The 144,179-nt window shown below is 35.0% G+C and overlaps 10 protein-coding genes, 1 long non-coding RNA gene and 1 pseudogene across 18 annotated transcripts; 2 read left to right on the top strand and 10 right to left on the bottom strand.

Annotated features, from left to right (window-relative positions):
* Window positions 1–12,410: 12,410 nt before the first annotated feature.
* Window positions 12,411–15,196, top strand: LOC140038055 (uncharacterized). The gene is made up of 4 exons (XM_072083235.1): window positions 12,411–12,780; window positions 13,412–13,553; window positions 13,788–14,947; window positions 15,038–15,196. The coding sequence occupies exons 1-3, from the start codon at window positions 12,644–12,646 to the stop codon at window positions 13,902–13,904; spliced, it is 396 nt and encodes a 131-aa protein (XP_071939336.1). The 5' UTR covers window positions 12,411–12,643; the 3' UTR covers window positions 13,905–14,947; window positions 15,038–15,196.
* Window positions 15,197–21,705: 6,509 nt separating this feature from the next.
* On the bottom strand, window positions 21,706–35,620 carry LOC113734679 (prolyl 4-hydroxylase 1). Of its 4 annotated transcripts, XM_027261316.2 has the most exons (13): window positions 35,160–35,620; window positions 34,590–34,667; window positions 33,983–34,030; window positions 32,691–32,756; window positions 31,031–31,083; window positions 28,755–28,820; window positions 27,960–28,034; window positions 25,228–25,302; window positions 24,516–24,586; window positions 24,375–24,426; window positions 24,169–24,258; window positions 22,714–22,806; window positions 21,706–22,058 (listed from the first exon to the last, which is right to left on the bottom strand). In XM_027261316.2, exons 1-13 carry the CDS (start codon window positions 35,221–35,223, stop codon window positions 21,951–21,953), a joined length of 939 nt encoding a protein of 312 aa, XP_027117117.1. In that variant the 5' UTR covers window positions 35,224–35,620; the 3' UTR covers window positions 21,706–21,950. The 4 variants fall into 4 exon arrangements, with proteins under 4 accessions (XP_027117117.1, XP_027117118.1, XP_027117119.1 ...); XM_027261317.2 differs by lacking the exon at window positions 34,590–34,667 and having other exon boundaries at window positions 35,160–35,616; XM_027261318.2 differs by lacking the exons at window positions 31,031–31,083; window positions 34,590–34,667 and having other exon boundaries at window positions 35,160–35,617.
* A 7,693-nt stretch (window positions 35,621–43,313) lies between these two features.
* LOC113734678 (putative disease resistance protein RGA3) lies at window positions 43,314–48,604 on the bottom strand. The gene is made up of 3 exons (XM_027261315.2): window positions 44,673–48,604; window positions 44,511–44,570; window positions 43,314–43,645 (listed from the first exon to the last, which is right to left on the bottom strand). The coding sequence occupies exons 1-2, from the start codon at window positions 48,386–48,388 to the stop codon at window positions 44,558–44,560; spliced, it is 3,729 nt and encodes a 1,242-aa protein (XP_027117116.1). The 5' UTR covers window positions 48,389–48,604; the 3' UTR covers window positions 43,314–43,645; window positions 44,511–44,557.
* An 8,321-nt stretch (window positions 48,605–56,925) lies between these two features.
* On the bottom strand, window positions 56,926–62,471 carry LOC113734672 (uncharacterized). The gene is made up of 6 exons (XM_072082286.1): window positions 61,983–62,471; window positions 60,624–60,816; window positions 60,410–60,482; window positions 58,109–58,158; window positions 57,660–57,773; window positions 56,926–57,303 (listed from the first exon to the last, which is right to left on the bottom strand). Exons 1-6 carry the CDS (start codon window positions 62,332–62,334, stop codon window positions 57,177–57,179), a joined length of 909 nt encoding a protein of 302 aa, XP_071938387.1. The 5' UTR covers window positions 62,335–62,471; the 3' UTR covers window positions 56,926–57,176.
* A 13,135-nt stretch (window positions 62,472–75,606) lies between these two features.
* On the top strand, window positions 75,607–78,265 carry LOC113734821 (pirin-like protein). Its single transcript, XM_072082285.1, has 7 exons — window positions 75,607–75,932; window positions 76,141–76,190; window positions 76,451–76,489; window positions 76,598–76,626; window positions 76,715–76,777; window positions 76,889–76,992; window positions 77,388–78,265. The coding sequence occupies exons 1-7, from the start codon at window positions 75,712–75,714 to the stop codon at window positions 77,869–77,871; spliced, it is 990 nt and encodes a 329-aa protein (XP_071938386.1). The 5' UTR covers window positions 75,607–75,711; the 3' UTR covers window positions 77,872–78,265.
* A 10,990-nt stretch (window positions 78,266–89,255) lies between these two features.
* LOC113735619 (uncharacterized) lies at window positions 89,256–90,479 on the bottom strand. Its single transcript, XM_027262614.1, has one exon. The coding sequence runs from the start codon at window positions 90,477–90,479 to the stop codon at window positions 89,256–89,258; it is 1,224 nt and encodes a 407-aa protein (XP_027118415.1).
* A 1,251-nt stretch (window positions 90,480–91,730) lies between these two features.
* LOC140038054 (uncharacterized) lies at window positions 91,731–95,707 on the bottom strand. Its single transcript, XR_011841865.1, has 2 exons — window positions 95,471–95,707; window positions 91,731–92,270 (listed from the first exon to the last, which is right to left on the bottom strand). It is a non-coding gene; the product is annotated as an uncharacterized lncRNA (long non-coding RNA).
* A 3,204-nt stretch (window positions 95,708–98,911) lies between these two features.
* LOC113734673 (putative late blight resistance protein homolog R1A-3) lies at window positions 98,912–103,720 on the bottom strand. 4 transcript variants are annotated; one of them, XR_003459356.2, is made up of 3 exons: window positions 99,776–103,624; window positions 99,398–99,581; window positions 98,912–99,275 (listed from the first exon to the last, which is right to left on the bottom strand). XR_003459356.2 is itself a non-coding variant. In XM_027261304.2 (3 exons), the coding sequence occupies exons 1-2, from the start codon at window positions 103,488–103,490 to the stop codon at window positions 99,801–99,803; spliced, it is 3,597 nt and encodes a 1,198-aa protein (XP_027117105.2). In that variant the 5' UTR covers window positions 103,491–103,712; the 3' UTR covers window positions 98,912–99,581; window positions 99,776–99,800. The 4 variants fall into 4 exon arrangements, 3 of the variants coding, with proteins under 3 accessions (XP_027117105.2, XP_027117109.1, XP_027117108.1); XM_027261304.2 differs by having other exon boundaries at window positions 98,912–99,581; window positions 99,776–100,726; window positions 100,820–103,712; XM_027261308.2 differs by lacking the exons at window positions 98,912–99,275; window positions 99,398–99,581 and having other exon boundaries at window positions 100,413–100,543; window positions 100,654–100,726; window positions 100,820–103,720.
* Window positions 103,721–108,198: 4,478 nt separating this feature from the next.
* On the bottom strand, window positions 108,199–113,428 carry LOC113734675 (protein HYPER-SENSITIVITY-RELATED 4-like; annotated as a pseudogene).
* Window positions 112,741–113,249, bottom strand: LOC113734676 (ras-related protein RABA5c-like). Its single transcript, XM_027261312.2, has 2 exons — window positions 113,177–113,249; window positions 112,741–113,063 (listed from the first exon to the last, which is right to left on the bottom strand). The coding sequence occupies exons 1-2, from the start codon at window positions 113,247–113,249 to the stop codon at window positions 112,741–112,743; spliced, it is 396 nt and encodes a 131-aa protein (XP_027117113.1).
* A 10,764-nt stretch (window positions 113,429–124,192) lies between the features above and the next one.
* LOC113734674 (putative late blight resistance protein homolog R1B-16) lies at window positions 124,193–128,771 on the bottom strand. 2 transcript variants are annotated; one of them, XM_027261310.2, is made up of 3 exons: window positions 126,851–128,771; window positions 124,751–126,710; window positions 124,193–124,546 (listed from the first exon to the last, which is right to left on the bottom strand). In XM_027261310.2, the coding sequence occupies exons 1-2, from the start codon at window positions 126,911–126,913 to the stop codon at window positions 124,776–124,778; spliced, it is 1,998 nt and encodes a 665-aa protein (XP_027117111.1). In that variant the 5' UTR covers window positions 126,914–128,771; the 3' UTR covers window positions 124,193–124,546; window positions 124,751–124,775. The 2 variants fall into 2 exon arrangements, with proteins under 2 accessions (XP_027117111.1, XP_071938385.1); XM_072082284.1 differs by having other exon boundaries at window positions 124,751–128,030; window positions 128,242–128,770.
* Window positions 128,772–137,199: 8,428 nt separating this feature from the next.
* On the bottom strand, window positions 137,200–140,844 carry LOC140037830 (putative late blight resistance protein homolog R1A-3). The gene has a single exon (XM_072082968.1). The coding sequence runs from the start codon at window positions 140,842–140,844 to the stop codon at window positions 137,200–137,202; it is 3,645 nt and encodes a 1,214-aa protein (XP_071939069.1).
* Between the last annotated feature and the right edge of the window lie 3,335 nt (window positions 140,845–144,179).

Below are 144,179 nucleotides of genomic sequence, written 5' to 3'. Positions count from 1 at the left end.
TTGCGTGTAACCTGATTTTTCTGATATTAATAAAATTTACCATTTTTGTAAAAAAAAAAAAAAAAGAAGGTTGGTGAAGGTTCCTTTTTTTTCTTTTCCTTTTTATTTTTGGCCTGCAATTGCTTCGTTTATGGCCTATTCACAAAGGCATTGAATGATGTAATCATGTTTAGAGAGAATCTGGTGCTAGAAGCAGAATAGTTAAAGTTTGGATAGTTATGTTTAGGTGATTTGAGATTTTGGATGATCAGTAGCCTGCTTTTCTCTTTTCAGCTCTCTTGTTTGGCAATAGATATAATTGGAAAAAAAATATATCAAAAAATGAAAAGCATACAACAAGGGAAAAACTAACTGGGATGCTAGCACTACTATTGATATTATTATTACCTTTGGTTTGCATTCCGTACCACTAAAATCTGATTGAAATATGACTGGATATCATCATACTTGTATTCATTGAATCAAGAACTTTATAGTGAGGTTTTTCCTGTAAGATCAGTTGCCATTTGGTGGAATGGTCATCATATATTGAAGGGATAATTTCAGAAACCTCCCCTGAGGTTTTTGGCAATTTCACTGAGCTCCCCTAAGATTTGAAAAATTACACATATTTCCCTTATAATTTAAAATGACAATTTTACCCTTAAATATTTTAATAAAATTCTCTTCTTTGGTATGCTTACACTTAGAATGAGTTTTAAAAATAATTTTTCATTCTTTTTCCTTCTTATTCCTTTTTTTGAAATTTTTCACCAATAAAACTGTAGAACTGCCACTATTGCCTCTAGATTTCTATTATAACCAAATGTCGAACTTGTAATTTTTTTGACGAGTTAATTTTTTATGTAGTCCAATGTTTTTGCTGATCTTTGTTTTGTATTTTTTTGGTACTAAAATTAACAATAAATCAAAAAGAAATGGTCCAAAAGCACTACTAAATTATGATAATCTCACTATTCCAAAAATTTATAAACTCTAAATGAATTATTTCAACATTTTCTTTTCTATCTTATAAATCTAAATCCATAATAAAATACCATAAAAATATCATATCATAGTAATAAAATTATTGTTATAGTTGTTTATCAAATAGTAGATATGGATATGAAAATTTTGGCACCTTTTCCTTGTAATTATACTAAATAATCTTATAATTATATAGAAAAATAAATTAAAACTCATTCCACAAGAGCATTTTTGGGTATTCATTTAAAAAATTGTCCAAGTCAATATTATTTTAAGATTTTGTCACTAAAATTATCAAATCAAGGGAGGTAAGTGTAATTTTTCAGACCTTAGAAGAACTCAATGAAATTGTCAGAAACCTCAGGGTAGATTTCTGAAATTATACCTATATTGAATCATCTTAGTACCTATAAACTCGCGAACAAGTTAAAGGTTCAACAGGTGCATTACTACTAATATAAATGTATCAGTTTGTAACTTGTGGCCGCATCCATTTCGTAGCCGACCATCTCCCCTGCCAATAAATACTTCACACCCTCTATGTATGCTATTGGGGTCTGATTCTCCACCAAGTCCCTACAAGAACCAAAGAGAAGAAAAAAATTTGAGGACGATAAAAGCCACTAGAACTCGTGCCATCATTAGTTTCATCTAAAATGTATTGGAGAAATTTACTAGAAGGCTGAAGGAAACTATAGCCATCTTAAGAGCTGTATAAATTTTATAGGGCCCTTAAGCCAGTACTGGATATTTTTCCAGTAGTGGATTAATCCTATCGATTTTAAAAAGGAATTTTTAAAAACTGCTAAACGGTGTTATCAAACGGCATGTGCAAGTGAATTTTATCCCGCTCAAACTCGTGAATTTTATCCCGCCTAAACTCTAAAATACGCCAATCAAATCAAACCAAAATTCTCATCAAACTTTTCCTCTGCCTTCAACTCCCCTTTATTGAATCCCATTCCAAACACACCAGCAGCTTTAGATAGTAGAGATAACGATTTTGTCGGAGTAGATAGAAATAAATACTAAAATCATCATAAAAACAATACCATTGTAAGAGTTTGAGAAACCGTAGGTTTTGCTGTCGAAATATATAGGACAAGCAACCCTTTCATGCTAACGAGGGTTTAATTTATAAGAAAGTACCAAGAGCAGGAAAGTCTCCTTACCAGTTAGTCCATAGAAGATTCTACATAATCTAATCTATTTACGACATGAAGCAAAGGCAATTGCAGGGAAGAGAAATCATGATTGAGTGCAAATCGTTGAACAGTTAATATTCAAGTGAAGGGTGGACATCCTCCATTGCTGGGGGCAACAACTAAAAAGATAAGAAACTTGTGTATGTGACTCATGACTGTAGTTGTTTTTCAAAAAAATGTAATTTAAAAAATTGTTGGATCTTTTACATGCCAAAATAAAGGGTAGAAAGTGTTACTCTATTTTGAAATTGTTCACTATCCCAAACCATTATAACTTCATCATAGGGCAAACAATAGACTATTATTGGTGGCTAAACAGTACATGTGTGCACAATAATTATGTGTATTGGTAGGCCTGTCAACGGTCTGGGTCTAGACCCGGACCCGGACCGGACCTGCGAAATTATTGCGGGTACGGGTAGGGATTTTATTCCGTTACTCGAACCCGGATCTGGATCCGTTTTGTCAAACAAAAAAAAGGGTCGGATACGGAATATAGTATTCCAACCCGTATTAGACCCGGATCCAGATATAAATGGATTAATAATTTAAAAAATATATATTTGTCAAAATAATTTGATTAGGGTAATGTATTTGAGTAAAGTCAATTTGATTTCTTTTCTTATTTGGTTTTTTTTGTGTATTAGTTAGAAATTAGTTTACAAATATATTTTTTCTCATTTTTATTAGAAATTATAAGTTCCGATAAATTTTTTTGGGTAGACCTGACCCGCACCCGAGACCCGTCGGATCCCGATCCGGAACATAGAGTTGAAGATCCGTCGGGTAAACGGGTCGGGTCCGGATCCGGAATAATGAATTTCGGCCCAAACCCGGCCCGTTGACAAGCCTATGTATTGGGGCGAAAGAAGTAATTTAGAAGAGGGAACAATAGAAGATTATCAAATAATTAGAGTTGTTGCAAAACAGCAAGAACTTGTAATGTGTATATACAAAATAACAATGTGTAAATACTAAATAACCAAGGTAAGCCATAATAAAGAATATGTACAGTGTAAAAATTGAATAACCATTTGTGAGTTTGCAAAAAAAACTTGTACAGTGTGTACAAAATAAATAATAATGTGTACAAATAAAGTAACAATGTATAAAAATTAAATAACCAAGGGTCGATCATAATGATCAATGTGTATATAGTAAATAACAAGGTGTACAAATAAAATAATAATTTGTAAAAACTAAATAACTAAGGGTAAACCATAAGACACAAATGAGTGGTATCATTAGCACTTGGAATTTTAACCATTAATGTAAAGGGAATTAAACATAAGATAAATATTTAAACGTGCTAGGTAAGTTTTTGAATTCATGCTAGTCTAGTAATAAAATATACAACTAGTTTGGTGGCGTCACAATTACCGGTAGAGTAGAATATAATGAGATAGTATGTATTTAGACTGTTAACATGTAAGATTTATGGGTTTATATGTTAAAAAGGTTGAAATGGGGAATAACTTATACAAAAAACTGATTAATTGGAAGAAAATTTTACATGTACATATTCTATGTATCATTATTATTAGGGTTAAAAACAAAAAAGCCCCCTGTGATAAGCCTAATACACAGAAAAGCCCCCCATGATTTCAAAATATACAACACGACTCCTCATGTTTTGAACTAAATTGTAAAGGTAACGGAATCCGTTAAATTTAACGGAAATGGTCAAAATGACCAAAATACCCTTATATAATTAAACAAAAGACAGCTCAAAAAAATCATTTGTTTTATTTCTAAGTAGAGAGAATTGAGAGTTAAGGGGTAGAATAGGTATATTTGATAAAAATTAGGTATAAAAAATTTTTTTTAGGTTCCAATAAGTCATTTCCGTTAAGTTTAACGGATTCCGTCACCTTTACAATTTAGTTTAAAGCATGAGGTGTCGTGTTGTATATTTTAAAACCATAAGGGGCTTTTCTGTGTATTAGGCTTACTACAGGGGGCTTTTTTATTTTTAACCCTTATTATTATTAGGAAAATACTTTGTATTGACTACTCTACAAATTATTAGTGTCTATAATTTTGTATTCACTAATTGGGCAAGGTTTTATGTAAAAACATATGCAGGATGGCATGTAGGAAAGGAAGTGTATCCAAAAGGTGGTAAACAAAGAGAAGACATTGAAGCAGGCAAAGTTGCAAAATCAACCTGTGGCAAAGTTGAAAATATGAGGGACTTCTTGTTGTTCAGTGGATATGTTCCATTAACCATCTTTTGTCTGAAATTTCATAATAATATTCTTATTAGCGTATCGCACTAGTACTACACATTGTACGACATATTTATATATGACTTTCTATCTAAATTATTCCTATCACAATGGTTTGATAACTATTTCGTAGAACATCAAACTAAGATTGTTGTAGAATGATTGAACTATATGTAATATAAATCATGCAAAATGTAATCAATTTGAAACATATTGTAAGTCCTAGTGGTATGGAGTAAGTTTAAAACAGTAAGCAATGAATTTGGAACGTGTTCTGACTACTGTTGGTTAGTTTTGTGATGTTGGTCAATATGTGCGGGAATTGTATTCAGTTGATTGTAAGTTATATCTATTTGATTCTAATCTCAACAACAAGTTTAAGTGGTCTCCAAACGTTATACATCATATACACAGGCATTGTTTTGTAATTCAACAAATTGGAGTCGCTGTTAATATAGATTCACAAGTTGTTGAATATATTGTAATCACATTTCAATTGAATTACACAAACAAATTAATACTAGTCAACTATGAATAATTCATACACTAGTTTGAAGAACAGAAATAAGACAAGTATTTTAGTCCCAATAACTTCTAATCCAATTCAAATGAAATTAATTGAATTATGCAAAAAAAATTAATATTGATCAACTACGGATAATTCATGGATTATATGGAGAATAAAAAGATGATAAGTATTTCAATCTTAATAAGTTCCAATTTAGTTCAAATAAAATGGGTTACACTCTTTGAATCTATGTGCAGTCATGGAACTAAAATTGATAAATTAAATACATAAATATATTGGATATAGTTAGTGATGACTCTTCATTAGAAGTTAGAGGAGAATGGAAAGGTCTGCACACCAATTCAAGTGTCATAATGTTTGGGATGTTCTAAGAGTTGTGTCTAATGTAAACTAGTACAACTTTTGAGGAAGTGTCTAGTCATTTGAATTGTGCCTATTCATTTAAAAGGTGCCTATTCAGGAAGAAGTATGTTTCCAAAAGATATGACATTTCTTTTGGGGTGTCTAAACGTTATAAATAAGGATGTTCAAATATTAGGAAAACTCACTTTTACTTCTAGTTTTACTATTCTCTACTTCTTTCAAAACAATTTTCTCTTAACCATTCTTAGGAGAATTTGTTTATACTATTGTGTGGAAATTATGGTTGACTTTGTTATTCCTAGAGGAAATTGCCGCAAACCTGGTAGTAGAATAATGGGGCCAAATTTCGTTAAGGAAAGTGAATCTTCACGTCAAAACCATTTTCTGTTGTTATAGTTATTACTATTTTCCAACAATCTTAAGGAAATTTCCAACATGGAGGGTACCAGTTCTGGTAATGTTCTAAACAAATTTTCAAATCTAATATGATCAAGTTGGATCTTTTTGATGGCACCAATTTCACCCACTGGAAAGACAAGTTGCTGTTTCTTCTCATGGAATTGGGTGTTGCATATCTGTTGGTTGATAATCTGTCAAAGATTCCTGAACCATCTGATGGCGAGTTCGATGAGATCACGGCAAGCCACAAGAAACATGAGGAAGATGAAATTCGCTGTAGTGGCTTCATCTTAAACGGTTTGTCTGACTGTCTATATGATCTGTTTTGTTCTCTTCAATCACTGCAAGAAATTTTTGGAGAACAAATACATATCTGGAAAATAAGATACTAACAGATTTTTAATTATGAAGTTCTTTGAGTTTCAAATGTTGGACAACAAGTCTGTGATGAATAAAGTGGATGAATTACTTCTGTTAGTGTCTAGACTAAAGGATTTAAGTATTGAAGTGTCAGATCAACTTCAAGTGGGTGCTGTGATTGCAAAATTACCATTTTTCTTGGAATGACTATAGGAAGAAACTGTTGACACTCCTGAAAATTTCACCATAGACCAACTTACAAAACATATCTGAATTGAATGTGAGAGTAAGTTTGCTTTGGAATATGGTACTAAGGTGAATAATATTGAGTCTAGTACTAATAAAAAATCTGGGAAGGTGGAAACAAGTCCAACAATAAGAGAAGACATGGAGATATGTTTTCTGGAAATTCTGAGAACAATAAGAAAGACAAGTCATGTTTTTTCTATGGAAAGAAAGGGCATTTTAAGAAAGAATATATGGATTCTACAAGAAATTGGAAACAGAGGCAAATGCTGGACAAAAGAAGGCAAATGTTATTGAAGATTCTCTTCCCAACAGTGCTGAAGTTGTTGCTTTGGTTGGTGGACTTTTCATCAATGTGGTAACTGAATGCAACTTGACAAATTGCCAATCTAATGATTGGTGGTATGATTCGAGTGCTACTGTTTATGTATGCAATGATAAGAATTTATTCAAAAATTATGTTATTGCCCCAAATGAGATTGTCTTAATTGGAAATCATAACACATCTGATATGCTTGGAAAAGGGATGGTTGAATTGGAGTTTACTTCTGGCAAAACGTTGGTTCTAACCAATGTTTATCATGTTCCTAACATAAGGAAGAATCTGGTTTCCATAAGTGTGCTATGCCACAAGGGATTGAAGGCTGTCATAGAGGCAGAAAAAGTAATTTTATCCAAAAATAATGTATTTGTTAGCCAAGAATATTCATGTAATGGCATGTTCAGACTAAGTATCAATAAAGTTATTATTTATGTTTATTTGATTGAGTCTTCTATTAATTTATGGCATGCTCGTTTGTCACATGTTAATTTTAGATCAATCAAGTTCATGTCAAAACATGGATTAATATCTTGTACAAATGACAACCTTGAAAAATGCGAAACATATCTACAAGCAAAGATGATAAAGAAACCTTTTCCAACGAATGAAAGAACTTCTAAATTACTTGAAATTATACATTCTGATATATGTAAATTGAATGGTCATTTAACAAGGGGTAGAACTAGATATTTCATAACTTTTATAGATGATCATTCTAGATTTACACATGTTTATTTGATGAGAACAAAAGATCAAGCATTTGATATGTTTAAATTGTTTAAGGCCTTAGTTGAAAATCAATTGGAAAAGAAATTAAAATCCTATAAAGTGATCAAGGAGGCGAAAAATGAAGTTTCTAGTTTTTGTGAAGAAGATTATTTGATCCATCAAACAAGTGCACCATACACTCCTCAACAAGACGGTTTAGCTGAAAGAAAAATAAGACATTGGTTGATATGGTAAATGCTATACTTATGCATGTTAGATTACTATTTAACCTTTGGGGAGAGGCTTTATTAACTGCTTGTCATGTACATAATTGAATACTTTCAAAGAAGACAAAGGTTTCACCATATGAATATGGAAATGAAGAAAACCCAAATTAAATTATTTGAGAGTATGGGGTTGTATAGCCTATTATAAGGTTCTTGATTCTAAGAGAACAAAATTAGAACTAAGAGCCTTAAAGAGTGTTTTTGTGGGATATGTTGAAAATTCTAAAACATATAGACTATTAGATTTAGACTCAAATACAATAGTAGAGCCTAGAGATGTTGAGTTTTAGAAACAAGCTTTCTAAGTGGTTCAACTTCTAAACCAGATTCTATATTACCACAAAACATGACTATGGATCCTAATTCTTCTACAAATGATAATAAAATGAAAATACTTGAAACTCCTAGTGAACCTAGGAGGAGTAAGAGAGCATGAAAAGAGAAGAATTTGGATTCAAATTATATTTAATCAATCTTTAGTCTTCTTAGTTGAAGGTAGTAGGAATGAGGTATTCAATAAAATACCTATACTTTTACATTTAAAAGAGGATCCTAAAATTTATAAAGAAGCATTAGGTTCAAGGGACTCAACTTTTTGGAAAGAAGCAATTAATGACGAGATGGATTCTCTTATATCAAATGGTACATGGGTGTTATGTGAATTATCTCCTGGTTGTAAACCTATAAGATGTAAGTGGATATTTAAAAGAAAACGTAATACTGATGGTTCATTACTAACGTTCAAAGCAAGACTTGTAGCAAAAGATTTTAAACAAAAGGAAGGAATTGATTATTTTGACACGTATGCTCTTGTTTCAAGAATTACTTCTATAAAAGTGTTGTTTGCTCTAGCATCCACATATGATTTATACATTCATCAAATGGATGCTAAAACAGCATTCTTAAATGGAGATCTAGATAAGGAAATGTATATGAAGTAACACGAAGGGTTTGTACTTCCTGAAAATGAAAAGAAAGTTTGTAAATTAGTTAAATCCTTGTATGGTTTAAAGCAAGTGCCAAAACAGTGGCATGAGAAATTTGATAAAGTAATTTTATCTAATAGCTTTAGACATAATAAAGCATATAAATGTATTTATTCTAAATTTATCAAAAACTATGGTGTAATAATATGTCTATATGTGGATGATATGTTAATCATGGGGACCAACATGCAAGGAGTAAATGAAACTAAGAGGTATTTAGTAGATACCATCTTAGGAATCAAAATTAAAAAACATAGTGGGGGTTATGCTCTATGTCAATCTCATTACATTGACAAGATTCTATCCAAATTTAATCATTTGGGTATAAAAGAAGCTAATACCCCATTTGATGTTTCTAATAAGCTAGTGAAAAATTCGGGAAGATCTATTAGTCAATTAGACTATGCTAGTGCAATTGGTAGCTTGATGTATGTTATGCATTTTACTAGACTTGATACTGCATTCACTATTTGCAAACTTTCTAAATTTATTCATAATCCTAGTACTGACTATTGGAGAGCCATTGGACGAGTACTAGATTACCTTAAAAAGACAAAGTCTTTTGGATTATATTGTAACAAGTTTTCTTCGGTATTTGAAGGTTACTGTGATGCTAGTTGGATATCTAGTATAACTGATAATAAATTGACATTTACTTGGATTTTTAAAATAAGCGGAGGAGCTATCTCGTGGATTTCTAAGAAACAGACGTGTATTACTCATTCGACTATGAAGTCTGAATTTGTTGCATTACCAGTAGCAAGTAAAGAGGCAGAATGACTAAGAAATTTATTGCTAGATATAGAGTTGTGGACATAACCAATGTCAGCCATCTCTTTGCACTGCAATAGTGAAACAACTATGCCTAGGGCATTTAGCAAGATTTATAATGGTAAATCTAGACATATTGCTTTAAGACATGCATATGTAAGATAATTAATTTCTAATGGAATTATAATAGTTATCTATGTAAAATCTGATAATAATCTTGCTGATTCTTTAACTAAAGGACTCTCAAAAGTATGATCAAAAGCACTACTAGTGCTATGGGTCTAAGACCATTCTAAAATTGTCAGCAATGATGGTAACCTAACCTTTCTTATTACTAAGCAATTCTAAAGGTTTAATAGGTAATAACAAATTATTGTTTGACAGTTAGCAAGTACTGGATGAGTTCTTAAGAGAATGGGAGGTTGAATAATAATTATTATTCTTAATGAAATACATATGTTTCGGTAGAAGAACAAGGAAGTATAATCAAATATTTCAAAGTAGACTTCACCTGTATGAACTCAAGAGGTGGTGCCATTTCTATCAAAAGTTTGGACTAAAACTTTTGCAAGAGTTCATGAATCAGGAAGTAGCACAAGACCATAATATGGTTCTAAATCTCACGATGAACGTTTTACGAGAAATAAGTAAGACTTATGTGTATTTTTTTCCGATCTTGTTACAAAGGAATTGTGGTTTAAAATTTATAATTACCATCAATTTCAACAAGGTTTTGAAATAATTATACTAATAATAGGTTTAAGTCGAAAGACACCTATTTTATGCATAAATCTTAAAAATAATTTGATTTTGATTCATCACTAACTAAATGGGAGATTGTTGGATACAGTTAGTGATGACTCTTTATTGGAAGTTAAAGGAGAATGGAAAGGTTTGCACACCGATTCAAGTGTCATGATGTTTGGGATGTTCTAAGAGTTGTGTCTAACGTAAACTAGTACAACTTTTGAGAAAGTGTCTAGTCATTTGAATCGTGCCTATTCAGGAAGAAGTGTGTTTCCAAAAGATATGACATTTCTTTTGGGGTGTCTGAACGTTATAAATAAGGATGTTCAGATATTAAGAAAACTCACTTTTACTTCTAGTTTTACTATTCTTCTACTTTTTTTAAAACAATATTCTCTAAACCGTTCTTGGGAGAATTTCTTCATACTACTCTGTGAAAATTTTGGTTGGCTTTATTATTCTTAAAGGGAATTGCCACAAACCTGATAGTAGAATAGTGGGGACAATTTTCCTTAAGAAAAGTGAATCTTCACATCAAAACCATTTTCTGTTGTTGTAGTTATTACTATTTCCTAACAAAATATCATTCTCTTCATGCTCCACATGGGAATTGTCATTGAAGGCAAATATCTTTGGATGGAATTATACATTGGTACAGTCACAACATGATATTCTATACTGAAGGCTAGATGAAGTGGATAAGGCATCAATGATACAGGCTTTGATCCATCTGTATACTTGAAAGAGATTGCTCGTCATGAAAGCTAACATCTTCAATGGATCTAACTTGTGGGTTTTTCCAGTATTTGGTCGCTTGTGTTCAGTTGAATACTACTTTCTAGCATTTCAGATATGAAAGTGTAGATTGGCATGGTCACAAAAGAGTATTCTGTACTGAAGACTAGCTGAGGCATCACTAGTAAATACTAGCTGAGGCATCCAAATGCATGACCTGTACAAGCTAGTCTTAATAAGTTCCAATGCAATTCAAACAAAATTGGTTACATTCTTCGAATATAGATATGCAATTATAAAACTAACATTGATAAATTAAATACATAAATATTGTTCTCTTCATACTTTGCATGGAGATTATCATGGAAGGCAAACATCTTCGTTGATGGAATTGTACATTATTGGCAGTCATTCTGTAGTACTTTTTCACTCTAGGATTGCCTTGATAAGTTTTTTGGGAATTTCATTTCTAGTCAATAGTACACAGATACACAGGTCAATTTTTCTGTGATCTAATGTGACAGGAGCAAAAATGTCTAGCAAATGAAATGGGCAAAAAAGAAAAACAACCTACAGCCACTTTCCAATTTATTCTAATATTCAAAGCCACTAAAGTCTTATCAAGGCAAGACTCCCAATTTGAAGAAATCATAAGCACGGCTGCACTCTCAAGCTGTTTCATCTTCCCTCACAAAACCATATATTGACAAAGAAAACCAAGCATCAAGCAAATCCTCTATCTTTAAGCCAAAAAGGGAAAAAAAAAGAGAGGGAACAACAGAAAAAAATAGTAACAAAAAACCAGCCCTAATATGAAGGTTGAATATTCGATTTCTAACATGTTGTGCTCTCTCTCCTGCTCGATCATTTTGTATATTTCTTGGTTTTTAATCATTTGCCAATTTCGATTCAGCAACTCAAAAGGCAGAAGCATCATTTTTCAGCTTGATGAAATACTTAACATTCACTGTTCTTTCCTTGATAAATAGGATGCTTTATCCGTTAATCTTCATGTTTTTTTTTTATAACGTCGCATGAGTTTCTATTATCAAGGCACCAAAATTCCTGCCCAATGGACATAGTAGTCTATACAGACAATATATATGGGCATTAATGTCAGTTCACCGATTTTTTTTTATGGAATTCTAAAATCTGATGTCACTAGAGGGTAAACTGTATATATTCTGAGTTTAGGGGGTAAAGTGTTACTTACCCCAAGTTCAGGGGGGTAAAGTGTAATTAGCCCTCGATTTGTGCTTCTTTTTTCAAAAACAATTTCCAAGCCATTCTTGCCTAAAGAACTAAGATATATGCTTAAACTTTCCACTTAAAATTAAAAATACCACATGCTAATGCTTTTAAAAGCTTTTCTGACAATCCAAATTCTTACCAAAAAAAAAGTTTATGAAACTAAAACATTTCCCATTGTAGCTAAATTAAAATATTGGGTGGGCGGCCTACGGCTTTCCTCAAGTATCAAACATGGTGATTAGGCTTTCCATATATCGTGTAAGAGCGAGTATCCATCTCGCCAAAATTTTCCATATATCGTGTAAGAGTGAGTATCCATCTAGCCAAAATTTATTGAGAGGGAGAAGAAAGAAAGATGGGAGGAGGAGCTGGCCAAGGTGGAGGCGCTGCTTATTGTTCATCCACCATAACAAAGTCATCAACAGCCGTTACAACCACCAATATCGAGTCGCTTAATTCAGTCTCGGTCATTTCCAGTCAAGAACCCTTCAATAATAATAATAGTCCATCAACAAGGATAATTTGTGTGCACCATGAAAAATGGGTTCTCCAGTTGATGTTATAAGTGGAACAGCATATGGTGCAGTTGCAGCAGCAGGAAAGTGTTGTTCTGGCTGTGTTTTTGGGCCTGCACCATCAAGATTGGAAGTTGAAAAGGCCATGACTGATCTACTGAGGTATACAACGCCTGTTTCGCGTTAAAAGTCTAGAGAATTCTTGTTTATTGTTGATAACATGATTATAACTTGATGCATGGATATCTTTGTTCTATATGGTCATTTTTAGACCGTGCAAAATCATAAATTACACCTCTTTGACCTTGCTTTACAGTGCAGATTATTTTTTCTCGTGAAATAAAAGATGAGGATTATTTAAATATAAATATATATATATATATATATATATATATATATATGAGGCTAGGGGTTTGGTTTGCATCTGTGTTGTCGACCTGCTGTCTTCAAATTTATATTTGAGGTGCTTGAATCAAACAATTATTCGATTTACTGAGTCCTTGAAACCAAACAAAAAGGAATTTATTATGGTTCTTTGATAACTTAGGTAATAGAAATTCTCTCTATCAGCCCTGGCATTATACATTGCTGCAATCTGGTAGAATTAACTGGACTACCTTTTTCTTCAGCATTTGATGGTTTATGCATGTTAACACTAAAGAGCATAAGCAATACGTTTGTATCTATCGGTCAATGAGTTTTACCTCCAGATAAATTGGATCATGTGGTTAGTCTTTAGAGGCATCTACTGACTTCTAAATTCTAATTGATCATATGCTTTTGTTTTGCTCAGGTTTCTGCATGGCGACGCTAAATCTAACTTCCATTGGCTTCAACCAATAGTTTATCCTAGCAACTCAAGGATGCTGCAATCCCCTGGATATGGAAGAATCCAAGATTCTTTTAGTATGCTCCAAAGAGAGCCATCAGTTCAGGTGAAACAATGCACATGTAGTTGTTGTCTGTGCCCTTGTCTAAAATCTCATTCTGCTGATGACTTGGTCATTTCTGCCCTTTTTGTTGTTCTTCTACTCAGAAAATTGATGTATGGTTCTAGATCGTATTTACTGTCAAAAGATATCAGCTGATAATTTGAAAGTTTCCAAAGTCATTTCCACACTAATTGTTCTTTCAGTTATGTCTCTAAAAGGTGCCTACTTAAATTGCAGAACATGGTGGTCTCAATCTCCTGCGACAATGCTGTTTGGGACGCCATCTTGAACAACAGGGCAGTTCAGGATATCCGAGGCTCAATCTCTGCAGATTATACGGAACAAATTATTTGACAAAATTTTCAAAACATATACGTTTATTCCCCTGCCTCCTATGTTAAATCACACAGAGTCATTTACCTTAGCAATATTTCATCCTACTAGGAATCTTTTAGATAATTTAAACAATTCTAGGACGAAGTTTTATAATTCATATTTGTTCATTGCTTAAAACAAAACTTTACAGACCTTTTTTGAACTTCTTGTATTTCCTGAAAGAACAGAGACATGTTAGCTGATGTTTGCATGCACTTGTGGCTTTACAATGACAAACGTGCTGCTAATTTCGTGAATTTTTTTTTTTTTTATTGATGATTGTGTTTGAACCTCATTTTCTAGATAGAACTTTCCTGCATTTCTGATTATAAGATCCAATTATCAATTCTCTAGTAAGATTGTCAAGGAACAAAAATGAAGAAACACGAAAGGTTCAACTGACTCTTCTTTTAGGCAGTTACCATGTCAAACGAAAGTAACAATATGAAGCTTACAGCTTAGCAAACAAAAGACAGACCATGTTTTCTTGTTCTGCTCTTATGTAGATTGACGTTTATAGCTTAATTTAATGGCATATATACTGTAGCAGTTTTTTTGCATCATATTCATACATATCTATTATGTGCCTTGAATATTTTCAACAATGTTTATCGATGCATGTGTAGAACAAAAGACGCAGGCATGTAGTGAAGAAGCAGACATAGCAAACCTCATCTTGCAGTGGATTCTGGGATTTAGCAAATCAAAGATTATGGATGTGATTGAGAAAATTGGATTGATGATGGCTGAGTTATTTATACCTGGTGACAAGGAAAAACCAACCTCAGAACTCGCAGATCTTGTGGAAGAAAAGATGAGATCTTCATTACTTCTTTCAGTTGTTATTCTTCTGATTGTGGTTGTCACGACAAACAATGGCACCTGATGAAGGCCTTCATCTTTGGACGAATGCATAAACCGGGAGTATGGACAGTGGTGGCTCTACCATTGAGCCATATAAATTGGCTTCAACGGCTAAATGTAGGAATGGTTGAATAGTGTACATGCAACAACATATAGACGTCAGTTTTTCGGTTAAGATTAATCTTAGATATAGTCTTTAGTCATTTTAGTTTCCCATCTGATTTCTTTTGGTCATTTCTTTCTTGTAGGTTATGTGGATCTTCATTATTGTTTGGGGGCAAAAGACCTCGATGATCCATTGGTCCTCAAAAAGCTTTTCATTTGGTGCACTTTTAGTCCTCCAACTACTAAGTGTGTACATTTGGTTCTCCAACTAATAAATATGTATACTTTTAATCCTTTCGTCCGATTCTCCAGTTGAAGTAGACAGGAAACATATCACATACTACTCACGGCACAAATTAAGGGGGTGATTTTGTCAGCACTGCATAGAGACCAACAAAACCCTAAAAATGATAAAACTTAAACCCTGAGCTTCCACCTTCTCCCTGTCTATCAAATGTTCAGAAAAGCAAAGCAAAGAAAGTAACGATTAAAATGAAATTCAGACTTGCAAATCTATCGTGACGCGGATGGGAACCCAACTCAAAGATGCCCTTCAAAGCAGAGCTAAGACACTGATGTATTTATTTCAGAAAATGATGGTGAAAAAAGAGAGAGAGAGAAAGTAAAGGCTCAGCCTTTTGAGTGTAAGCAAGTCTAATATCCATTCTCTGGAATAACCTGTCGATCATGCTCACTTCTAAACAAAGAAAGAATAGATGTAACGTAAATGCAGCAAAAGAAACTTTTCTTGTGTTCATAATTCAACCACAATGCTGCCTTTGTGGAGAAGTAAAACTAAGTACTTTCTAGCCAGGGAAGGAACATTAGCCGTACAAGAATTTGCTGGACTAATTACACTTGGGTTTCGTTTGATAAAACTGAATCTGAATTCTGAAATCTGAATACTGAAACAATTAATTTGCTGAATTTTAAGCACTGAAAAAAATATATGAATGTCTGAATTTTAATTCTAAACCTATTTCTACTGTTTGATAAATATTTATAACTGAATGCTTAATAAGTTTAATTTGACAATTTTGCCCTTATATCCTTTCATTCAAAAAAGAAATAGAATCTATGATTTAATTAGTTTAAAATTGTTAGGTATAAAAATGACAATATTTATTTTTAAATCAAATTAATATAAAAGATTAAATATATTATATTAGGAGTATGAAGAATATATGAAAGTCATTAAAAAGGGAGAAAAGAGAAACTAAAAATCATTAGATAGAGAATATTATGTTATTTAATTAGATAAGACTTATGAACATAATTAACAAACAATGGTAGATTTGGTAGATAAGATAAGATGGCTGAAGTAATTCTATTGATTCTTATCAGAATTAAGCATTCAGTTAGGATTCTTGTGCTGAAAAAAATACACATAAGTTCAGCAAATAGATTTTTATTTATCAAACACTCAAAATATCTGAATATCTGAAAACATTCAGATTCAGCATTTTTTTATATTATCAAACAGACCCTTGCAAATCGATTTTTAGTAGGATTGCTATCAGTATATGGTAAGTGTTGGAGAATTTGCTGTACTTAGTTTTCCAGAGAGGAGGATATTCCTTCGAATTGGTGGAAAGTAATGAAATTTTACTCGGGTGGTAGGATAACTTTATGCAAACAAGTCTCAATCCAAACACACGAGTCCATACCACCCGCCTCTTATCAATTTCATTCAACTTACTTTTGCAAGATTTAAACCACGTCACCACTGTACTTAACTATTACTCCGTGTTCTATTTTTAAAAAAAAAACTATTACTCCGTAGAATTTACTTTATTTTAATGCATCTTTATTTACCAAAAAAGAAAAAAAAATCAATTTCATTCAACTACACAAAACTCCTCTCTACTACTTTCTACTACCTCTGCTCTCTTTACTTGCAAACTGCGGCAAAAATTTAGCAGCATCGATTTTGATGGCATCATTGACGAACTCGACTAAAATTTCATTACTTTCCACCAATTCGGAGGAATATCCTCCTCTCTGGAAAACTAAGTAAAGCTCCAATTTTAGGGCCACAAACGACTTCGTTATTACCCCACAACTGCATCTAAAATGTTCTCATGCTGGAGAATTTTAGAAAGCCCTTTTACGTTAACAACTTGAGATGCCATTATTAACCTGATAAAATCAGATCATAGCATATTTTTCTACTTCCGTGATTAAAATTTAGAAAAGGAAGAAGGTGCATGTGCTTTGAGAACATGAATTCACTAAAATGTTCTTGTCAATGATATTAACCGCAGAATGCATTTTCCAAGCCCATTATGCTAGAAGAACATAGAAACTATACATCTTCTGAATCCTGGAACGCCTTGAGAAGTTAATTTGTTGCTATCAAAGACAAGACTGAACTTCAAAAGAGTTATTGAATAAACTAATCACAAGATCTAACAGTAAGAGAACAGCATTGGTGTGCAGTCTACTTATTCCTCCAGGTTATATATCACACATATCTGAGAACTGTGATGAGCTTCTATCATTGCAGGACCTTGGCTAGCAAGCTCCTGAATGCTAGAAGAGAATTCTTCAGCCTAAGGAGGAGTGAAGAGTCAGCAGCATATTAGCAAGAAAGGGTCAGTGTATCTGTCCATCCTTAACGTCTAAGAGTTGTGCACATAATAGGAAGCGTTCGGGTGGGAAAATGAAGTTTCTGCAAAACAGGTATGTACAATGATCTCCACAAACACGATAGCCATCAATACGTGCATTAATGAAAGAGTGACCTGCAGTCATGGAAAACTGGAGAACCTGATACCACCAAGGAATATTGCTCCAGGTATTGAAAAGATAATGTTTATGGCTTATTTAGTGAGCTTATCCAATGAAAGGCAAAGAAAAGATGTTAGAAAGATGCAGATGGAGAACAATGAGGAAGGACAAAACGTTTTTAATTGCCGTTTCATTTGCAGCAAGTAAAATCAATCTCATCAAGGGTAAAGAGGAAGAAGAAAAGAAGGGACCTAGAAAAAAGATTGAGATGCAACTGTTACTCTATTAGTCTCTGCGAATTACAATGGTTCAAGCGAAGAAGATCTACAGGAAATTCAAAGATGGCAAAGCAATCTTCAGGTGCTGTCACGAAGAACCTTTCAACTAACTTAATTGGAAAGAGCAAGCCACTTAAATTTCATTATAATTTACTCCACTTCTTTCATGCCACTGCTACACAATGAGTTTGAAAGTCATCAAGTGCACAATATTAACCCTACATACATGAAAAAACATGTGTGTATTTGGTTTAGTCTAATAACGTTTTTCGTAATCATGTGTGTGGGAAAAAACAAATTAAAAGTTGTCTAAAGTTTCTGTTGCAGAAACAGTCAAGGACAAAAAATAACACTGCTTAACTTGTTGGTATTCGAGGTTAATTCCTATTAATTGATAAAAATATATCAGTGAAAAAGATCGCATTTTCAAAAATTAAAAAAAGGAAGAAACAGAAGAAACTGAAAAGGAAAATTGGAGCCAAATCCAGGGCCACCTATGACCTAATCTTTTTGGTAATAGTACATTAATAGATGTTATGAGTTTATCTTGACAATTTTGCTCTTATTATTATTATTATTATTTTTGTAACCCAGAACATGCTCCGATCCGAGTCCTTTGAACCCTAGTCGACACATTAAACTAGAGGGAACGCTGCGGCTCCACGTACCATTTTTCTGGACAAATCACAAGGTATTTCATGGAACAGATTCGATCTCAAAACCTTTGTATTCCAAGGGGCCGATACTACCACTGGATCAACCCGTGGGGGCAGTTTTGCTCTTATTAGGTGGCCCCTTCTGCTGTGTATCAAGATATTAATGGCCGTCAAGTTTGTTTAGATATTATCATGCCAGAAATGTCTTAAAAGCAGCTGCATCTAGGAGGAGTTGCGTGAGAAGAAAAAACCAAACATATAGAGAATAGAATTTTTGTCTTGTGGGGTAGAAAGTAGAAAATATTTGTGATAAAGGAAAGTTGAAGACTTGAAGTCTCTGGAATTGAGGTTGAGGTCCAAGGCATGGAATTTCTTGCAGCAATTTATGAATGCTAGTACAACATTTGCCTTATATGGTAGAGATCATGAAAGAGGTTAAAATTAGGAAATGTTATTTACGCTCCATTTTTTGTTATTTGCAATTTCATCATTTGTTCTATCATATAGTTTAATAAATGAAAACTTACGATTAAAATGATAGTGGAAGTGTAATTAACAAAAATAGGAGTGCAAGCAACATTTCCCTGAAATTATAGTAAAATGTTATAGACCCAAGGCATGGAATTCTTGGTACAATACAAACATAATGGTCGATTGAAATTTTGAGAGTAACAGTTTGAAAACTAGTTCCCAAACAATAATCACCTTAGAATAATAAAAAAGAAATTCTAAACTTCAATTCTTAATCTGGCAAAATTCTTCTCTAAAGCAAATTCTACTAATTTAGAAAATGAATTTTTCATCAAAGTAACCATAAAAAATTTATTTTAACCCCAAAGAAAAAACCATCAAAATTTACAAATTTCTAAAACACAATTACGCGATTTAATTCCAAAACCGCAACTGTAACAAAAATAAATAATACAAAAAATATAAGGGCATAATAGGAGTTCCCGATACTAACATTCAATTGAGAACTCACTCGGGTCAGTGGGTTGGAGGGAGCCCTAATTCCCAGACGGAAGATTTTTTGCTACTTCATCCTCTCTCCACGGAGTCCGTCCCCTTGGATTCTATTCGCATTAGATCTCTGTGGTCTCTCTCGTAAGGCCGATCGATGCATCCCTACAGGCAATTGGCGGTGTTTACTGTGAATTATCTCATAGGTGTCGCCTGTGGCTTTGGCGCTGTTTTAGCTGGGTCTGCTATACGTCGCGGTTGGGCCAGGAGGAATATGATCTCGCACAGCACCAGCCGCAGCGAAGGACGAGACACTTCTGGCTGGCCGGCGTCTCCATGAAATGGGTCTCATATTTACGTGCTTTGAATGTTAAGGCTATGATTAGCCATTAGATATTAGATGCTACTTATTTCAACCCTATATTTCTTGTTAAAAAAAAATAAAATTGAGAGCTCATTTGGTGAACAATAGGGTTGTGATCTCCATGTTGCTCACATAAATTTTCTTTTCTCCAAATGAGCCCCCAGTTGTTCACCTAGAAAGTCAGGCAAAACAATCTTCCACTTCTAACTATATTTTCTCTTAAAGTTGGCGAAGGTCAATTTATTTATTTACTTCTTTTGCCTGCAATTGCTTCATTTATGGCCTATTCACAAAAGCCTCTGAAAGATGTGACCATGTTTAGAGAGAAATTAAAGGAAGGCTATTGGGATGATTATGTGTATCTGATTATTCGGTTGTGTATGGTGTCACCATGTTTCATGAATCTGGTGCTAGACACAGAATGGCTAAAATTTGGAGATTTATGTCTCGGTGATTTGAGATTTTTGATGATCAGTAGCCTGCTTTTCAGTTTTCACCTGTCTTGTTTGGCAATTGATATAATTGGGGAAAATAAATCAAAAAAGGCAAAGCATAAAACAAGGGAAAAACTAACAGGGAAGCACAGCATCTGCAAGACTCTTTTAACTATGAAACTTGCAGATATCTGTGATGCTAGTACACCAGGCAATTATACCCAAAATCCAACAACCCACCTAGCAATTATACCCAAAATCCAACAACCCACCGAACCCACCCGCAAATTTGAGAGGTTGGGTTGGATAATTTGAGTGTTGGGTCAATTTTGGATTGGGTAATAAAAATCTAGATATATTTTGGACGGTTTGGGTATTTGTGTTGGGCACCCATTACCCAACTTAAATTTTAAAAACAAATAAAGAAATTAAATTTCTTAGGTTGATACATCCTGGATAAGAGAAGCTGCTGGTGATAATCCTTTTTGTGTCGGCGTAAGCTGTATTGTATAGCCTTGTTAGCTGCAATCTAGCATTTTGTGCATTGGAGGATGGTCTGTATGCATATACATGAAGCAGAATGGCATTACCCCCGAAGGTCTCCAACATCATATTCTTATTCCATGATTGTAGTGCAAGAAAAAAAAGTACTTGAATATATTTGAGGATAAAGCAGACCTGGTATAGTCTTTGGCTCTACTATAGATAGTGATATTTGAACTAATTGGTTGAGAATTGTATCTCTCTCATCAAAATTTCAATTTAATTAAGGCATGATTGGATTTTTTATGAGACTAGAAATATGTTTGGTACAGCTAATGCTAAATCAAGTAACAAGACTTGGAAAATCGTATATTGGCATACCATTTTTTCATGCTATATCCAACTTGGACCAAAATTGGTGCTTCGATCTCTTTGTTTGAATCAAAGCTATATCCACTGTCCCGTTTGAAAATCCTTACTTGTATAAAAAATAATGAGTTCATCCAAATAGTTTAAACAGTCAGTTTGTGTGTGTGTGTTTGTGAAAGTATATTAGTGTGTAAAAATAATGTAATTCTAAAGAGCTTAAGAAGTGAGTGTATGTTTGTATTTGTGAAGATGTTTTAGTGTGTGAAAATATATTTATGTGTGTGAAAAGAAAAATTTTGTATGTAAAAATATATTTAAGATAATTTATGTATCAAAATCTATTAATTAATATTTTGGATCATATTTGGGTCATGGATTTGAGATGATCCAATATGACCCAACCCAAAATTGACTCAATCTAAACTTGGGCAGGTTAGGTATTACCCACTTAAGTAAAAATTCAATATCAATCCGCCCAATTGCCAGGTATAGATGCTAGCACTACTCTTTGATTAGCATTTCGTACCACTAAAATCCTGATTGAAAGATGACTGGATATCATCAGACATGTATTCATTGAATGAATAAAGAACTTTACAGTGAGGTTTTTCCTATAAGATCAGTTGCCATTTGATGGAATACCCGAATACATAAATCTCCACTGCTAAACCTATACTTTAAGCTAAACTCATTTTTATGCTATATATTGAGTCATCTTAGTACCTATAAACTCGCGAACAAGTTAAAAGTACAGCAGGTGTATTACTACTAACATAAATGTATCAGTTTGCAACTTTTTCTCGCATCCATTTTGTAGCTGACCATTTCTCTCCTCCCAATACTTCACATCCTCCATGTATGCTATTGGGGTCTGATTCTCCATCAAGCCCCTACAAGAACCAAAAAGAGAAATTCATAAAAGCCACAAGAACTCATCATGCTATCATTAGTTCATCTAAAGAGTATTGTTTCTTTAAAAGGGCAGAATTAATTTCTGGCACATGATGACACAATGAATGCTACAGAGCGACTCCAAAGATTCTGTTGATTTAACTGAAAAAAAAACTGGTCCAGATCAAAAACCCAGATCCCCAAGACATACAGGAAAATGATCCCAAATGTCATAGAGCTTAAATTGCTGAGCTCAATTTTCCTATTATGAAGGTCTCGCAAAGCACCTAATGCTGCTGAAGCTTCTTTCTGGTCATTGATCGGAAAATTTGTATAGTTCTTAATTCCCAGAACTTAAAATTCAATGCCTAATGAGGCCCCCAAACTGCTGAGGCCCTCAAATACATGCACCCACCAAATGACAGATTCGGTTCTTTCCACTCAAACTACTTCTAGCTAATTCTCTTATCCAAGAAGCAACTATACTGAGAAAAAACTTAAACGTGAGACTCAAACCAAAGCAGGACATCCTGCCCCTACCAGAGAGCTACTTCAAGGGGCAAATTATTACTTTTTGGCAGTCTATTAGTCATTTCATATATAAAGTCAGTCTTTACAGAGGGAATAATGATTAACAATTGTTAGAAAACAAACCATGCTCCAGAAAAGTACAGCGTCTCCTTTAGCAGGTTTTATGCACAAGCCTTTAACCATTTTCCCACCGCAGCTACATTCCCCTGTACCAGCCTGATATCAACAAAAATTACACCCAAAATAAGTAATGTAGCTGAAACTTGAAGAAAACAGGCTAATTGACGGATGGATAAGAGTGGATATGTGGCATATAGATGACTCGTCAAAAGTTCTCAGATAACAATCACAAGTGCTGGAAAAAAATCAATAGAGCTGTCAAAAAGCTCGTAATTGCAGAAACTTTTTTAATTTTCCTTTTTTTTTTGCCTAGTCATTGCAGAATTGATGTCTAAATTGACTATTATCTCCTCCAATATCACCTAAGCTTTTAGGTAAAGTGATAAACTAAAAAAAATTTATTATTTCATTTTTATATTTGGCTAAGGTAAAGGACTGTACATATTCAAGGTGCCTACAAAACTACAAATGTCCAGAATCAATTCAAACAAGAGCATATACATGGTAGAGGTATAGGGTTAGCAAAACATACAGCAAAATAAAAAAAAAATTCATGAACATCACATATTCAAGTATGCATATGTTTGCTCTTCAAGGGCAACAGTACAACCTAAATAGAGAAATTTTGTAGAAAAATGCACTGTAGCAATTTGATGCATGTGAGGTAAAAAAGTGGTTGGAAAATGTGCTCATGAAAGACATAAAAATATTTACTTAGAGAACTGCAATCCAAACAACACTGTTTCTTTAATTTTTCTATCTTTAATTTCAAGAATTCTAATCCCATACTTATTGCCATAAACAATCCTGGATTCTTGACATCTTATCTAAAGAATGAAAAACCATATTTAAAATATATGAAAAGAAGACAATGGGATGCATTAGCATAATTTCTACAGGCCATCCTTCATGTGAAACATTTAAAAAGACAATTGAGGAGACAATAAGGAAATTTTCAGGTATTTTTTCCTAAACATTGTTCAATGACGACATGACAACACAAGTTTTTTTTTTTTTGGAAGGAAATGACAACACAAGTTTCAGTTTCACCATTAAACCAGTGATGGATAATGGATCTTTCTTTTTCTTGCAGTTCCAACAAGAAAAGCTGATTCTATTTTATTTAATAAAAAGCAGACTTCTAGCAGTTCCAACAACAAAGCTGATTTTGTAAAATAAAATGCTGATTTATCATGCATTTCACAAAACAGATTGATAAATTTGCCTTGTCCAGATGGAATAAGATAATAAAGCATATGGACAGTAAAAAAAAAATCATGCTGAACAAGAGCAAATGTGTTCATCGTATATCAAATCCATAAGGTCATAGGAAGAGTTAGATGCTAATATAAAATCTACTCTAAGTAGTTGTTGCAAAAATTTTTGGTGTCAAATACCCAAAAAAATTCAAAAGTTCAAGTTTACAGCAGGCATCATCATAGAGAAGAAAATTGCTACCATAGGAAAGTATGTTTCTCCCCCCTCAACATTGTCGCTTAAATAAATGAGCATTGTTGCTACTCGCTGACCACCACGCTTCAGATTAAACTGCAGCAAGATGTCTACATTCTTAGTACGAAACAATGAAAAAGGCTGACCTCATCTAGTTGGAATAGATGCAACAAAATTATAAAAGCAGTAAATAGAGCAGTTTGAATGCTTACAGTGTCAGAGAAGTAGTCATGATGCGGTTTGTAGAACTGATTCTTTTCATACCTGTGCTGCTGCAAATGTTAGACTCGATGTGGAAACATCAGTGTCTTACTTCGATCTAATATTAAACAAGCCATAAGCAAAGTACCCACCTTAATACTTGAATGAGCTCCCCATTCTCTACTGGCACTTGTGAATAAACAGATATGCGCTTTTCAATGGCCTGATTGGAAAAGGGGGAAGAATGATCAAGTTTCTGTTCTACAATGACTAATATTACAAAACATTCACTCGTCTAGAGACACTAACAATACAACCTCATCTTTGTTGGTCATATGTACTTTTGTGTTCTCTGACATATCTAAAAAATAAAATCAGAACCTTTAATTTGCTTTCAGACCTAATAATTCAAACACACTGCAAAAAGAAAACCTTGGAATGATTAACCAGAAACCTAATCCAGAGTTTCTTGTATCAAACACCTTATATATCCATGTATTTCTAATTCATGTCTTTACCAAGCATCGATTTTCCAGTTCCAAGGTAAACTTGAGACACTAAGGTATATCTTACTGTTATTGTAACTATCATATCAGAAGCATTCTTGTAACTATCATATCAGCAGCATTATATTCTCTACACACAAATAAAAAGACAATGGATTGCTTAAAGCAATAAGTGGCTCCTACATTAAGAACTACGGTGCACTTTAAGTCTTTACCAGCTGGAAGGCTATCAATGAAGATACACATAAATCATAAAAGCCCCAAGTGTAACCAAGTTATATATATTTCAGTGATTAGTCTTACAAACGTAGGTTCAACGATTCAAGACAGATTTGTAATGACTTTCAAATATTCAAACCTGTATCATGGGAAAACTTCTTTCTTCATGGCTCAGAAACATACCAGAGCTAGTCCTCACATTACTCTTGATCCCCTGTAGAAAAAATGCACTATGACAAACTAAAAGATTCAGAAGTCACTCTAACAAAACAGATAGTGCTCAGTAACTACCAAAACCACAAAAAAATACTTCCTCTTATATGGATACATTTGTACATATGTATTTGTATATTTGTGTGTGTGTGTGTGTGTAAAACCAGAAAACACTAGTATTGCATACAATTATGGATTCACACATATTTGCTGCATCAGATATGCAAAGGAAATTCTTTAGCTTGAATCAATTGCTAAAACCAACTCATTTGAAGACAAAACGGCAGAGAGAACTATGAACATTTGAATTGTGCAGGAATTCCTTTGAGATATCTAAAGCTTCCCTAAACCAAGAGCCCTCAATGGAGGTTGCTAAGGGAAACTCCATTTGTCTGTTGTTGGGGGGCCTATCCGCTAGAATATTATAACTTACCAAACCTGTTATAGCACAGCATCTAATATGCATCACCAAAAGAGAGAGACAGAGAGAGAAAGAGAGAGAAAGACTTACTAAACCTGTAATAACTTATGCAATTAAATATAATACCCCTATTACACTTCCAAGATGCCTTTCCTCATTTGACTGAATAAAACTCCAATTCTCACACATAAACATATAAAACCAAATGAGATACCCTTTCTATTAGCAGTCTCCATTATGATGGAGCATTCGAACCTTATACTTTTCAACTGATTCAAGTGCTGGCAGCAGCACATTCACTTTGAAAACTTCACTGCATCAGTGCCCATGAAGTCAGATATTTCCCGTCCAGAAGTGGAAAAACTGGAAAACCGGTCCACATCCAAGTAAAGTCCAAGTACCAAAAAAGCTTTATTTAGAAAACCATGCTTAGTTAACGAAAACTTTTACGGAAGAAAACCCTACAGCTTACTTTAACATGATTGTAATTCTTTTACTTTTTTCCTTCTTTTCTATTAAGCAAGCCCAAAACAAAATGCTACTGTTATTAGGTGGCTAAAATAAAGACTACCACAGGCATCATGAGAAAGCAATCACTTTGACTTGCTTCAATATCGAAGACATAAGAACTTGAAAACACTCACTTTGACTAAAATAAAGACTACCACAGGCATCATGAGAAAGCAATCACTTTGACTTGCTTCAATTTTGAAGACATAAGAACTTGAAAACCCTCAATTCTTGATAAATCTTCTTCAGTTTCCTTTAGTGAGTTAGAAGCTATTGGAATTTCCCAATTCTTGATAAATATATTTGAATCTCTTCTTTTTGGGTACTTGGGAGGGTGGAAACCAGTTACATCTGAACTAATCTTGGCGTCAATAGTACCAATCATGTCAAAAGCTAATAAACTCCTAATTGAGTCTGTCGGCTTATCATAGTGCTGTTCCTCTCCTCGCCTCAATTTCAGGCTAAGCTTGGCTATATGATCTGCACATACATTGCCTTCTCTCCACTGGTGCTGCAGCCTGCATTCCTGTGATCTTAATCTCTTCTAATCACAAGGAAGCTTCCTTTTCTAAACAATAAAAAAGTCTATATTATGGCGTTCTTCCTTTCCTCTGGCATGAAATTTGTTTTAAGTAATATTGAGAAGCTATAACTTGCCCTGGCAATATCATTGTCTTTTATTCCTTCTTTCAAACTTCATAAGCATAATGTTCTCCATCTCCATAATTATGAAAAAAGAAAAAGTGGGACTATGCTTGAGATATAGACTACCATAGTCCTCAGGCTTTGATTTCTGTCCAAGAGGACTCCTTAACCTAGGCTGTGGATAGTTTATAATTTGACACTTACGGTGTTTAATTTGAAGCCATTCAACATTCCAAGACTAGACAGGAACATTGCGTAACTGAACTACTTCAAATTCTGGTCATAACATACTTTCTATGCAGCCAAAAAATAGAAGCAAATGCAACATCAACAATGAAAACTCCACATCCCTGGCCACAATAGGTCGTTGCCGATGAAAGGAAGAAAATCAGAAAGGAGAATATTGCTTGAAAGGACCCCATGAAGAATAAAGGCAAGAAGAAAAAATGGAAAACAAAAACTTGTGAGGAAATATGCGACTTCACAGAGAGAACTAATGATGTCAGAGACTAAATGCCTTGGTAGCTATCAGATGACTTTTGCACTGAATCAAAGTTCTGCTCATTGCCAAAAAACCATGAGACATGAAATCTGGTATTTTGTTCATTTATACAAAAGATAAAATACAGAATATATTAATACCATCACTTATAACCAATTTGGTAGTATCTAGTAGTATATAATTGCACTGGCAGACATTCGTGTTAGGTACACGTATAGCATTATTTGCCAAAAAAAAGGTAGTACAAACTTTAGCACAAAAATTAGTTGTTCTGAAGGCAAATGACTCCTTAAGCAGCAAATTCTTTTTTAAGTGTAGTAGACCTAGAGAAATGGGGAAGCCAACAATTCTAACTCATAAAGATATCAGATTGCCATAATACTGTTTATGGCAGAAAGCTAAATAGTAAGTGCAAGATCAATGACATCAACCTAGCGGCTTTAACAAGAAGCCTATGAGACTAGATTAGAGCTCTCAAATGAACAGCCAAAAATTTAACCAAAATTTCAACATTAAGTTAACGAAGAAAGAAATTATTGTAAAGCACTACAACAGCATAGGAGATGCATATCCTACAAACCTTTCCCGTTTTTGCATCAACAACAGTAGAAATCTGAAGACGAGGTAGTGCAATAGCCCTAAGATAATCGCATTCCTGTACAGGAGCAAGAAATCCAGGAGCAAGAAATCATTCTTCCTGCGTAGATTCTTTAAAAATTCTAAAGACTTGATTGAACGGAAAAGAATGCAAAAAACTCAGGCAAATAGATCAAACATCAAAAGCCAAAATATACAAAAGGACCATCATCTATCATAACATCGATCTGTCTATGCATAAGACTCAAATGTTGAAGATCTTTCAAAAAAATTAAAACGCTTACTGACATATCAGGTTTGCAGCTCACACCAATCAATGACAATGCCTAAGTTCTTATTGATGAGACAATTCTTGCAGGCATTTCAAAGGCATAACACTATTCCTATTTCATGACTGATGTCATTGGAAAGCTCGAAAGCACAGATTAAGGACAGCAGTTACGTCCTTCCACCACTATGCATTGCGAGTGCAAACAAGCAGCAGTTTTGTATTCAGCACATGCCAAATACCTTTGCACTAATGTAAAAATGCAGATAAACCACAAAGAATGAGAAAAAGTGATAACCATGTTTATGGTGAGAAACGACCTTATGCCATCTTTTATTCATTTTTCCAAATTAATTTCATTTTAAATGGTCTTTATATGTTTCTGTCACATGTTGCTTGCATGTAAGTTTCAAGAGTCATAATCTCTAGTAAGAAATGACATAGAGAGCAATAGGATGGCAATTTAGAGACAAGATAAAAGAAAATAAAATTAACACTAAGTCACATTACCTCTGGACTTAAGAAGCTGTGAAGCAATATGATTCGTGGTGACCAGCTAACTATTTCGGGTTTGACCTACATCAATGAAAAAAGAGACTTAAATTTCTTATTAGGCGATCTTGGAACAGCTTATTTCAGAAAAGCAAGTATGTTGCACAGCACGTAAAACTTAGCATTTAAGGTTTTAAGTTGTTAGGCTTCCCTTGCTTTCCATAAGAAGGAGAGATGATATGAAAACCTTAAATGATACCTCTAAATAAATCATTTTACTCTTCAAATGCCTTTGCTTAAGTTTAAAGTTCACCACAAATCATTAGACCACAAGCCCCGGAAAATCCTCAGGTCAAGATTACAAATAGAAATTCCAGTATACCATAATTACCAACATTTAGCTCATAAACTGGACATTCCAGATGGTGCACAAGTTTTGTGCAACTGAAAGGTTTGCAAAACAAAGATCAACAACCTATGTGAAAGAGCTTTCTGCTCGTGCACAAGCTATGTCTACTGCCTCAAAGATCATCAAAAACTCTACTAGATATTTCTAATTTTGTGATATATAAATAAAACATTTGAACTTGGGGTGTTTCTGGTGGCAAATTCTGGCAGAGGGGTTCTCGCATCTTTATAGGTCTTCTCAATCTTGAGAATGCACTCAACAAGTGCAACTCCGTTTGAAGTATTGTAGGTGAAAATGAAGTCAACATAAACAAAGGACTGTCCAAATCCCACTCCTAAAAATGGATCTAACAAGAGACAATACACAAAGTCATCCAAAAACCAAGGATCCACATGAAACATAAATATATCCAAAACCCAGAAAGCTGAATGACGAGAACGATTTTTTTTTCCTCAGTCTGTCTGCAGTGACCATCTGCGTCTGCCATCACTTCAAGTGTGAGATGATTTATTTTCAATCTTCAGAAATGGTGGATAGATAAGGCAATGGTGAAGTGAGGCAGGCTTTATATGCTAGTTTAGCAGCCTTGACTGAGGTTTAGAAAATTCAATTAGTAGAAAATTGAAATCTGACTTCACTCATCTGTTTGAAAGAGCAAGTAAAGAAGTAACTGATGTTGCTTAAGTGGCCTTGTCAAGAACCTATATTCTTTGCAAATTAAGTATGACAAATATAGAATAAATTTGTCACTAGAATCTACAACAGCAATTTGAAACGATATCTGCAACTTCTTTTCCAATACACTACCAAATGAGAATTCACCCGACCGACGTGTTCCCATTGTAAAGCGTGCACTGGAAGAATGCAAAGACCCTCTGGCAGAAAGTGCAACCAAAAACACCCACTTTTAAGAAATCTTCCAGCCCAACATAGACTGAAAGTCTCTGTAGAGGGCTCAACAAAATAATGTTACTCTTTAAACTTCTTGCAAGATGAAATCTTGGAAAACCATGCCTTATCTCTGCCTTGAAAGCTAGACAACTACTAAGCATCATCAAGGAGGGTATCATTCACTCAACCAGATGGGGAAAGACCATGTATAATATATCTTCACCTTAACCACAAGTGATTAGTGTCTCCCCAATCTAGCAAAGGTATATTTCCACACAATGGAAGTTTTAGGAGCGAAATGAAAGAGGAACTGCTAAGTATTCATCCACAATATGCCAGCCAAGTTTCTCTATCCAGAGTCCAGCAAAGATACTAAAATGTCAATGAAAAACCTCTCCTTCATACTCCATGAGCCCTTAGTGGATCCATTTCTCAGTAAATTTGAAGAGAAAGAAAGTACAAAACTTTAGACCCAACTGTAAAATTACCAAATTTCCACCTTCACCTTGCTTAAAGTACAATTTTTCCCTCTGCCTAGAATGAAATGGTGTCATATTCATCATAAATTCTCATTCAAGAAATTTGGTAAATCAAATCTAAGAAATTTGACTCACATGAGCAAGAAAAAGGTAAAAATACTTTTAAAAAATGGTGGGTAATAGGTTCCACATACAAAGCCCTACCCAATGAGTGTAAACTAAAGTTCCATAAACAAGTATCAAAAAAGTGCAAAGTGCATATGGAAATATAGGATTTCTTTCATAAATGCGCCACATATTATCATGAATTTAAACTTCCGAGGATGCATAACATATAACATCAGACAAAAACCTCAAACCTATATTTTAGTTTTATTTTAAATATTTCAAATTTCTAGCTCTTGCTTGTAAGATCTACAATTTTGTGGTAATCAAATTTCAAATTAACATGCATGCAGTACAGGGGCAGAGACCAAAATTCGGTTAAGCATATCCAAGAAAAGATTGAAGCATACATATCCAATACGTAAAGTTACAGCTTCTTTGTCATAAGCCCAATGAGAATAACCTGAAATTGGGAGGGGGGGGGAGGGAAAAAAAGAGCACTTTTTCATCAAAGCAGGAAATAACAAAATTAAAAGATGAAAGAACAGGTAATCACGTGCACTGGCTTATATCCAACTTCTTCAAGAGCAAAGGTGAAATCCTTTTGCTCATAGTTTGTCAAAGGACAACACAAACATAATGAGACACTTATCTCCTGTCATATGGATGTTGTGTAGCAATAAGTTTATGCATGTTAAGCTCTGTCATTAGAGCTGGCAATTTGTCCCAAGTCCCAATGGGCTACCCATGCCCAAAGGAATTTTGGGCGGGATGGGTATTATAATTTGGTATTGGGTTTAAGTTGGGACACATCCCAACTATACCCATTAATGAATGGGAAAGGATGGGAAATACTTGGGTACCCATTGGGCTCAAATGACAAGGGCTCCGTTTGGATTAGCTGTTTTTGGGGGGTGTTTTTGAAATATTTTATTGTAGCAGTGTATATGAAAAATTTTTACTATAAAATTTTTTTGAAATATTTGATATACTAATATGGATGGGATGTTTCTTGAGTTATTGTATATTACTGTAACATTGTATTTGAAAAACTTATTTTTTTGAAAAAATAGTCAATCCAAACGGAGTCTTAGATTCAAAAATTATCTTTAACAATTTTTATAGTCATACCAGCGAATATAATCTAGTTGTCTTCCTAGTCATTATCCATAAGAATTTCCAACATTTCAGTTAGTTTAGACCTGTCATCCTTGGACAATGATGAGGATAAATATTCAACATCCTAAGGACCTTGGCCATCTTGATATATGTTGGAATATGGCTGTATATCTATCTTTTCTTTTATTTGTTAATCCAATTTTTTATGGGAATATTGAGTATAAAGCACTTGCATGTTTATTTAATAAAACTAAAAGAAATTTAATAAATCAAAAATATTAAAATTATATAAAAATAAAAAATGAATTAAAAAAAATATGTAGAAAATGGATTTGGGTATTGGGCGGGATCAATCTAAACTCATCCCAAACTGATCCCGCCCAAGTTAGTCCCAAAACACATATGGGTAATGTTGGGCCCAAACCCATATGACTCGGTTCCATCTCAAACCCAAGCAAATCCCGCCCATCCCGCCCATTTTGCCACCTCTATCTGTCATTAACGGTTCCATATGGATTGCAGAATTACTGCATTAACCATATTGATAATTGAGATTTCTTCAAGAGCAAAGGTGAAATCCTTTTGCTCATCATTTGTCAAAGGACAGCGCAAACATAATGAGACACTTGTCTCCTGTCATATGGATGTTGTGTAGCAGTAAGTTTATGCATGTTAAGCTCTGTCATTAATGGTTCCATATGGATCGCAGAATTACTGCATTAACCATATTGATGGTTGAGATTGTTATGGTTTCATTTTCTTCTTGGGGAGCTGGGGGTTGAGTATAAACATGCTTAACCAAACTGCAAACTTGTACAATTTCATACTTACTCAATGAAATAAGCAAGAAAAACATATCATATCATGTGCTATTTGGAGAGTTCTATGGGTTGCTGTGCATAACAACATAAAATACCATTTTCAGACTTTATTGGAAAAAAAAGTATGAACCTCTTCCCAGTTGACCACTGCCGCTGTTCCGACCTCCAAGTGTTCTTCTAAAGGAGGATTCAGAACCTATGAAGAAAAGCATAATACCATTGAATGCACATTAATTACAAATCGAGGTTGATAGATGTTACTACTTTAGTTTAATCCACACGCAGAATAGAAGCATTATCCTAAGGAATCTGAGCATTGCATTGTTGCATATATTCTCTAGAAGCACTGGTCAGCTCTTACATACACAATTTACTATTTTACAACACAAATACCAAGCCTAACCTTTTCAAATAGCTTTGGGGAAGTTGAAATAGAACCGGTACTGAATTCATGTTATGTTTTGACTAGCAGTTATTATGAACTTTAAGGATGTGACTTTGCTGACAAATATCAGTCTCTAAAAAGTTGCTAACATCACCAAATTCCAATAAAAGATTATCCAATGCTTTGAATATCAGTTCTTACACTTGGCAAAGTGGTTGTTAATTAAAGTAGCCATCTAGGTGGTTTAAGTGAATTTTAGCTTCAAGACTTATGCAGTCAAGCATAGCCACCACACAGAGTGACAGGCTTTTCTAGGAGTTATAGTTGCGAGGTTCAATATTTGTATAGAAACTGAAGAGGATTCAGAAGGAAACCATTTCTAAATAAAAATAAATAAATGACTTTTATCAGCCGTTAAACTATATGAATGTAAAATAAGACCACACAACAATAACATTCGATGAGTATTAGACACTTGAATCAGAAAAAATAGAACAGAACGAGTGGTTCTCACACATGTTAGTCACATCAAGTATACGGACTTTCCTGAAACAATGACTTAGATCTAGCAGATATTGGTACTTGAAGCCAAAGATTTGGTTTATTCACCTTTGCCTTTTCTTTCAGAAATCAGTCAACTGATGTCATAGTTAAAGTGACAAGTATGCTGCATCTCAAAATCCATGTCTTAATTTGGATGGTAGCTTGTTAACTATTTCATCTCATCACTTCTATTTGGGGTAAGCAGAAAAGTTAAGAGTACGTGTGAAAATCTTTGAAGCAAAAGGACCATTTGCAAAGAACAATAGATGAACAAACCACCAGAAGGAGCCTACGTTTTCACACCTTTTAGCAGTAAATGTATAATTCTCATAGTTTTGCCAAAAAAGATGATAAAATTAAGACAACAAAGTTAGAAAAGAAATATGTGATGAGGCAGTTAACAATAGGTCAAGATATAAAATCATGCTGTAAACAAACCAATTCAAAAGAATGCCTTGATATTAAAATGCTTGAAAGAGCATCAAAAAATGTACCATATGAATCTTCCAACTTTCGAATAAATGACAACTGTAATAGCGCACCTGCACAATTAATTATTGAACATCATTATTACACCTTAGCAAAACATTACCAAAAAAAAAACAATCCTTACAAAACAACCATGTACATTTTCTAATCTCTTATTGAAATCTACATATAAGCACAATAAGTAAACACCAAAATAATAATAATAATAATAAATTGCCAAGTCATCAACCTCACAACTGGCTTAGTTCAGACTTATGTCCTATCCAAAAGGTCATCATTTTTATCATTTTAAAGAATGTTGATATACAATTAACAACTTCACAAGATTTCCATCCAACCCAAAAGCTCAACAAATTGATCATTTCAAAGTAGGCTGATATATAGTCCATATCCCAATGATCAAATTGGGAAGAAATCTCTAAAATATTGGGCAAGTGATTAAACATGGGGTACTCAATACATATAAATTCAACACATTTTCCAATTTTTCTGGGATTATGGTTATGTTAGTTCACATCCAAAATTGCATACCAAAAGCATATCACTCCTATTAAACAGTAAAAAAATTTGGAATCTTTAAGATCATCACACGGTTCACAAGTGTAAATTTACCTGTATTTCTAACTAATGATCCAGTCAAAAATTTCATTCCACAACTCCTAAAGAATTGTCCAGATAGTTTAGAGGAATCTGCAAAATAAAAGGCCACCAGTTCTTATTTCTTGTTTTTCATCTAACATTCCAATGTCAGGCTCCATTTGTACTTCTAACTACTAAAAAAAGAAAAGTCCCTTCTATAATGTTTCAGTGTAACAACTCCGTTATGGTAAAATTTTCAGCCATTCCTGTCCTTGATTGTAAACTAACAGAATTAGATAGAGAACAAAAATCCCATTTTCACATCTGCTCCTTTAATCTCCATTTCAAAAATTAGTATCTCTAGATCAAATCTGAATCTCAACAATTCCCATAACATTGCCAGCATTCAAATGTAGAATCCCATTTCAACAATGCCTTTGCCAATTAGATCAAGAAGCTTAATAGAACTCTTATTCCAATGCATCTTTCTTTCTCTTTTATATAATTTAAATTCACAAATATATATATATAGGTAAAGCATGAACAAAAAAGAAAAAGAGAAAAACGAATTATCTGTGGAAGAAATGTATTAGGATTGGATACCGATAATCATTCCAGCAGTGACAAATGTGAGGAGCCCAAAAACAATCTTCATCGCTGATGCCATAATCCTCTCTCACACACAAGACACAGTTGGTGAGTGAGTGTGTGTACGAGGAAACGGGAAATCTAAATCTATGATACAAATAGGGATAGATTTGTTCGTTTGTTTGGGACTTTTGTCTGAAACCGATAACCGAAATTTAAGGACAACGAAAAAGGATTTGTTACCGTGTTTGTTTCTTTCTACTAGCTAAGCTTGTTCTGATCGAAAGAAATGAAGAAGAGAAAAGAAAGTTTAGACTTAATTGCTTTGAATGATCACATTTACCCATTGGACTATCACACCTTGACTAAGAAAGGCAATGGGTGCCAGTGCAGCATCTAAGGGTGTCAACCGTCAACAGAGGCGGGTGCCCGAGTGGATAGAATGGAGCGGGGCGGGGGTAACATACACCTGCATCGTCGCGGCATATAAAAAATTATATATATACATATATATATATATATAGATTTATAGATGTATATATAATACATATATATACACAAATTGTCCCACGTGAGAGGCATATTGATCAAATTGTCCCATCTTGTGCAGTCATTTAAAATACAATTTCGATATTTGCCTCTATGTTAAATATAGTAGGTTGATTTCTTTCCTTGCGGAGGACAGCAAATTGTGTATATATAATAAGCATAAGATCGGATGAATAGATTGTTAAATATGATAAGTTGATTTATTTCCTGCAAGGGAAACGGGACGGGGTCGGAGTAGGAGATGGAACAGGAGACGAGGAGAGTTATTTAACAACGGGGCGGGTCCCCTTCCCATTGCCACCTTTAGTAGTAGCGGAAGGGACTTGCATCCTATAACCATGAGATCTAGGATTCGAAATCCATAAGAATGGAAAGAAAATGTTGGAAGAGTTTCTCTCAATAAGAGGATCAATCGGATTCAAACAAAATTAGTCACAAATCGTAGAATAAAATGGATGCGCGTGCCTATGATTTATACTTAAAAAAAGATACTATGAGAGCCTTCGATAAGAGGGATTTTTCTCTCCCGACCTTAAATGGACATCTACCGTCCCCGTATCACTTAAATAAATAAAAAATAAAAATTTTAGACATCACTAATAATCATAAATTAGTTCTAATGAGAATTAAAGTATTAATTAGTAATCTGTAGTTGTTTTCAATTAGTTTTGTGTATAATGTTATTATATTGATAGTGTATATAAGATGTTGATTCTATCTTTTCATTTAGTCTTTTCCATGTCATGTCAGGCTAGACTTTTGTAGTAGTAGTAGGATTACCATTAATAGTATAGTAGTGTCATTAGCAATTGTAGTAGTAATGGCGGCTGACAATAGCATCACTTGGTAATAGTAATAAATAATAAATGAGGTTACCCTGTGGGCGCCCATGGGATGGGTGACGGGGATGATGGCCGCGAGGAATGGCATTCTTTCTTCTTTTTTTTTTTCTTCAATAATAACATTTATATAATTTAATATATTTTATTTTACAGAGAGATGCTATTCCATAATAGAACGGGTCGCCATGCTGAACTTTAATCAATTATTTGAGGGTAAATGAGTAAAAGGCCATATGTTAACAACCCTTTTCCGTGTATGTCTTCCAAACAGCACCGAAGGAACTTTTTTTTTTTTGCCGCTTACTACTCTTTTTTTATTTTCTTAAACTTGTTTTTTAAATTATTTCTAAGAAGTGATTTTAGAAGTGGGAGGGAGATAAGAGATTAAAATCCAGGACCTCTAATTTTTCTCTAACTCAAGGTTTCTCTTCTTTTCATTCCTCTCTTAGATTGCCAAACTAGGAATAGGTAGGATTTTTGTTTTGAGAAATATTTAATTACACTTGCTTATTTGTTAATTGCACTCAAATTTGCTTCTTTAGCATGTGAATTAGATAACAATACACATATTCTTGTTGAATGTACGACATTTACTTTCATAAAATTTTGTAATTCAAATGAAAAGTATGGGCATTTTCATCTTTTCTAATTAGTGTAAAACTCATAAAAAAAAATAAATGAGGAGTATCATTAAATTTTTTTCCTTTTCTTTTAATAGCAAAATTTTTTTATTCAATAATGAAATTATAAAGTAATGACTAGTTGTAGTCTTGTAGACTAGTTCCTTGCATGGAATAATGTAACTTTTTTCAAAAAAAAAAATGCATTTTTACCTATGTTTTTATGATCAAGATTTTGAAGATTTTCATTTTATATACAATCAAGTAATAAACGATTTCCACAATGAAAGTTAGAGCTTTTAACTTTTTAAACCAAATCATTAAAGAAATAATCCAGGATCGGTCAGCAAAATATTCAATAACTAATGAAGATTTTGGTCCTTTTCATGTAAGGTCGATTGGTTATGGGACGAAAGTGCTGATCTTTTAACTAATTAATAATAATTTTGGAGCTCTCCACTTAAGCCCAATTGGTTATACCAAAATGGAAATCCAAATTTTTTAGCATAAACAATTTCTTCTATTATTATTCTATGAACAAAAAATCACATTTATCACGAAAAAAAAAACCCAAATAAAATCCCAAGTGTAAATCAAAAGGGGAAAAAGCATTCCAAGAACTAATTATAGAGAATAATGTCAACTAATTAAAGTAAAATCTTATTTTTTTTAATTCATAACATTATATATGCATTGTACTCGGGAATTAATATTTGGAATAACAATAAAAAAAAACTTCAATTAGAAATTGTAGCTTGCTTCCATCATTATTCGTTAGATTGTAATTAAGAATAACCATCATAGTTTATAGTTAAACCCAATCCAAGTATACAGATATATTACTCACAAAAAGAGGAGAAAAAAAAAGTTAATCTTACTTGCATATCATGAAGAAAAGAGTTTGCATCTAAAACAATTTTGGCATTGAAAGATATTTTCATAATAATAAACTTTAAAATCACATTCTCTTTCTAACCTGTCAAAAGTCCATGTAAGGGTATAGGATTCGCATTGTGTTATTGTGTGAATATTTTTCGAGAACAAAGGTAATTATTCTGGCAAAAAACTTTGAAGAAAATAGAAAAAGCAAAAGCCTTAAAATCATGTTAAATAGCCAAGATATAGTTTAAATGAAAGTGTTATTTCTATTGAATAAGATTAGGCAATTTAGTGATACAAATAATATCTTAACTTTTTTTTTTCCAATACTGTTTGTGATAGGTCACCATATCCAAATAAGGTCCATTTACAATAGAGAATATTGCTTTCAAGAAAAACAGTTAAACTCAAAGCATAAGTTTTCTTTCCGAAATATTTCACCAAAAGACAGATGAACAACAAACAAAGCCAAGACAACATGAACAATTCACCTTAACCTTAAAACTTGACTTCTTGATTTGTGCTTCAGCCATCATTGTCAAAATGCAAAAACAACGTACTTGCACTTTATAGATCTATTATTCTGCTCATACTTTGTTTTTAAACTATCACTTGATCAAATTTGTTGCCTTTCAAACTAGGCTAAAGATTTGGAATACTAATGGTGGTTGTCCTTTTTTTTTGGGAACCAAATAATGTTACATGCAGGAACTAAAATCTCGAACAAACCATTCGAGACACAATGAGAAAAATGTTCCTTGTACTTACTTAGACAGCTTTGTTGACTTGGATTATTTGTTTTCAGGTTTGATTTTTGTAGTTTTCTTTTCCATATATATATATTTTTCTTTTTGGTGGACAAATTTGTAAAATGTTAGTACTTATTTAGGTGATCAAGTGCAATTTTTTTTTTTTTTTTTGCGATTGATATTTCGATCAATGACAAGAGAGTATTAGAATTTGGGTCCATAATTAATTTAGACAAAGATGGCATTTCTAGGCAATTATTATTTCACCATAGATTTTTTTTTAAGTGGATTGAAATTATTCTTTTGTAGACATAATATATTTGTTGACATTCAACAGATGAGGCAACTGGTGAAGGCTGCTCCTACATTTTGATTAATTAAAAAAACAATGAGCCTATCACAAAAGTTTGATTTTATCCTCACTCCCCAAATCGTGCACACAATAAAATTTTGATCTTATCCCAAGTCCCCAAATTGCATTCAATTTAACTAAGTAAAATTAAACTTTTTTATAATAAAAAAAATGTGGGGCAAATATTTTATCCTATGTCCTCAAGCCACAGAATAGAAGAACTGATAACTTCTGCCATTGGTTTTTTTTTTTTTTTTTTTTTTTTTTTTGAGATAACATCGAACGAAAATGTTAAGCAATGGCCGGACCCATTAAATAACTTTGTTGACTTACATTAATCATTTTTCGGGTTTGGTTTACAAGAATCATTTAAATCATTTTCTAGCTAAATGGCCGGACCCATTGATAGTCCTATCTGCACATGGGATCCGTGCCATTTTTTAGTGGTAAGTAGTAACTCAGTGCGATTATCATATTTATGTCAAGTGTTTTATTTATTTAAATTGTCACGAACTCTTTAATTTTTTTAATAACTCAAATTGATTTGGTTTAATTCAAATTTCTCTATCCTCACGTGATAAGTGGGACTAAAACTGAAATTGGTACCATCTCAATGATCATACACTATTCCTCGAGGTTAGTTAAATAAATTTGTTGACTTACATTATTATTTTTTGGGTTTCAATTACAAGAATCATTTTAATCATTTTTTAACTAAATGGTTGGTATCCATTGATAGTCCTATCTGTGTCCTGAAAACACGTAATGAGCACACAAATTAAAAAATAATAGTAATGAGCCTATATTGACAAAAAATAAATAAATAATGGGCCAATCATAAAATTTTGGTTTTATCCTAACTCACGAATTTGCATCCAATACAAAATTTTGATTTTATCTCAAATTTTTATCTTTGTTTTTTAAAACAACTTTCTTGCACTTCAGATGTCTACTATTGGTCTAAGACTTTGCTTTTGCAGTTTTGAAATATGAATAAGTGATTTGCTTCTAACTAAGGCTAAACGCCTGGCCAGTAATGGAGATTTTATTTAAAAATCTCTAACACAGCAGAGATGACTTCGACTTCACTTACAAGATGCAAAACATAATACGTGTGTTTGGATGGGAGTGATTTGAGAAAAAACAATTTATTTGCATCGTAGGCACAAATTCCAATACACCATTTTACCTTCCCATCACATCACATACATTACATCTCTTATCAACCTGTTTGGCACCTGAGAACTAAAATAAAATGTTACGTGATGAAACTGAAATGTTAAACAAATGATTTGACGCGCAATGATCGGATACTGATCCTCGTGGTTGTTTAACTAACTTTGTTGACTTGCTTTATTATTTGTCAGGTCTGGATAACAAGAATCGTTTAAAAAAGGGTAAATTATATTTTACCCCCCGTGATTTATCCTTTTTTACATAATCTCCTATGATTTCAAAAGCTATACATAACTACTCATGGTTTGAATTAAAGTGTCAAAGTAACGGAAATAGTCACTCGTAACGGAACTTATAAAAATGTCGAAATTACCCTTATAAATACATGACACATTAATCCCGTATGATTTTTATATTTTACCATATAATCCCCTTATAGTTTAATATTTTACCATATAACCCTCTTATAATTTTTAAAATATACACATAACCCCCCTTGGTTAATACATAAATTTCAACTTTACATAAGGGTAATTTTGACATTTTAGTTGACGCTGTTATGAATGATCATTCCCGTTACTTTGACACTTTAATCCAAACCATAAGAGGGTTATGTACAGTTTTTGAAACCATAGAGGGTTATGTAAAAAAAGGCTAAACTACAGGGGGTAAAATATAATTTGCCCTTTAAAAAATTACTTGAATAGCTGCACTTTTTCACTTTGTTTTGTGATCGCACTTGTGAAATATTAGTACTTGTTAAGGTGATCAACTGTAAATTTCTTTCATTCATATCAGATTGAAGGAGAAGAGAGTGTAATGCATATGTTTCTGATTACATAGAAGGACTAGAGTTCCATCTATTGGTTTTGATTAAACATGGAGGTCTACGCAATAATTCTATATTGTTTCACAATAGAGTCAGCTAGTTTTCGAGATTCACTAGATTGACATAAATCATTGGATGAGTTCACCTAAAAAAAGTGATAAAAAAACACGATATATACAAATGATAGATACAAACATGAATCTCTTAAAATCAAGATGGCAGATCATGATTTAGTTTGTATCTGTTATATAAGTCATCTATAGTTTAGTGTAGAGTCTTCTAACATTTTTTTTTGTTCATATTATCCTTTTTTGAGATTCAACTGATCGAAAGAGAGTATTCTCATGCATGAGCAATCGAGTCAACTGGTGAAGCCTACTTGTACATGAATAATCTACTTGTACATGAAGCCTACTTGGTTATTTGGTTGTATATATATACCTTATATCCATTTTGTACAAAATATTTGATACATTCCGAACTCTAATAAAAAAAAATCTAATTTTCCCCATATTTGTTCTTGCTTGTTCTCGTGTGTTCTTCCGTTCCGCTGCATCTGTTTTAACACAAGCGTGGTGATAAACTGCGTAAGATCCCAGACTACCCAGTCATCTAAATTTCTCAATCGATCATATACACTTATCTGTAAATATAGATGTAAATGGAAACCCTTTGTTCTCTTTGTGCTTATTTTTACTTCAATTTTTTTTTGGCAGATTTTAAATACAGTCGAATTTTTTATGGGGTGGTCCAAGCCAAGGTACCTTGTGGCCCGCCCATTGCTGGAACCCGAAAAGAAAACAAGACGGGAGACGTTTATTATACTCTTAGCAAGCCAGGTAGTTTCATTTTCCAGTCCGTGAGACTCGCAGCCTGTAAATACGGGATGTATGCCTCAGTCAAGGTTCGTCCTTGAGGACAAGAGAAACAAGAGCAGAAACATTACATATGATTGATCGAGTACAATGTTTTGGAAGTTGGATATGTGAGATATTAAATGTGAGATATTAAAGTTAATATGATCATTTTTGCTTAGTACTTTGCCCATATAGCCCTCCATTAATATATACTAGTTTCAGTGTTGTATTTATTAATTACTATTAAAAGAACAATTGTTTAATGGAGTAGTATATTTTGTTGATAACGATACACATTAAATATCAACACAATAGTAAATTGATAAACTAACTACCTTTTTGAAAAGGAAATAAGCATATAATTTGGAACAGATACAAAAAGAAAATGAGCCTATGGTATGGAGGGAATATATGTTTGAGTACTACAAAAAGAAATTCTTTAGCACATTATTCTCAAAATTACATATCATAGTAGAAAAGGAAAAGGAGGAAAAAGAAATCTAAATATAACACTCGAAAGATGAACAAGAAATAAAAATAAAAACGAAAAAGGATCATTTAACAATTTTCTAACAATGAGGGCCACATACATTTAATTAGTAGACATAAACAGCAATTAGTAGGTCAAGTGCAAGGGGATATTTGCTTGTTGACCCTAATTACAGTGGGACAATATGTAATTAAGCCTTAAGTGAACTCATTGCAAGGTAATGAACTTGAGGCATGTCATCCCAAGTTGTCTCCTCCCTTTTTCTTTTCCGGTTTCAGAACTTAAAACTAGACATAGAACTTTGCAACAGAAACAGAGTTCCCAACACCCAAGCAGACACAATATTACATTAAAGAACTTTTCTCCAGGTTTGGTTCGAGCCACCTCTCTGCCTTCTGAAGCTGGAATAGTTGCTTTCTTTCAATTTCAGGGTCCATGGCAGAAATTGAACGATTGGACAAACATTTTCTTGGAGATGTTGACGTACGATATAGTTAATCAAATTACTTGGATCTAGTAGCTTTGAGGTTATGTTCTCTTGCCAAACTCGCGTTTAGAGTAGGGCATGCGAAATCTTGGTGGATTAGAGTAGGGGGATCCGGATCATATCAATATGCTTACAGTTTCCTTGCTGTTCCTAAAAACTTTTGTGATCAATGTGTACAGTGCCACTAATCATTTGCAAATGGAGAAGTGAATTCAACATATCTCAGCACTATCTTTCTTGCTTTACAGGCAATAACGGAAGTTAAACGAGTTTTATGTTCTCTAGAAGTGGTTTGTTGATATTTGAGTACAAAGTTCCTTGTTGCAATTCACACGGTAATTGTCTATGGAATAAGGACTTTATTGAATATTGCTAAGCAACTAAGTACATTCCAAATAAAGGGCACAACAACAAACAATTAAATCAAGATCCAAGAAAAAATTAAAAGCAGTATGGTGCATGGAGCACAAGCCCTTCAATTTCCTTCAGACGCGATCATGTACATCTCTTTATTTTTGCCTTAAAATTGCTTGATTGAAGCCAAAAAGAAACTGATAATCCAGTTGGTGAAATCACTGGGATTACACGTCCAACTGATCATCTCTACTTCTGAGCATAAGCAGTAAAAAAACACACTATTTCTAGGTGCTTCAAATGCTTGTACAGATAACCTGAAAACAAAAAAAAAAAAAAAAAAAAAAAAAAAAAACAGATCAGTTCTCCTCTTACCCTTTTTTGTGATACAAAAGAGTCAAGACGTGAGAGTATGTAGAACAGCATACTTGATAAGAAGAATATAACTATTGTAAAGAAAAATGGGGTGAACAAAGAACCAAGAGATTAGAAGAGTTGGAAAAGGAGTTACGCATATATATTAGTTATGCCTCAAACAGAAAGAGTAGTATTCAAAACAAGGTTCTGGTTTGCTAGAACAGATGGAAAAACAATATATATACGGGTGTGCCACAAGCATCAATATCATTCAACCTAGACCATTGGATATGCATAACAGGCTTTCTGCTAAATTTAGAACCTTCACCCATCAACAAACTGACTAAATTTAAGCATAATAGCAGTAAATTAAAAAAACCAACCATTCTGTTAAAGTTCAGTGAACTAGTGCTGACATCTTTAAGGAAGTACTGGAGTACAGTAATATAAGAGCTAATCCACTTTGCTCGCTAGACACAGCAGAAATCGATGCAAGTTTCAAAATGAATGAGAAATTGCGAAACTTGATCCATTTTCCAAAGGTGAAATAGTACGAGAACAACTAAAGTATTCAAGTTAGTGCTTAAACTGTACACAAGAAGCAAGTAAAATGTGAATTTTTAGTGAACTATGTGATCCTGTTTTGCTCATGCATAGGTCCACAACAACGTGATTCATTCATGCAGAACGGACTTTGGGAAAGAAGGCACTGAGAAAAGATAAAATGATAGAATTCTAGACGACATGAATTCAAACTTTTCATTTTTAAATTTCTGACAGGGAGCTGTTTCATTTTCTAGTGCAGAGTTAAGGAAGGGTTCTTACCAAACGCAAGGACAGACATAGTATTTATACAAGAATTATTCAGCCCTTCAGTGTTCTAGCCTGCATAATTATGAGAACAAAGTAAGAGATCAGTGTGCCAAAATAAGAATTACTTAGAGATACTTGTACACAAGTTAAGCTACAGAGGTAGGAATAGCTTACTTTTTTTGATTTATATAGATTCTCTCGATATTAGAGATCTTGTAGAACTCGGAATCTGTCGTGCTTCTTCTTGTACATCTTTCCCCCAACAGTGGGCAGTCATCAATTGTGAGATCAACCAAGTGCGTTAGGCACTGCATTACTTCCTTGGGGGGCAACTGTTGCAGTTTTTGGCAATTAAAGAACCCAATATACACAAGAGATCGAAAATATCTGAACCAATCGGGCAAAGCTTCTACCCCAAATCCAAGTATATAGAGTTCTTTCATAGCTGTAAGATGCTGAAGCTGGTAAGGTAAAGAGTTCCAGTGAAGCCATCCACACAACTCCACATAATAAAGGGACTGTAGTTGTTCTAGACCATGGAGACTAGCTTGAAATGCATCAAACTCTACTCCGTCTGAAAATGGGCCGTACCATAACTCCCTTAATTTAGTGAGACATCCAAGCCCCTTTGGCAAACTAGTTAGTCTAGGACACCTATATATACCTAAGATCGTGAGGCATCCCAATTGCTGCAATTCTTCCACCGGGAAGGAGATGAGGTTGGCACATTGAGAGACTTCCAAGTATTCTAGATTCTTGCAGTGGCATAATATCTTACTTTGAACAACGGTCAATCCATCACAGTGTAAAATATTCAAGCTTCTCAGAGATGTGAAGGCTTCTACTTCTTCATGTATGCTAGGAAGTGATGTGAGATTAGGACACTGAGATATCATTAGATTCTCTAGAGACTGAAGAGAGTATAGGCTTTCTGGCAGCATGGTCAACTTCTCACAGTTGATGATCTCCAACTTTCTGAGACATGGGCTACAACAAGACAAGTTTTCAGCAATATGCTCTAAACTGTGACAAGAGCTGATAGTCAAAGATGTTAGACTTCGATTATTGTACAACATCTGGTGGGGAATAGAAGTGAGCTCATGCACAAGTCTGATCTCAACATCTTTTAGAGTTGTGAGCATATTTCTGCAAATCCGTCCCAATGGTAAGCCACTTTCAATGTTTGACATACTTAATTGCTTGAGACGTGGAAAATGGCTTGGAGCAGAATTTAACTGGGGGCAACGGTTAATGGTCAGCTCCTTGAGATTTGGAAATACTGCAACTTGGAAATCTGCTGCGGTTACAGTTGACATGACTCTGGCTTCCATCCATTCCAGCAGGTTGGGCATGTCTTCTATGGTGAGACTTTTCAGTGCTGGATACAATGTTCTTCCATGATAATCATTGCCACTACTATTAGATTCACTGTGATTATTAGTAAAATAGAATGAAGGCCCAATGTGTGTTACACTATCAAATCCATTCAATTCAAGATATTGGAGATTTGGCAGTTGTCCCAGTGATGGAATTTCTCTGCATCTTTTGCAGCCTAAGAATTTTATTTGGACAACATTATCAAATCCTAGTGAAGCTATTCTCCTAACCCAAGGTGGAAATTCATCCATGAAGTCCTTGACTGTAAGGATTTTCAAATTTGGGTGAGGCTGTAGGCCTTCCAAGACATCTCCCCCAATATTGTTGTCAAAATCCCAATCATAGTTCCACTTCCACAGAAATTCCAACTCACGTATATTTCTCTTTCCAGATAGGTCTGCCCTCTCAGCTTCCTCCTTGCTGTTAACATGTTCGAGATTACGTATCTCTAGCTTACCCCCAAGGTTCTTTAAACTTCCCAGCTCTTCAATTCCCCGACCCATCTCTGGACTCACATTAAAGAACTCTAATGTGCGAAGACTAGTTAGCTTTCCTATTTGAAGGGGCATCTTAACTTTTTCATCCTTGTAATAATGAAGATGCCTCAAGCTAATCAAATTCCTGATTTTGTTAGGAAGCCTCTTAAGAGAATCGCACCCAGTGGTCCTTAAGGTTTGCAAATTGTAGAGCTTGCAAACGGAATCTGGCAAAGTCTTTACTTTGGTATGTGATACATCAACTAACCTCAGATGTAACAGAACGCCAATTGAGATTGGCAGTGCTTCAATCACTGCGCCATCTAGATTTAGAACGTGCAGGCTTCTGAAAACCTGAAACGTTTTGTCATATGCCATATCTTTCAAGAACAAGGTACGCACATATTTTGCTTTCTCCTCAATGGTCTTTGATCTTTCTACCTTGCATGAATTTAGTGCAAGGTGATGAACTTGAGGTATATCATCCAAAGCCGTCTTGTCCATTCTTTTGGTTTCTGAACTCGAGGCCTTACATAGAACTTCATGTACCAGGTCATGCATCTTACAACATGTTACATTGTCGTAAACATCCTTCTTCACATCCTGAAATAAAGAACTCTTCAACAATAAGTTAAAGAACTTATTCCCCATCTCCTCCATGTCAGTTCCCTTGTTGGGTTCAAGATACCCTTCTGCCATCCATAGCTGCACTACTTGTTCTCTTTCAATTTCAGAGCCCTTGGCAAAAATTGAACAGTAGGCAAAACATTTTTTCAAAGACGTGGAGGGTAGTTGATTAAAACTCAAACCTAGTAGTTGCGAAGTCATGTTTTCTTCAAAAACTACATTAGAAAAGCTTTCTTGAATGGAATGCCATTCCTCTACTCCCTTACCACGCAAAATACCCCCAACTAAGCTTGCTGCAAATGGTAAACCTTGACATTTCTGTGCTACCTTCTTTCCTATAGTTTCCATTTCTTTTGAAGGCACAACTCCATTAGCACATGCTTTGTATCTCAAGATGGACCAGCAATCGTCATCTGACAATTTTTCCAAGGCAAGGCAAGGATGTGACGTTACAAGTGATGCTACTTGTTGGCTTCGCGTTGTCACGATGATCCAGTTTCCACTCATTGGGTTGATTCCTATCAAAGATGCTATGAAGTCGTCCCACAATGACGGGGACTCATTCCATACATCATCAAGGACAAGCAAGTATCTTTTCACTTGCAATTCTCTTTTTACCATTTTTATCAAAGCATCTCTGCTTTGTACCTCATTTTTTTTTTCTGTTAATGACTCTAAAATCAGACACAAAATTCTTGAAACATCAAAATTTTCCCCCACAAATACCCATATTCTACTATCAAAATGACTTTCAATTATGCTATCATTGTAAATTAACCGAGCCAATGTTGTCTTTCCAATGCCGGCCATCCCCACGATGGCGTATGTGGAAGGTACTTCATTGGTTGGCCTGGTCACCACCCTCACCACTTCTAGTGCTTCATTTTGCCTTGCTCTAACGTTTGCATCACTTATGGAGTCAGTCTCTAATCTACTTGAAGGAACTCTAGATACTGAAGGAGAGGTGTGTGCACTACCTAGCCTGTTGAGGCCAAATTGATTTGCCTCATCATTTATCAGATTCAAGTTCAAGTTGATGTTTTTGACTTTTCGAGCCATTTTGAAACGAAATATGATGGGATTTGACAATGAGAAGAAGTAGCGTACCGTTCCCTTTAGTTGATTTCGTACCTCGATCCGACGTCGAAGATTCTCATAGTTGAGTTCATCCAACACAGTATCAGCATCATAAGCTATTTCTTCTAACTTCTTCAGCCAATGTTTTGTTGCTTCTTTTTCGGGTGGCTGTCTCTCAGAATCAAGTAAGAGAGATTGTATTATGGGGATTGATCTTCCCAACCTTTGCAGGTCGTCGTTGAAGCCTGACAATAAGCTGATGTTTTCATTAGCAACTGAAGCTAACTTGTGAATTATGAAATCCACAGATGCACTCAGCAAAACCTCCGCCATTGTTATCTTTGGCTGGCTTATCTAAGAGAGAAAGAGGGAGTGGATAATGGTTTTACAAGTTAATTGGTGGCTGATATGCTTGTTTATTTGTTAAAGATTACAACCAACTCCTTAAATAGAGCTAGGAAGGTTACTATTACTGTCATTTTTCTTGTAAAACTTCTTCCTTGCAGGGAAGTTGATGCCAGCCACTCAAATGTCTTGCTGTCTCGGTTGAACAGGAACCAAAAGAATATGGACTTATTCTTCTTGCAGAAGAATACTTCAATAATCTTAAAAGTTACGTTCGCTGAACGAGAATTAATTCCTATTGGTTTCTGTTAGTTACTTGAGGATCACAGAAGCTTAATCCAAATTACTCAATAGCCATTGGACTAAGCCTTTAAACCCATTTCCTTCCCTTCCTCAAATCAATGTGGGATCCTCAAAGCGTTAGTGGCTCATACGGAGTCTAGAAGTGGCCCCACCCGACGTGACATTTAGGCCAGCAAAAACTAGACGGGGCCATTTTTAGGACTTTGCGTCCTTGCAAACGTGGGACTGATACTGGGTTATGCTCGGACTTTAGAGGTGGTTCGTACGGGCTCTAGAAGTGGCCCCTGTCCGATGTGATACTTAAACCCGCACAGCATTTAATTTCTTACACTTTTTTGTGTAGTCAGAATCATAACCCGCTGACCCAGACTTATCCCACGCAAAAGCCACACGAGACCAATTGTCACGATCTGAGTTCAATGGTTAGTCCAAGTAATTTTTTGACCAAAATCCACTTACCCAAAATACTTAATCCAAATTGTAAGCCTTTAAACCCATTTCGTTCCCTTCCTCAAACCGATGTGGGATCCGTCATCAAACAATATTTTTTGTTGTTGAGGAATATTTTTGGTCTATAGGATGACTGAACAAGGATTTCATTACTACGTATACGTGCCTACATGCTACATCTGATTGAAATGGAGGTCATTAGTAGCATAGGTTGCAGGAACTATTGCAGAAAATAATAAAAGCCAGCAGAGCTTATATAGACAGAGCACTGGGATTCTACAGATCAATGACTTGGTATAAATGACATAGCCCATAGAAGTATGCTGCTGCAATGCCTGAGCTCTATAGCATGTTATATATTATAGCACAGAACTTGCAGCACCTAAAACTAGCTGTACAAGGGGGACTCATTTGTACTTTGTCGTATGCAGTATGAATCATTATACTGATAAAGATCACCATGCATACATCTAATTTACACACAGAAATGGTGTAATGAACATGTTTTTTCAATGACAGTATGGTGATACCCTACACTTCAGAATATTGTACCAACAAGCTTTTCTTTTTCAGTCACAAGAAATTTTGTTACATGCATCCACAAAGAGCCAGCCTTGATCATAATTTCCGAAGTTTTCATCTTAGTAGAAAACAGACAAGGAGATGGTAATATCATGAGTGCAAAAAGAAGAAAAAGCGGTCCCAAGTAAAATACCCAAACAGGCTTCCGGGTAAACTAGTCTCCACTAAGGGTTCTTTAATAGTAAATTATAGATGCAGATAGGCATTTGATTTTCCATTTTTAGATTGTTGTAGTGTTACAGATTGTTTTCGCACCATCTATCTTCAATAAATGATTCATAATATATAGTCCAGAATGTAGTATAAATAAGTTATTTTAGTGACGTGCCTCTCTTTTCTATTCTGTATTCTTTTCCCCTCTCTTGCACATTCCACATGTTTCATGGCAAATGGCATCTAAACGTTTTAAGAAAAGTCATCTAGATGCCACTAACTGTGTAAAATTCTGTTGGAATTTGTTCTTTCTCGTTTGAACGTAATTATCTTGAAGCAACTAAAGTTTGCTTTTGTGGATAGATGAATTGCCAAAAGGAGAGAATAAGCAATTGAAACCAGTAATTAAAGGACAACAAAAAAGAAGCTTTCCCGATTATGCTTATGTACAGAAATTCCATTTTAAATATGACAGCCTGGTAACAAATCATTATCATGATCATTATCATGATCATCACTACTATTATGGTGAGTCTTGGTCCTTTGGAGTATAAGCACAATATTGTCTTAGTTTTTGTACTTTCTATTATGCCCTCCTTCTTTTGTTATGTAATTTATTGTATTTCATTTATGGTGGCAATTATCAATATAAGACCATATTCCATTATATTTGTATTATAATGGTAATTCATATGAAAAACTTCCTAACCAAAACTATTTAACTATCCATGGTCGCTCAATAATATTAATACTATTGAAATAGATTTATAATTACAAGTACTAAGAAAATACACATCAAAATAAAAGAATAACAACTAAAATGAAATTAAAAGAAAAGAAAAAAAATAAAAACTACAAACAAGAGTGAAAGAAAAGAATAAAGAGGATAAACTCATCAGCTCTACTAATAAAATTTTAATTCCTCTTTAAAAATCAACAACAAACTAGGAATAATTATTGTGGAATATTTACATCCCATAATTAACAAACATAACACTAAAACGAATACAGAAAGTTCGTATTCAAAGAATTCATATATACTTAATTTTGTTTTGAACAATTTTGACTAACAAATTCAACTCATATAACATGTGAAATTGGCATAGTAAAGCATGTGAACAACATTAATACAAAAACTTCAGTTTTACTTGGCATGGAAACTCAAGTTGCTCAAAATTTTTTTTTTAAAAACTAGTCCTACATTCGAGTTATAAATAATCAACTTATTATAATACTTATTATAATTATACTAATACAATTTTTTAAGAAAAAGTGCAAGAAGTAATAAGAATTTATTGAAATTATGTCAAAATATTTTTGTCAAATCTCATTTTTTTAATTGTTAAAATTAAATGATTTCATCAGAACTTCCTCCATTGATGTTAATTCAACCAAGACAAATCTAAACTCTAACTAGTAAATGATTTCGTCAGGAGATTGAAGATAAGAGATAAATGCAGAACATACAAAGTGTAACCTAGAATTATAAAAATAAAACAACCCAATTTATTGATATTGTAATTTGTCAGTGTTGTGATGTAATAACCAAGGAGTAGTGCATGGTTATTAACCGAGGAGCAGTGTTTGTACTTTGTAGAATAGATAGAAACACAGTTAACGGAAAGCAACTTTTCGCACCAAAAAAAAAAAAAAAATCAACAGAAGGAAGATGAGTATGGTATTCTTGTGTTTCTATTGGAGGAAATTAATATGAATTTTACCCGGAAAGTTGCTACATTCTTCGGATTTTACTTGCGAATTTAGTATTTGCTGTTAAATTCTCGGGAAGGTTACTCATTAAATGCTCCGAGTCTCTTGTACATTTTTTTTTTTTTTGTAAAGGTATGCGGAACCTGTTTGTTCCAATCTTGTGCAAATCGTTGGTGAAGCTTCAATATCTTATATTCAAATAAAAATATTAACTTTGATGTATTAGCCTTTTGTTTAAGGAATTTAGAATTTGGAAAAAGTTGTCTCAGATTGTGATTGTTGATTCAAAGAATCAAATTTCATTATATTTCTTTTCAATGCTATTTGAAATTTTATTTCTATTTGCCATACTTTATGAAGTATTTTCTTGACCATGAAATTAAAAAATTCTGCTCTACTTTTTCCCCTCCCCTTCAAGTAAACTATAGGTTCTTAGTAAGAACTCTTCAAGACAATGTTTGCATATTTTTTCTCCCATTATTTTTTGGTAATTGGATTACTATCTAGAGTATAGTAATTGAAATATATGACATGGTACAAGGATAGAAAAAAGTAATGTATTGTCTATGCACTATCAGTGTTGCAGATTTTGAAGCATCTCAACATACCCCAAATCTTCCCCTTCCTATCTTCTCGTTCACTTTGTAGTCTCTGTTCAATGCCTTGCTTATTAGTGTTTTTCTCTTTTATTTTTTTTAACTGTGTATTGTCCCTTTTGTTTTTCTTTCTTTTTTTTTTTTTGTACTTAGGCTTCAATTTTAAAAATGTTTGTAATAAAAGTAATGCAACATCATAGATTCAAAGATTATCTTATAGACATTTAAATAAGTTTAATTTTTACCTTAAAACACAAATTAATTACACCTTTGTAACCCGTATATTGAGTTGTGTAATTGTTTTCTTCGGTTGTGTAATAATTTGGACTGGTTGAGAGACTTGGAAATCGGGTGTAATTATATAGCTGTCTTATATAACTTTATTGCTTATTGGTATAACACAACAGCCATATCAATATGTCTTAGGTTATATATAATTCTTTTTCAATTTTTTGTCCTTCAGTCCCTTGACACCATATTAGTTGAAGTTACAGAACTCTTCTTGAGAGAAGGTGGTCCTGTTTGAGAGTGGGTGATGGGATTTCAAGAAAGACTTTCCCTGTCCCAACCTCAATTCCTCCTGCCCTAATTGGGCATCCACCATTAGATTACCCCCCGAGAGCTACAAGTGTATACTAACCAACTACTTTAGGCCACTAGGGAGAGTTTTAAAACTTTTTTTGAGTGTAGGTCAAGAGATCGAATGTCTTGGCATGCATTCTAATCCAGGATTTCCTGAAAATTTCATTAACATGTGCAAAAAACACTTGTCTGGTCCGGTGGCAGTTCAATCTCCCCAGATTTTCCATTGATTCCCTTGGGTCCACCGCTTCCTCTTAATGTAGAGTAGGAGTAGAGAGAGCTACAAGTGTATATTGGATTTAGCCGAATATGAGTCTCGGATTGCCAATGTGCCGCATTAGTTCACAGAAAATAGGTACTAGTGTTAAGATTCCAGTCTTTAAGTTTATCTTCTCAAACAAGTACATTGATTTTTTTTTCGTCCTATCCTTCTTGATATTTTTTGGCAACCTCGACAGTGATGTTCTTGTTACAAAGTTTATGAGGCATTGGGGTAGTCGTCCTAGTATTACAACAATATTTGCGATTACCTAATCTCTCCCTATCTTTTGTCTAAAGCTTTGTCCAAAAGCATATACCATAAATAAACTTTTAAATTTCCCAACGATTTTTCAGGAACATGTTTGGCACTATCATGTGGAGCTAGCATCTGAAATCGTTTGCCACCCTCAAAACTCAGCCCACAACATGGTTCTACAAGATGCCAGAATCCCAGTTTGTATGACTGAGGAAAATATTTCATGTTTGTATGACTTCTAAAAGTCCATTGTTTTGAAAATTGTTACAGCCACAGCCTTTTGGCTATAAGCATAGGTGGAGACACTAAATCGTGTGCAGGATTATCGATGTTTAGGGTTAGGGATGTACAGTGAATGACGCGTGTGTTGACAGCAAATATTAGCTCTGATTATTTGGATTTGGCCCTTGCCAAACTACTAATGGTTTTGAACATTGTCAAGGAACTCGATAGTTTGTCATGGGTGTGATTGTGTTATGAATTTGAATGGGTTGGAAATGTGTGGACGTGTTGTTATATGCTATGAATTCTTGAAATTGAGGGTTTTTTGGCAAGCTAGCAAAATTTTCCAAACTTGTCCAAAATTTTCAAATCGCATGTAGCTGAACCAAAACCAACCCTTAGTGTTGTTAACTAGACGATAGTACTAATCATAGGGACTGTAACTTCACAGTACTTAACTGTCCAGCCTAGCTATATAACTTTAGAAAAGGGATAATTGCATAAACCTCCTCTGGAGTTTCTGACATTAGCACTCACCTCTCCTATGATTTAAGAAATAGCACTGACCTCCCTTAGGGGTGGGACTATTGCTGACAAAAAATTGTGAAAATTTACCTTTGTACCCTAATTATTTGGAGAAATCTAATGAACTAATTTTGCAAAAAAAACCTTGTTTCTTGTCAACAAATTAATGACTTGGTAAAGGGATTTGGGGCAGTATGACCGTCCCTGCACGGTTAAGGGCCAAGATTGGCCCTCAAAATTTTGTGCGGCTGAGATTACACCATGTAACTCGATTTCCGCGCCAAGTGTGGGGCCCACCACTATCTGTTGTGAAAATATATCTTGTGAAAAAAAAGTTACACGATGTACAAAAAAAGTTACGACCAGTTGATAATGACTACAATTGGCAGGGACGATTGCACCTGCAACCGTCCGTGCCCCGAGTCCCTTGGTAAAGATATTAAACATGCGGCAGAGCCTTTAGGCAGAGCACTGAAATCAATGACTTGGTAAAGATATAGTCTATGGAAGTATGGTGCTGCAATCTCTGAGCTCAATAGCATGTTATCTATATATAACAAAGAACTTGCACCACCTAAAATTAGGCGCATAAGGAGGACTTATTTGTAGTATGTACTATGAATTACTACACTCATAAAACTTGCCATACATCTATTTCTTGTAAAAAAAAATAGCTAATTGATTTCCATATAGTTGTGAATTAGAGATGCAAACAGCTATTTGATTTTCCGTATATGGATTGTTGTTTTATTAGGATGGCAGCCCTTTCCTTAGGGATTGCCTTGACATCATCTATCTTCAATAAATAGTTCATCACATTTAGTCAAAAGGGTAATATAGCCATAAGTTCTTTTATCAATGTACCTCCTTTCTTTATTTATTCTTTCCCCTTTTTAGCACAATCCACATTTCTCAAGGCATATAGCATCTAAACTGATTAAGAACAGTCATATAGCAGCCACTAGGTGTGTAAAATTCTGTTGGAAATTGCACTTTTCTCTTTAGAACATATTTAAGCAACTAAAATTTGCGTTTGTTGATGCTTGAATTGCCAAAAGGAGAGAACAAGAAATTGAAACCCCTAATAAAGAACAAGAGAAAGAAGCTTTTGTGGCTATGCTTATGTACGAAAAATCCCTTTTAAGGATGAAAGACTACGAATAAATCCCCACTAAACAGAGGGTTCTGAGGCAAAAGATAACTGACGAAGACCAATTTTTTTGAGCAGAGAACACAAAATTGTTCATACAAATATCCTACTCTAAATTAGGCACCTGCAGCAATGAATACTTTTTTTTAGCTATAATTCAGTTTTTTTATTCTTTTCCACGAGGACAACTTTCACGAGTTGGAATCTGTTCCTAACTTCGCCAAAGTTTGAGAAGTTGTGAAGGTCACTTGAGATCTTTTAACTTACATGTTGAAGCTATTTTCTTAATTTGTATGTAGCTTCTTTAAAGTACAAAGTCATTAAACACCTAAAAATTTAGGGTAAATTACATATAACCCTCCTATGATTTCATCTATTGTCACATAATCCCCTAGTGTTTCAAAATATCCATTTCATTCTCCTATGATTTTATCTAAAGTAGAAATCCGACAGAAAATAACTTATATAACGTTGTTAATTGAAACATCAATAGTGCCATTACTTAAATGTTAAATTAATCGACAACTTAGCTACCTTATATAAAAATATAAGGGGATTATATAGATAAATGCAAAATCACGAGATAAAGTGAATATTTATACAAACCATAAGGGGGTTACATGAAAATTGAGATTTTATCACACCCGATTTTAGAGCATGTTTGATAGAAACACTGTAATTGATTGTGTAGTCTGTCCATTTTCCACTTTGCACAAAATCATAAGGGGGTTATGTGACTAATTTAAAAGTTTAGGGGGATCATCTAACATTATGTAAAATCATAGGGGGTTATAAGTAATTTATCCGAAAGATTATTGATCTTTACTTGGATTGGATTAATCCTATTTGTATATTGGATTTGGGGAATGAATAAAACAAAGTGGGATTTCTCTCAAACTTTTAATCACTCCAGAATTATAGATTAATACTAAAAAATGTTCAACACGTAGACGATTAAAATGGTTGTCACTTCCAGAAAATTAATTATCTATCCATTTATAGTGGTAATTTAGGAGATAAAACTGTACCATTAACTACGCCTGATTATAAATGAGAGATTGTACTGTACCTTATTCCTAATAATCGGTTAAGGATCCTCACTTAAATTTTAATGGTTAAGTTTAATTGTGGAATGGAAACCAATATTCCATCTCCACGTACATTCTACAATGTATAAACCTATACAAATAAGTTTTTCTTCTGTTGAATAAATGTACATCAATGAGGGCATTCCTCGAAAAACATTTGTGTTACAGTACAGCTGCATGCTTGAATCATCATTCTACCCATGATGCATCCTACCTTCATTCTAAGCCTAAATAATCAACATTGTCAATTGTCCCAAAAAAAAAAAAAAAAAAAAAAAAGGAAGGCGACACAAGTAAAAAAATAAAAATAATCATTTGAGCTGAAGTCTTCCAGTGATTAACTGATTTTGACCATGCAGCAAATTGCATTTTCTTCAATCTTACAAGTTATAACTCTTAACACCATAAACCACTTGCTCTGGAATTTCTGAGGTTTTTTGAGGCTTTGGAATTTACCACCATGGTAAGGCAGTCCAAAGCAGGTTTTGATATAGTTTCCCTTTCAAATCATTTGTTCAATCCATATCATTAACATCTTTGATACTTAACCTGATTTAGAGATTTCAAATATAGCTCCCCAGTGTGCACAATCTCTGTTATCACTAGAAAGCCTTGCATAAAATTTTGAAGCTCCATTCTAATCCAGATTAAAAGCTACCAGAACTACATGGCCTTAGATTAGTATACGTGTAGGTTGTGCATAATTTGCAACTTCGGGTTACATCAATCCAAAATTTGTGTGTTATTGCTTCCTGCAACTATTACTTCATCGCTACCACAATAAGGTTTTTTTAATATTATCCTTCGTATCCCCTAAATTTTTTTTTTTGAAAAAAAAGGTCTGCACTGGTACAAGCAACACAGAATATTCTTAACTCTTGGGCATGAATAAGCCGCTTCAGTTATCTTTAGCTTCCGTTGGAGCTCTTCGAATAGCTGGTATTTGACCATACAGACAGATTCGCAGATCACCTTCAAGCAGTCGTTGATGAATGTAGCTCTTGTACAGGTCCCAGAACTCTTCTCTGTCAAATGATATTTTCCATGCAGGTACAAAATTAACCATCTTTCGAGTGAAAAGAAAATGTGCACGCATTACGTAATCAAGGGAAAAGGGATGAAAATTTTGAGTTGCATGAAAAGCAGTATGACACAAATTTCCCCATTTGACCCTGTCTGACGCAAAATAGGTGTCGTGTGCAATGCTTAGACAATATTCAAAGTAAAGGGTGAAGCCATGGAAATGGAAATCAAAGAAAGAGAGAGACAACCATGAGGACAACCATGGCATTCCAGATATTGGAATTCAGCAAACCCGATATCAATATCACATGGTTCACAAGCGTAATCATAATGGGAATATCAGCTAAACGGATCAAACCTGACTTGAGGAAGTGTGAACAAGGAATAGCCCTTGACATCTGTGTGCATGTCAAGAACAATAACTGCCAATCTTGACAAGCCCAATGCTTCCATGTCAATCAACTTCTTTATCCTACAACAAATGCAAAATGCTTAGCAAATCAAGATATACAACGGGTGAACTAAAGAGTAAGGGTAGGAAAATAACATTTCCTAAGACAGTTCTCTCTCTTCTCTCCCTCTCTCTCTAACTACAATAAACCCTTCCAGTAAATGGATAAATCGTCTAACTATAAGATTTCTGAGTCCTGGAAGACTGATCAGACAGAGGAGACAATAAATTGGCAACCCAAATTAAGTCAAACAAAAGCAATATCTAGTTCCAAAACCATATGCCAAAACAAACAACCAGTAAGCAGCGTGAGAAAGAGCCACATGCAACTTATGCAAGAAAGAAGCTTCACCTACCTGTTTGGTGTTCCACAAGCAACATTGACACGATTCTTTAGAAAAGAAACCTGTCACCACACATGTAAAGAAAATGTCAAACTTCAAGACCAAAAGAAAGGAGAAGACTTGGCCACATACACCAGAACGTTACATATGCTGCAGACGGACAATATTGTTTTGTAACTACAGGAATTCCTTAACTTTTTGAGATTTTCATAGAACCTAAGACAGGATTAAAGTCAACACTGTAAGGAAGAAAAGAGAATGACTTCAAAAGGATAATATGCTTTACACTCTTTCAGGTCATACAAAAAGAAAAATGCAGAACAAGTTTCTCACACTGTAATCTTATACTTTCACTTGTTTACTTTCCTATGGTTTTTTACCAACAGATGAATTTCTTGACAGTTAATATCTAACCTAGTAAAAATTGAAATAAGTACATGATTGGGCAAAAAAAAAGACAGCCTTTTTTATCAGAAAAATTGATTTATGTTTGGGAAAGGAAAATTCCAAGTTTGTTGTCTACATAGCAAAGATATTTGTTGACACAGGTACACGCATGATTGGCAAAAAACAAAAAGAAAGGCTGGTTTTAGAAGAAAAGTTATTTATGAGTAGGAATAACATACCAATTATCTTGTCTATAGAAAAAACACATCCATTGACACACTGTAGTGATGTACAAACTAGCAGCCAGACCAAATGGCATAAGGAACACAACTCAGCAAAGCTGCATATCACTTAGGAAATTAACTTCAGTTTCCAAAAAAAATAAATATGAACAGATTGCCATTTCTTCTTGTCAAGTTTAACAGACAGATGTAATTTTCAGCACTGCCTGCTTCACCGGTTTTTTGTCTCCATTTCTTAGTTACATAAATGCACTAATCATCTGGATTACTATTAAAAAATATTAAAAAAAGCCCATGTAACCAAAGCAAGTAAAGTTTTATGAATCAGCCATTCAATGAATAAGAAGCTCATCAAAGCTAAGCATTAGTTAGAAAACAAAAACACTTGCATCAATTCCTCTCGAACTGCTAAAAGTTCACCAAAAGAGGCAAATCAACACAGCATTTAAATTTGTTTAAATGTGGGATGCCTGAAAGGCTTTTAGATAAGTTAGGTTCAAAGAGATAGGATGCCGAATGAGAACATTTTGAAAAAACAGGATTACTACCATGCAGTTACATCTCTCATTACTACAATGGATGTGAAACAAGATGCTTGCCGGGAGAGAGAGTAACAAGAACAACCAAGTATATAAGTGGGGAAAAAACCGTGCAAACAGGGAAAAAAAGTTAATGATCAGTGACAGAGAGGAAAAAATAAAAAACAAAAACAAAATGTTAGTGCTCTTCTTGTAGAAGCAGAGCTAATGATCAAGACCATACAAGGGGATTGTCAGGCATATAGAGGACCGTCTTCGTAAAGCCATGACAGAAAATCAAGACCTACTTAATTTGAGAAGAAGAATATCAATCTATGATTTCTACATCTTATGTTTGGAATTTGTTTTAAATGTTGCCACTTGCTTTTTTTCTTCTCAGATGCTTCTTTCTATTACCAAAATAAAATGCATAGCTTTACCTAAGTCTAGCCCGATCCTCATCCTTAAGTGATTGATTGCCCAGAGTTAAAATGAGGACCAAGTTTTCCTTGTAATTTTTCGAGGTATTGTCAAAAACCTGGTTGAAGTTAAATTATGTGAACAGCCAAAATGCAGAAGTTAAAAGTATTGGATTTTGAACAACTTATTCCTTTATGCTATTTCAAGTGATTTTTCAACTGATAATTCCAGGTTCATGCTAAGCAGAAAATTAGGCTTACTAGTTTGTCATTGAAGACCGATAAATTGTCAGACAAGGGAGTTACTTGTGGCCAGCAGCAGGTTCATAAATGTGCATGCTTTACTGATACTGGTGAGGACTAAGCCTAGAATTGCATCTCAGATCTCATCTAAAGTCCCGAGCTATTATTTGAAACTTGAAAGGTTCTAATCTGTTGCAAGAGTCGACAGACAATAAAAGATGGCTCCAAACCTGAAACCAATTTGAACAGTAGATGTGAATAATTTTCTCCATCCCCTAATCTAGACATGTCTTTATGTGTCAATTATCTCTATCAACAGTAACTTTAATCTTTTTCAACTTATAATACTTAGAAGCCAAGCACACAGAAATTAAAGATTATAATCACAATCATAGCACCAATACAAGGGCATCAATCGATTTCTACTTATTCCTTAACTTTTGTAGAGTTTCTAATGAAAGCAAGACCTAGTAAAACTGTTCTAAGAAAGGAAAACTAGTGTACCTGCTCCTCTATCTTCATATGCTTTGAGAACAACTTCACAGCATGGCATTCTTTAGTCAGAGGCCGCAATTCCCTGTGAAGTCAGGACAAAACCACATTATTCTGATAATTGCTAGGCCTTGCTTAGAAAAATGAAGCTACTGATTCTTTTATTACAGAATGTGGAATCTCAGAAATTCTACAGCAATATGTTTTTAGATTTCTAGGCATTAACCTGAGAAGTTCTAATGATCTTAGGGCTGATAAAGAAATTACAAGAAGTGCAGGATTTCCAGGATCAACGTTCCCTTCTCCAAGCTGTTTCTCACAAAGAACTTCTTTGAATGAGGATCCAAATGCTGTTTTCATGTGTTCTCCCAAATTATTTTGTGCTGCATTCTGACTTAACTCAACCATGCATGTATCTGCTGCCAAAACAAACAACAGAACTACTGTGAGAATACATTCAATCAAGAGAAGAATCATAATAAAGACGCAAAACAAAAAATTTAAAAGAACAGTATCATAAGAGGAAAGATCTTATGATAGTGAACCAAACAAAAACCCAAAAAAAAGGGAGAGCAAACTAGGGAAAACGGTGCGTTTAGCTCATGATGGTAAAATTTTATGCTAATGTCAAATGCATTTGTACTGGATTTTGTAGGATTGAGTTCTATACAGTTGTCAGAGCTATTCCATGGAGCAGTTGATGGTCCAGATGTGTTCCATTTAAATTCGAATGAGTTGGATTGATTGTAGAACACAACCTATAATGAATGACAAAATTTGTTGTGTTTTTAAGTGTTAACGTCTTAGTGTCTAAGTTTGTTATGTCAATGTCAACATCTATTGTGCGTGTATGGTGCAATTGAAATTGGCAATTGCAGAAGCAGCCCAGATTCATCTTTTAAAGTAAAAACCGAACATGCATGCCACCACCTAAGGATTACAAAAACGAGTACAAATGCCTTTAATCTGAAATAGCATGTCTTGCATGCAACACGCGATGACTATTGTCGAAGACAACCGAGGCAAATGTAGGACTGACCAAGACAGAGCACATTTGACAAGAAAAAAACACAAGGTTCGGAAATTTAATAATATCAACTACACCTCAACATTCCTATAGTATCAATTATTCCAACTTCCTCAAATCCAAGGTAAATTCAAACAAATAAAAAAAAATGAAACTGACAACAAATGCTACTTTCAACGAGTGATAAAATTTGTTGTGTTTTTGTCTGTTAATGTGTTAGTATCTACATCTGTTGTGTTTGTGCATACATTGCATACATTTCATGGTTGAATTAAAACTGACAATTGCAAAAGCCCTGGATCAGTTTTGTAATACAAGAATTGCACCTTGGATGGTGTGCAAAAGATAACCATGTCAAATTATTATACTCACAAAACTGCCAAAAAAATTGCAAATTTGACACAAGAAAAAAAGAAATACTGAGAAAAGCAAAACTTTGAAATGCACTTCACTGTTTCAGTTACCATGTTCATGATTCCCTTGTAAATTCCAAAAAAAAAAATGAAAAGATTAAACTAAAGAATTAGATTAAATAAGCAAGACGGGGCCAGGCAAGACCTTTGAAAGATTCGAGTTCGAGAGTGGAAAGTTGAATCCCATTGGCTGATTGATACTGGTGGAGGAAATAACTCAGCTGCTGCGACTGCGTGGGCTGCTGTACTTGTACGGCGTCGTTTTCCCTTTCCACTCCTTTCTTCTCGTTCTTCTTCCTCTCCTCCTTATACTCCTTGCTCTGATTCTTCTTCTTCTTCTCCCCCTTCCCGATTCTCTTGAACTTGGTGCTTTTGCTATTGGTGTTACTATTACCAGTTTCGGATTTCTTAGGCCCCAAAGGCTTTTGATTTTTATGCTTTTTGGTGGGTGTTTTTGAAAGCTGCTGCTTCTGATTTTTCTGCTTCCTACTCCCCATTTTGAAACAAGTCTCTGTTGAATTTCTACTTCCGGCTGCTGCAGCGGCGGCGGCAGCGCTGGTGGTGGTGGTGGTTGTTGTGAAGGCGAAATTTGGCTTAGGTTTACTTGCTCTGTTTAGTGGAGGGCAACGGACTCTACAAGGATCTAAATTAGAATTAATTGCATTAAACGCCCGCAGATTTAGTATATTTCCTCATATAGTCCCTACAGTTGTTTTTGTGTTACAATTATGCCCTGCAAGTTGCAAGATTGCAATTTGTTGAGAGAAAGGCAAAAACGTGAGGCTTGCAGAAGAAGGTTTAATCTTCTTTTGAAATTCATTTTCTAAGCACTATAGTATATTTAGAGTTCTCATATTTATATCTATCATTACGTTCAGTCATATTTGCGTGTTTTTCAAATCGTTCTTTGTAAATGGGCTCATAAACAAAATATGTGACGTGTGATTGTTTCAATTCAATTATTGTGCTTTTTTTTTATATAAATTTGAACGAAAAAGAAATTCTAAATTGTACCGTTTCTTGAACAGTTATATATTGTTTAAGGAATTTTTTTTGCTTTGATTGTTATTTTTCAAAAAGAAAATTTTGTGCTTTTTCACAAAAGAAGGTGTGCCCCGGAACAGTTGCCTCTCTTCAACTTGCATCCTAACTCTGGAGACACTTTTTGCTTGGAACTAATATTCTAGTCGCCACAGCTTGTGCCCTTTTTGAAGTTGTGGCAAATTAGACAAGAAGGGAAGAGAAGACATGATAAGAAATAAGAAAGAGGGCGACCAGCAAAAAAAAATTAGGCTGTGATTTGGTCATCATTGAGGCTGAGGCTACAAATTAGGGATCCTAAATTCATATAAAAGTAATTTACTAAAATTAAAATCCAATAATGACAATTAATTTTGTCATCTTCGGTAGGATCATTGGTAATTAAAAGCAATGGATGCGATTAAGCGACACAAACTCATCAGCCAAAACGTTACGAGTATACATTGACAATGTATACACTATCACCGATAGATTTATGATATATATGTAAAAGTTAAATTTTAAATTCAAATTTTGTACTGTTGTCATTCATCCAATGCTGACAGTGTATATTGTCAATGTAGGAAAGATTAATTCAAAAGGCACACTGTCAGTGTAAGAAATTAATTCAAAAGTTATTACCTTTCTCCCTCTCTGCCCACCCGTTCTCTTTTTGCTTTCTCTCTACTCTCAATTTTCTCGCCACCCTTATTCCACCGTAAAAGGAGGGAAATCTTGGTCTCCAGTCAAGATCCCCCTTTCTCTTCCTATAATATTTTTATTTTACATTTAATAAAGTTTCTTTTAGGGTATTCTAGTGAGAGTTTTTTTTTTTCTCTCCTAGTGTTTATTAGTGAGAATTTTCTTCTATCCTAGGCTATTTTAGAGGGAGTTTTATTTAATTTTTTGTTATTTTTCTTAGATCTAATAAGAGTTTTTTCATATCAATATGTTAGATTTGAAATTTCTTAATAGATAGTCAGACCTTAACATCAGTTTTGAACTTGAACCAGTTGGATAATAGATTTGAGGGAATAGGCATACACAGATATTTATGGTGCAGCTTGTGCAATTGATCAGATTTGACGGTTTGTGATTCACAATATAATGAGTTTTTAGATTAGATATATTTGTGACATGTACAATGTATTTTCTATCATTAATGCAGTTATCTTAGTAAGCAAAATGTGCTAAACGATTTCCACCAAATTTATTAATAACATTGGCCTCTGTTTTATCCAAAAAAAAAAAAAAAAAAAAACACACACACACACACATCAGCCAGGACATCAGTTCCATTTCCTTTTTCTTCATGATTAGTTTCAGGTTTTTAATAGTTTAAGCTCTCTGTTCAAGCTTAAATAGTTTTAGTATAGGTTCAATTCCCGTTTCAATAGATAGTCGATTGAAGAGTGAAACAAAGATTTGTGGTTGATTCTTTAAAAGAATACAGCTTCAAGACAGGTATTTCTAATCAATGAATTTTTTTTCATCATTTCGTTGTCTTTAAATTTTAATTCTACCTTTAAGTATCTTAAATATTTGATTGATCGTAAGGTGGCTTAAGTCCTTAAGTGTGATTGATTGTAAGGTGATTTGAGTCCCTTTAATTAAGGCATTGCACACCACAACCTTTTGATCAGTTAAAAGCATTTGTTCATTTTTTTTTTTTTTGTTTTTCTTAATCAGCAACATCAACACTACTACTTTTTTTTTTATCAATTAAAAGGTTTTGGTTCCCCCCACCCCACTTGTTCCCCCCGTAGTCAGTCCTGTATCTTGCATTTTGTCCAATTAGTTATTTTAATGTTCTTGTTTATTATATTAATTTTACATGAAGCAAAAGGACAAAAAACAAATATGATCTAGTGTCTTCATGTCATTTATTTTAGGGCAATGTTTTGGACCAATGCAGATTTCATTCTTTTTGAAAGTAATGCTGCTTAATAGTGACATTTTTTTCACATGAAAATGCTGCTTAATAGTTGAATAGCTAATCTCATACCAATACTGGCTAAATGCAGAACAGTCTCACCATTTAAATTTGCATGTAAACTTCAGTTGTCGCAGCAGAACACTTGCCCTCTCCTCCGTGCAGCAGTCTACAAAAAGATACGTGTGAGAAATCAGTTTCCTTTGTGTTCTTTTTCTCATTTTTATCCCTATCATACACCTCTAAGTCTAAAACCAAAACAATGTCTCATGTATTAACGCTATTCCAACCCCGGAAACGATTCAATTTATGGGCTCATTTTACCAGTAGAGCATCATAAGGGTGTTCCTCCTTTTTAAGACAACACAGTAGCATTCTTATACCTCCTCCATTTACCTTCATAAAAAGACATTTCTGCCAAAACTCATAAATTTCTTCTAGATACAGGCCAATCTAAAATTAAACAAGTTGCGGTACTTAAGCGCACTTTTCTGTTGTTGCTATGATAGTTTCTGGTGCTACGGAAGTTAATTGGGTTCGAAGGAAATCGAATAAAATATCTCAGGAACTTTAATCGATTCTCTTTGGACTTGGACGATTTTCAGTAAGCTTAGTAATAATAGTTCTACCCTTAATAAAAATGGATTTCCTAATTTGTGTCCCTTTGCACAATCAAAACTTAATTAAAATCTCAGACGATTAAACAATAGAAGTGTAACATTTTTTTGTTCTAATATTGATTTAGAGCTTAATTATCTTGTGCCATAAGGGAATTGAATGGACGGATTCATTAGTTTTTGATCTGGAGATTATTTTCTTCATGTCGTATAGTATTTTCTTCTTCTTCTTCTTCTTCTTTTTTTTTTTTTTTTGTCTTTTTGACAAAACAGTAGCAGCCCCTATCTATGAAACCCATCATCCAAATTTGTGCCATGATGGTGTACAAAATTCTCTCAAAGCACTACTTTTCCAAGGTCAACTCAACTTTGACATTCTAAGCCTCAACACTAAGCTTCTAGAAGTTGACTCACTAAAATCTTGAAACTCACTTTTTAGAATCATGTCCTTTTTCTGCATATTGGAGAATATCCAGATACATGATCTTGAGCCGACCTATCACTTATCTTCTTTCAGTTCGTTTTTGTTTTTGTCATTTGTGATGAGTGTGCAAAAAAAGTTATGTATTGCCTTTTGCTCAAATATTAAGTGGAGGAGATATAAAAGCCATTGAGTGGATATATAATGCATTGAGTCATGGACTCCACTTGAACTTTTAAACCTTGCAAATTAAAGGTGCACTTTAGGGGGTCTAAATTCAAAGGCATGCTTAGTATTCTACTCCCTTTTTTTTTTTTTTTTTTTTTGAAGGGGAGACTTGAAGCATTATAAGGAGGAAGGGAGAGTCCAACTAAGAATCTCATAAACACCGATTAGTGTTCCACTAATTAAGTTATAAATGCGATTTCTCCCATTTTATGTGTCTAAATTAAAAGTTATTGACATCAGTGGTTAACTTAAGTATCAACACTAATCTATTCTTGTCCCTTGAGTTGGTTGAAATAGTAGAATTGATGTTATGCATTTCTATCAACCTGAGTTCGAATTTCTCTTGAAACATCTGCACGTCGCATAGGGCTTCCCTAGTGTGTTTCATCCCTCTGTGTGGTTAGTGGGTTATTGTACGGGACGGGTTTATTCAGTACGTACTCTCGGGTAGCGGTTACAGTTCCCTTGTCCAAAAAAAAGCTGCGTTTGGAATGAAATTTATTTGGATAAATTTGTTTAAAAATGATACTATATCATTTTTGTTTTTGTGATATATTTTATGTGAGATTAAAATTGATTGATATAATAAAGATGTGATTGAAAACATATTTGTTAAGTAATACAAAAAATTCTTTCTAAATTGGTGAATCCAAATGGACTTTTGCCTAATTTCAAGTTTAGACTAGAATTTTAGTCATCATTCCTTTTAATGTGTTTAATATTTGCCTATCGTCCAGCCCAGAATCAAGCTGCCATTTAAAGCGCAATGAAACGATGGAAGAATCTATTTTACCAATACCCAGATCCAATCATGTAGCTAGGCACAGAGATTTATCCTCAAAAATATTTATACAAATCTAAAGTGCTAGATCATTTCCAACTTCATGAAAGATGGGAACATCATGACTTAGTTGTTTTGGAACTTCTTAGGTGGAGACTCTTTACATAGAGATATTTTACTTCAATTTTTTTCTCTCATGTTTTTTCCCTCTCATGTTGTATCTACTATTGCTTGTATAACTATTACCTCTATCCTAATTATACTTTGAACACATATTTGTTTAAACAATTATTTTTTTTGTAGTTCTGTAAGTAGGTAGTAATTGATAATGTAGCTTCATAGGTGGAGAATCTTTACTTAGAGATATTCTACTTTATTTTTCTCATATTTTACCCACCAATGTCTCAAGAATGATTACCTTATCCTATATTATACTTCAAACACATATTTGGGAATAGTTCTAGAACAATTAATGACAAGGTAGCAAACAAGTAGTCTACTCGTTACTTCATGCAAACAGACCTTTTCAATAAGCTACTATATTGTAGCATTAATTTGTCACATCGTAGCAAAATAATGTTCAATATCATATATCAAAAAAATAATTTCAACACTTTAAACCAACTACTAAAGAAGAACATCCTTACAAAACAAAACAAAAAAAAAAAAAAGGAAAGAAGGAAGTTAACAACGAAACTTAATATGAATCTAGATTTGCATGATTTATTACTTAAGTAGAGAGAACTATGAACTATCACATTCTTTAAAATAATAAATGATTAAATTTAATGTTTTATTTTTTAAAACACAAAAACTATTGTAAAAGTTCTAAATTTGAGTTTTTGTTAAAAGTGCTTTTAACATCAAAAGTTCAACTCTTAATTTTATGGGATGGTGTTTTTTCAAAAGTACTTTTGACATCGAAAAGTACTTTTTTTTTTTATCAAAAGCACTACAATTCTAAATAGGGCCTAAGAAGGGTTCAAATGCTATTTTGGATTTTTTCAATGTTCTCAGGAAAAAATCGAGTTCCTTTCCAACATGTGTGTGGGGGTTTGCTAAAAAAAAAAAAAAAAAAAAAAGAGATAAGGTTAGTCAAGAAGAGGATAAGAAGAAAGAAATCAGGAGAAGAGGGGCCAGATTGGATTGCCATTGGAGGATGGAAGCAAGAAGAGTGAGACCAAAAAAAAAAAAAGAACTCTTTGAGGGAAATATGGGGAATGGAAAACATATATAGGTACTTTGAGGAGTTCTCTATGAGGGTTAAAACTTTTATTACATCTATTCTTGTTTGACATTAGCTTAACTTGAGCAGTGCACTTGAAATTAATAGTTTGAGCTGGTAAAGTAAAAATATTGATAGTTTGGAATCGTAATATTATTTTCTACATGAAAAATATCATATCCTATTTACCAAGTTCATCTTCTACAAAGATTTTTTCTCCCAAGTCTATGAAACATGTAGACAAAAATAATGTTTTACTTCTTCTCACAAGTTATTTAACAAAGAATAAATGTCTAATGCCTCAAACATTTATTAAAGTTTCAAAATCATTTGCCTAATGTTGTATCTTTACGTCAAAAAGATGTTTCATAATCTTTTTATATTAAAGTCATTAGATTTATTAGCACAATATCAACATTCATTACTTCAAGTGGCTCAAACTTTACTTTTGGTTGTTTTAACTGAAAAAATAAACCAGTTTTATTACTAAAATGTCTTGCTAGCATTTGAAACCCTTTCCTATGTCCCTTTTATAAGACTTGAAATCCCTCTTTGGACCATATAAAAATATACATAATATACTAATCATTTTCGCACATGAATATTAACAATTATCACTCTTCTTTTGGTTTTGTTATGCTAATCAAACTTAAGATACAAAGAATTTGTAATCTAGTGCGTTTAATGTGACATTAAAGGGAAAATCACTTATTACCTATACTTATAGCTAATACAAAGTAAATCAAAATGTTAATTAAATCATTACTTTATTATCCATTTCTTTAATCAAGTAAGTAAGACGATAAACTAAATAAGATTATAAAAAACCAAACAAAACGCATGGTTCATGGCGACAAAGTTGACTATTTATTTCTAATGTATAGCACACACCAAATTTTTTAAGAATAACCCAAACAAATATGAGAGGCTAATGATTCGGACTTAGTAACGTATGCATTTGAAGCTAAACGAATGAGGCATAAACATCCAAGAACTTAAAGAGCAGCAAATCTGTACTAATTGAATTTTATACGCATAATTTTATTTTTAAAAAAAATATGATGGCTATTGACTGCAGAATTTTTATTTTCCTTTTTTTGACCAAAGACAACATTAATCAACTCTAGAACTGAAAATCTATTCTAATTGAATACGTAAAATCTATATTGTTATTTGAAAATATGACAGCTATTGAAAGCAGACATAGACGAACCAATAATAAAGGCAGATACAGAGGTTGACCAACAATCCAGGCTGTGATACGACCAATTAATATAGCAATTCAATTGCAACTATCCCATCAGTATGATGGCGACAAATGAGCACACAAGAAGGGATTTGTCTTACTACAGATTTAAATATATATTAATTAAAAAGAAGGACTTCAACTAGATAGGCTGACAAGCATTCCAAGTTTATTAAAAATTCCACAATAGTTTGGTGAAATAACAACTTAAATGTTATTAAAATAAATGATCCGTATTATTTACCAAAAAAATAATGCCAAATTAAAAAATCGCTACTCGAAACGAGTAAATCACTGAAATTTAACTTTCGCAGGAACTTATGTATTAATCTATCGTTGGTTTTGGTTTAATATGATAGCATTCCATTTTTCTAGGTAGAATTTAATGATCTCAAGATAATACTCACTATGTCCCACTTTGATAGTCATGTTTTCTTTTTTCGTCTGTCCTAAATTGTAGTCCACTTTCCAATTGAAAAATGTAGTTGTCTTTTAATTTCTCTATATTTTCATATGACTTTCTTTCAGCTCAAATAGAATTTTTTTTTAAAAATTTTTTTGGTATTCAGTGCTGCATTTTTTCTTTTTTATATTCTGATCTGTATGTAACATGGAAATTTTCAAAGGAGATCACTGAAAAAATGTAAAAGTTTGCTCCAAAAATTGGATTGTCCAACTATAAATAGTCAAATTAGCAATTTCTCTAAGATGGAGTTGAATCTGTATATAGTTTGTGATTACTAGACTGGTATAAAAGCACATAAATTATACTATTTTGTAAAAGACTCGATCCAAACATATAATCCTCATTTTAGATATGTTTGAAAGATGGATCTAATTGAATATGTATATATAATACTCTATTTAGATATGGCTGAAAAGAGGAAAGAGGGGAAGAAGAGTGGAAAAAGCGTAAAAGTTGCATGAGGTGCATGCACGAATCATGCAAATTCACTTCCTTTAGAAATTTCCAATAATGTCGGCGGCCGGCTTTCATTTCATTGTCGGTCCAATTTGGCACACGCAATGCCTAGGTGTGATTTATAGCGCAATGCTTATGTATGATTTATGTCATTTCAGAAGTTGTTTTGCCTTTCATTGTGGAATCTAAATAAGAATCAAAATGAGAATTTTTTTTTTGGGATAAAAGTGAATTTCATTAACAAAATTATTAGAAATCGTCCAATACGATCTTTTTTTATTTATATATTATAAAAATCTGCACTAATGATAGGAGATAAACATACACTAAAAATAATAGATCTATAATTAACAGATAGAAGAATAATTATAAATCCCTCTATGAGTAAGAGTTTATGTTATTCCTTCATGTAGGTTGATTTTGGAAAAGGAGTAAATTTCATTATATTTGCTAAGTCAAAAGTAGAGAATCATCATGTGGAGTAAGTTTTGATAACTTTGAGAACTAGAATAGCTCCTCTCCAAACTTTGGGAACTAAAATTGCAATTTTTTTTTTTTTTTTGCCAAAAACAAGAGATTCCAAAGTTCTGATTTGATCCGGTTTCCAATAAAAAAAAAAAATGACATATGCCTCCAAATTCTAACACTCAACAATGACAACATGGTATAGTTGGCATGACTCATTTTTCCATGTTGATGCTTGGAAGGTGCGCATGCATTTAATTTCTGCCAAAGATCCATTTCTGTTGCAGGAGAAAGACAAGCCGGATACATACAAGCACAGTTAAATAAAATAAGGATAAATAGGTGACGATTCCACTTTGCAAATTAACCCGAATAAATAGTGGATTGGTGATTTGTACTCTAGAGGATTTGTGATAGCTACTAAAAAAGTATGAATATATTCATTTTTTGTTTTTACCTTTCTATGCCACAATCAACAAGTGGAATGTTAACCCCTGAAATAAATGCATTTTTAACAATAATACATTGTGGACATTAACCCTAGAATTTCCAAATGCAAGGCTATCATGTATTTTCTTCTTGTAGCAAAAAAAAAAAAAAAAAAAAAAACAGTTGAAGCGCACAATTTCAGTTGATAATTAGTCTGTAGCAGTAGCTTAAGGCTACTAATTATTCAGTTATTAAGCAAAATTTTAACTTGAAAATTGGTTTCAAAAAGAATCAAACCCTGTTAATCCAAAACATTACCATAAATGAGATAATGACACTAAACTAATCTGCACCTTTTTTTCCTTTCGATCCTTATCTGAGACCAAGAAAACTTTTCTGTTTTCTTTTCAAGTGGAAACTGTTGTATTCCCGAGGACCCATTTTGCAAGCTGGAAAGTATGACAAAATTTTGCTGAAATTCTTTACGTGATTCTCATACAATTGACTTCGTTTTCAATAATCAGATTAGTTGATTCACAGATGGAAAAACAGCACAAATAAGGTAGTACAGAGGAAGAACAGCCATTGACGTTATAGGGACATAAACCTTACATCAGAACCCATACGGGTGTTCTATTATTCTGGCGTGGATATGTATAAGTAGCATATTCCAAAGTGTGAAAATGATGGTATTGATGATTGTTGGATGACGTATATGATCTCATATAGGCCATTTATTAGAGATTAACCAGAATATTTAAAAATGTGTAAGAGTAATTATAATTCATATCATTCATATTTAAGATGATTTTAATTTATAGGTGTCCAATCGATAATCGGTAATTTATAATATGTACCAACATAATTTACTATCTAAACAAAAACACTCATGTATTTCTCTCGCTTCTTTGAGTCTTTATCAATTTAACCTTATGTTTCTAAAATGCCAAAAAAAAAAAAAAACACTTGTTACCTTGTAAATATGTGACATTGATCACACGTTGGATAAATAGGGCAAATTTGTGATATTTGTTATTCAAATCATATTCAATCTTCATAATTCTACTTTTATTGGAGGATCGCTGATATGTGCTGCTACCAAAAAGAAAGAATACTAACAGAGTCCTTCAATTTCAAAGATTCGAGGCGTGCATGATTCAATTCCGAACTTTTTCAATACAGGTCCACTACATTATCGTAATTTGAATAAATCACCATATTTCCTCGATTTTTATCATAATTACAAAATTTTTATTATTCTCTTTACAATCACACTTCTTTTTCCCTTATCAATTTTAACATTTTGTCCTCTCTTCTTTAAAGTCTACATAATAGTCATTTTGACACTTCAAAAAACAGATGTGAAAAGAAGAAATAATGTAGCAAGTCAACAAAACTTTCAAATTCAGCATTATTTTCCCATATTGTCAACATTCCTATAACAAATTAACCATGAAATAATGGGTATGATGAGAGAGTAATTTGACACAATATATTTGTAGTTCAAAAATCTAATATACCTCCTTTAATAAAGGGCGGTTTTTTTTTTTTTTTTGATATCAATATTGTAATTGATTTTTATGGGTGCTAGGTTTTTCCTCGCTCTCCTCTTCTTGTAACTTCTTCTACTTCATTTTAATAAATTGGGGTTAATGCATAACCATTCACAATTTTACCCTCAAGATCTCATGAGATTTTCTTAAATAAATTTATTTAAAAAAGTTTGTAGGTTCAAAATTTTTTTTGAGAAACTCAATTTGGACTCTTTCTTATCTTCCAACCTTTTCAAAATTCTTGTCAATTACGTCTAAACATGGACAGCACACAGGAAGACCAGATCTTTTCTTCGGAACTTGTTAGTTGGCAAAATCAAGATAAAAAACAAACACAAAAAGACAAATAGTGGTATTTGTTTGATTAGTAGTTGTATTCGATTAGAAAGGGTAGTTGTTCTAAAACATCAATGTACATATCAATAGCTAATACTAGTAAGCATGAAAATGGGTAGAGTATTACCAATCGCAACTCAGGTCTATTGTGTTTTTCTTGAATTTAGATCCAACTTTTCAACGTAAACTCTACCTAGATTCAGATCCTTTACCAAAATCATGGGTTTGGATAGGATCTAATTTTGCTTGATTCATGTCATGATATAGATCTGAACTTAAACCCTACCTAGAGGCTAGACTCATGAAAGTTCTCACTTCAATTAATCATTTTCTCTATCCTAGGTGATGTGCTTAATTGAAAAGAATTAATCGACGAATGAATACTTAGATTTTACCTATTTTTGCATCTAAATCTCCTCTAATCAATTTCGCTTATAATTTCTCTCCATTCTAGCAACATCTATCGCATTTAATCAATTTTTACTTTTTATCCATATCAGTAACTTTTCTTAGTGTAAATTTAATTGTTACATTGTTAAATTTATTAACGTTGGTTCAAATTAAAAAACCATTCATATAAAAATAGATTGCTGCCTTTTTTTTTGGTCCTGAACTAAAAATGAATATAAATAGGTGTATAATTATTTTCATGAGAAAATTTAAGGGATAATTTCAGAAACCTCCCCTGAGGTTCCTGACATTTACACTCACATCCCCTGTGATTTGAACAATTACACTAACCTCCCCTGAGGTTACTAATCCTTTACAAATTCAGTCCAAATGATTAAAATATTGTTTTATAGAGTGAAATTAAAATTTTGTACCTGATTTGCCCTTTGTGCTACGTGTCCAATGAATGACAAAGTATTACAAATTAATTAATAATTAATAAACTTTAAGGAGCGTAGTTTATAGGCAAATATGTATTACTTATTTAAAGTACCAGTTCTTTACAGGTATTTTACTTTCAAATATTTACTTTATTACAAATATATTAACATTTGTGATTAAAAATTAAAAAGTGTTACAGTAATATTCTCGTAAAAAGAAAATCAGTAGGTTATCTATTTAATATAAATTAAATATTTTTTAAAAAAAGAAATGGCCCATAAAGTATTAATTTTTTATGGTTTTCATCCATTACATGAGTAAAGTATTAGCTCTTTATGAGTATTTTATCCTGAATCATTTAATTTATGCTAAATACATAAATATTTATAACTAAAATTGAAAAAGTGTTATATTAATATTTCTACGAAAGAAAAACTGGTAGGTTTTTTATTTAACAAAAATTAAATATTTGAGAATAAATACAAATCTGTATTTGAGAATAAATATTTGTAATAAAGTAAATGTTTGAAAGTAAAATACCCGTAAAGAGGTGGTACTTTAAATAAGTAATACGTATTTGCCTATAAACTACGCTCTTTAAAATTTATTAATTATTAATTAATTTTTAATACTTTGTCATTCATTGGACATGTAGCACAAAGGGCAAATCAGGTACAAAATTCTAATTTCACTCTATAAAACAATATTTTAATCATTTGGACTGAATTTGTAAAGGATTAGTAACCTCAGGGGAGGTTAGTGTAATTGTTCAAACCACAGGGGAGGTGAGTGTAAATGTCAGAAACCTCAGGGGAGGTTTCTGAAATTATCCCAAAATTTAATTACTATCTCAAAGAATACCTATTACTTTTTTATGTATTATATTATTTAATGAATATTATCACATTCTAATAAATTTATGTATAAAAGTTTGTAAAGGCTAATATGGTAGTTATGTTTGAAATACAATATTTTTCTAATACAAACGTGAATAATATGTATAAACATTGTTGATGAATTATTTATGTTTTGCATCGATACATAACTAATTATAATTAAAAAAATCAGTTCTAATGCATGGGCTAAATATTAGTTATCCACTTGTAGCTAATTTCAACCATCCCTTTGGCTTTTAGTTCATCATCTTTCTTTTTTCATTTTTCCCCCCAAAAGTCAAACACTTTATTAAATTGACCTCAAAATTTTTTTTGGCTGATTGCCAAAGTTTATTATTTTTTTTTCTTTGGTTAATTTTTCAATGAAGTCTTGCCATGCTGTCACGTAAAATACCCTAAAATTTTAAATTAATCCACTTCCCCATTTACAGAAGCATACTTTACCTTTACCCCCAAAAAAAAAGATTTTTACATCTTCACCCCCAACAAGTAAATGTTATTCAATCAGTTAATATATCATTTAGCTAAAAAAAATTTTGCCCAAAAGGAAAAACTTTTGGAATAGATTCAAATCCTAATAAAGCTTCCTTCGGGGGTCAGAAATAGACCCATATTTTCATATTTTAAATTATGTTTTTACTTTGAGTAAATCTTCTTTTTTTTTTTGGGCCAACGGCTCAGGCTAGTAGTCCACCATCATGGTGACATGAGTATGATGTCATCAAATCATTGGTCCAAAGAGGAAGAAGTGGACCCCATTTCCAATTTTCCCCACGCCCCCTTTAGATTCCTAACCAACCCCAGCCTTCCTGGCTTCCCGCATCCCCAAAGTCGTTATAAAATACACACACTCACACACTAAAATTATACGGGAACACCACGGCCATCTTTTCTTGTTCGGCGTGTCCATATATATATATATATAGACAAGAAGAGCAAGAGTTGGAAAATCAAGCACAAGCAAATATTACATGAGAGCTTTGTCTAGACAATTTCTAGTGAATTTGCATCCAACAAGAATTGCAAATACAAGAAACAACAAGGGAGTTTACAGTTTTATCAGAGGAATAACCATGTCTACGTCGTCAGATCAAAGCTCTGGTTTTGATAGTCCAAGACTTGTTGTCAAGAAAGTCTTGGCTAAGCCACAGAGTGAAGGAGATGGTGCTGTTGTTAGAAGGAGCATTGGCAGGTAATTTCTTCTTTTTTTTGTGGGTTTTTTTGGTTTGTTTAATGAAATTATGTTGTAGTAATACGTAGGCATTGCATCCGGGAACGTGGTTTCGTAAATTCTTGCATTCTTGTTTTCTGAAATTCATTTGATTTTGAGCGTTTTTGGAACATTTGGTGACATGGGTTCTGATTATCTCTGAATTTTGTTTGGTTGAATGGATGGACAGGTCCGAACTGAAGTATATTGATCCTTTCCTCATGTTGGATGAATTTGCAGGTACAATTTACTAAAATCCTAGTGTTCTTGATTATGGTGTTTCTGAAATAAAACTCTGCATATGGTTTTCTTCATGATTCTTTGGATAGAACTTTTACAGAATTCTTGAATTTGTGCTGAATTTGGTAACGCATTCTTTATATTTTGATGTATGATGCGTTTCACACTGTTTTATCAGTTTCAGTGCTGCTTAATTTTTGCCCAAAAGCAAAATGTTGCTTAATTTGGTCTTTGATTGTTGATTCAATGTGTTCTTGCAGTTTCACCCCCTGCTGGATTCCCGGATCACCCGCACAGAGGTTCATGACACATACATTCAACTCTGTTTCAATCAAATTACCTGATTCTGTTTTCCATACGTTGGATTTGATCAGTTATCTTACTTTCTGCTCCCTGATATTGTGCAGGTTTTGAGACTGTTACATACATGTTGCAGGTAAAGAGACCGACTTTTTGTACCTGAAATTCTGTCCTAGATTACCAGAATTTATGTATGACCGGAAATTTGGCCTTGTTTTCTTTAGGGAGCTTTTACACACCAAGATTTTGCTGGTCACAAGGGCACAATCCGCACCGGTGATGTGCAGGTAAATTTTCATACCTTTCTTACAACTTTTTCACTGAATTATTGTACTGCTAATTCAAGAACTAATGAAAAAATTCAGTAGTAAGCAATTCCTATGTGGGGTTTTGTGCAGTGGATGACTGCAGGAAGAGGCATAATTCATTCGGAAATGCCTGCAGCAGGAGGTACACAGACAGGCCTGCAGCTTTGGATCAATCTTGCTTCCAAGGACAAAATGTAAGTTACCAGGCATGTCCGTTTTCTAGTCCATTTTGACCTGATTCCAGACACATGTACCGCACAGAATATATGTAGATTACCTTTCTGATTAAGACATCGAATTTTAGCATTTAGCAGGCTATTTGTGGATTGTGACATTACTCCATTAATTTTAGAAAGTCATGTTTAAACACGGTGTTCTAGAAGGCTACTTTCTGCGAATTGGTGTTGATCAATAAGCCCTTCTATTTGATCCACTAAGGTTCAGATAAGTGCCTAATGATTTCAGAATCTTTTTTAGTAAGGATGGTACTGGTGCCTAATGCACTGTCAACAGTAGTACATCATTAGTCCGTAAATATTGACTTATTGCTACTTTCCTCTAATAAAATCGCCCTCCGTACTCATTGCAGGATTGAGCCAAGGTATCAAGAATTGCTGGATGAGGACATTCCAAGGGCAGAGGAAGATGGAGTTGAAGTTAAAGTACTAGCAGGAGAATCAATGGGAGTCCATTCTCCGGTTTATACGCGAACCCCAACAATGTACTTGGATTTCACTCTGAAACCAAGAGCTCAATATCATCAAAGCATCCCAGAATCCTGGAATGCTTTTGTGTACACAATTGATGGAGAAGGGGTGTTTGGAATACCGAATTCATCACCTGTTGCTGCTCACCATGCTTTGCTTTTGGGTCCTGGAGAAGGCCTCAGTGTATGGAACAGGTCTTCCAGGCCACTGAGATTTGTTCTAATAGGAGGGCAGCCACTGAATGAACCAGTAGTTCAATACGGTCCCTTTGTCATGAATACACAGGCTGAAATTGATCAAACTGAAGAGGATTATCATTATGCCAAGAATGGCTTTGAAATGGCAAGGCACTGGAGGTCAAAATAAGTGGGGCAAATCTTCAAATGCATCAGAAAGTATATTACAAACTATAACAAAAATTGAGAAGAAATAAAAGGTTACAGTCATTATCTGTCAATGTCTGTCTTTGTCCCCACCAGTACACAGCAATCATGGAAACTGAAAAGAAAGATATTTTTAGTCTTGTGAGGAAAAGGTTCTAGAAACCTTGAAATGAAGGTGTAGATAAAGCAGTAGCTTATGTAGGTGGATTTTTCATTTGGGATTGTTTCCTATTTCTAAAGCAGCTCCTTTACTTGTAATAATAGGTCATGATTTAAAAAGTTTCCCATTGCCATCATTGTTATTAAAGAATTCTTCCTTTTACTTGAGATCAAGAATATGTTTTATGAATAACAGGATGTGACTTTTAATGAGACAAGTCCTCTTGCCATGTGCACAAGTTCAATTCAGTACCATAATGTTACTGGTTTGATTATCTCATGTTATATGGCTTCCAAATTTAAATGTTAAATCAATCCACAAAAGTCAGTCATCTCAAGTTTAAGCGTTAAATCAACTCAAAACTATAAAACTGTCGATAAAAAACAGACAAATCATCATATCATGTGATCGATGAATTTCAGAAAAAAAGGACAAACATTTCAATTATGGTCCACAAGTTTAAGTATTGGTTCAACCCACAACTACGGAGTTGTTGGTTTAAAAACAAACAAGGCATTGTACAAGTCAATAATCTCATATCATATGATCCATGAATGTAATCGAAAGGACAAATAAGAGTTAACCATGTTTAATTTTTTTTTTCAATAAAAAGAAATTAGGAAAAAACAAAGTATTAATTAATTCACACTAATAACTTCTAGTAGGAGTAAATTTAGGTGGTGGATATGATGGTGGGGTTTGGTTTACTTGTGAGTTGATTTCTCCATCAAAAGCAGGTGACCTTCCACCTAGAATGCTATTGCCGGAACCACTTGGTGGCAGATACATGTTCCTTAACGTGGTCACTTATTCCATGACCTTTTGTTCACATCTATTTGGCTTTGTTTATAGTATTGACCTTGTGGTCCTATATATAGGGCACTCTGCAAAATCACTATGTAAAATGTGGAACTTCATAAGATTCAAATTGTTAGAATGCAAGTACTCTGATTTAGGAAAAGAATTCAAAGAAATAGAGTAATTGACGACTAGAAGGAAAATCAAAATGTAGGATACCCTATTGCCCGTAAAAGTGATCTTACTCCCACAGGAATATGTCCATGGTGCAATATGGGTCACTAAGTGGTCACTTTCCAAGATAGAACAACGACTAGCATCGATCGCGTGTATTCACAAATCAAGGTTTTGACCTTGTAATGGATTACTTGGAACCAAAGTGTGATCCGAAAAGAATAAAAATACATGTAAGAAGGAGGAATAAAAATAGAATTTACTTTTACATTGAAAATCCAAATCCTCTATTTATAGGAACACAAGAATAGAGATGCATGTACCATCATTATTACAAAGTACATGAATTTAGAAGTTATATGAAAGAACTAGTAAATTCTAAGAGGAACATGAATCTAAGAATGAATCTAAAAGGGAATGAATCCAAGAGGTACATGAATACAAGAATGAATCTAAAAGGGAATGAATGTATTAATTAAGCTTAGGAAAAATGCATGAAGAACACTTAAATTTAAGGCAAAATTTCCAACACAAATATGTTATAATCAATATGCTTGTTCACGTTATACACTTCTATCTAATTTGAATGTCTGACTTCTCTTGCTATTTCTTCCATAAGAATATTAATTCTATTTAAACGAAGACTTTAAACAAGAAATATTTGTTTGTACATTTTATACATCAAAAAATGATAGTCATATATTGACAGGTTGTCGAAACCTGTGCAATAATAAAGTTAAACCTAATTGCCAGTTAAAATGACCAAAACCCAATTCCAAGTACTGGAGCAGGGACTCTAGGTGTGCAATGGGTTACTTGATTCACCCTATTCCCGAAGAGTTTGCTTGATCCGATATACCCGAATGGAATGGTTATTCCTTTTCACAAATAATTATGAATTTGTAGACAGGGCAAGTAGGGTCGTATCCACAGAGACTGGGTATATTTGTTTCTTAAGAAATCCAAAGTAACACAGGGGATGATTTTGTAGGAACGACGATAATTAACTAAAATTCCAATGAGAAAATAAAAATAAACAACTAATTAGAAATTAAACCACAATTTACTGAACTCAGGATAACAAGAATTAAAGGCCGAAATCAATTAAAACAAGGAAACAATTAAAAAGGAAATAACGTAGACAACCAAAAGCCGAATGGCAATTCACTACAATCAAGATAATATTAATTAAAGATCTAGCCAAGAAATAACTTCAGCAATGGTTCACCTAATTGATCATCGAAGCAAAGGCAATCCTAACTACTTATCAATAAATAGGTTATAACTACCAAGCAAGCGATGGCAGTCAACCCCTCCTTACTGTGTCGGTGATCAAGGTACGCCCGTTAATCACTGCTCTAATTGGGGAATAATCCTAGGTACGCCCGTAAGATTTAATTTCCCAACTGCCTTACGTATTAGAAGAGCCCTATTCTAACCAAATAACACACTACCATGGTTATTTTAAGTTAGCCCGTGTATTCCCCTGACACGAAGCTAATCGTGCCAGTCGTCACTAATTCAGGACAATCAAACAATTACGGATTTAAATGTCCTAGTTGACAATAGGCTATCAGATCAATTAATTATCCGGATCCATGACAATCAATTAATTGAATAACCATAAGCGTAGCAAACAAGGAATACACGAATACCAATAAATAAAAGGGAAAGATTAAATTAAATCGATCTCACAATTTTTAGGCGAATCAAAGCATCCGTCGTTTCTTGACTAGAATGAGGGGATTAGCTCATATTGGGTGAACTAAGCCCGCAGGAAATTTCAGCCAGAGTCACGGCCTTAGTCTGCATCTTAGGAATTCGCAATTCGTCGAACACTTATAAGGCACGCGACAATTACAAGTGACAATTGAGTTTCTTTATTGTTGCTAGCATCCGTGGGGCAGGGCCACTCAAGAGAAACAAGGTGGAAAAGTTAAAGAAGGTGGGCTCCAACTTTTTGCTCCTAACATGCGTGGAGACCAGAAGCTACAATAAGCTAAAGAAGGGTCAAAGGAAGTAATTCCCTCTTGTTCCAGCCATGCGCAGGATTCAAAATAAAAGAAGAAAAGTCAAAGCTCAAAGCTAACAAATGCTTTTTCTCTAGTTTTCTAAAGCTCAAAAGTAAGTCCCAGGGAAGACCAAAGTCAAGCTTTCCTCCTAAGCTTCAGCCGGCCAGAACTAAGGAAAAAAAAACTATCCAACTTCCTCCTCCTTCTCTTTCTTTAATTGCGGCGCACATCAACAGGAAGAGAAGCCCTCCGTCCGTCGTTCCTTTGCGAAAATTACCAAAATGGGCGTGACATCTTCTGTTCCAAAAGTGCCTCTGGGACAAGCTTAATCATCTGAATTCTTTTTCTGCCAATTTGACACCTGTTATCATATTTATATTCTACTCCCTGAAATAAACGTCAAATACTAAAAATGAGTAGAATCCAGCAAATAAATCCACATCAAGTCAGGTAATAGGAGGAATTAATAATAAAATAAATGAATAAATTGCAACATATCAATTCCCCCCACACCTAAACCATGCTTGTCCTCAAGCATAAGAATAGTAAACGAACACCAAAATTCGATGATGGCCATTGCCCAATCTCCTATATTGCCAAGATATTCAAGAGAAAAACATATATCGAGCATCGGTGATTAAAATCCAAGAAGCCTCCCCCCCGGTTAGCCCCTAAACTGCAAATTCCTTCAATTTCCAGGTTAACTACTCTAAGAAAAAGGAATGGCGCACAACATTTATCAGCTAATGGTCCAAATATTCACACAACTCTCCATATTAAGTCCATAAATCGGCAAGCCTTCCCATTATTTATTCTCTCTCTTTTTTTTTTGACAACAATTAATACTTAACACAAAAAAACTTAATCGTTAGCCGTTGGGGCCTTTTGACGCGAACTCCCACACTTTTAGATGAAGGAGCCCGGTTACTCAGCTCCTACCGCTATACGACCACATACTCATATAAAGTACCACCTTTTGACGCGATAATCGACACTTTGAGGTGCCGATCCCTGGCTACTCAGTAGTAACTCATAGCGGAGTACAGTCCAGATTATTCACAGCCAAACAAAGCCAAAAACACATAATAACAACACTAAGAGCCAAAAATAGGAACAGCTCGCCTCATTATTGCCAAACATAGAGAACTGGAGTCAATATTGGACCAGTTCACATTAAAATGCCAACAGTCATTCCCAACGTCTAGAAAAGTTAACACAGAAATCAAAAGAGCCAATCAATCCGATATTCACCAAGGAGATATCTCGGATCCAACCACATCAACCCGATACCTTTGTATTTTAAAAAACTTGGCAAAAGTAGACTTGGAGTCAATAATTCCACATCAATTTTAACATTCACATGAGAGGTAAGCACCAAGAAGAAAGAACGAAAACGAGCAACTGGAAATAAAACTAAGAGAAACTACTAAGAACTAGAAACTTACATGTTTTTTCTTTTTTTTTTATTTTTATTTTTTTTTTACTAAAAACGGAAAACACTAGCACCCACCCCCTTAGATCCTCCCCCCACATCTATAGGACACATTGTCCTCAATGTGACAAATAAAAACCAAAATTGAAGCAAAAGTGTCAGGGGGATCAGCCAAACTTCCCTGAAATCGGGTCATAGCGGAGGGCGAGGTGGAAACGGGGGTGCAAAGCCTGTATGCATCAGAAACTGCGCCAAATTCTGGGCTATGCCGGCGACATTGGCGTCAACGTTGATCATCCGAGCCTGCAAAGTCTGAACCTGCTCCCGGAGTTGCTGCCATTCAGTAGTCCCATGCGGTGGAGGTGGCGTAGAAGAAGATGGCCCAACTGTGTTCTCGGCTGATCCAGGAAAGGAGGAGGGCCCTGCCCGGGACGAATGATGCGCACCCGGAGCTCTAAGTGGTCCCGGGGGGTGAACTGGTAGGAACCATCAGTCAGGCGCTCAATGACTCCCATCCTCTCCAAGCAGTCTACGTCCAAGAGCTCCATCTCGCACGCCAAATGCAGGTCGTGGTCCTCCAGGTTAAGAACCCCCAACTGTATCGCCAAGTGAGTGATATAGGACCCAAGGATAAGGGGTTTGTTCTTTTTGGCCAAGACGGTCTTGAACTGTGCGGCCAACCAACACCCCAAATTAACCTTGATATTGTTCATCATACTCCAGAGGAAGAAGAACTCAGGGCGAGAGAGTATGCCAGAGCTGTCCTTGCGCCCCGAGTAGCTGTAGGTTAAGAAACGCTGAACATAGCGGGCACTAGGGTCCTTAAGAAAGGAGCTCCTAGACCGGGAAGGATCGTAGCGCTGCTGATCGACGGACATGTCTTCCCACACATCATGGTAGTGAGAGAGGAACGGCTCTACGTAGTCACAAGCACTCTCTGCATACTCCCTAGTCCTAGCATACTCTCTAGTGATAAACCCAAATGCCCGATTGAATTGGGTAATGGAGAAATTGAACTCTCGACCCATGAGCCGGAAATGAATGACCTGTGGTGTGTCAACGGTGTATCTCGTAGGTAACTCGAACTCAAAGGTGGAGTAAAACTCCCGAGTCAGCTCGACAAAGGCGGGGCATAAGATATCGAGATATGAGCGCCACCCGATAGCTGTAAACATCTGCTCGACCTCCTCTCGTATGCCTAGACCCATGACGGTTAATTTTTCCCAAGTCTTGCTTGGTGTAATCCGCCGCTCGCAGACCTTAGCATATCGCTCCTGATCGGCGGGTCTAGTGAAGTTTAGGTGCCCCCCAAAGTGAACTGGGGTATCTACCTGCGCACCCCTACCCCTACCCCTACCCAAACGGGTTCGAACACTAGAAGAGGAGGGTAGGTTGGTAGGTGAGTTGACTGGAATAGAGGCCTGTGGAGGGGGCTGAGAACGATAGGCCCTAGACCTAGATGATGACTTTGGTCGGACCATTTCTCCCACAGTTAGCTCCACTGGGACTACTCCAGGCGGCAGACAGAGAGGCGGAGGTGCAGCTGGTGGTGTCCATGTGCAGAGCACGGTTGCCGGACAGAGGTTGCTGCGCGTGCCCGTGGGCTCGTTGCCAAGTGCGGTGGGAGTCGCGTGGGCGACGATGGAACTTTGGCAGCGGCGGCGCAGAGGATGGGCCGCGGCTTGGTGGCGCGCTGGGGTCGCGGGCGTCGACTCGCTCAGTGGGTCGCTCGGCGGCTGGTGGTGGCTGCGCCGGAACTACAGCAGCGGCAGCGCTGTGGCGGGTTGACCTGTGGTGGCAACAGTGGTAGATCGCGGACGGCGATGGGGAGAGAGATCTGCTGACTGGCGGCGGCGCGCGGGCAGACTTGCTGGCAGGTGGCGATGGCGAGAGGCGCGCAGAGCAGCAGCGGCGCGCGACTCTAGCAACGATGGCGGCGGCTTGGGCTGGTCGAGCGCGCGGCGGCAATGGCGATAAATGGATTTGGCTGTGGCGTGCGCAGAGAGCAGGGGAGCAGCAGGGGAGAAAGAAAGAAAAGAGAAAGAAAGAAAGAAGAAGAAAGGGAAAAGAAGAAAGAAAAAGAAAGGAACTCTCGTGTGTGTGTGTTTTTTTTTTCTTTCTTTTTGAAATAAAAGAAATTGCTACGGTTAAGAGGAAAAAATTTTTCTTGCTCTTGATTTTTTTTTCCTTTTTTTTATTTTTGTTATTATTTGAATAAATGAAATAATAATAATAATTTTTTCTATTTTTTTTTTGAATCCTTACCTTTCCCGCGAACGTGACGCGGGCACGTCAAGAGGGCAAGAGAGCTCCCAGAAGTTTCAGAAGTTCCTGATCGTGAGCGTCCTGCACATCACCACGCGGGCACGTCATGAGGGCAAGAGCACCTATAAATCAGCAAAAACGAAAACTGAAACCCCAAAATCAGTCGAACAACCAGGAGAACACTTCTAAACTACTACACGAAATTGAACAACGAACTAAAAAGAACAATTGGGTTGCCTCCCAATGAGCGCCTTTCTTTAATGTTTTTGGCTAGACATGGTAAAGTGTCACTGATTAGGACACGGTGGTGCGTCAAGCCTTATTGTCTCCACCTCTCTATCCGAAAATCTTTCGTAATAATATATGAGACGGTGTCCATTCACCACAAATTTGTTAGCTGTCTTAGCACTTCGGATCTCAACTGCACCATATGGAAAAACGTGAGTAACAATGAAAGGTCCAATCCAACGGGAACGTAGCTTACCTGGGAATAGCTTGAGCCTGGATTGGTACAGGAGTACCTTCTGACCAACTTCAAATGTTTTTCTTGAAATTTGTAGGTCATGAAATGCCCGGTTTTTCTCCTTATAAATCAAGGCGTTTTCCTATGCTTCGTTCAGGATCTCCTCCAATTCTTGCAAATCCAGCTTCCGTTGAACACCGGCCTCTTCTAGATTCATATTACATTGATTTATCGTCCAAAAAGCCTTGTGCTCGAACTCCACTGGAAGGTGACACGGCTTCCCAAATACCAACATGTACGGTGACATCCCTATAGGAGTCTTGTACGCCGTCCGATAGGCCCAGAGTGCGTCCTCCAACCTTTGGCTCCAATCTTTCCTATTAGGGCGCACCATTTTCTCTAAAATGGTCTTAATCTCCCGATTCGACACCTCCGCTTGACCATTGGTCTGAGGGTGGTATGACGTTGAGACCCTGTGGAGTACACCATACTTGCGAAACAACGCAGCTATGGTTTTGTTGCAAAAGTGCGTTCCCCTATCACTGACAATAGCTCTAGGCATTCCAAATCGCACAAAAATATTAGACCTGATAAAATCTGCAACTACTTTCGAGTCATTAGTTCGAGTGGCCTTAGCCTCCACCCATTTAGACACATAATCAACTGCCAGCAAAATATATAAAAAACCAAATGAAGTAGGAAAAGGCCCCATGAAATCTATACTCCAGACATCAAAAATTTCAATAAAAATCAACGAGACCTGGGGCATTTGATCCCTTCGGGCTATATTACCTACCCGTTGACAGCGATCACAGGACTTACAAAACACATAGGCATCTTTAAACAGTGAAGGCCAATAAAATCCACTTTCTAAAACCTTCTGAGCAGTTCTCTTAGGTCCAAAATGACCTCCACAGGCAAAAGTATGGCAAAAAGCTAAAATTGATTGAAATTCCACTTCACTTACACATCTCCTCATTATTTGGTCGGCACATCTCTTCCATAGGTACGGGTCGTCCCAGATGAAATACTTGGCGTCACTTTTCAATTTATCCTTTTTCGATTTTGGCCAACCTGCAGGAAAATCACCCGTTACTAGATAATTGACCAAATCAGCATACCAAGACAATTGAGAATTTAAGGAAAATAAATGCTCTTCAAGGAATGCATCCTTCAATGGCTTATTATCCTCCCCAATTGGTATGCGACTTAAATGGTCTGCTACTAGATTTTCTGAGCCTTTTTTGTCTCTTATCTCCAGGTCAAATTCCTGTAGTAGCAATATCCACCTGATGAGCCTCGGCTTTGCATCTTTCTTGGTCATTAGGTACCTTAATGCTGCATGGTCAGAAAATACAATTACTTTAGCACCTAGCAAATATGACCTGAATTTTTCTAAAGCAAAAATAACTGCAAGAAGCTCCTTCTCAGTGGTGGAGTAATTCAACTGGGCTCCATTCAATGCTCGGGATGCATAATAGATGACGTGAGCTGCCTTCCCTACTCTTTGCCCCAATACAGCCCCTACAGCATGATCACTGGCATCGCACATAATCTCAAATGGTAGACTCCAGTCAGGGGGCTGGATGATTGGGGGTGAAGTCAACAATTCTTTCAACTTGTCGAAGGCCTTCTCACATTTGTCATTGAATTCGAAGGTCACATCCTTTTGTAGGAGTTGGAACAACGGGGCTCCAATTTTTGAAAAGTCCCTGATGAACCTTCGATAAAAACCTGCATGTCCAAGAAAAGAACGCACCTCCCGCACACTCGCGAGGTAAGGTAATGCAGAAATAATGTCTATTTTAGCCTTGTCAACTTCTATGCCCTTAGACGATACAATATGACCCATGACTATCCCGTGCTCAACCATAAAATGACATTTTTCCCAATTAAGCACAAGATTAGTCTCTATACACCTTATCAAGATCAATTTCAGATTATCTAGACACGTATCAAAACTATCACCATATACACTGAAATCGTCCATGAAAACTTCAATAATTTTCTCCACATATTCAGAAAAAATACTTACCATACACCTCTTAAATGTTGCAGGTGCATTGCATAACCCGAATGGCATTCGTCTGTAGGCAAAGGTCCCGAACGGGCACGTGAAGGTTGTCTTCTCTTGATCCTTCGGGGCAATTGCTATCTGAAAGTATCCTGAAAATCCATCCAAAAAGCAATAATAAGCCCTACAAGCTAAACGTTCAACCATTTGGTCAATGAAAGGGAGAGGGAAGTGGTCCTTTTTGGTGACGGCATTTAGCCTACGGTAGTCTATACATTGCCTCCATCCAGTGGGTTTGCGCACTGGCACGAGTTCACCCGTTTGGTTGGCCTCTACAGTCACTCCTGCCTTCTTTGGGACTACCTGGACCGGGCTCACCCAAGGGCTATCTGATATTGTAAAAATAATCCCCACATCTAACAATTTTAAGATTTCTTTCTTTACAACTTCCATCATGAGGGGATTGAGCCTCCTTTGAGCCTGTCGTACAGGTTTGGCATCCTCTTCTAGTCTAATCCGATGCATACAGACGGCCGGGTTGATCCCCTTAATGTCTGCAATTGTCCAACCTATCGCCTCTTTATGCTCTCTAAGGACCCGGATCAGTTTCTCCTCCTGGATTTTTGACAGTGCCGATGAGATAATCACCGGGAGTGTCTCATTATCACCCAAATATGCATATTTCAGGTGCTCTGGTAGAGGTTTCAACTCCAGTACAGGTGCCTACACCACAGATGGCAATACGCTCTGGTGAGGCTCGGGAGTAAAAATAGGTAAGATTTCATACCTTTTCGTGGTGGTCGGCAATGAGTGTAATGCATCTATTGTGCATTTTAAATCCTCACTCCACTCCACCTGAGGAGTTGTCTCCAACTCGAGGTGCTTGGTTAAAGCCACTTCCAACTCATCCCTGCCATCAGTTTCAAACACTTCCTGCACTACAGGGTCAATAGCACTCACAGAAAAAATTGAGCTAAAGTTGGAGTTCGAGGGGTACTTCATAGTATCAAAAATGTTAAAATGCACAATTTCCCCATCAAACTCCATGGACAAGGTACCCTTATTAACATCAATTTTCGTCTGTGCTGTGCTCATAAAAGGTCTACCCAATAACAAAGGTGAGGGATCAGGGGAGTGATCATCATCCATATCAAGTACATAAAAATCAGCTGGAAACACCAAATCATTGACCTTTACCAACACATCTTCAATCAACCCATCAGGATATGCATTAGTTCGGTCAGCTAATTGAATAATTATTCCAGTTTCTTTTAATGGACCTAGTTTCAAAGAAGCATAGATAGATTTAGGCATGACATTAATCGATGCTCCCAGATCCAACATGGCCCTTCTGATCACAGTATTATCTATCCTACAGGGAATAGTAAACATACCTGAGTCCCCGTACTTTGGTGGGAGCTTTCTCTGCAGGACCGCAGACACGTTTTCCCCAACAATAATCCTTTCATCCCCCCTCAATCGCTTTCGGTTGACACACAAGTCCCTTAGGAACTTGGCATATTTTGGTACTTGTTTGATGGCGTCTAAGAGTGGGATATTTATCTCAACCTTGCGAAAAACCTCCAAGATCTCCTTCTCCTTATCCTGTTTCTTCGATTTTTCCAACCTGTTAGGAAAAGGAGGCGGGTTAGTTTTAACTGTAATTATTGGATCAGGAAGTACCTTTTGATCTGCACCATTGCTGTCCTCCCTTCCAAGCTCATTTTCGATTTTCTCTTCATCCTTGTCCTTAGGGATCACAGGTTCAGGCCCCTGAATTTCTTTCCCATTCCTTAGGGTCATTGCGCTCACGTTCTTCGGATTCAACTCCGGTTGAGATGGCAGCTTCCCTTGGTTCTGGGACTCCAAACGGTTAACTTTGGTGGCCAGTTGACTTATCTGATTCCTTATATCCTGCATTTCGGAGTCCGTCCTTTGCTGATTTTGCATAATAACTGCCTTCGTCCTTTGCTGATTTTGCGTCATGGTTGTCATCATTTGTTTCAGCATCTCCTCCGTAGATGAACCAGATTGAGGGGGCGGAGGTGGTCAGGGTTGGTATTGCTGCTGGTACCCTGGTGGCTTATTTGGCACAAAGTTAGACTGCCTGTTCGGTGTAAAGTTGGGTTGCCTATTCCCTCCATAACTGAGGTTGGGATGATCTCTCCACCCGGGGTTGTAGGTGTTTGAGTAAGGGTCGTACTGCTTCCTTGGCGCGGGCGCGTGGTCAGCCATGTTCACCTGTTCTGCAGTTTCTTCCTGAATCATTGGGCACATGTCTGCAGAGTGACCTATACCAGTGCAAATCCCGCATACCCTGGCTTGTGATGCATTTCTCACAGCCTGTTGCCTAACAAACGCAGTCAACTCATTTAGCTGCTGCTGCTGCATAGAGGGTGTCTCTACCTCATTCACCATACGTATTGGGACATCCTCTCTTGTACTGAATTGCTGTGAATTCTCTGCCATCCCCTCTATTAACTCCCGTGCTTCCTGAGGGGTTTTGTTCACCAGTGCCCCTCCACTTGCAGCATCAATGATACTCCTGTCTCTAAAAAGGAGCCCCTCATAAAAATATTGTATGATCAACTGCTCACTTATTTGGTGTTGGGGGCACCTGCGCAACAAGTTCTTATACCGTTCCCAATATTCGTAAAGTGACTCCCCTGGATGCTGCTTGATCCCACAAATTTCTTTCCTTAGACTTGCAGCCCTGGACGCAGGAAAATATTTATCCAAAAATTTCTTCTTCAATTGGCCCCACGTGGTGATGCTACCTGGTGACAGGTAGTACAGCCAGTCCTTCGCCGAATCTTTCAAGGAGAAGGGAAATGCCCTCATTTTTATCTGCTCTTCTGTGATTCCCGGGGATTTCATACTATTGCACACGACATCAAACTCCTGCAGATGCTTATACGGCTCTTCACCTGGTAAACCATGAAAAGAGGGTAAAAGCTGAATCAGACCAGATTTTAGTTCAAATGGAATGTTGTCATTTAAAGCGGGGAAAGTAATGCATAAAGGCTGCTGAGTTAAATCAGGAGCAGCCAACTCCCTTAATGTTTGTGCATTAGCCATGGTGTCCTCTTCCTGGTCAGAGTCACTCGAAGTGTTGCCAAACGAATCTATTCGTTCAACTTCTGACTCGGGTCTTTGAGATGTAGCACTGGAGTGCTCTTCTCTGAGCTGTCTGGTTTCCTTTCTCGTTCTACGCGTGATCTTTTCTACCTCAGGGTCAAAAATCAAGTCAACTGTGCAAGAAGATCGAGGCATACACTAGAAGAAAACTAGAAAATTAGGACAAAAATTGAATTTAAAAAGAAACAAATAATAACGCCTGTCCCCGGTAACGGCGCCAAAAATTGACAGGTTGTCGAAGCCTGTGCAATAATAAAGTTAAACCTAATTGCCAGTTAAAATAACCAAAACCCAATTCCAAGTACTGGAGCAGGGACTCTAGGTGTGCAATGGGTTACTTGATTCATCATGTTCCCGAAGAGTTTGCTTGATCCGATATACCCGAATGGAATGGTTATTCCTTTTCACAAATAATTATGAATTTGTAGACAGGGCAAGTAGGGTCGTATCCACAGAGATTGGGTATATTTGTTTCTTAAGAAATCCAAAATAACACAGGGGGTGATTTTGTAGGAACGACGATAATTAACTAAAATTCCAATGAGAAAATAAAAATAAACAACTAATTAGAAATTAAACCACAATTTACTGAACTCAGGATAACAAGAATTAAAGGCCGAAATCAATTAAAACAAGGAAACAATTAAAAAGGAAATAACGTAGACAACCAAAAGCCGAATGGCAATTCACTACAATCAAGATAATATTAATTAAAGATCTAGCCAAGAAATAACTTCAGCAATGGTTCACCTAATTGATCATCGAAGCAAAGGCAATCCTAACTACTTATCAATAAATAGGTTATAACTACCAAGCAAGCGATGGCAGTCAACCCCTCCTTACTGTGTCGGTGATCAAGGTACGCCCGTTAATCACTGCTCTAATTGGGGAATAATCCTAGGTACGCCCGTAAGATTTAATTTCCCAACTGCCTTACGTATTAGAAGAGCCCTATTCTAACCAAATAACACACTACCATGGTTATTTTAAGTTAGCCCGTGTATTCCCCTGACACGAAGCTAATCGTGCCAGTCGTCACTAATTCAGGACAATCAAACAATTACGGATTTAAATGTCCTAGTTGACAATAGGCTATCAGATCAATTAATTATCCGGATCCATGACAATCAATTAATTGAATAACCATAAGCGTAGCAAACAAGGAATACACGAATACCAATAAATAAAAGGGAAAGATTAAATTAAATCGATCTCACAATTTTTAGGCGAATCAAAGCATCCGTCGTTTCTTGACTAGAATGAGGGGATTAGCTCATATTGGGTGAACTAAGCCCGCAGGAAATTTCAGCCAGAGTCACGGCCTTAGTCTGCATCTTAGGAATTCGCAATTCGTCGAACACTTATAAGGCACGCGACAATTACAAGTGACAATTGAGTTTCTTTATTGTTGCTAGCATCCGTGGGGCAGGGCCACTCAAGAGAAACAAGGTGGAAAAGTTAAAGAAGGTGGGCTCCAACTTTTTGCTCCTAACATGCGTGGAGACCAGAAGCTACAATAAGCTAAAGAAGGGTCAAAGGAAGTAATTCCCTCTTGTTCCAGCCATGCGCAGGATTCAAAATAAAAGAAGAAAAGTCAAAGCTCAAAGCTAACAAATGCTTTTTCTCTAGTTTTCTAAAGCTCAAAAGTAAGTCCCAGGGAAGACCAAAGTCAAGCTTTCCTCCTAAGCTTCAGCCGGCCAGAACTAAGGAAAAAAAAAACTAACTATCCAACTTCCTCCTCCTTCTCTTTCTTTAATTGCGGCGCACATCAACAGGAAGAGAAGCCCTCCGTCCGTCGTTCCTTTGCGAAAATTACCAAAATGGGCGTGACATCTTCTGTTCCAAAAGTGCCCCTGGGACAAGTTTAATCATCTGAATTCTTTTTCTGCCAATTTGGCACCTGTTATCATATTTATATTCTACTCCCTGAAATAAACGTCAAATACTAAAAATGAGTAGAATCCAGCAAATAAATCCACATCAAGTCAGGTAATAGGAGGAATTAATAATAAAATAAATGAATAAATTGCAACCTATCATATGTTGTAAAATCTTTTTTGAGTTCATTGGGCTAGTGTAGCAAAGTAAGTTCCTCATTTTCTCTAAAAGCAAAATATGTTTTCAGCTTTCTCTTAATATCTACATTCAAATATCTACAATTGAGTTAATTAAGATACTCGATAATTACTAGTATGAAACTGTGACGCCCCCCACTTCTCCCAAGGGCGAACCCAAGGGTATCCGCGGGACGCCTGCCCAACTCTCGCCAGGACTCAAGACAAATCAAATCGAACTTAACGATACATACCAAATACTACGAGTCAAAATAAAGAAAAGTCGTTTTCTTAACTAAATATTTAAATCTTACATCATGTCCACAAAAGATACATCAAGTTCCAAAATGCAACCATTAAAAGTCGACTACACATTTACAGCCCCGATTCCAATCAAAAGTATAATCTAGTCGGCTTTACCAAAATCTTCCAATCCAACCTGTTAAGGAAAACAAACTAATAGGACGAGCCAATACTCAGTGAGGCCAAGAAAACACACATGCAAACACATAAACCAAGTAGCAACAACAAGTACATTGTAGGTAAGGCTATCAAATTCGAATAATTCACATTTCGAATAGGAAAAATAAACAGAAACAATTCAAGGATACTGTAGCTCTCAGAAGCTAAATTCCAAGTAGTCGAGTCGAAGTCTTGATCACATCTCACGTTGACACTCCGTCAACCACATAAGTATCAAATCCGTAGATACACCACTTTTTTTCGAATCCCGTCACCGTTACACCCCCTTATCGGACCCGCTCATCAAAGTTTTTGATAATACTCGAGTATATCATGGCAATACTGCACGAGTAATGCCGAGCAAGATCTCTCCAATAGATCATGCTCTACGAATATCTCATGGTTTGCTAAGCTTATCGACCAAACCCATGCTGGCTCGATTCGCAAAGTTAGCCAATGAGTTTTGGGCGTCCCCCGAATATGAATACGAATACGAATATAAGTCGATGAGCAACGCTCAAATCGACGATTCCAAATAGGAATCACAAATACGGATCACATATACGAATCACATGTACAAATCACATCCACATTACCATGTACAAGTTGGATACGAATTTACATAGCAAAATTCGAATATAATTTCATTTGAAAGAGAACGAGTGCGATAAAGTACACCCTCGTCTCAAAATTTCAAATTTACATAACGGATAAGAAACAGATAACCACTTAACAACAAGTTCATGCACTTGACACTCACAGTGATTCAAGTAGCGAGTTTAGGCGTCTCCCGTGAGATCCTCTGGAAGGTCCTCTTGAGCGCCTGAGCATTTAATAGTGAATTATCATTCACACATCCCAATTATCAAGAAAGATTGTGCACTAGTACAATCTGGGGAAATTTCATGAAAATGAACCTCAATTACTAGTAAATCGAGGTTCAAGTGGAGTTTCTTAATATACAAGAGCAATCGAGTTTTGTTATCTTGGAAATCAAGCATAAACGTTCAAGTATTATCGAAGAAATAAGGAATACTTGAAAAACTCAATTTCCTTGAAATTCAGAAAATTTCAGTTTTGATACGATATTGTGAAAAAAATCGTATCTCAGATTCCACATGTCAAAAATTGGAAAACTTGGTACCGTTGGAAACCTCTTCCAAAGTACTAAAAGTTCTTAGAAGACATTTTTCCATGAATCTAAGTGGAAGGTGTTCAAAAATGAGCTTAAAGTTGCTGTTCCAAATCACCCAAGATTGAGCCGGGGTTGGTTTTTCGTTAACTTTGGAAATTCGGCAGAATTCACTCGTTGAAAACCAGCCCTTGAAATTTATAGCTCAATTAGAGGTGCAAGTAAGGTTTAGGGTAGAACAAACGGATCGAGAATTGGAGTTTCGAGCACCAAGATATGGTAGCTCAAAGTTGGGAAAAATTCAAGACTGTTACAAAATTTCCAGATTTGGTTCCGACTTTGGACCATTTGTTAAGTGTCGAAACGGACTTGGATTGACACCAAATTTTGTAGTATAATACTCCTATATGAAGGGTATCTCTCTATCAAATTTCGTGGAAAAATACCCTCGGAAAGGTGGTTAACAAATCAACCAAAGTTTGGAAAAATTCTTAAGGCAATCTGCCTTTAATCCTTTTCTTCCCAAATTCAATCGTTTGGCTATGGAAATCCTCCAATCATGGTCCATATGTAAAAGGAAAGTCTAAGGATCATTCATGGTACATCTGGTAGGTGTTTAACACCAAAATTTTCGTTTAGCAAGACCACAATAGTCTCATCTCAAATCTGTCCCAAAACTAGGCTTTTCCAAAACAGAGCAGCGTTCTTGTTTTGACCACAATTCAGTCGACCTAACTTGGAATTGAGCATGGTTTACGGCGTTGGAAAATACATTCATAGGGATAAAAGTTCACAGAAGAAATCGTTTCAAGTTTCAGCATGCAACTAGCTCGAAATTAAGCCTAAAGTTGCAGCATCATCAAATCATTTCGGCAGAACGGAGAAACAGGACAGCCGACTTCAGATGAATGGTGTGGCTCACACACATGAAACCAGAATGTGCATTATACACCGTTGGAAACATGGGAACGCCTAGTTTCAAATGCTGCTAACGGAACTTGATTTCGACGTCGGAGTACGGAGTTATGGATGAAATACAAACACTGGTCTGGATTACGACGAAACCGTTTTCCAAATTACTAGTTTTTGAAATAAATTCGTTTGACCCACCAAAACTCAGTATTTTTCAATGAAAATTTTTACACAACTACTACAACATATTAAACAACACAATCAAGCCATTAAATCCTCAAATTTCTGCATTAAAGTGACCGAACAGAGCAGGGGTAAAATCGGAACTGTTTGCTTCAAGAACTCAATAACGTTTCTGTCAATAATGCACTTTTAATCTACTTCGTTAAGCACTAATACAGCAACAAAACCATCATCAAACATCATCACAGCCATCAACCCAAAGTGGGAGTTCATAGAGCCCACATTTAACAATTTTCCAACATCAACCACAAATCATATGCCGATTCAAATTTATAAGTGCAATTTAGCTTCCATAAGACAAGTTCAAGGCATTAGATTACTACCTACTTTGATGGCTGGTTAGGACAGAGGTTTCGGCCCTTTGAAGCTTGAAGAAACCGTGGATAGCTCCTTCCTTTTGCAGCTAGATGTGTTGTCCAAGTGTAGAGCTAAGTGTGTGTGAAATTTTGGTTGAATCTATGGAAGTTTTGGTAGTGATTTGCATGAGCTTTGGAAGAGGAAATGTTGAAGTCTTTGGTTGTTTCTCTGCAGTAGCTGGCCGACCATGAAGCTAGAAGGAAATTTGACAAAAAAAAAAAAATGAAGCTAGAAGGAAAGGAAATGCGGTTTCTGGTTTCCTTTGCGTACGAAAGACGCTTGACGTCTAATCTATTAAATACGTCAAATCAATTACAACTAGTGCCCTACACGCGCGTTTTGTGTCCGATTTCTCTTACGTTTGTTGCACTAGTGCACTAAACCTCTAGGGCACTTACATACATATAAATATTATTCATTCTTAATTATCCCAAAATAATGGTCCAAAATCCCTCAATTAAGCGCGCACGTGAAAACACGTATTTCTAATTTAGGCGCAATAAAAATTGAAACCTTTGAAAAATTCTTATAACGATCGTACCACTAACTATCACTTCAATATTTAAACCTAAAATTGCCTATTTTAGGACCATTGTATATGTCTTAAATTTTTGAGCTTATTGTACTCCTAATTGGCTAAAGTTTTCAGACACGTTTTCACTTTTTCACTAAACAAGCTTCTAAGAAAATAATTTTTTGAAACGAGACACTTTAAAAATATAACGAAACTATAAAACCATATATTTAGGTCTAATAAGGATAGAAAATAATATTCGGGCAAAAATCCAAATAGATAATTAATTGAGCCAAAATTAGGGGTTTAAAAATAATAATTTTCCGAGTCCTCACGTGAATTGAGTATTAATTCCTCAATTATCCTTTCTTAATCTATTATTGATCGTTCTTAATTCTCCAATATTAATACACTCTCGATTCAAATATAGTCTCGAAAAACGTGCACTCGTTGTTCCGAACTAAACGAGTTTTCGAAAAGTGAATTTTTTCCAACAAAACGCTTTTAAAAATATAAAAGAGGCGTCGTTCCATATAAATGGATTTTAAATGATCGAAATAAATAATTTAGAGAAAAATGAGTAAATAAATATTTAAACAAACTACTAATATTCGATAAAATAAAATAAAAAATTTCGGGTCCTCACAGAAACAAAATGAAAGTTAAAGCTTTACTTCAATAAACGAGTTGAGATATATACAAATCATGTATCAACTATCAAGCTTTATTCTAAGCGCAAAGGGTAAAGAACATATTAATGGATAGAGTACGAGTAAAAATTGCAGTTTTAGTCCTATGCATGCTTGGCTAGTCTTACTATAGCCTAGTATGTTTCACTTTAGATAATATTTTCTTCCTTAAGAATTGCATACTTCTCATTTAGATCTTCAATTCTTAATTTTTCTTGACATATTTGATCCCTCTTATTTCTAACATTATACTCTTGAAAGGCATGTTGGATGCTGGAGGAGTGGACTTGAAGTGCAAGTTTCATAAAGATAAGAGACCGAATTTAAAAATTTAAAAGGTAAAGGACTAAAGTTAAATTATTTATACCTTAAGGAATCATGTATGGTAAAGATGCAATATGGGGAACTATTAACGAAATTATTTTGTCATTCGAGGAACCAAGACTGGTTCTTCCTACATTTTCTTTAATTTGTACTTTGCCCCATATGTGGCAGACAAATCACATCATAGTTTTCTACCTCTAGAGAATTTGAAATGTATCATAATGTGGCTTGTTATATAATGTGAATTTTAGTGTATCAAATGCTCTTGAAAGAATTGTAATATACGAAATAGTTAGGTTCGGATTTCTATTTTTTTGGAGTTTTTTCTTGAAAAATGTATTATAGCAATTTAATGTATGTATCAGAAAAGTAATTGAAAAATGTATTAGCGAAAAACGTAAAAGTGTTTGGATTGTCTTCTATTTCACTTTATTTACACACTAATTTGCTTGCATCATCAACACATTTTTCAATTACCTTTTTATCTCACATACATCACATCAAAAAAATGCTATAATATTTTTTCACAAAATTATCTCAAATAATTTACAATCCAAACACAAGGTTAGAGTAAAAAAACTAGGATAGAATAGATTATACAATAATTATTGTCTCAAAAAAAAAAAAGACTAGGTTAGAGTAATAATGTTGAAGAAGGACGTTGAAAAGCCTATAAAAATTATCTTGCATGGTGTTTTTAAACTTCAAATGAAAATTGATAAGTTTATAACTAAAATTTATAAGATCTATTTTGATGAAATTAGCATAGGAGCATAAGCGTTGCACATAGTGGGCATGTGTTTTAGGAATACGTACTAAGATAATTTTTTTAAAATTAATTAAAAAGAATAGAAATTTAACTGTTTAAATTTCATATTGCTATCAATTTTCTCCTCCAACAAAACATATAAATCATTTGTTTAACAAAACCTTATCGATAGCACGTCTTAGTAGCAAATTATAGTTGATTCTCTCTTCATTTTCCGCAGTATTCATCTAGATGTATGACACGTACTTTTATTTATTAACAAGAGTTAGGATTAGTCAAATTTAAAATGACCATGTCCCTTTTTAATAATTGAAGACACGTGTCATACATCTAAATATGCATCGTACGAAATGAAATGAAGAAAGAACTCAATAGAGAGGAGCCAAATCCGTTTAAGTTATGTCAGCAAATTCTATCATATTTTGTATTGTAGATTCACAATTAGATGATTAATCATTTTATAGTTGAGAAGGGCCAATCTGACATCGTCTTACAAATTTGTTCATAGTTGAGAAGTCCATTCTCATCAAACTCATCACAAGTATTCAGAACAAATCATTAGTTGAGATTAGGAACTAGAGAAATGCATGCGTGAAACAGTTGCTAAAATTTGGGCCTTACAAGTTCAATACAATGTGCGTTGAGGTGAGAGAGAGTCCAAAATGTCCCAGAAACATTAAATGAGTCTATTTTTCAGCTTGAGAGGAGCATACTTTTTTAGGACGCCGTAGAACTCCATTTCCTGTTTATTTTGGTAGTTTCAACGTTTAATCGGTTATGTGTTTCCTTTGTTTTAGGCCCGATGTTTGCAAAATGTGATTCCTATTTTATCCAATTAAATTTCATTCATGTATTTAGAAAGAGTGAGATTACCTTTTTGGTTCTTTTACGCATCACGAAGAATTTAGTTAGCTGCTCTTTTTTTTTTTTTTTTTAACTATGAAAATCTCCAAGTCTCATTTTTTTTCTTTTGATTATATGTTAATTAGCCCAAAATTCATTGTACTCACTTGACATAGCCTATAAATAGAGGCATCGACCCATTGTACAATTGTGAAATTTATACTCGTTTTCTCTCCAAATTTGGGTATCTTATCCGTAGCTCTATATATCATCTAAAACATATGGTGTGGAATTCAAAAATGGAAAATTAAATATTCATACAAACATATCACATTTAAAGCTCTTTGGAGAATCAATTATTTTACTAATGCCCTTTCGAGCAATTAGCTCAAGCAGCAGAAAAACCAAGTTGCAGACATCCTTCTTAAAGGAACTTAAGTCCCTTACTTCATTCTTTGCAAAAATTCTCCAACTTGAAGGACTAAAATGTGATTCTGAAAATTTAGCAAATCTCAAAGTTGGATATCCTAAATCCAAACCTGAGATTGAGCATACATCTTCAACCAATTCTATCCTGATCAGGCCACGTAATGCCTTTTGCAATCCCCATTGCAGTTTTTACCGTAAAAAACCTGTTGTGAGCAGAAAAGAGATGATCACAGAGGTTTCCAAATTGGGCTATCATATTCTTCCAAGAACCATGAGCCCAAACATAAATTGTTAATCAATTCTATCAAAATGATGGAGTTTGAACCTCAAATAGGCCAACAGCAAAATATCTGAATAATCTCATTGATTGTTTCCACCATATCTTGACAAGAAAAGAGCCATGGATCCTTTCCAACTTTTACCTCCATCTTCCACAAAAGTATCAAAGAAAGCCAGACCGCACGGATGACCAATTACAATCTGAAGAGGAAAAACCACCGCAGCACTCCCTGATGATATCGTTAAGAAAAAAAATGGAGCAATAATTAGTTGTTTGCTCATCAATTTCAATGTGCTTGTGCATGCATTACAGGCAACTGAAGTACAAAAAAGCTACCAAATGGTAAAATATAAATTAAACTTGTTTAAAAATGAAAAGCATGATTATTTCTACAAGCCAATTGATGGTGATGACAAAAAATACCAGATGTTGCACCAGCTGATGCCCTTCAATCTATGATGATGATCTTCATATTCTCATTTCCATTATTATATTCCTGTGCTGCTTCAATTTCCCGTACTAAAGATTTGACGCCATCTCCGCAAGAACTCACCTTAATTTCTTCAAGAGTAGATATACTCTCTAAACAAGCAGGCATCATTTTCAAATTAGAAATATCGTGGAGTTTTAATTGCTGAAGGCACGGGAAGTAATCATCACTGTCAGGGTCTGCCTCTATCCACTCCACAACCTCTACTTCTTCCAAAGTCAAGACCCTGAGTTTAGGGAATCCTCCTACCATCAGCTCCCATCTTTGGCCGTCCATTGCCCGCTCTCTTAATTTGAGGACTTCAAGGTTGGGTAGTTGTTCAATCAATGACATTTTACTACAGGGAAGACCCAGGTAGGAAAGACTCAACTTCTTCAAATTCATGGGAAAAGAAAGCTCAACATGTTCCATTGAACCTAAGGAGTAATTGCCCGAGTAGGTGAGTGATTCTAGGCATTCTAGTCGACTCATGTTAAACACTTCATTTCCAGTCTGATAATCGGAAATTGTAAGTCGGCGAACGTTGGGAATCCTTCTCAATAAGTTCTCTCCCTCTTCATAAAGGCACAAACAAGAGAGTGTGTCTAAATTGGGTAAAGTGGAGAGGTTTTCAACACCGTTGTCGTTGGAAGAGAAAGGAATAATGATACCCTCCCATCTTACATGTATATGCCTCAACTTCTTCATGTTCCAGATGCTATCTGGCAATGAAACAATCTCACCAGAATTTAGACAAAAGGTTTCCAAATGTGAGAGATTGGCTATAGATGGTGGAATGAATCCCATTGTCCAAGCTGTAAGGGCTAAGTACCTCAAACAAAGAAGTGATTCGACTTCAGTTGGAAGCTCCTTCAACCTTAGGTTAATGTTCCCTAAATTCAAAACTTCAAGATGTTTGTAGATACAAAAAAGGAATGAGATGTTTGTGAATACAAACTTGTCATATACTGAAGTAACTTCAAAGAATAGCAGAGTACCTAAATGCGGACAAAATAGCTTTGACTTCATAAAATCTTTGCCACTGGAGCAAATGGACAACCGAGGTAGGTTGGGAGGCTCATTAAAGGTAGAAAGCTCATCATATCCTCGCAGGACCTGAAGGAATTTCTTTTCTTTCGCCTTGCCCTTACAGAACTCAAATATCAAATCGTGAATGTAACAAGTTTTCACTCCACCAATGGATCTGTTCTTACCTACCATAACTAGGTTTCGGCCAATTAGGTCCATCAGATATTTTTCTGCAACATCCTCTGATTTCTCTCCTTCAATTATTTCCACAAATCCTTCTGCAATCCATAGACACATCAACTTCTTGGCACCAATTTTTTCATCTTCTCGAAATGCAGCAAAATACAGCAAGCATTCCTTCAAGTGGTATGGTAAATGCTCAAAACTGAGCTCCAAGGACTTCTTGCACTGGTCTGCACCAGACACCATGGTCAAAGTAAAACTTTCAGCAAATTCTTCCCAAACACAAATATCATGCTCTATAGTTGCCAGGACTCCAGCTACAACAACAAGTGCAAGTGGCAATCCCCTGCACTTTTTGGCAATCGCCATTCCCAATTCATGCAATGCTTGAGGACATTCTTCTTCTTCTCCAAACACCTTCTTCTGCAGCAATTCGAAACTCTCTTCGACAGTAAGGCGGCGAATCTTGTGAGGTTCTCCACCATATTGAACCTCTGAAGCTACATTAGAAAATCGACTCGTAAAGATGATTCTACTTCCATTCTTGTCATTGGGGAATGCAGTTCTCAGCTCATTCCATACCTCAATGTCCCAGACATCATCAAAAACAACAAGATACCGATTCTTCAATAGCCTTTGATGGAGCTTTTCAAGCAACGCATGTTCATCCAGATTTTGAAACTCATCCTTCCTAGAATGTTTGCCATCAGAGCACAAAATTTGAAGTAACACATTTTTCATGTTAAATTCTTGAGAAACAGTGCACCAAAGACGAATGTGGAAGTGACAGGTTACTGAAATATTATTGTAAACTTTTTTGGCTAAAGTCGTCTTACCAAGCCCAGCCATTCCCACAATGGGAACAATTTCCACCTGTTCTGATCCCCATCTAAGTCGTTCAAATACTTTTGCTGCCTCATCATCAAGACCAACCATGATTTCACGAGCTATTGGCATTTTACCTTTTGATAGCATGCGGCTGGAAGTCTGGCTAACTTCTGGTGCTCTTAAGCTATGAGAGGAGTTCGGAAGACTCTGTATAGTACTTGAGCCACTGATCTGATCCTTAAAATGCTTGATAAGTGGTTCAATTCCTTGTTCTCCCTTATCATCAAGACCAACCATGACTTCATGGTCTATTGGCATTTTACCTTTTGATAGCATGCGGCTGGAAGTCTGGCTAACTTCTGGTGCTCTTAAGCTATGAGAGGAATTAGGAAGACTCTCTATAGTACTTGAGACACTGAGCTGATCCTTAAAATGTTTGATATGGATGTTGGTATTGGCCAGCATATCACAAAAATCAAGAACCTGGGTGGATCCTGAGAAGCTAACTTCTCCTTCTATCACTCTGCTCAGAGTGGGCGAGAATATTATAATGCCTGCCTCACCCAGGAGAGCTCCAATTTTTTCATTTTGTTCATCCATCATCTCATGATGCTCCCTTAAAATGCTTCTCAAAAACCTCAGTCCTGCATAGAGTTTTTGCATTTCATCTTTCATAGAATCCACAAAGCTAGAGCTGCAGCATAACAACTCCCAGAGACGGCTTATCAGAGAATCATTGAAGTTGTTCAATATCCGCTCATCCATCACTGCTGTATGTAATGATGCTGAGGAGTTTGAAGCTGCAAGTACTTCCTTATAAATCTCGTAGACATGAAAATCAACCGCTCTGATGCTGAGGAGTTCGAAGCTGCGAGTACTTCTGTAGTATAACCCAGGATTGTGAATTGCCTCAAAATCATCCCAAAAGGACCACATGTAAGAGAGGCGTGCTGCGGTCAAAGCCACCACTTCAAAGTGAGCCAATAGCAAGGCAGGAATATCTGCGGTTCCTCGCATTTTGGCAAAGGGAATGAAGCTTTTCAAGAATGTCAGCTTTGCTTCAAGATCTTGGACTTGAGCACTCAAAGCAGCATAAATAGACGATTTAGTAATTTTCCAATTCATATCGTCATATGCCAAATCTGCTAGATTTTGCAGGATGAGGTCTATGAATTCCAACAGTTCATCATCTGTCATACAAGAATTTGATTGAAATGACCTGCTGCTTGCCAAAGCAAAGTAAATTTGGATGATTTCTTGCTTGAGTGATATGATCTCTTTCTCAATTTCGTGTAACACTCCATGAGCAACAATAGATTTGTGAATGTCCTCCGTTTCTAATCTAAGGCAAAGAGACTGAATGTCCTCCTCATATTTGTGAAAGGTATCTTCGATACAAGATAAGAAAGATCGAAGACTTACCCTCTTCACAACATTGTCAGATTGCAAGTACAAATCATTGCTTTGGCTCCACTTTCTAGCACACATAAGAAATGTTTTGAGAAATTTCAAGTGTTTGATTGCATCACGAACATCGTAAAGAACAAAAAGGTATATTCCTGAGCTGTTCAGGATCAAATCTAGATCATGTAAGAGCCAATCGATGCTGCAAGTGGAGGCCACCTCCATCTCTTATGCAGGGATTTTCGTCAGTTTCACTCTCAAATTTTAAGAGAGAAACAAATCTCACTAACTGCAGAGCTAGCAAAGTTTTTCTTTCCTGAAAACGGCTTATTTGTTTCTGGTGAGAAGCTGAAGAAGTGTATTGAGACAACCAACCAGTCAACTAGGTGGAATTGGCATCAAGGTGGACCCCAGGCAATGATAATCAATTATTCAACTAGGCACCCAAAATCCAAATTTATCTTGAACTAATTACAAATGGAGGAAATTGATAAACAAGATTAGTTGACTCTGTCATTAGGGATCACATAAAAGCCTATGTTTTAAGACAATAACAGCAGTGGGTCCAGACGGAGCAGCCCCTTCTCTATATTATTGCCTCAATAAAGTAGTGGGTCCGATTTCATAGAATTATTGGGAATGATTGTATTCCCTTTTCTTATTGCGCGTCCCTGTTTTAATATTTTTTTTTTTTTTTTTTTGCTTCAAGCATCCACAGTTTAATATGTTGAACTTTATAATTAGGAAGAACAGAAAACAAAGAAACATCAAAATATAAATGATCCAAGAGACGTCACAATATAAATGATCAAAATATAATGAACCTTCAAGCTACTAGCTCTCTAATTTTCTTCAATAGTTTTCTTTCTTCAGCAAACCACTAAATTTGATCACTTTCTCTTCTAATTATCTCGTATTAATAATCATGACCATTGATCTTGGAGATTAATAACCATGACCAACAAAGTAAAAGGTATGACAAAAAATAATTGAGGGCTTGTGGAAGCAGAGAATTTGGGATTTCTACAATTACTAGTGTCAATTATATCAAAAAATATATGCATTACAATAACAAATGTAAACTCTAAGATAATAAATATAAACAGTAAAACGATAACTTGCAAAATTAATGTTACCAATATACAATGGTCAAAGAAATTGATTGGATTAAAGAAGTGAAAATTGCTACTAATTAGTAGTTGTACTTCTTTTCAAGAGTCAGGACTTAAATGCGATTAATAATATAATACTTTTTAAAAAAATTATTCCAAATAATCTCATATTCAAACACAAGTTATATGCCCATTTCAGTGTTACTTGGGCCATTGGAAATTAATTCTAGTCTTCTCATTACTCATTAGTCTTCCTTCCACATCCTGGGGGACCATTTGGAAAATGGGAGAGATGGGAGACAGGCTGTGCTGGTTAATACAAGCGTATACTAGTTACTGGGCTATTATTAATCAAGTCGACTCTAAACATTTGTTATATTTCTTTCTTCCACATTCAGGGGGTCCATGTGGAGAATTTGACAGATTGCCCGGATAGTGATCTGGTCAAGCATGGCTAGCGGACGATCCCTTTTCTTGTTCTTTAATTCAAGTTTCGGCCTTCAATTTAGGGGCAATGTTTTAGATGGGAGAAGATATCATTCATAATGTGTAACCGATATCTAGCTTTGTGATTCTTACTTGCTCCATTTTTTATATGTGAGCAACTCTACTCAGGTTTTTGAAGACTCAAATAATACGTTGGGAGAGGATTTGAATTCAAAATTTCGTATTTATACTTTTTTCTCTGAACCAGCCAATCCATCTATTTCCTCTTGGCTAATTGATATATGTCCCATGAATATTTTCATATTCTCTTTTGATTAAATTTAAGGAATAATTTCAAAAACCTTCCCTGAAGTTTCTAACAATTTCAATGAAATCTCTTGATATTTTAAAAATTACACTTACCTTCCTTACCCATTTAAAATGATAATAGTAGTCTTACCATTTTAATAAAACTCCCTTGTTGGGTATGCATATAGAAAGAATGATATTTATAATTATTTTTTCTTTTTTTTTCTCTTCTTATTCCTCTTTTTTTTTCATATTACAAGTAAAACTACAGAACTATAAACTATAAATATTGCTTCTAGTCGTTATCATTACCAAATGTTAAATTAGTGACCTTTTTTATGACAACTTTGAATCTGGTCTAATTTTTTGTTGATCTTTTTTTTCTTTGCACCAAAAACAACATTGATTTAAAAAGAAACTATCTAAAACTACTACTAAATTATTGACACCTCTAACATTTAAAAAATGTACAAACTCTAAAATAATTATGATAATACTTTCTTTTCCAACCTTCAGGGAACATGTATCCCTAGTAAAGCACTATGTACAATAGCCTGTCATAGTGATAAAACTATTGTAATAATTATTTATTAAATAATAAATATAGGTATTGAAAATTTGATGCTTTTTTTTTAATATTTGATGCTATATATTTTACAATTGTTTTGGAAAGCAATATAAACTATATAAACCAAGGACATTTTAGGATGTTCATTTAAATTTTTGACCAGTTCTAAGGTTTGATTACCAAATGTATCAAATCAAGGGCGGTAAGTACAATTTTTAATAATTCAAGGTAGCTCAGTGAAATTGTTTAAAACCTTAGAGGACGTTTATGAAATTATCCCTACTTATAATCAACTTTGAAGTGCTACAATCAACATGGTGGGCAACGAGAATAAACTCCTAACTATGAAAGTACATGACTTGGAATATAATGCCTATTACACGCATAACAGTCACTACATGCATAATTGAAGCAAAAAAAGCTGAAAGAGTGGGTCTAATTTGTCCAATCATTCAAAGCTTTGCAACAGTTTCATTTTATCCAATTATTCAAAACTTTTGCAGTGGTCCCTTGAATCCAATTTTCAACATGTTTGCAATGGTAAAATAATGGTAGCATTGTTTCAATTTCATCAGTATTTTTTTTTCACTTTCAATTCTCAAAATTTTGTCTATAAATATTGTTAACGTTTCCTCAATTTCTTACTCTCCCACTCCATCATTTCTTCTACTGTATCATTTGTTTTCTTTAACCTCTTATCTAATTTTTTAAAGTGTTGGGTATTTGTTTAATAATTATCTAATTATTTTTAGAAAATAACAATGTATTATTTTTGAAATACATAGAAATATATACTATTAGTTTTCAAAAATTAATAATATTATTTTTTTAGAAAAAAAATTTTTAGAATGCAAAAATTTCAACAAAAGTTAATAAATTTGTTTTCCAAAAATAAATGAAATTACTTTTCAAAAAATAGATTTATTTATTTATGAAATATGTGTTGAGAACTATTAAGATAAATACTTGATTTGATTATAGGTCCATGATATTCTACTATGTAGAGTGTAATTTACAGTGAGTGATAATATAACGAAAGAGGGGATAATAAAGTAATGATATAGCATATGAATTGCACTCTTTAACTCTAAAGAGTGCAATCCACTGTAAATGCCTTAGGACACCTTCAAGACTCTTTCTTGTTTTCATATATTTTTTTTCGGGTTAAGCATCTAGATTTATCTTACGCTACTCCTACACTGTGGGAAGGAGAGTGCCCAAGTGAGTTGTGTGAAGGCACAAGAATATACACGTACCATCATTATTACAAGTACATGAATTTAGAAGTTATATGAAAGAACTAGTAAATTCCAAGAGATTCATGAATCTACTAATGAATCTAAAAGGGAATCAATGTATTAATGAAGCTTAGGAAAAATGGATGAAAAACACTCAAATTTAAGGCACAATTTTCAACACAAACATGTTATAATCAATATGTTTCTTCACATTATACTTCTATCTAATTTGAATGTCTAACTTCTCTAGCTATTTCTTCCATAAGAATATTAATTCTATTTAAACGAAGACTTTAAACTAGAAATATTCGTTTGTACATTTTATACACCAAAAAATGATAGTCATATGTTGTAAAATCTTTTTTGAGTTCACTAGGCTAATGTAGCAAAGTAAATTCCTTATTTTCTCTAAAAGCGAAATATGTTTTCAACTTTCTCTTAATATCTACATTCAAATACTTACAATTGAGTTAATTAAGGTACTCTGACAATTACTAGTATGAAACAAGATGAAAGTTAAAGCTTTATGTCAATAAACGAGTTGAAATATATAAAAATCATGTATCAACTCTCAAGCTTTATTCTAAGCGCAAAGGGTAAAGAGCACATTGATGGATAGAGCACGAGTAAAAATTGCAGTTTTTAGTCCTATGTATGCTTGGCTAGTCTTACTATAGCCTAGTATGTTTGACTTTAGATAATATTTTCTTCCTTAAGAATTGCATACTTCTCATTTAGATCTTCAATTCTTAATTTTTTTTGACATATTTGATCCTTTTTATTTCTAACATTATACTCTTGAAAGGCATCTTGGATGCTGGAGAGTGGACTTGAAGTGCAAATTTCATAAAGATCATAGACCGAATTTAAAAAATTAAAAGGTAAAGGACTAAAGTTAAATTATTTATACCTTAAGGAATCATGTATGGTAAAGATGCAATATGGGGAACTAATAATGAAATTATTTTATCATACGAGGAACCAAGACTGGTTCTTCCTTCATTTTCTTTAATCTGTGCTTTGCCCCATATGTGGTAGACAAATCACATCATAGTTTTCTGCCTCTAGAGAATTTGAAATGTATCATAATGTGGCTTGTTATATAATGAGAATTTTAGCGTACCAAGTACCCTAGAAGTTTAGTGTATCAAATGCTCTTGAAAGAGTTGTAATATACGAAATAGTTATGTTCGGATTTCTAATTTTTTTTTTTTGGAGTTTTTTCTTGAAAAATATATTATAGCAATTTGATGTATGTATCAAAAAAGTAATCGAAAATGTATCCGCAAAAAACGTGAAAATATTTTCTTAGAAAACTGCAATCCAAACAAAGGTAGTTTAGCACCAGGAGACACGATGAACTTGGTTTCGCACCAGGGGACATGATCTGCGAATTTTGTTATCCTCCTCTACTCAGGTGCTCCCGCATTTATGCCCACCTCTCCCTTCAAATTCAGGTCAGGGAGAGTTTCTCAGCAGAAGATCCTGAGTCTATTTTCAGTACTTGAGTCTCCTTTTTCTCCAGAAGCAATTGAATCAAGCCTCTCAAAATAATATCAGCCTCATCCTTCTTCATCACTTGAACTTCATCAGGAGACACTTTATTCATCTTTACCAGGTCTTTGATTGCTTCAAGGCTGATTACGTTTGTCTCTCCCTCATTTCCACCTTCTTCCTCAAGCTCAAGGGGAACTGCAGCTTCGGGTGCTTGTTGATTACTTTTATGATTTTCAAATTCGACATTTTTCTTTTTTTCCTCAAGGAACTCAATCAGGCTCACCATTCTTCAATAACTGCTCCCCTACTTCTGCAGGAGTCACCTTTGTAACTTTCATCAGCTGCTCAACAACCAAGAAGAGTGGATGATCTGTGATTCCAAGGTAATTGGAAGCAAGCAATTTGAAACCGCACGGGGTGCAATACGACATGTAAATGTGCACATCCATACGACCAGGGCGCAATAAAGCTGGATCTAGCTTATCTTTATGATTAGTTGTAAACACTATGATGCGCTCATCCCCACAGCTCGACCATAGTCCATCAATGAAGTTCAGCAATCCAGACAAGGTAAACTGGAAAGATGGTGAGTTAGAAAAGATTTTGCTGAGTGCTGACAATCTAATTTCTCCATGGCTGTAGTAAATATATGCATCTCAGGGAGAGATGACTGCAATTACTGGATTCATAGTGAAAATGGAACCTACACTGTCAAATCAGGCTACAAGGAACTGTGCAAAGGGTTAACTGATCAAGAGGAGAGAAGAGGAGCTGAGGGAGAAACCAGCTCAGCTAAATCTGGCAGGAAAACCTGGAAGGTACTGTGGAAGCTGGACGTCAAGTGCAAGCTAAAACACTTTATTTGGAGGTGTATCAATGGAGCATTACCAGTCAATGGACTAATACATTGAAGAACTGACTGGTGATCCAATCTGCAAAGGATGTGGAGAGCAAGAGGAATCTATTGATTCCATTGCAGAAAAGCTCAAGAGGTATGGAATATGTCACCAATACAATGGGATGGAGTAGTAGAGCATACAGGGAACTTTTTAGCTTGGTGGAATGCTGTTATGGGAGCAACAAGCAGGATAAATGGCATGGCCCATATAGAGTTGACAGCAAATATACTCTGGCAAATCTGGAAAAATAGAAATGATTGGAATTTTAATGCCAAACAAAGACATCCAATGAAAGCTGTTCAAAAGGCACAACAGGAATGGCAGGAGCAGGTAACAGTCAGAAGAAAGAATGAGAGAATGAGCTCTGCTGATATCAGTGGAGCCAGGGAAGAGGCAGTAGCAGTAGAAGAGGGGAGTGCAGATATTCAAATCCGAGTAACAACTCAAGTGCAGAAAGATTCAAGCAGAGTTGGGATGGGGATTATTGCAACTAACAGCAATAAACAGGTGGTAATAGCTTGGGCACTGAATGATAGAAGCTCAGGAAGTCAACTACAGGTTACTGCTAAAGCTGTTAAGCTGGCCATCATCAAGGCCAAAAAACAGCAGTGGCAGGAAATTAAAGTACGTATCCCCATCATCCAAGTGATGAAGGAGATAACATCAAGGAAAACCAGGGACATCAGAATGGCAACATTAATCGATGATATCAACAATCTGAGGTCCTTATTCCAGAAATGCTCCTTTTGTTTGGATAGGATTATAGATCATAGATGTAAATTGATTAATGATTATGCTTTAGGCATCTTTCAAGATGAGGAATGGATTAATCCTCAGTGTACTTTGCACTTTTGTATAGCATCACTTGAGCCTTTGCTCATATAAGTGTACATCTTTTGCCCATCAATACAAATTATATCGTCGCTGAAAAAAAAAGTAATAAATATATGCAAGTATCTAAGTCAGAGCCCAAGAGACTGACAAGGAATTCTGTGAATCTCCAGCCCTTGGTACTTCACTAACGAGAAATGGCAACTGGCATTTGGGTACCTGGCTAGGAGTCTAAGACATACCGTTGTAGATGGAACTTGTTTAGACATTCAATTTAATCGCCTTAAACCGTGATTATCACTTTCTGCCAACTTGTATGATAACAGATATGCTTGATAAAGTCTTCTGGTATATGGTATTTGCCAAAGCACTCTAGTTTGTCTATGTGTCAAGAGTTCATCAAGCAATTTCAGCTCACGCAAAGGAGAGAGTCATGCAATGGGCAAAACTGAAGCAATATGTATACCCTCGTAATAAAGCACACTGCAAGATTTAATGCTATGTTACTCCAAAGCAGCACAAATCACGTTGGAAACTTACCCTGTTTTTTTGACCATATTGGTGAGGGTGCATAGGTGCCCTTGATGCTTTTGGCCGGTTGTTCGTGAGCTCAATCGAGCAATCAATGTCCTCCACGACGAGTATCGACTGATTAGCTGTTGAAATCAGATACCTCCTCAGATCAGAGTTGGTCCTGATATCAGTGAGCTCCAAGTCATAGATATCAAATTTTAAATAATTGGCAATGGCTGCAATCAAACTTGATTTCCCTGTTCCTGGTGGCCCAAACAGCAAATACCCTCTTTTCCATGCCTTCCCAACTTTCCTATAAAGCTCTTTCCTTCGGACAAAGTTCTCAAGATCATTGATAACCATCTTTTTATCATCCGTATCCATCGCCAACGTGTCAAATGTGGCTGGATGATCAAGATTAACTGATTGCCACGGATTACCCCTATGTCCCATCATCCGATCATTTCCCAACATAAACAATTTCATGTCTTCTTTTCAACTTCAACAGCCTTGGATCTTTCCAAAACATAAGGCAAGTACTCACCAATAACCATTTCCTTATGCTTCTTGTGAAAGATTAATTCATAATACCGGTGTTCAGATATCATAGTTGAATTGTAGTCACCAGGCATCGTAACGTATCTCGGTTGAATCTGCTCACGAACCATCCTCCATTTTAGCTGGATGCCGTTAAATTGTTGGGTGAGTTCTTCATTGCTTTCCATGTAAACGTTGATTTTCTTTTCTTTTTGAGGCAACGTGGCTCGAAGCCTTTTGGTGGACGGACTTAGAATGGATCCCAAGTAAACTTCTACAGCCTTGAAGAGTTGATTTTGGCCGAGGCCATCGTATTCATCGATGGCTAAGATGACTTCATTGGAGAAATGCTGTGAAAAGCTGGTGAACTTTTGTGAAGAAGAAGTGTCTGAACTCCTGGGGGATGATATCATTGGCGAAGGACCTAATAAGCATGGCTGTGGCAGTTACAGAGGCTGCAGCAGAAATGATTGCTTCGGTTGATGGTATTTGGATGTTTGAAGGCATGGCTGTTGAAAAATGTATGCCCTTTGGGGAATTGTTTTCAGGAACTCAGATCAATGGGAAGAGGGTTCCAGGTACTTCAAAATATAAACAAAGAATCAAGAGGAATAACGCTGAGATTCAGTGGAATTCTTCTTGGAATTTTTTTGTTTCCAATCTGTGAAGCTGGAATGACAAGGAAATTAAGCAGAAATAGAAAAAGTCTCGAATAGTACTATTGTTGGACAGTAAAGATTGAAGACTTTTGGTAGACTTTATGGAAATTGTATGGGAATGGGGGTTTTCTCAAGAATTAAATTATGGTGTTAGTTGGGGAAAGACTGGAGCAAAAGGTGACTGATCACTCAATCAGCAAAGACTTTTACCAAGACTCCCAGAGTCTTCTTCCCTTTCTAGATGGCGTTTCTGACCAGCAACGCCTGTTTCTTCAGCCAATTAATGACTCCAATCTTCAAGTGATGTACCCTCCAAGATCCTTTCCTTTCTTCATATTCCAGACTTGAGATTATACTCTAACAGGCCTTTTTTCCTGTATACCTAATAGGCTTTAAGCTAGCCAGAAACAAAACATATCCCACAAATTCGTTTATTGCACAATTTCTAATGCAACTAAAATTGGATTTTCCTGAGGAATACAAAAAACTTGAACAATTGCTTACCTTTTCACAAAAATTGGTTATTGCAATCCTTCTAATGTAGTCAAATCTGCAATTTCCTGAGAACTTCTGAGATGACCTTTTCAAAGAACTTATACTGACTAGTGGTCTAAGAAGGAAGTTGCTTCATTTAAATACCAAGTGTCCAAAAAGAGGGGTAGAAAAAGTATAGAAAAGCAATGATCAAAGCATGTCTGAGTGATCAAAGAAATGTTCTCCCGGTTGACCTTTCACTAATTACCCATTGTCCTTATGGTATCCAAGGGAAAAAAAAAAAAAGGAACAGCAGCCCCATGATAAATATTATATCCGCCAATAAATGAAAAAATAGAGAAATGAACAGACCGTTCAAGGCAAATAAATAGAAACCATCTTAAAATTTCGATCATCTGGAGCAACAAGAATATAAGCATTGTGTCTGCTTTGTACCGTCACTCCCATCGTTGACAAGGCTAACCCGATTGACAGATAATTCCGCTTTGTAAGAATCAGAGTTCAGTACCTTCCTGCTAACGTTGTTGTAGATCTCTCGAATAACCATCTCAAAAGCTGTTATAACGTTTGTTGAATCTAATGCAGATGTCTCCATGAAGAACAATCCCTCTGATTCTGCGAGACTCTTGCCTTCCTCCACGCTCACACTCCTTATATTCTCCAAATCATATTTGTTCCCGACAAGCATCCTTCCAACAGTTGTATCAGAATGAGCTGCAAGATGATAACTTAAAGGTCATTGGAAATGCAGAGGGTAGCTGTACGATGAGAATGATAGACCATGAAATTGATTCCGAAAGCAAGAGACCGTAGCTTGAGAACCATACCCATGCACAAAAGATATTCAGTGACCACAACTTCCACAATATACCAAGTGGAAAATGAAATCATCAATGTCATTGTTTAGGAGAAAAATATACTTCCCTTCTGACAGTACATCTGTTTTCACAATTAAGCAAAGAAGAAAACTATCTTTTCTGCCTCCCTGATATAGGCATCCAACACGCATTCCTCTCAAAACCCTCAATAGCACTTTCCTCAGGCTTGTAGAGGGGCGTTTGATCATGGAATGATAAAGAAATTACTCAAAGAATCCCCTTTGAAAATATCTTTGCAGAAAAAAGATTGGGAAAGGGGTAGAGGTGCAGGCAGGCAAATATCGACGTAAACCACAACCCAATATAAACAATGACATGGGATGGGTTGGTCAAATCTATCTATTACTATTACTATATAAAAAGTATGATGAGTCATTAGTGCGAGTGTAAGCAAAAATAGATCTTAGTTATTGTGATACCAATACTACCCTTGACATTAATAAATGGACAAGATTACATCGCATTTTCTTAATAATTAATAAGATTTATGCTAATAGTTACAAATAAACATTCCTTAAATTGTGGTGATTTTGGTGAATTAAACCAAAAAAAGAACAATGAATTCATTGCATTTCATCAATATTAATATCAATTATGCCAACAATTACAAGAATGAAAAACATTCCCTTGAGCTATAGTGAATTAAATTGAAAAAGTAAGAACAAATTTATTTATGAATCATAAAATAATATGGAGAATCTTAGTGGTTAATAGTGTAACAAAAAATGATATTAGTTTTTGTGATGCCAAAATTACATTCCTCTCTAATAAATGAAAAAATTGTGTTGCATTTCATCATTAATTAATAATATCAAACATGCTAGCAGTTACAAAAATGAAAGATTCCTTACTTTTTTATTTACCAAAAGAAAGAAGAACAACTTTTTTTTTTTTACAAAATCCAAGTTTAGAGAGTACTTCAAACATTAAACAAAATATAATAAATTGGTACTATAAGCCTCTTAAAAAGCACCACTTGTCTTTTTTTTTTTGGATGCAACTAAATTAAGCCTTAAGAGCACCGTTTTAATATGCGTTTACTAGCTTTGAGTACAAAAAAACTTTAATACAAAATATAATAGGAAATAGAGTACCAAGGTAGGCAAAGAGTTTTATGTTGGGAATTTATTTATTTAAATTGCAATAAAGATTAAATTTAATGAACTTTATCAATCATATTCTTGTAACAACTAACAGTATTAATGAATATTAAATTCATCAATGACAATCATAATAATAATTACAAAAATGAAACATCCCTTTGAGTTATGGTGAATTAAGCCAAAAAATATTTTTAAAAAAATATCAATTTCAAGGAGTACTTTACGGGTGAATAAAAATATATCCAAGTTCAGCTTGACTATTACATAATAAATAATCTTAAAGTCTTACAAATTTTAATCATATAAACTTTATAATCATAAAGAATGTCATCGATGAGAACTACAACTAAATTTCATCTAATCAAAATATTTTTCTTCAAAGTTAAGCTATTTAAATTTGAATTATGGAATTTCAATATGTTTAGATGCTATTATATTACAATGGCATTATAGATCATTTTACAATCCACCGTTGGCAAACAAATAATAATAATTAGAAAATCTCACTAAAACTAATAAACAATTCATAGAATGACTTAAAGGGAAGCAATAAATTATTCAAAAAATTAAAAATTTAAATTCAAATGGCATAAAAAAGAGCATTTAGATCATTTGAATTTAACCAAAAGACCAAAATAAGACAAAAATATCGATACTATTACAAAATAAAAGTGCTCTTGGAACAAAGAATGATTTATTGTTTGTACGCTTGTATTGGTTAGAGCAAACTAAGTTTAGAAAAATATAAAATAATATAAATAGTAAATATCACATTTTTTCCCAATTATATTTATTCCTTTAAAATAATTAATTTTCTGAAAATTTTAAAGAAAAAAAAATCTAAAAGCATTATATTCACGTGCAAAGCACGCGCTCCATTACTAGTTAACTAAAAAATGGCATCAACAACAGCATTAAAGTAGAAAAAACAAACAAGCACAGGACACCATCACTTGTAACTGTGGCAAACCCAAATTGGAAAAAAAAAAACCATGGGACCTAATCTGCCAAAGAATCTCGACTGTGACAGGTGCCGAACCTGTGCAATAATAAATACCTACTCGAGAAAAATACAGATTTTATATATAGCGGTGAGTAGGGTCGAATCCACAGGGACTGGGGATAATTCGTTTCTTCTAGAGTCCAAAGTATGGGGGGTTTTGGATTAAGTGCTAACTAAATAATTTAACTGCAGAAAATAATTGATTAAGAGGAATAATTAAGGTTAAATTCTAGCCAAGAGTACACTTCAGAAATGGTTTAGGCACTGATCATTGATTCACAGATAATTCCACATTTATTAATAGATTAGTTATAGTTGTCATGCACGCGATAAACAACCAACCTTTCCTTAATTTCTCGATAGTTAAGGTACGACCGTTAACTATTTTTCTAACCCAAAAACAACCCTAGGTACGACCGTAGGATTTAATTTCTAGATTGCATTAATAATTAGAAAGGTCCAATCCTAACTAACAAACACGCTACGAGGGTTTGTTTAAGCTAGATCGTATGCTCCCCTGACATAAATCCAATTACGCCAGTTGCTACTAAGATAGAGATAACGAACAATTACGGATTCAATTACCTCTATTTAGCAAAATAGCCTATATGAATAATTAATTATTGCGCACTAATCAATCATACATAAGGACTAAAACAATTAAAAACAGGAAACACATAAATACCAATAAATAAGGAAGCGATTAAAATAATTTCGATCTCACAGTAATTGTTGAACCAAGTCTTCAGTTGTCCCCTTGACTAGAATTAAGAGGTTAGTCCTCCATTAATGGAGAACAACCATGCGAAAGAGCTAAGAAAAAAAAAACTAAAACTATGCTAAAAGCCTAAATTAAAACTATTGATTTTTTCTTCTCAGTACGTTTGTCTCCCTTTTTAAAGCCAAAAGGAAGTCTAATGCTATCTCTAGTGGTCCCCACACCAAAATCAAAGTCTTGTACGTTTCTTTTCCTAGAGTCCAAATGACTCATGCTTCTTATCCGTGGTCCCCGCACATGCGAACAAAGCCTCCAAAGTACTTGTTGTTTCAAGTCTCTCTACGTTGCTTTTTTTAAAAAGCCCAAATGACTAAATGCCTTGCACTAGCTTGTGGTCCCCACCAATTCAAGGACCCAAAGGTTGAAGCCCTTAGAAGTCTGCATTTTTCCATACAAGTCCCTCCTTTTTGGTAATTTTCTGTTTCACTTCCTGAAATTGAGTCCAATACCAAATATAAGTAAATATTAATAATTAAAACAATATTTGACAAGGATAAAGGGAAAAATTAACAATAAAATAACCAACAATTAACACCCTATCAGACTGCAAAATCAATTGGTATGCGAAGGTGTCTGCAAGAACACATATATGATGACAACATTAACAGTAAAGTGTATCTAATGCAATTTCCTAACCAAAAGTTACAATTTCAAAGGAAGTGACTCGGGAAGGATCTTACTAAACAAAGAGGAAGATGAAATTATAATCAGAACATTGTAGAGTTGGTGATAAAATCGCATGGCTAAAATGTAGTCACGATCGGAGTTACTTCACCATTCCACGACTTCAAAATTACAGCTTATACTTTTTGTACCTAGACCTCTTTGTCCCAATATCAACTTTGTCTCTCTTTGTTCTTCTTTCTTCCCTATTGCATTCTCGCAAAGTTATTAAACCCAATCCGACCAGACGATTGAATTGGTCAACTCAGTGACCCGACCATGGGACTGGGATGGCAGACTAGACCAACCAGATAAGGACAGCAGCCATTTGGACCCAGTAAAACCTACTGGTAATTGGGAGACTGGGAACTCGGCTGGTTTGAGCAAACATCCCGCAATGACTTCTTTAAGCCAAACTTTTATCATTCAATAGAGAATCATATCACTTTCCATCTTTTTGCTCTTTATTTCAAACTTTTCAATTGATTTCTTATAGTTCACAAACATACTTATGCTATTCTACAGCTTCTAGCTATCCAATATAAAACCAGAAGGCCAACAACAACAAACTTACATTTGGAACAAGTACATTTTGATTTAGAAATTTGACTATGTAACTTATTACAAGTTGGAATTATCAAAATAGTTGGCTTTTATCTTTCAAAATCTTAATAATTTGAATGTTAACAACTGAATTATATTGTTGTACTATTTTATGGAAACCAACAATTTAACCAGTGATCCATCAGTTGAAAAATTAACCCGCTGACCAGCCCCATGCCTGGTTGATCGTTGGATTAATTTTTTTACCATTTCTAAATTGACTAGTCTCACTGTGTTTCCTTTCCTCAAGTCAAAGTTGACTAAGTTTAAGTGATTTGCTTTTGCTTTTCTTTGGGTCACCCAAATGGGATGGACCCAAGCCCAACAATTCCCCCTTCAGCTTGTACCAGGGCAGCACCAATCTTGCTCTCCATCTGCAAAACAAGAACTTCCACCTTACCCAACATTTCAGCACCATCAACTATATGTGCTTTTTCAAGTGACAATAGCTTGAATTGCTAAGCTTGGATCCTTCTCACTTGAGCGGCCCCAAAGAAAAATAAAAGTTCATCACCTAAAAGTAATCATCTCTGACTTCAGCAAAGGAAGGCCAGGTGAGACTAATCACTTCAGAGAAAGCATAAGTAGTGTGAGCACAAAAAGAATGAAGAGAGAAAATTGAAATTGGCATAAGAGATCCAGAGATAAAGTAAAGCAGCAGCTTTGAATCCATGATCCAATGGTGAAACAGAGACCATTGAAATGAGATTTTAGTCACATAATCCTCTCATCAAACTCTACACATGTAACCATTCCAAGCTTCAGATTCCTCTTTGTTGGTTAACATCCTTCCAAACCCTCTTCTTTTGAAGTTGTACTTTTTGGAACAGAAATTGTAGTAGGTCCATGATGTTAATGTTGTTGTCCTCTAATTGTCCCAGATAGACCTTTGTATCCTGTTATTTTCAATGTGGAGAACTTTCAGCTAGCCTAGGTCCAATGATTTTTCCTAGAACGGGTTTTCCATAGGTTCTCTCAAACTCTTGATACGATGATACATCAAATTTGACAATGGAGTTCTGTTTAAGAGATGCTTTCTGTGATTCATCAAATGCCATATGAATCTTTAGGAGTTCATGCTATCTCATTATCTCTTTTCTCGATAGTTATCTATCTACTGCATTAGACAGCTAAAAGGCTCGGAACAAGGATCAGAGAGTTTTGGTGACTAGAAAAAAGCAATAAGAATACAAAGCAGTTAGTGGAGAAGTGGTCAGACCTCAATTTGAAAGGGGACTGGCCTTGAGAGTTAGAGGAATAGCATAATGCTAACTTTACTTAAAGAACTATAGGGGGATTTCTAATTAGGATGGGGACCATACAAACTGTCTCAGGCTCTTTATGGCACTTCTCCAAATGTTTCCAGGAAATTTGCAATCTTGGAACTGTATTTTGCTTAATGCTTGCAATTACATTAAGAATTTGAGTAGAATGATTTCATGTTTAGAAATAAATTTTTCTCTTTTCTGTTCTTTCCTTTTTTTTCTCTAATTTCAGATGCACTAGTTTCAAGTTTGGCTCATATTATCGCTGGCTGGACTATTTATGCTTTTCACATATGTAGTGGTGCAGAGCATTCAATCCATTAGCCTCGATGGAGAAACCAATGAAGATATTGAGGCACAAGTGCCTCCAAAGACTATATCGGTGGAAATGTTGCCATCAAAATCCAAAACTTATCCGAAGTTGGATAGATTTGTTCTGGGACTAGGGTACTAGGGTACATTGAACCAATCTACAAAGCTTAGGATAGGTTCATCTTTTTGCAGGAATGAAGCTTCTTTGGTCTGATTTTGGTTTCGTCGTGCTGAAGCTATTAGTTTGTACTTATTTTGTGGTATTTTGTGTATTTTGTATACGCTTTTCCTATGTATATTTTGGTTGTTCAAATCTAATGCAATTGTAAGTTAAAATCTTAAACAATTGTATTTGATTTGAGCAATGAATTGTAATGTTCAATCCTTGTGTAGTCCCTTATTTGCACCTTGTTCCATCATTGTTCCTGAGCTTTAATCAATGCAAATTCAGTGCTTCCGCTTCGTCTAACAGTTCATGGCATCTCTTCTAAACTTTAATCAACTAGTTGTTCTTTAACAGTTCATGTATTACTTTGCTAAAGTGATTCAAAACAAAGCAACACAAATGTAACTTTGTTGGATGCATAACCACCAGTCTCCTTTTCATAATTATAGGGTACCGATGGATTACTAATTTATTTATTGGATAAAATCAGAGTAAATGGCGAATAAGTGGGTTTAATATGTTATACCCATTTATTCATAAATTACTACCTATTTACGAGTATGCTGCACAAAGTGTCCATATTACCATAAAATATCAGTTCTTTATGACAGTCCTCCAACGTATAAGCAAAGTGCCAATAATTAAATTAGTAATTTTTTTTTTATTTATACACAATTAATTTTTTTTTTTTTTGTATTTCCACAAAAAATTAATGAAACTTTTTTATCGAAAAGCACAATAGCCAAAAGGATTGGTCTAAAAGGGAAAGGAATAGCATAATCTCATTATTTAAAATACCAAATCTGTGAATGTGTTTTAACTATTATCCATTGGTATCCTATATTTATAAAGGTAAACCATTGGGTAATTGGATAATTGGCTACATGTTCCTTAACGTGGTCACTTATTCCATGATCTTTTGTTCACATCGATTTGGCTTTGTTTATAGTATTGACCTTGTGGTCCTATATATAGGGCACTCTGCAAAATCACTATGTGAAATGTGGAACTTCATAAGATTCCTTGTGTAGATTACCAACAATTGGTTTATCATATGGTTTCTATGCTTTAAAATTTATAGTCCATCAAAAAATGTTATGGGAGCATACTAATGGAATTTTAATAATTCGAGGCTTAAGTGCATTTGTTTAGAATTTATAGGACCAAATTGTTAGAATGCAAGTACTCTGATATACGAAAAAAAATTCAAAGAAATAGAATAATTGACAACTAGAAAGTCGAAATGTAGGATATCCTGTTACTCGTAAAAGTGATCTTACTCCCATAGGAACATTTCCACGGTGCAATATGGTTCACTAAGCGGTCACTTTCCAATATAGAACAACGACTAGCATCGATTGCGTGTATTTACAAATCAAGATTTTGACCTTGTAATGGATTACTTGGAACCAAAGTGTAATCCGAAAAGAATAAAAATACATGTAAAAAGGAAGAATAAAATTAGAATTTACTCCTAAATAGAAAATCCAAATCCTCTATTTATAGGAACACAAGAGTATAGATACAAGTACCATTCATTATTACAAAGTACATGAATTTAGAAGTTACATGAAAGAACTAGTAAATTCCAAGAGATACATGAATCTAAGAATGAATCTAAAAGGGAATGAATCCGAGAGGTACATGGATCTAAGAATGAATCTAAAAGGGTATGAAAGTATTAATGAAGCTTAGGAAAAATGCACAAATATGTTATAATCAATATGCTTGTTCACATTATACACTTCTATCTAATTTGAATGTCTAACTTCTCTTGCTATTTCTTCCATAAGAATATTAATTCTATTTAAACGAAGACTTTAAACTAGAAATATTCGTTTGTACATTTTATACACCAAAAAATGATGGTCATATGTTGTAAAATCTTTTTTGAGTTCACTGGGCTAATGTAGCAAAGTAAGTTCCTCATTTTCTCTAAAAGCGAAATGTGTTTTCAACTTTCTCTTAATATCTACATTCAAATATCTACAATTGAGTTAATTAAGATACTCGATAATTGCTAGTATGAAACAAAATGAAAGTTAAAGCTTTACTTCAATAAACGAGTTGAAATATATAAAAATCATGTATCAACTATCAAGCTTTATTCTAAGCGCAAAGGGTAAAGAACATATTGATGGATAGAGTACGAGCAAAAATTGCAGTTTTTAGTCCTATGTATGCTTGACCAGTCTTACTATAGCCTAGTATGTTTCACTTTAGATAATATATTCTTCCTTAAGAATTGCATACTTCTCATTTAGATCTTCAATTCTTAATTTTTCTTGACATATTTGATCCCTCTTATTTCTAACATTATACTCTTGAAAGGCATGTTGGTTGTTGGAGGAGTGGACTTGAAGTGCAAATTTCATAAAGATAAGGACCGAATTTAAAATTTTAAAAGGCAAAGGACTGAAGTTAAATTATTTATACCTTAAAGAATCATGTATGGTAAAGATGCAATATGGGGAATTAATAATGAAATTGTTTTGTCATACGAGGAACCAAGACTGGTTCTTCCTACATTTTCTTTAGAAATCACATCATAGTTTTCTGCCTCTAGAGAATTTGAAATGTATCACAATGTGGCTTGTTACATAATGAGAATTTTAGTGTATCAAATGCTCTTGAAAGAATTGTAATATACGAAATAGTTATGTTCGGATTTCTATTTTTTTGGGGTTTTTTTCTTGAAAAATGTATTATAGCAGTTTAATGCATGCATCAAAAAAGTAATTGAAAAATGTATTTGAGATAAAGTGTTTGGATTGTCTTCTATTTCACTTTATTTACACCTTATTTATACACACTGATTTGCTTGCATCATCAACACATTTTTCAATCATCATTTTATCTTACATACATCAAATCGAAAAAATGCTACAGTGTTTTTTTACAAAATTATCTCAAATAATTTACAATCCAAACATAGAGTAAAAAAACTAGCATAAAATAGATTATATAATAATTATTGCCTCCGAAAAAAAAAAGACTAGGTTAGAGTAAAAATGTTGAAGAAGGATGTCATGAATACACTTTTGGTCACATATATAACAAAATACCATTGAAAAGCCTATAACAATTATGTTACATGGTGTTTTTAGACTTCAAATGAAAATTGTTAAGTTTATAACTAAAATTTATAAGAAATTTTTATAAGATCTATTTTGATGAAATTAGCATAGGAGCATAAGCGTTGCACATAGTGGGCATTTGTTTTAGGAATACGTACTAAGATAATTTTTTAAAATTAGTTAAAAAGAATAGAAATTTAACTATTTAAATTTCATATTGCTATCAATTTTCTCCTCCAAAAAAACATATAAATCATTTGTTTAACAAAACCTTATCGATAGTACGTCTTGGTAGCAAAGTATAGAAAATGGTTAGCTATATTGCCAAAATAATTATGCTCTTACCAGAGCAATTTCACTCTAAATAATAGTAATACCCTCACAAACCAAGAGTAACCATATTTTGTATTGGAAAGATCCACGGAATAAAACAAGCGCCAAAATTGAAAACCAATCTAAAGTGGGACTTGGCTCATCTTTAATTGATTCTCTCTCCATTTTCCGCAGTATTCATCTAGATGTATGACACGTATATTCATTTATTAACAATAATTAGGATTAGTCAAATTTAAATTGATCATGTCCCTTCTTAGTAACTGAAGACGTGTGTCATACATCTAAACATGCATTGTACAAAATGAAGAAAGAACTCACTAGAGAGGAGCCAAATCCGTCTAAAGTGAGGTCAACAGATTCTATCATATTTTGTATTGTAGATTCACAATTAGATGATTAATCATTTCATAGTGAGAAGGGCCAATCTGACATGTCTTACAAATTTATTCATTTTTCGTTAGGTAAGACTTGCAGCTTGCGCGTGTCCTAGTTTTTGCAAGTAGAACCACATTGGCGTTACCTGTTACCCTTACTTTCTCATTTGGTTAAAGTTAACTAAGCCTTAGCCAGAATGTGTGATGAAAGTGGGGCATGACTTGAAAGGATTATTAACTGACAGTTAATATCCCTAACCTCTAAAAGACTAATTGAGACATGATTTGCTGTAAAAAATCAAAATCTCAACCTTTGGAAGTTCTGTAAAAAGTTAACATACTCATTTATGGTCTTGATATACTAAGCACAAAGTGTTATCAAGTAGTAGTAAAGAGAATTTGTCCATTGATTCGCAATAAATAGGTGGCGAATTTACCCTAAAGAGAAGCAAAAGTAGATTACGAGTTTAAGTCCATTCTCATCAAATCATCACAAGTATTCAGAACAAATCGATTAGAAACTAGATAAATGCATACGTGAAACAGTTGCTAAAATGTGGGCCTTACAAGATCAATATAATGTGGGTTGAGGTGAGAGAGAGTCCAAAATGTCTCATAAACATTTCTATTTTTCAGCTTGAGAGGAGCATATGGGCTTACGCATCGTCCCGAAGAGCCCAGTTTTTTAGAACGCCGTAGAACCCTATTTCCTATTTGTTTTGGTAGTTTCAACGATTAATCGTTTATGTGTTTCCTTTGTTTTAGGCCCGATGTTGGCAAAATGTGATTCCTATTTTATCCAATTAAATTTCATTCATGTATTTAGAAAGAGTGAGATTACTATTTTTGGTTCTTCGCATCACGAAGAATTTAGTTAGCTGCTCTTTTTTTTTTTTTTTTAACTATGAAAATCTCCAAATCTCATTTTTTTTCTTTTGATTATACGTTAATTAGCCCAAAATTCATTGTACACACTTGACATATACTCGTTTTCTCTCCAATTTGGGTATTTTATCCCTAGCTCTATATATCATCTAAAACATATGGTGTGGAATTCAAAAATGGAAAATTAAATATTCATACAAACATATCACCTTTAAAGCTCCTTGGAGCTAATGCCCTTTCGAGCAATTAGCTCAAGCAGCAGAAAAACCAAGTTAAAAACATTCTTTTGCAAAAATTCTCCAATTTAAAGAAGTAAAATATGATCCTGAAAATTTAGCAAATCTCAAAGTTGGATATCCTAAATCCAAACCTAAGATTGAGCAGAAAAGAGATGATCATAGAGGTTTCCAAATTGGGCTATCATATTCTTCCAAGAATCATGAGCTCAAACATAAATTGTTAATCAATTCTATCAAAATGATAACAAAGTTCCTTGACGGCAAATTGACACATGTTTGAAAAGAAATAGCACAAAACCATCATTAAATTCAGCAAAACGAAATTACACAAAATAGGCCAACAACAAAATATCTGAATAATCTCATTGATTGTTTCCACCATATCTTGACAAGAAAAGAGCCATGGATCCTTTCCAACTTTTACCTTCATCTTCCACAAAAGTATCATAGAAAACCAGACCGCACAGATAACCAATTACAATCTGAAGAGGAAAAACCACCGTAGCATGCACTCCCTAATGATATCATTAAGGAAAAAAAAAATAGAGCAATTAATAATTAGTTGTTTGTTCATCAATTTCAATGCGCTTGTGCATGCATTACAGGCAACTACTGAAGTACAAAAAAGCTACCAAACGGTAAATATAAATTACACTTGTTTAAAAATGAAAAGCATGATTATTTCTATGATGGTGATGACAAAAAAAAATAAAAATTACCAGATATTGCACCAGCTGATGCCCTTCAATCTATGATGATGATCTTCAGATTCACATCTCCATAATTATCTTCCTGTGCTTCTTCAATTTTCCATACTAAAGATTTGACGCCATATCCACAATGCGCCACCTGAATTGTTTCAAGAGTTGGTGTACTCCCTAAACAAGCAGGCATCATTTTCAAATTAAAAATTCCGAAGAGTTTTAATCGCTGAAGACACGGGAAGTAATCATAACTGTCAGGGTCTGCCTCTATCCACTTCTCAATCCTTTCGTATTCCAAAGTCAAGACCTTGAGTTTAGGGAATCCTCCTTCCATCAGCTCCCATCTTTGGCCGTCCATTGCCTCCTCTCTTAATTTGAGGACTTCAAGATTGGGTAGTTGTTCAATCAATGACATTTTTCTACAGGGAAGACCCAGACGGTAAAGACACAACTTCTTCAAATTCGTCGGAAAAGAAAGCTCAACATGTTCCCGTGAACCTAAGAAGCCGTAGCCCCCTAAGCCGAGTGACTCTAGGCATTCTAGTCGACTCATGTTGCAGCATACTCTATTTTGTTTCCCACAATTGAAAATTTTAAGTTGGCGAACGTTGGGAATCCTTCTCAACAGGTTCTCTCCCTCTTTATCAAGATAAAGCTCCAGAGTAGACAGTGTGTCTAAGTTAGAGAGGTTTTCAACAACGTTGTCATTGGAAGAGAAAGGAATAACGACGCCATTCTCTACATGTACATGCCTCAACTTCTTCATGTTCCAGATGCTATCTGGCAATGAAACCGTCTCATCAGAATTTAGACTAAAGGTTTCCAAATGTGAGAGCTTGGCTATAGATGGTGGAATGAATTCCATTTCCGAAGCTCTAAGGGCTAAGTACCTCAAACAAAGAAGTGATTCAACTTCAGCTGGAAGCTCCTTCAACATTAGGTTAATGCCCTCTAAATTCAAAACTTTAAGATGTTTGTAGATGCAAAAAAGGAAGGAGATATTAAGCAACTTCAACTTATTATATCCTGGAGTAGCATCAAAGAATAGCAGAGTACTTAAACATGGACAAAATAGCTTTGACTTCATAAAATCTTTGCCACTGGAGCAAATGGACAACCGAGGTAGGTTGGGAGGCTCATTAAAGGTAGAAAGCTCATCATATCCTCGCAGGACCTGAAGGAATTTCTTTTCTTTCGCCTTGCCCTTGCAGAACTCAAATATCAAATCGTGAATGTAACAAGTTTTCACTCCACCAATGGATCTGTTCTTACCTACCATAACTAGGTTTCGGCCAATTAGGTCCATCAGATATTTTTCTGCAACATCCTCTGATTTCTCTCCTTCAATTATTTCCACAAATCCTTCTGCAATCCATAGACACATCAACTTCTTGGCACCAATTTTTTCATCTTCTCGAAATGCAGCAAAATACAGCAAGCATTCCTTCAAGTGGTATGGTAAATGCTCAAAACTGAGCTCCAAGGACTTCTTGCACTGGTCTGCACCAGACACCATGGTCAAAGTAAAACTTTCAGCAAATTCTTCCCAAACACAAATATCATGCTCTATAGTTGCCAGGACTCCAGCTACAACAACAAGTGCAAGTGGCAATCCCCTGCACTTTTTGGCAATCTCCATTCCCAATTCATGCAATGCTTGAGGACATTCTTCTTCTTCTCCAAACACCTTCTTCTGCAGCAATTCGAAACTTTCTTTCTCACTGAGTGGGTGAAGATAGTGAGGTTCTCCACCATATTGAACCTTTGAATCTGAAGCTACATTAGAAAATCGACTCGTAAAGATGATTCTACTTCCATTCTTGTCATTGGGGAATGCAGTTCTCAGCTCATTCCATACCTCAATGTCCCAGACATCATCAAAAACAAGAAGATACCGATTCTTCAATAGCCTTTGACGGAGCTTTTCAAGCAACGCATGTTCATTCAATTTTTTAAGCTCTTCATCCATCCTCGACTGTTTTCCATTAGAGCACAAAATTTGTATTAACAAGCTTTTCATGTTAAATTCTTGAGAAACAGTGCACCAAAGACGAATGTGGAAGTGACAGGTTACTGAAATATTATTGTAAACTTTTTTGGCTAAAGTTGTCTTACCAAGCCCAGCCATTCCCACAATGGGAACAATTTCCACCTGTTCTGATCCCCATATATCCCCATATAAGTCGTTCAATTACTTTTGCTGCCTCATCATCAAGACCAACCATGATTTCACGAGCTATTGGCATTTTACCTTTTGATAGCATGCGGCTGGAAGTCTGGCTAACTTCTGGTGCTCTTAAGCTATGAGAGGAATTAGGAAGACTCTGTATAGTACTTGAGACACTGAGCTGATCCTCAAAATGCTTGATAAGTGGTTCAATTCCTTGTTCTCCCTTATCATCAAGACCAACCATGACTTCATGGTCCATTGGCATTTTACCTTTTGATAGCATGCGGCTGGAAGTCTGGCTAACTTCTGGTGCTCTTAAGCTATGAGAGGAATTAGGAAGACTCTCTATAGTACTTGAGCCACTGATCTGATCCTTAAAATGCTTGATATTGGCCAGCAGATCACAAAAATCAAGAACCTGGGTGGATCCTGAGAAGCTAACTTCTCCTTCTATCACTCTGCTCAGAGTGGGCGAGAATATTATAATGCCTGCCTCACCAAGGAGAGCTCCAATTTTTTCATTTTGTTCATCCATCATCGCATGATGCTCCCTTAAAATGCTTCTCAAAAACCTCAGTTCTGCATAGAGTGTTTGCATTTCATCTTTCATAGAATCCACAAAGCTAGAGCTGCAGCATAACAACTCCCAGAGACGTCCTATCAGAGAATCGTTGAAGTTGTTCAATATCCGCTCATCCATCACTGCTGTATGTAATGATGCTGAGGAGTTTGAAGCTGCAAGTACTTCCTTATAAATCTCGTAGACATGAAAATCAACCGCTCTCATGCTGAGGAGTTTGAAGCTGCAAGTTCTTCTGGAGTAGAACCCAGGATTTTTATTTTCGTCATCATCATCCCAAAAAGAACACATGTAAGAGAGGCGTGCTGCGGTCAAAGCCACCACTTCAAAGTGAGCCAATAGCAAGGCAGGAATATCTGCGGTTCCTCGCATTTTGGCAAAGGGAATGGAGCTTTTCAAGAATGTCAGCTTTGCTTCAAGATCTTGGACTTGAGCACTCAAAGCAGCATAAATGGACGATTTAGTAATTTTCCAATTCAAATCGTCATTTGTCAAATCTGCTAGATTTTGCAGGATGAGGTCTATGAATTCCAACAGTTCATCATCTGTCATACAAGAATTTGATTGAAATGACCTGTTGCTTGCCAAAGTTGCCAAAGCAAAGTAAATTTGGATGATTTCTTGCTTGAATAATATGATCTGTTTCCTAATTTCGCGGAACACTACATATATCTTATCACGGGAAAGAGAGTGAATATCCTCCTCATATTTGTGAAAGGTATCTTCGATACAAGATAGGAAAGATGGAAGACTTACCCTCTTCACAACATTGTCAGATTGCAAGTACAAATCATTGCTTTGGCTCCACTTTCTAGCACACATAAGAAATGTTTGGAGAAATTTCATGTGTTTGATTGCTTCACGAACATCGTAAAGAAGATAAAGGGATATTCCGGAGCTGTTCCGGAGCGACTCTAGATCAAGTAAGACACGATCGATGCTGCAAGTGGAGGCCATCTCCATCTCTTTTGGAGGGATTTTCGTCAGTTTCACTCTCAAATTCTAAGAGAGAAACAAATCTCACTAACTGCAGAGCTAGCAAAGTATTTCTTTCCTGAAAATTGCTTATTTGTTTCTGGTGAGAAGGTGAAGAAGAGTATTGAGACAACCAACCATTCAACTAGGTGGAATTGGCATCAAGGTGGACCCCAGGCAATGATAATCAATTATTCAACTAGGTGGAATTGGAGCTAGGCACCCAAAATCCAAATTTATCTTGAACTAATTACAAATGGAGGAAATTGATAAACAAGATTAGTTTACTCTGTCATCAACATTTTATTAGGGAAATTTGATATTAGGGATCACATAAAAGCCTATGTTTTAAGACAATAACAGCAGTGATTTAAGACTCTTTGATGATTTTATTGTCCAAAGCAAGAGTGGTCCAGACGGAGCAGCCCCCTCTCTATTATACATCTAATTATTGCCTCAATAAAGTAGTGGGTCCGATTTCAAAGAATTATTGGGAATGATTGTATTCCATTCCCACACAATGGCGCCCCTTCTCTTATAGCGCGTCCCTGTTTTAATATGTTTTTTTTTTTTGCTTCAAGCATCCACAGTTTAATATGTTAAACTTTATAATTAGGAAGAACAGAAAACAAAGAGACATCAAAATATAAATGATCCAAGACACGTCACAATATAAATGATCAAAATATAATGAACCTTCAAGCTAGCTCTCTAATTTTCTTCCATTGTTTTCTTTCTTCAGCAAACCACTAAATTTGATCACTTTCTCTTCTAATTATCTCGTTTTAATAATCATGACCATTGATCTTGGAGATTAATAACCATGGCCAACAAAGTAAAAAGTATGAGAAAAAAAAAATTGAGGGCTTCTTCAACCCTTGGTATTGTGGAAGCAAAGAATTGGGGATGTCTGCAATTACTAGTGTCAATTATATCATAAAATACTAGTGGAAAAAGCCGGCGCCATGCACGGGAGTTTAGTACCTATAAGTAAAGATAGTTAATAATTATTATTTAGTATTTTGTAGTATAAGAATTGAAGTATGACAATTTTATTATGTGATATTAAACAGAAAAATCATAAATTACATATTGAGTCAAAATATATAATATGCAATAAAATATAATTATAAAATATGATTAATTACTTTGTGTCTAATCTAATAGAATAAAAGATCTACTTATATCTGCTCATGCATTTTGGGAATGTTAAATTTTGTCGTTTAGTTTGAATTTGATCTTGATATGAGGGCAATCTATCTCATTATCTTATCATATAAGTGAGATTTGAAAAATTAGCATACTTGAAGAAATCATTGCTAGTGAAATTTCGGTTCTTACAAGCCAAATTCTTTGATTTATATTGATTCCAAGAACATATCATCATGAAAGTTTCACATTGACAAATCAATCAATTATGATTTATTATATAATTTAGGACATATAGCAAAGCACCTCCTTCTCGATAGGGGTTACAATCACAAAACATCAGTTTTTTATCTAGTTGCAAAGATATACAATAACTAACACGCTAATCTAGATGAATAATTACCTCAAAAAAAGTACTAAAACATCTTAATCCACTCAATTTAAGAAAACAATTAAAAGTAATGAAGTACATACTTTAGATTTGCAGCCAAATAGTTTTAAGTAGATAGTTAAACATATTGGCAAATCAAATGAAGTGAAAAATTGCCTAAATGGAATCATCAAAAAAGTAGCAAATGATTTGAAAATTACCGTAACTAATAGTTAAAACAACAAAAGAAGTAGATGCAATCTATTAATGAAAAAATTTATGATGACAAACTTATTCTAAACCACAAATAACAATTAACAAATGTGATCTCCTCCCTATCAAGTCTATCTAACATGGGCAATTGAATTAAAACACTAAAAAAAGTATTGCACATACAACTTGCAAGATTACAAATTTCTTACAACCAAAAAAGTAGATTAGCTAAAGAAAACAAACCTATTGAGAAAGATGTTGCAAAATGGAAAAGAGTAGTAGCTAATATAGCAACATCTGAATTTAATATACTACATGATTGTAGTGGAACAAAGTTATAGGTAAATGAAATTAATTTGAATAGATAGGGGTTACTATGGTAACGGCCAAGAAACCAAACTTCTCTACTAATCAGCATTAATTGTGCCTTAACATCTATATATCATAAGTTTGCAAATAACTGTTGAGAAAGGCTTTAAGAAATTAAGAGACTTAGATGTTAATACAATTAAATGATTAAAAGGATTTTTATATAATTCCACTAAAACACAAGCTGAATTCAATTGTACAGAATATTTAATTGGATATCGAATATTGTCACATGTTAAACTTATCCATAGCTTTAAATGTCTGAAAGAACATTTAAGTAATTATAAAAAAAACCAAATCAGTTATAATGATTCATATTCAATACTCAAATTACACTTCAAATACTCTCATATTCCCAAAATAGCCCTATCCTTGCGGTTGAAATCTTTGCCCTACAGTCATTCTTATATAGTATAAGGATATGCATTAAAATAATAAATGTAAAACTCTAAAATAATAAATATAAACAGTAAAATGATAACTTGCAAAATTAATAATGTTACCGGAGTGCATTAATGTTACGTACAACGGTCAAAGAAGATGATTGGATTAAAGAAGTGAAAATTTCTACTAATCAGTAGTAGTACTTCTTTTCACAGAAAAAATGCATTCTTGAAACATTTTCTATTGGGGTCATTTCGATAACCAATGTTGTATTACAAACACATTAATTTTGTACTCTGAAAAAAATTCGAAGGATCTCAGCCTCAAATACTTGTCTACTCTTATGCAGGGATTTTCCTCAATGTCACTCTCAAATATTAGTACAGGTAAAGGAGAAACAAATCTCACCCCAGGGCCAACAAGTCTTTCTTCCATCAAATTTACTCTTCTTTCATTTTATTTTATATTATTATTTTTTTGTAGGGTAGTGAAGAAAAGAAATTAGATACTCAATTGTTTAACAAACAAACAGAGTAAGAAACAAAAGATCAGCAAGGCAAAAGAGAAAATGTTGGAATTATCATAAAGTCATCTTGTGTTTAGTAGATTAAAGATGTTTTCATTGACAAGTTTATTATTTTTGGACTATTTCATACTCATATTGGAGTTGAGAAGGACCACTCTGGTATTTTCCATTAGCAAAGGTCCCTGCACCCACACTGAAAAAGCGTAAAAATTTAACCAATTGCTCAATTCAGACTTGTTTTACCCTAATCTTTATAAATTGATTGTTTCTTTGAAAAATTTAAGCATTTTTACTCCATATAGCCACATCCTATTATTACATACATAAATTCTATGAAATAACAATTTTCATTTTTGTTGCTTTGGAAAAAGTAAAATGACATTAGAGGTTTTAGTTTAATGGATTCTTTCAGTTGAATATAAATAAGTACAACTGAGCCAGGCCTTGAAAGCTTGAACTGCCAAAACAAAGTAGTTAATTCTACCGTTTTGCACTCTAATTCTTTCAAAATAGTAGTATGGTTTCACACACTATTCGTGCAAGTTTAGGAATAACATGGAGCTGTATGCTAGCTTCTCTTTTTCCACAATCGGAAATTAATACACACACACTTATAAATTAAACTAAACACACAGGAGCTGTATGCTAGCTTCTCATTAACAGAAGATAAATTATTCGTTCGTACGAGGAAAAGCCTTTGTTTTAGTCGACTTTCATTCACAATAACTGTAGCTTAGGGGATTTGAGACACTTCGATGATTTTACGGTCCAAAGCATGTAGAATAACTAAATTAAAGGTAGGATTAATCCCTACCAAGAATGGTCCAGACGGATCAGTCCCTCTCTATTATAAACGTATAATAGAGAGGAATATAAAGTGGAATATATAAGTTGTATTAGCAGACATATGCGAGTGGTGGGCTCAGTGCATCTGAACCTTTGATGAGTGGTGGGCCGGTTTCATAGAATTATTGGGAATTATTGTATTCCATTTCCACGCAATGGGGTCCCGGCTCCACAGACCAGAATTATTGCGGACAGAGGGCAGGGCGTGAAGGTTTTGTGTAAAATGCATAACGTGTGACTATATATGAACACGGTGTAACTTATTTTCAATAACATATCATTACAAGATAAAATTTTATAAGTCTTACATATGGTGTGAAAAATAATATATAAGATACAATTTGAATCATATATATTTTTTTTTATCAAATCTTAACCATGAACCTAGGATAACGGTAACCGTTCCTGCCCCTTCTCCAATTATTGTAAGCCCCTGTTTTTGCAATAATTCCACTTCTTGTCACGAGGCAATCAGTGAGTAGGAAAAAATCGACTATCCACAGTTTAATTTGTTAAACTTCGTAATTAAGAAGCCTTGTTTTGATAGCAGATGTGGAGTAAGGGTTGAGTATTTTAATTCATCCATGTTTGAAATATGAATAGAGTATTATTTGAAATATTATTTGGAATAAATATAGATTATATAGATATAGATTACCAAAACTATTGAGTTGTAAAACTAATTTAATATTCACAGGACTATAACATTAAAACTAAACATAAACAAGTAATAGTTCTTAAAAAGTACATAAATCAAGAATTTTTGAACAATATTTATATCTAATTCGTTCAAAGTATATGAAAAATAGTAATAAATTATGCGGTCATAAGCTAATACATTTTCAAAAGTTGGAACTTCTTCGTACCTTTGTAACTTAAATCCAAACATGCTTGATGATTTATGTTACTAGACCAAAAATAAATCAACCAAAAAATTTATTCAACCAATAAGAAAAGTTAGACTTTTAGTCACGCAATATCAATATCGGCTCTCAAGAAAGTTAGTAGAGAAGTCTTCAAATGTATTTTTGTGTTTTGTAATTTGTATATATTTAATATTTAGTAATAATATTTTTGGATATATAATTATATTATATATATAGCTAATTTAAGGGTTGGACCTATATTGGATTTGAGCCTAATGAGGTCTAAACTCGGCTCATATTTAATTCGAGTGCAATTTTTAGGGTCAAACTCAAATCGGCTCAGTGAAAGGTCGAGTTCATCGGATTTTTTTTGGGCCGAACCAGCCGAGGTCAGGTGGCCTGACCCCATTGACAGTCCTAATCATAATAAATATAAACACTAAGATAATAACTATAAAGAGTAAAATGATAACGTTCAAAATTAATGAGTGCATTAATGTTACCAATATACAATGGTCAAAGAAAATGATTGGCTTAAAGAAGTAAAGAACTCTACTAATTAGCAGCAGTACTTCTTTTCAAGAGTCAGGACTTAATTGCGCGCTAATTATTTATACTAATTTATTTACTTGTATCATAAATATATTTTTTAATTATCTTTTTATCTTATATATATTATATAAAAAACTGATACAATATTAAAAAAAAATCATCCGAAATAATCTCCTATCCAGACACAAGTATTTGCCCATTTTAGTGTTACTTGAGTCATTGGAAATTAATTGAAAGTCTTCTCATTACTCTTTCTTCAACATTGAGGGTGTCCATTGGAAAATGAGAGAAGGGGACTGGCTGTTCTTCGGGTCAAGCACGGCTAGAGAACCCTCCCTTTCCTTGCTTTTTAACACAGGGGTTCATGGCTAAGGCATACCCATATTTTTAAATGTTTGATATCAATTCTTATTATTTACGTTGAAAACTTCCACGAGTTGATTGAGATTTTGGTCCTGTTTAATAATTCAATTTAATACTTAAATTTAATAGATTCAGATTTTAACATATTCAAACATATTTGATAATCAAAAATTAAACATCTGAATTAATTAAATAGTACTAAATTTTATTGGCAAATATATTATAAAAAATAAGTAATAAATTATTTATTTATTACTTAATATGATATACATTCAAATATATCAAATTTAATACTTAATAATTTAATAAATTTAGATTTTATATTTCAATTTTATCAAACGCACTTAGTGTCAGAACCGAAATGCATGCTAATACAATAATACACTGTTACAGCTATTGAAAATCAATTCAACTCTTAACATTAGTCTTTCTTCCACATTCATGTGCAGAATTCGATAGATTGACGGAGACCGGATAGTGTTCTGGTAAAGAATGGCCACTGGACGGTCCCTTTTCCCGTTCCTTAATTCAAGCTCTAGCCTTTTAAGGGGCAATGTTTTAGATGGGAGAAGATTTCATCCACAATGTGTAGCCGATCTGTAGCCTTGTGATTCTAACCTGCTCCATTTTTAATATGCGTGAGCAACTATATTCAGATTTTCGGGGACCTGAACAATTTTGGGCTAATTGATATATGTCGCAAGAACATTTTCATATTCTCTTGTGGTTAAATTTAATAATATTATACACAACTAATGAATTAATAAGGTATTTATACTGTTGTATTTATCTTTTAGGTAAGACTGCAAACGAATCTCTCGGAAACCAGCATTTTAGCAGCGAAACTGTCTCAATAGACAAGGGGCACAGACGGTTGCAACCGTCCCCAACGGTTTTGGCTATTTTCAACAGCGCATAACTTTGTTTGTACAGCGTGTAACTTTAGTACAAAATTTTGCGGATTCCACACATGGTGTGAAAATCGATGCACAACTTGTTATCTGGACCGCACAAAATTTTTTGGCCAAATCATGGCCCTTAACTGCTCAGGGATGTTCATATTGATGACCGTCCCTGCCCCATTTCCTGTCTCAATATTGGCTGACTGAGCTCAAGTTGTTTAATCAAAGTATCAAATCAAGTAGTTTGATTAAAAAAAATACTCCTAAACCTTATGATATGTAGACATACTTTTTAACGTTAAGACTGATCATCTATTTTAAATTCCTTCAAGGAAAATATTATAATTAATATCCACTTATAGATGAGCTCAATTAGATCGGTTCTATGCAAGTGGAGGTCATCTCCAGCTCTTATAATGCAAGGCACTTCCTCAATTTCACTCTCAAATTTTTAGTGTAGCATAAGGAGAAATATTAACAAATCTCGCCTAGCCAGTATTTTTCTTGTGGAATATTCAATTATTCAACAAACAATCATAGTGGTGGCAGTGCTGGAATCACGAGAAAAAGCAAAGAATTTTTTAACTCATTACTTTATGGTTTTTGAATGAATTATTTCACTCTCATTTCGTAGGTAAAAAGCACCAGTTTCGGCATTGTCCACTAAGAAAGGGACCCTACACCTAGACCCCTTTTTTTTAAAAAAAAAAATTAAAAGATTTTCGCTTTCCATAAGGTAAGACTTTCTTGGAATTTTCAAGAGAAAAAGACCATATAAGGGGCCAAAAAAAAAGGAAGGAAAAAATTAAAGTCGAACAGAAATTTTTGTTATCACAAAAATAGTTTCTTTCATTTTCAAGTGAAAGGGAAAAAGAGAATGATAATTTATAATTAGTCATCTACGTTAGCTTTATTTCGTTGTTTTTTTTTCTTTTTTGTTGAAAATTCAAGCATTGTTGTTCAATATGCATGCTCCAAAAATCAATCTTATAATCCAAAAGTCAATAGCTAGTTTTTATTTTCAAAAGAAAATAGTAAAATGACTTCAATAGAGATTTTAGTTTGATGGAATCTTTGATTTGAGTTTATATAACTACTAACAAGGGCCTTAAGCCATGAGCAAAGAGTAAAGAGGAGTCAGCATCAGTCCGTGATTATATTTCACGGGTTGGGTGTCCTTTCAGATTTGTAACTTGAAGAAGCGCAGAGCTTCCCCGTGGAGGTCAATTGTGTATTTTGTCCGCCCCAGCATCGGGTGCTTGGAGGGGGGCCTCCCCAGGATTCGAACCCTAGTCCTTGTGTATAAGGGTCTTGGGGTTGAAGTCCTGGTACCACTTGGGCGGACAAAATACACAATTGGCCTCCACGGGGAAGCTCTGCGCTTCTTCGTAACTCAAACCAGTTCTATTGGTTCGACAAAAAATTAAATAATAACTGTGTCCACGGTCATAGAGTACTCGAATGACTAGACTCGGTACCAAAGTTAAAAAAGAAATCATATTTTCATAATTGAGAATAAGAAAATAAGTAAACACCTAAAAGACTTTATTTAAATATAATTCATTATTTGTTAAGAAATATCACATAACCATCAATACTTGCATATTCATAGTAAAAACAAGTTTGTAAATATCACTTATTCTCAGCAACAAAAGCTAAATATATTACTATATAATTAGCAAGTTAAACAAGTTAAGACTTATATTGTTGAGATAGTCAAGTATATCATCTCAAATATAAATATTTGGTGAAAGATGATTATATATTCCTCTATTACTTTTAGTTTTAATGGACAAAATTATCCTTACATATGAATTGGGTCAGGTATCTGCGATTTTCAAAGTTTTTGAATTGCGACGGGACGTCCTTCTTTGTTAATCTGATTTGCTGCTACCCAAACTACGCATATTAAAACCGATTCGAATATCCTAAATTTGCGGTTCAGATCGAATCAATATTTACGATTTTTTGGGTTTCTCTGTGTTACATAAACTTGCAAATCTTTATTACTTACAATCAAACAAAAATTTATTCCTATCATACCATAGAACCCAACAGACAACGGGAAAAAGAGGAAACCAAAGAACATTAAAGCGGTTAGCAGTTGAGAATTTTTTACAACCAAAATTTAGCCAACTAATGAAATCCAATTAAGCCACCCAAAGAAGGGGAATTGATAGGAAAAGATGTAGCCACCCTTCAATATTTTCCATAAATGATCTTCAGATTCTCATTTCCATAATCTTTCTGTTCTTCTTCAATTTTCCTTACTAAAGATTTGACGCCATCTTTGCAATCCTTCATCTCAATCGTTTCAAGAGTAGATATACTCCCTAAACAAGCAGGCATCATTTTCAAATTAAAAATTCCGAAGAGTTTTAATTGCTGAAGACACGGGAAGTAATCATCACCACTGTCAATCCACTCCACAACCTCTACTTCTTCCAACGTCAAGACCCTGAGTTTAGGGAATCCTCCTTCCATCAGCTCCCATCTTTGGCCCTCCATTGCCCGGTCTCTTAATTTGAGGACTTCAAGATTGGGTAGTTCTTCAATCAATGACATTTTACTACAGGGAAGACCCAGATTGCGAAGACTCAACTTCTTCAAATTCATGGGAAAGGGAGGCTCAACATGTTCCCATGAACTTGAGCAGTAATAGCCCAACCAGGTGAGTGATTCTAGGCATTCTAGTCGACTCATGTTCAACACTCCATTTCCAGTCTGACGATCGGAAATTTTAAGTCGGCGAACGTTGGGAATGCTTCTCAATATGTTCTCTCCCTCTTCATAAAGGCTCTCTCCCGTTTCACAAAGATACAAACAAGAGAGTGTGTCCAAATTGGGTAAAGTGGACAGGTTTTCAACACCGTTGTCGTTGGAAGATAGACAAATAACAATCCCACTCCATGCATCTACATGCCTCAACTTCTTCATGTTCCAGATGCTATCTGGCAATGAAACCATCTGGTGAGAATTTAGACAGAAGGTTTCCAAATGTGAGAGCTTGGCTATAGATGGTGGAATGAATCGCATTTTCCAAGCACTAAGGGCTAAGTACCTCAAACAAATAAGTGATTCGACTTCAGCTGGAAGCTCCTTCAACATTAGGTCAATGCCCTCTAAATTCAGAACGTTAAGATGTTTGTAGATGCAAAAAAGGAAGGAGATATTAAGCAACTCAAACTTCTTATATCCTGGAGTAGCATCAAAGAATAGCAGACTGGCTAAATGCGGACAAAATAGCCTTGACTTCATAAAATCTTCTCCACTGCACCAAATGGACAACCGAGGTGGGTTCTCCTCATTAAAGGTAGAAAGCTCATCATATCCTCGCAGGACCTGAAGGAAATTCTTTTCTTTCGCCTCGCCCTTACAGAACTCAAAAATCAAATCGTGAATGTAACAAGTTTTGACTCCACCAATGGATCTGCTTTTACTTACCATGACCAGGTTTCGGCCAATTAGATCCATCAAATATTCTTCTGCAGTATCCTCTGATCTCTTTCCTTCAATTATTTCCACAAACCCTTCTGCAATCCATAGACGCATCAAACTCTTGGCACCAATTTTTTCATCTTCTCGAAATGCAGCAAAATACAGCAAGCATGCCTTCAAGTGATATGGTAGATGCTCATAACTGAGCTCCAAGGACTTGTTCCACTGGTCTGTACCAGACACCATGGTTGAAGTTAAACTTTCAGCAAACTTTTTCCAAACCAAAATATCATGCTCTATAGTTGCTAGGACTCCAGCTACAACAACAAGTGCAAGTGGCAACCCCCAGCACTTTTCAGCAATCTCCATTCCCAATCCATGCAATGCTTGAGGACATTCTTCTTCTTCTCCAAACACCTTCTTCTGCAGCAATTCGAAACTTTCTTTCTTACTGAGTGGGTGAAGATAGTGAGGTTCTCCACCATGTTGAACCTGTGAAGCTACATTAGAAGATCGACTCGTAAAGATGATTCTACTTTGGTTTTTGTCATCTGGGAATGAAATTCTCAGCTCATTCCATACCTTAATGTCCCAGACATCATCAAAAACAACAAGATACCTCTTCGTCTTTAGCCTTTGATAGAGCTTGTGAAGCAATTCATGTTCATTCAAGTTTTTAAGCTCTTCATCCATCCTAGAGTGTTTTCCATCCGAGCACAAAATTTGTGTTAACAAGCTTTTCATGTTAAATTCTTGAGAAACAGTGCACCAAAGACGAATGTGGAAGTGACAGGTTACTGAACTATCATTGTAAGCTTTTTTGGCTAAAGTTGTCTTACCAAGCCCAGCCATTCCCACAATGGGAACAATTTCCACCTGTTTTGATCCGCTTACAAGTCGTTCAATTACTTTTGCTGCCTCATCATCAAGACCAACCATGACTTCATGGTCTATTGGCATTTTACCTTTTGATAGCATGCGGCTGGAAGTCTGGCTAACTTCTGGTGCTCTTAAGCTATGAGAGGAATTAGGAAGACTCTGTATAGTACTTGGGACACTGAGCTGATCCTCAAAATGCTTGATAAGTGGTTCAATTACTTTTTCTGCCTCATCATCAAGACCAACCATGACTTCATGGTCTATTGGCATTTTACCTTTTGATAGCATGCGGCTGGAAGTCTGGCTAACTTCTGGTGCTCTTAAGCTATAAGAGGAATTAGGAAGACTCTCTATAGTACTTGAGCCACTGATCTGATCCTTAAAATTCTTGATATGGATGTTGGTATTGGCCAGCATATCACAAAAATCAAGAACCTGGGTGGATCCTGAGAAGCTAACTTCTCCTTCTATCACTCTGCTCAGAGTGGGCGAGAATATTATAATGCCTGCCTCACCAAGGAGAGCTCCAATCTTTTCATTTTGTTCATCCATCATCTCATGATGCTCCCTTAAAATCCTTCTCAAAAACCTCAGTCCTGCACAGAGTATTCGCATTTCATCTTTCATAGAATCCACAAAGCTAGAGCTACAGCATAACAACTCCCAGAGAAGACCTATCAGAGAATCATTGAAGTTGTTCAATATCCGCTCATCCATCACTGCTGTATGTAATGATGCTGAGGAGTCTGAAGCTGCAAGTACTTCCTTATAAATCTCGTAGACATGAAAATCAACAGCTCTGATGCTGAGGAGTTTGAAGCTGCAAGTACTTCTGTAGTAGAACTGAGGATTGTGCATTTCCTCAGCATTTTTCCAAAAGGACCACATGTAAGAGAGGCGTGCTGCGGTCAAAGCCACCACTTCAAAGTGAGCCAATAGCAAGGCAGGAATATCTGCGGTTCCTCGCATTTTGGCAAAGGGAATGAAGCTTTTCAAGAATGTCAGCTTTGCTTCAAGATCTTGGACTTGAGCACTCAAAGGATCATATTCATTAATTTTCCAATACATACAGTAATTTGTCAAATCTGCTAGATTTTGGAGGATGAGGTCTATGAATTCCAACAGTTCATCATCTGTCATACAAGAATTTGATTGAAATGACCTGCTGCTTGCCAAAGCAAAGTAAATTTGGATGATTTCTTGCTTGAGTGATATGATCTCTTTCTCAATTTCGTGTAACACTACATATATCTCATCATGGGAAAGAGAGTGAATATCCTCCACATATTTGTGAAAGGTATCTTCGATGCAAGATAAGAAAGATGGAAGACTCACCTTCTTCACAACATTGTCAGATTGCAAGTACAAATCATTGCTTTGGCTCCACTTGCTTGCACACATAACAAATGTTTTGAGAAATTTCATGTGTGTGATTGCAACACGAACATCATAAGGATCATACCGGCCTCTGTTCAGGATCGACTCTAGACCAAGTAAGACACAATCGACGCTGCAAGTGGAGGCCATCTCGATCTCTTTTGGAGGGATTTTCGTCAGTTTCACTCTCAAATTTTAAGAGAGAAACAAATCTCATTAACTGTAGAGCTAGCAAAGTATTTCTTTCCTGAAAATTACAATTCTTTGCTTTTCTTATTTGTTTCTGGTGAGAAAGTGAAGGAGAGTATTGAGATAATCAACCATTCAACTAGGTGGAATTGGCATCAAGGTGGATCCCAGGCAATGATAATCAATTATTCAACTAGGTGGAATTGGAGCTAGGCACGCATTGGGTTAAATTGGCTTCACCCAAAATCCAAATTTATCTTGAACTAATTGCAAATGGAAAATTTATCTACTATACATTTATATTTCAAAAAACCACTTGCAGACGCATTCCGGTTTCACAAGTAGTGGGTCCGGTTTCATAGAATTATTGGGAATTATTATTGTATTCCATTCCCACACGATGGGGTCTCTGTTTTTGCAATAATTCCACCTTCTTATCACGAGGCAATCAGTTTAATTTTTTTTTTTTTTGCTTCAAGCATCCTGATAGGTTGCAATTTTATCGTTTATTTTATAATTAATTTTCCCTATTACCTGATCCGATGTGGATTAATTGTTAGATTTTACTCACTTTTGGCAATTTGCATTTATTTCAGGGTGTAGAACGAAAATACCATAACAAGTGTCAATTTGACAGTTATCAAGAAAGAGTTCAAGTAGCAGACATCTAGGGACATTTTTCAAATATTAAACTGCGACCCTTCTTGGTAATTGGGCTGAAGACAGCATTAAAAAGGGGAGGCCGAAGTCTTCTTTTCTCTCTCTCGGCTGGGCGGCGGACGCTGCACAGTAGCAATTAGAATAGGAACGATTGATATATGGCAGACACTGAGCACTACCTTGTTTTTTAGCTTTTGACTTTTCTCTCGTAGCTCTAGATTAGCTTTTCACTTAGACTTTTTCCATTTTTCCGTTCCTTAGTGATTTTCTTCTCGTATGTCAGAGACCATGAGAAACCATGAATCATTCGCTGTAGCTTTGTTCTTTCTTTTTCTTTATTGAAGCGAATTGAGTTCTCCCGGTCAATGGCAAAGGCTGCAATTGTTCCCTCCGCTTCGTGTGAGTGTTCCTCGTTGGGGATGAACTAAATCCCTTTTTCTAGCCAAGAAACAACGGATGCTTTGGGTCGCCTAAAAATTGTGAGATCGATTTAATTTTATCTTTTTCTTTTATTTATTGGTATTTGCATATTCCCTGGTTGTAGTGCTTATGATTGTTTAATTAATTGATTGTCTTGGATCCGGATAATTAGTTAATTTAATAATTTATTGTCAATTGAGATATTAAATCCGTAATTGTTTAATTGCCTTGAAATAGTGACAACTGGCATAATTAGACTTGTGTCAGGGGAATACGCGGGCTAATCTGAAATAACCCTGGTAGTGCGTTATTTGGTTAGAATAGGGCTCCTCTAATACGTAAGGCAATTGGGAAATTAAATCCTATGGGCGTACCTAGGATTATTTCTCAATTAGAGCAGTGATTAACGGGCGTACCTTAATCACCGACACAGTAAGGAGGGGTTGACTGTCATCACTTGTTTGGCAGTTATAACCTATTTATTGGTAAATAATTGTAATTGGCTTTGTATCGATGATCAATTAGGTGAACCATTGCTGAAGTTATTCCTTGGCTAGATCCTTTGATTTTAGTAAGTTGTTATTTTAATTTCTAATTGGCTATTTTATTTTTATTATTTTACTTTTAGTTGGATTGCTTAAATTGTCACCCCTGAGATAAAAACACCCCCCTTGTCACTGTGAATTTAAAAAGAAACATTACTCCCAGTCCCCGTGGATTCGACCCTACATACCACTATCTACAGAAATTAATTTTAGTTTGAGCAGGTATTTATTATTGCACAGGCTGACACCCTGTCAATTTTTGGCGCCGTTGCCGGGGATTGGTGTCAGATTAATTTGTTTCTTTTTGAGTTCATCTTGTTTTTTTTTATTTATTTTTTCTCTTATTTTTTTTATATAGTTTATGGCTTCTAACACTCCGTATTTTGGTGATATACTGGATTTTGTTTCCAGGGAAGACGATGAGTTTTGTTTTGTTCCTAAGTTTGCATACTCAGAGGCACTAAACTCTATTAGAGAAAGAATGGCTGCTGCAACCTGTAAAATTTGTTATGCCAGGGATCATTCAACCGGTGTGTGCCCCGAATATCAAGATAATCTGAGTGTCCCACTCAATAATTATGGAGATTTTTCACCCTGGTCTCAAACGTGGTATAACCCTAATCCAAACGGGTATAATCAAGAATGGTGGGATAACTCCGGTTATATTTATACAACGGGGCCAATGAATTTTCAGCAGTATGAGTCTCAAGAATCGTCATCTATGTCAAGTATGTCTCTTGAAGAAATAGTTGAACCAATAGCTACTAATACATACCAATTCCAACAGGAGACACAAATGAGAAATGAGATGATGAAGGATGCAATGAGTTATCTGGCAGATCAACTATGTCTATTGACATCCAGAATAAATCGATTGGCTTCTCGAATGGAAGAATTGCCCTCGAAAACCATTGTTGATCTAGAAGAAAATGAGAGTGCAATTTGCTTGACTAGTGATGAGGAGATGCAAGAGTGTCAAAATGAGAAATCTACAGATGCAGTTGAAAAAGAAGTCGAAAAGGAAGAGATGGAACCACCAACCGCAACCCATTCAAGTGAAAGAATCCAGTGAAGAATCATCAAATATGGTGACACCACCTCCATTCCCTAACTCGCATTTTCTTAACTCTTACTCCATGATTTCTGTTAATGAGATTGATTTTGTTATACCGGAAATTTTTGAGTCTCATGGCAGAAATAAGTTAAGAGTAGGTATGGTCAAATATCTTGAACCGTTGAGTGCTCTTGATGGAGGAGTGGATGAAAAATTTAGATTACTGCTTGATTATTTGGCGCTATCAACTAGTCCATGGAAGACCGTAGCTCGCGTGTTCAAAGATTACTCCATCTATGAGGGTTACCAGGATCACATTGAAGATGAAGCATTGAAGCAAGCCACAAGATTTTATCCTCCATGAGCAAAACATGATAATGTCTAGCCAAAGACATTAAAGAAAGGCGCTCATTGGGAGGCAACCCAATTATTTCTTTTAATTGTTTGTTTTGATTTTGTGTGATAGTTTAAATATGTTTTCCTTGAATTTGACTGATTTCGGGTTTCAATTTTCGTTTTTGATGATTTGTAGGTATCTTTCTGTCATGACGCGCCCGCGTCATGACGTCTGGAGAGCTCACGGTCAGAATCGTCAGAAGGGGTTCCTGCCCTCATGA

This window comes from Coffea arabica, chromosome 3c, assembly GCF_036785885.1.
Source record: "Coffea arabica cultivar ET-39 chromosome 3c, Coffea Arabica ET-39 HiFi, whole genome shotgun sequence".
Taxonomy (NCBI): Eukaryota; Viridiplantae; Streptophyta; class Magnoliopsida; order Gentianales; family Rubiaceae; genus Coffea; species Coffea arabica.
Note: the sequence above shows the minus strand (reverse complement) of the source record. Positions and strands in the feature narration are given on the sequence as shown.

What these genes read in the sequence shown, in the direction of transcription:
- LOC140038055 (XM_072083235.1), top strand. Translation starts at nt 12,644, where the DNA reads ATGGGTTCTCCAGTTGATGTTATAAGTGGAACAGCATATGGTGCAGTT. An exon ending in GCCATGACTGATCTACTGAG is followed by an intron (nt 12,781 to 13,411) that starts GTATACAACGCC and finishes TGTTTTGCTCAG; the next exon opens with GTTTCTGCATGGCGACGCTA. An exon ending in AAAGAGAGCCATCAGTTCAG is followed by an intron (nt 13,554 to 13,787) that starts GTGAAACAATGC and finishes CTTAAATTGCAG; the next exon opens with AACATGGTGGTCTCAATCTC.
- LOC113734679 (XM_027261316.2), bottom strand. Translation starts at nt 35,223, where the DNA reads ATGGCATCAGCGATGAAGATTGTTTTTGGGCTCCTCACATTTGTCACT. An exon ending in GAAGTTTTCCCATGATACAG is followed by an intron (nt 24,587 to 25,227) that starts GTTTGAATATTT and finishes TTTTCCAATCAG; the next exon opens with GCCATTGAAAAGCGCATATC. An exon ending in GAGCTCATTCAAGTATTAAG is followed by an intron (nt 24,427 to 24,515) that starts GTGGGTACTTTG and finishes GCAGCAGCACAG; the next exon opens with GTATGAAAAGAATCAGTTCT.
- LOC113734678 (XM_027261315.2), bottom strand. Translation starts at nt 48,388, where the DNA reads ATGGCGGAGGTTTTGCTGAGTGCATCTGTGGATTTCATAATTCACAAG.
- LOC113734672 (XM_072082286.1), bottom strand. Translation starts at nt 62,334, where the DNA reads ATGGGGAGTAGGAAGCAGAAAAATCAGAAGCAGCAGCTTTCAAAAACA. An exon ending in GCTTGTGGAACACCAAACAG is followed by an intron (nt 57,774 to 58,108) that starts GTAGGTGAAGCT and finishes CATTTGTTGTAG; the next exon opens with GATAAAGAAGTTGATTGACA. An exon ending in TTCACACTTCCTCAAGTCAG is followed by an intron (nt 57,304 to 57,659) that starts GTTTGATCCGTT and finishes ATCATTTGACAG; the next exon opens with AGAAGAGTTCTGGGACCTGT.
- LOC113734821 (XM_072082285.1), top strand. Translation starts at nt 75,712, where the DNA reads ATGAGAGCTTTGTCTAGACAATTTCTAGTGAATTTGCATCCAACAAGA. An exon ending in CCCGGATCACCCGCACAGAG is followed by an intron (nt 76,490 to 76,597) that starts GTTCATGACACA and finishes GATATTGTGCAG; the next exon opens with GTTTTGAGACTGTTACATAC. An exon ending in CTGTTACATACATGTTGCAG is followed by an intron (nt 76,627 to 76,714) that starts GTAAAGAGACCG and finishes TGTTTTCTTTAG; the next exon opens with GGAGCTTTTACACACCAAGA.
- LOC113735619 (XM_027262614.1), bottom strand. Translation starts at nt 90,479, where the DNA reads ATGCCTCGATCTTCTTGCACAGTTGACTTGATTTTTGACCCTGAGGTA.
- LOC113734673 (XM_027261304.2), bottom strand. Translation starts at nt 103,490, where the DNA reads ATGGAGGTGGCCTCCACTTGCAGCATCGATTGGCTCTTACATGATCTA. An exon ending in GCTATTTTGTCCGCATTTAG is followed by an intron (nt 100,727 to 100,819) that starts GTACTCTGCTAT and finishes AACATCTTGAAG; the next exon opens with TTTTGAATTTAGGGAACATT.
- LOC113734676 (XM_027261312.2), bottom strand. Translation starts at nt 113,249, where the DNA reads ATGACATTGATGATTTCATTTTCCACTTGGTATATTGTGGAAGTTGTG. An exon ending in TGAATATCTTTTGTGCATGG is followed by an intron (nt 113,064 to 113,176) that starts GTATGGTTCTCA and finishes ATCATCTTGCAG; the next exon opens with CTCATTCTGATACAACTGTT.
- LOC113734674 (XM_072082284.1), bottom strand. Translation starts at nt 126,863, where the DNA reads ATGGCTGGGCTTGGTAAGACAACTTTAGCCAAAAAAGTTTACAATAAT.
- LOC140037830 (XM_072082968.1), bottom strand. Translation starts at nt 140,844, where the DNA reads ATGGCCTCCACTTGCAGCGTCGATTGTGTCTTACTTGGTCTAGAGTCG.